At 52.5% G+C, this 131463-nt stretch overlaps 3 protein-coding genes across 5 annotated transcripts; 2 read left to right on the forward strand and 1 right to left on the reverse strand.

Moving 5' to 3' along the window:
* The first annotated feature begins 14072 nt into the window (after positions 1-14072).
* On the forward strand, positions 14073-46674 carry ATP6V1C2 (ATPase H+ transporting V1 subunit C2). Of its 3 annotated transcripts, XM_081156688.1 has the most exons (15): positions 14126-14206; positions 15472-15612; positions 17637-17704; positions 29489-29574; positions 30325-30354; positions 34048-34142; positions 35599-35690; positions 38054-38152; positions 38684-38752; positions 41136-41228; positions 41309-41402; positions 43626-43763; positions 44584-44681; positions 45994-46126; positions 46401-46674. In XM_081156688.1, exons 2-15 carry the CDS (start codon positions 15484-15486, stop codon positions 46488-46490), a joined length of 1314 nt encoding a protein of 437 aa, XP_081012814.1. In that variant the 5' UTR covers positions 14126-14206; positions 15472-15483; the 3' UTR covers positions 46491-46674. The 3 variants fall into 3 exon arrangements, with proteins under 3 accessions (XP_081012815.1, XP_081012816.1, XP_081012814.1); XM_081156689.1 differs by lacking the exon at positions 43626-43763 and having other exon boundaries at positions 14073-14206; XM_081156690.1 differs by lacking the exons at positions 30325-30354; positions 43626-43763 and having other exon boundaries at positions 14108-14206.
* PDIA6 (protein disulfide isomerase family A member 6) lies at positions 46617-65039 on the reverse strand. Its single transcript, XM_081156692.1, has 13 exons — positions 64913-65039; positions 59858-59999; positions 59009-59066; positions 58520-58646; positions 56191-56291; positions 54875-55005; positions 54223-54337; positions 53573-53713; positions 52768-52852; positions 52572-52644; positions 51445-51603; positions 48193-48289; positions 46617-47593 (listed from the first exon to the last, which is right to left on the reverse strand). Exons 1-13 carry the CDS (start codon positions 64929-64931, stop codon positions 47525-47527), a joined length of 1317 nt encoding a protein of 438 aa, XP_081012818.1. The 5' UTR covers positions 64932-65039; the 3' UTR covers positions 46617-47524.
* A 28466-nt stretch (positions 65040-93505) lies between these two features.
* On the forward strand, positions 93506-95289 carry KCNF1 (potassium voltage-gated channel modifier subfamily F member 1). The gene has a single exon (XM_081156485.1). The coding sequence runs from the start codon at positions 93535-93537 to the stop codon at positions 95011-95013; it is 1479 nt and encodes a 492-aa protein (XP_081012611.1). The 5' UTR covers positions 93506-93534; the 3' UTR covers positions 95014-95289.
* The last annotated feature ends 36174 nt before the right edge of the window (positions 95290-131463 follow it).

A 131463-nucleotide genomic window follows, 5' to 3' on the forward strand; every position in this document is an offset into this window, starting at 1 on the left:
AGGGCGGGCCGCTTGGAGCACAGGCTGTATTAGTTCGTGGCAAGAAAGGCTTTCTGGGCTCAGCAGCTTGTTCGTGTCGTACCTGTCAAAGCCCCAGCCCCCATTCTACCTTCTGCCTGAGAGTCTGCGGAACCGCGCAGGACGGGGGAGGCAGTGTGGCACGAGTGGGCAGATCACGGGCTTCCGAGTGGTAATAAAGCAGGCCTTTTAAGCAGGTCATAAACATAGAGAACACTGATTTTCCAAAATATGCAGGATGACTTTCAAGAAATCTTGAATAATTTTATGCACAATATTTTTTATTATTGTCAAGAATGTACTGTAAAAGTCCATTGCCTAAAACAATAGTATCACTTACTAAGGGCTATGTATTAGATATAAAGTATATAGATAGGCCCTACTCCTCACTTTAATAATTAAGGGCCCTAGACCAAATATTTCACTTTATTCAACCCTATTTCCCACTGACCCCTAGATTTGCCTTCTGTATCATTAGCATCAGGTTCATTATCCTGAATTTGAATCTTTGCCCTCAGAGAAATCTTAAAAATATTGCATCAGATAGTATCACACCCCTGCTTAAATCCACGCCCCTGCACACATGTTTACACCCAAACTCCCTCCTGATGCTGAAAAGAGCCTACACGACCTGCTTCAGCCTCTCTCTCTCTCTCTGACCTTCTCTGAGAGTGCTTTTCGGTGACTGCAGCCACAGTGTTTTCTTGCTTTTCTGGCCCCAGGGTCTTTGCACTTGCTGTTCTCTCTGCCTGGAATGCTCTGATCTCAGCTTTTCCATGGTTGGCTACTTTGTACCATCCAGATCTCAGCTGAAATGTCACCCCCTCCAAGGTTCTGTCTCTGACCTGGGGGAGCTCCTCCTTCACCCCAGCAGCCTGGCCCATATCCACAATCATATCCACATGCTCTTTTATAGTGGCTCCTCCTCCTCCCCAGCAGCCTCGATCTCATCCAGAGGCTGTATTGACTGTCTTGATCATATTTACTATCTGAAATGACTTTGTTCCTTGACACATCAACTTTTTCGTACTCTGATTCCTATATGCTCACTAGAGTGGAAGCCCCATGAGAAGGGGACCTTATCCATCTGGCTGCTGCATATGTAATTATATGCAATGCCAAGAATAAAACAAATATAAGTATTTGTTGAATGAATGAAAGAGGAAGATGCTACTCTAAGTGATCATCAAAGACTGTGCTTCTGCCCTTCAGACTCTCAGTGATCTCGTGGTCGTCTTCTTGCCTGTCTGACCCCTGTCTGTCTGCTGTGTCTGAGTTTCCCTGGAGTGCTGAAGTGCTGATGGCTAGCCAAGCCTTTCCCAGCCCAGGATACTAAGCCCTCCCATCTCCCTATATCTCTCAACCATCCCTTAGCTTGTGCATAATCTGTGGAGGAATTGTCCATACCTTAAGAATGCCATTAAAGCCCGGCCGGCATGGCTCAGTGGTTGAGCATTGACCCATGAACCAGGAGGTCACAGTTCGGTTCCCAGTCAGGGCTCATGGCCAGGTTTTGGGCTCCATCCCCAGAAGGGTGTACAGGAGGCAGCTGACGGATAACTCTCATCATTGATGTTTCTATCTCTCTTCCTTTCCATTCCTCTCTCTGAAATCAATAAAAAGATTTAAAAAAATACTGTTAACAGCTGGATTCGTTTTCTATTGCTGTATAACAAATCACCACAAACTTGGTGGCTTAAAACAACTTAAATGTTGTCCTGGCCTGGTTTGCTGAGTGGTTAGAGCATCAGCCTGCGTGACTGAAGGGTCCTGGGTTTGATTCCAACCAAGGGCACGTACTTTCGTTGCAGGCTCAATCTGGGTCAGAGCATATGTGGGAGGCATGTGTCTCTCATATCGATGTTCCTCTCTCTCACCCTTCCACTCTCTGAAAAGTAATGGAAAAAATATCCTCAAGTGAGGATTAAAAAAACAAACCCACAACAACCTAAAGATTGGCTCACAGTTCTTTCCTGTTTTGGGCAGATTTCAGTCTTCTGCAATTGTAAGACTGAGATCCCTTGTTTTTTTGTTTTTGCTTTTTTCTTTGCTAGCTGTCAGCTGGGACCACGCTCAGCTCCCAGGGGCCAGCCTCAGGTCCTTCCCAGGTGCTCCCCATCAGCACTCACTATAGGGATGCTTGCTTTCTTCCAGGCCGGCCAGAGTGTGTATTAGGTGATGTTAATATTTTCAGGGATGCATATATGGTTTGCACGTTGGTGCCAATCTTTACTTTTACATGACCTTATGTTATGCCTTTTGTTCATTTTACGTCTTGAGCAGGAAAGAGAAACATACAGTTAATATTTTTACAGCTAAAAAGACTGATTTAATCCACAAATGGCCAATGATAAAATAAACTCCAAATTTTTAATCATGGAAATTTACTCCCTAGTTATGACACATAATAGGGCACTCAATGCCTGTTGAATGAATAAATGAATGGATAACAATTAAAGATAGTTAAAGTTATATACATGTTATAAGAAAAAAAATTTCATAAACACTATAGATATAAATTTATTATTGCTTTCGTTAGTATTACTAATATGATCGGTTCTTTAATGTCTTAAATGAACCGGAATGAGTTATTATCTACATTAGGGATGAAGTGAAGCTGGACTTTGGCTGCAGGAAGATTGCTTTTGGTTGCTTGCCTGCTTTAGGTGGTAGAGGCAGGATGTAATGTTAGTTACCTCATTTCCACAGGATAGTAGAATCCAGCCCTGACATCTCTCTTCTGTTTCCCTTGCTCTTTCCTGTTTTCCTTTCTTTCACTGGCCAAACATTCATTGGACCAGTTGCCAGGCCTTGTGCATATGAGGAATAAAAGGCTGCATGGGACACAGCCCACCGTCCCAGGGAGTTCTGGAAGGGGAGAGCTCCAGCCGGGGAAGCTGAGCGTAAGGCAAACTGAAAGACCTGCTGGACTGGACCATGAAGATGCTCCCTCAGGCCCGGGCCTGGGCCCCCGCCCCAAACCAAAGGGCGGGAAACACCTACGCCCAGAGGCAGACAGTGGGACGCTGCCTCCTGCCTGTCTCCTCCTTCAACCACACACACTTTGTGTACATAATACCCACTGCAAGCATGCATGCGTTTCCAGGGGATTTGGGAGGAGACTTTTGGGAGCGTTTAACGTACAGAAGGCTTTGAACAAGAGCAGTTGTTTACCAAGAACGAGCGCAGGTTAATCCCACGCTACAGAACGCAGGCAGGCTGCAAGGTGACCTCCGTGCGCGAAAGCTCCTGAGCCTCTGCCTGTGGCAGGGGATCGCTGGCCGACCCTCTGGCGGCGCTGGAGCTCGCGTGCCCCCATCACAGTGGGTCTCACCCAGTCATTTGTTGACCGCTTTCAGAACTGAGTCACTAGACTATAATACTAGTGAATGTTCTACCTTCTAAGAGCGTTTAAAATGAGCAGGTTATGGCAAAAAACAAAGTCAGTGACTTTGGAAGAAAGAGACTCATTTCACGGATGACTCGCCTGGGCTCTCCAGAGCTCGCAGGCGGCCTGCGCCATAGAAACAAAGACAGTGAGCGTGGGACGTGCAAAGGACCAGCGCAGCGCACAGGGCCCGGCGGCAGGAAGGCCTCGCACCTGGTTAGCATTCTGCCGTCACCATCTGGAAGTTCTTAATCAGTTCTGAATAAGGCTCTGCACACCATGTAGCCAGCTCCATGGACAGGGCATAGTGGTTACAGCGGGGAGGGGCTGGAGAGGCTCCCGGAGGGAGGAAGGGACAGGGAATATCTGGAGATGCAGCTGAAAAGGCAGGAAAGGGCCAGATCATGAACACGGCGAAGTTCAAGTTAAGGCGACTGGACTCATCCTGAAGCTAATGGGCTTCCAGGCAGAGCGGCGGGCTCGGATGGGCACGAGCGGTCTTCCCCAGGCCCCGCACAGGTACGTTTGCGGGGTCTGGCTAGCTAAGCAGCGATCGTAATGATCTGGGAGAGTCGAGAGGAGGACCCACATTAGCCTAGTGCGAGTGGAAACAAAGAGTGACACTGGACCCAGGAAATGTTTAGGGAGAAATTCAACAGTCCTCGATGACCATTAGGGCCGAGGGAAAGGGCAAAGTCAAGGCAGCCTCCCAATTTCAGAATCAGGCAAGATGGTAGCTAGTGGTGGGGCTGGGAGAGGAGCGGGCTAGACGATGAAATAATTCAGGATGAGATTTATTGTTAGGATGTCCATTCTCACCGCATTAGCTTATAGCTACAACACAATCCCAATCAAAATCCCAGCAGGCTTTATTTTTATTTGTTATCCTTTTGGTAGACATTGGCAAGCTGATTCTAGAATGTGTAAAAATGGAAAGTGGTGTTCCCCCCCCCCAAACTACTTGGGGGAACTCAAAGTTAGAGGACCTAACACTGCTTGATTTCGAGACATACTGTAAAGTCACGGTAACCAAAATAGTGTGATTCTGGAGTAAGAATCGACACACAGATCAGGGAAGACAATAAAAAGCCCAGAAATAGACTCCAATTAGTGTAATAATCTGATTTTCAACAAAGGCACCAAAGCAACCCAATGCTTTCGACAAGCGATGCTGGGATAAGTGGATATCCATATGGGGAAAAATGGAGCTTGAGTCCTGTTTCACACCATACAAAAAACATGATTCAAAATAGATCATAAACCTGAACATCAAAGTCAAAACCATAAAGCTTTTCTAAAGAAACAGGAGAATATTTTGTGACTTGGGGGATAGACAAAGTTTTCTTAAATCACGAAAAGCCATAATTGTAAAAAAAAAAAAAAAAGGCATTTTAGTCTTCATCAAAATTAGAAACTTCTGATCATCAAAAAACACAGTTAAGAAAATGAAGAGATAAAATACAGACTGGGAGAAAATATTCACAAAATATATTCACAAAACGTATCTGACCAAGGACTGGTAGCCAGGATATATAAAGAACTCTTGCAACTCAATCATGAAAAGAAAATCCCACCAGCGGGTAGGTTCCCCAAGATCAGGGGCCTGGCCCGCCCTGCTGACCGCTCACCTCCCAGCACGCTGAGCAGTCCTGGCTCAGGGCACGTTTGTTGATGTGTGAACCGGGGAGAGAGCCGAGCGAAGGGACCTCCGGACAGGGAAGGTCGTGGGTCAAGGGCAGTGCCGGTCGGCGCTCGCGGGGCTCTTTCTGGGGCGGCGTAGCTGCCAGGACGCAGGCGGAGGGGACATTCTAGAATTGATCGAGGTTGGGGTTTTGCTGAAACAGGTGGGAGGTTTGTGGGAAGAGGAGGGGCCAGGGAGCCAAAGGTGCCGATGAGCAATGAGCAGGAAGTTCAGACGGAAAGGAGCCGCGTCAGGAGGAAGAGACGGGCGAGAGAGCAGAGGCCCGCAGGCGTGTGCGCGCGTGTGCGTGTGTGTGCAGGTGCACCACGGGGCTCAGGCATGAGAGTGGGAAGGACCGCAGGCTGTGGTAAGAGAGTGGGATATTGGTATTTAAGCTTTCACAGGTGGAGCAGTTTCAGGTGATGACAAAGTACAGGGTGTGGCCACAGGAGTGGGCAGCTGAAAGGACAAGCAAGGGACGGTCCTTGGCTCAGAGGAGATCCAGGTGCTTAGAGGCAGGGGTGGATGTTGTCATGGGGACACGCAGGCCACCGCTGCTGGAGCCGGGGAAAAATACTGCACCAAAGCCAGACGCCCGAGTCTTCACTGAGGAAGGGGGAGTGACCGGATGATGCCTTTTCACTCATTTGTTGGTTCATTCATTCATTCATTCATTCATTCATTCATTCATTCATTCATTCATTCCTGATTGTTGATCAGTGAACGCTGTGAACCAGGCAGACACGGGTGTTTCCCTGGTGGGTCTTGTCATCTTCGAGGCCCTATTATCATGGACACGTCTCTGCTTTCTCTGTCCCTTTCCAGGAGGAGCAGAGGGCAACCGGTCAGCTGGATGGTAGGAGCCTCAGGGGCAGGGCTTCTCCACGGACATGGAGGCACCAGCTGTTTCCACGGGTGTCCTCACGGGAGGCCTGGCGGGAAGCCAAGGGAAGGTGACCGCTGCAAGTCGGCTTGGCCTGGGAGATGCTCCAAGGAGCCCTGAGGGTTCAGGGTCAGGGGAAGAACCCGGAGGACTCTGGGAAGAGGAGTCGGAGGACTTTGAGAGTGAGGACAGCAGGGCAGGAGCGAGCAGGGGCCTGGGAATGCGCAGGATGGGACAGGCCTCTCGTGCTCGCAGACACCTGGGCAGGGTCGCCCAGACCTGTGGGCGCTCGGAGCGGTCTGAGCCCTGAGCCTGCCTGACGCCTGCAAGCCCCGCTCCGTGTGTCACTGTCCACACCCCGCTTCCCCCGCCGCGGGCTCTGTGAAGCAGCCTTAGGGAAATTCACGCTGCTCCTCGTGGCCCGTGTGTGTTGAGAACCAGCGCTCCTTTAGGATCTTCTCCTGCAAATTCCCCAGGAACGTAGCGCTCACTTTTCAAATGGAAAAATAACAATAGCGTGCCTGGCAGGGGGCAGCCGATCAATGATTCTCTGTCTCATTGCTGTTTCTATCTCCCTCTCCTTCTCCCTTCTTCTCTATCTAAAAATCAATAGAAACATATTTAAAAAAGAAAAACAACGGTGAGCTAAAAAAGATGCGGCGTTGGTCCACTCTCTCATCTTATTTCATCTATCAGGGTGTCCCTCCTGCCACACCGACCCCCGGGGAGGGGGCAGGGGACACACAGATGAACACAGCAGCTCACAGATGCCGCCCACAGTTCTGAAAGGCAGCCTTCACCCTCTGTAAGAAAATGCTGAGCAGGAGCCTTGTTTGTACCCGAGGGAACACCCAGACTGTCCTCCCCGGTGCTGGGGCGAAAGGGTGTGGCTGTCCCCTGAGCTGGCAACAGGCTCTCAATGGAATGAAGGGAGGGGGAGTGAAAGGACCGGCCACGTCCCCTGTCACTGTCACCTGTGCTTTCCCTCCTTCACCTGCAAACTTCCTCCTGCTGGCCTGCCGGCCAAGAGCAGGTCTCCTCGGCCAGGCCGCGTGGAATGACCCGGGGCCCAAGCCTTTCCCCAGGACCCGCTTCCTGTGGACACTGAGCCCACGCCGGGGGCCAGTGATGACTCAGAGATGGGAGCAGGACGACCTGGTTTATCAACAGAGATGGCCTCAGGCTGAGAGCCAGGGCTGGGGGGGGGGGGGAGGGCAAGGCCCAGCCACCCCAGCCACCTACACAGTGGCTTCCCCAAAATGTTGGCTGCGTGGTGCTGAGATCTAAATAGAGGTCAAGTGTTCAGAGAACCTGACATTCTCGACCTCTGACGCTGCTGAGCACGGCGTGGTTCTCAGAATCTGAGTTTCAGCAACGCTTACCAGCTGTTTATGCACCAAGATATATTATTCATGGCCATGAATAACACATATTTACCAAATAATTAAATGTATATGTACTCAATATCATAATATTCATCAAGTTGAGAATTCACTTACCTAACAAACATTTACTGGCAGCCTGCCGGGCACTGTGCTGAGTGCTGGTGATTCAGGGAAGTGAGGTGGGATTCCTGCCCTCGATCTAACACACTGTCCAGCGATGGGACAGATGAGTAGCTTGTGGCAGCTTTCTTTTTGTTAAACAGCTGTATTGAGATTTAATTCACATACTATACAGTTCACCAGTTAAACTGTACCATTCACTGGATACTTTGTCAGCCCGCAAAGGGAGGTTTTCCTTTTTATGGGTAAATTTTTATTTTAATATAATTTCAAAATTACAGAAAAATTACAAGAACGTCCACAGATGTGGATATACAGATATATGGTGAGATTATACATTTACAGAAAGACATGCTGTTATTATTTTGAACAGTTTGAGAATAAGTTGAAGACATTATGTCCTTTTACTGCTCCCTATTTCAGCCCTAGGACCACCCAGTTCTCCAAGGAGCCCCCAGTTCCTGTGAGTGGACAATGGTATTTAGAAATCGAGGTACCATCGATTCTCGGCCCTTTGGCTAAGATCAAGTGTAGCACCTGTTTTTATCAGTTTAATATCTTATATGTCCTAAACCCGAGGACAATATATTAAATGGATTTTTGGAATTAGGGGATGTAATAGGAACTTGCTCTGTCCACTCCAATCATCAACTTGGTATTGCAGTACTTCCAGGAACGGTGTACCCCCTTCAGGGGAAAAAAATGAAAAGAAATCAAGGTGTGGACTATTGATGTATTTGGTGCTACTGGTAAATCATTGCTTCCAGGCTCTCTCAATTAACAGAGCAAGGAAATGATTTATCTTTCTGTCTATCATCTATCTATCCATCCACCCATCTACCCACCCACCCACCCACTCATCCGTCCATCCACCCACCCACCCACCCACCCATCCACCCATCCACCCACCCACCCACCCATCTATCCATTCATTACTGTCACCTCTAGTTCCAGTCCAGCAACTCAGGGTTCATTCTAGTTTCCCTTTTTCTGTATTTGTAACTTTCTTCCCTCATGTGAGAAATCTGGCTTCCATACTCACTTGCTCAATCTAGGATATCCCAGGGCTGTTAATCATACTACTGTGAAAAGTAAACTATTAACTAGTGTTCAGCAATAACCTCTTTTAACATCTTTTTTAAAAAATATGTTTTTATTGATTTTAGAAAGAGAGGAAGGAAGAGGGAGAGAGAGAGAGAAACATCGATGAGAGAGAAACATCAATCAACTGCCTCCTGCACGCCTCCTACTGGGGATCAAGCCCAAAACCCAGGCATGTGCCCTGACCAAGAATTGGAATCAAACCAACCTTCTGGGGCATGGGAAGACAACCAACGAACTGAGCCACACTGGCCAGGGCTCTCTTAACATCTTGGTACAGTCCTTTTAAGATCTAAATTATGTATTATACTTATATATTATTTCTTTACAAAATTGGAATCTTAATTTTGGATTTCCACTTAAAATTTTGTGATCATTTCCTATGTCATTTAATATTCCTCTAAAACATTTTTAATGACAGCGTGGTTATACCATTGTTTATTTGTCCAATCCCCTTTTGCTGGGCATATATGTTGTCTCCAATTTTTAAAATTTGTTTTTAGTCTTATTAACATAAATGAATGATTACGGATGTCACTCATGTTTAAACATAAATACCAATGCTTAAGTACACAATGTTATATCTTTGTGACCTTTTCAAACCATTTAAAACTTCTCAAACACAATAGATTTAAGAAGAGCAAAAAAAATTCTCACTCAGCTTCTCTTGATTCTCCAGGCAGCCTCCAGCACTTAAGCTCCTTGCTTTAGGTGATCCAAAAAAATATTCACTGAGCATCTACTCAGCATTAAGAACCTGACAGTGAAGCAGATGTGGTCCTTACCTTCCTGAAGCCTGTGATCCAGAGTGAAAAGGCCAGCATCTCAGGACCAGGCACGTCTGGGCATTCTGTAAAAGTTATCTCCTTCCATTTTCACCAGACTCTCTAACTAGACCTTGACGTCCCATTTCAAGGTGAGGACACTGGAGAACAGAGAGGTTGGGCACATCTAACAAATGATGGAAATGGGACTTGAGATCGGATCCTCTCTGCTCTAAAGCCAGAACTCAAGACCCTTGCAGGGGCTCTTTGCTGTACCCCAAAGGCTCTTCCCAGAAGCCTTTGCTCTACTCTACTTCCTACCAGGTGAACGGCATCAAAGACATGTGTGAAGTGATATTAAATGCTCAGGTGACACATGGAGCATAGGTTTGTCACAAGGCAGAAGCAGTGTCTTCCAGAAGGGCCTTGTGAGACAGAAAAGGAACTTGGAAACCAGAAACAAAAGGAGAGAATGAAGCAGAGTGGAGCGGGCTTTTAAGGTAGCTGATGCTCAAGGCATACCTGGGCCGAGTGCTCGGCGTGGCCAGGGCACTGTGGCGTGTCATCTAAGCCCCAGCAGAACCTTGTAAGACAGGCCCTGTGACTCCCCCGCTCCATAGCCCACTGAAGCCAGGTGACTGATGCCAGTGCCCTCAGCAGGTGAGGGGAAGGGCCAGGAATTTTATGAAAGAGTCTGGATCTTCGCACAGGGCAGCAGAGGAGTAGTTTAGATCTGATTGTGCAATATGCAGACAGAGGGCGAAGAATGAAGTTAAGTCCCAGATATACCGGCAACTGCGCTCTTCATCGGATTATTCGGTCTCCTTGGGCCTGTTTCCTCATCTGGGAAGCTCGGGTCATGGAATTTCTTGAATGTTTATACCTCCTTTTATGCCTGCATCGCACCCTGCCCTGTGTTCTGTATCATACCTTAGTGGGATTGCTCAAATTTCTGTTTCCCATGCTTGCTTTGCTCTACCACTAGTCTGAAAACTCTGGCTTATTTTTACAAACCTCACACTACCTTGCAGATACTGAGAAAAAACCCAACAACACAAAAAACTCGTTAAATGAGGAAATGACCAGAAGACCCTCTTCCTTAATGGTATACCTTTGGGCAAAAATAATGAAAGTTCCCAGTCTTACTTTCTCCAACAAAAACCTGAAACCCATCATGACGTCTGGGTATTGGCTCAATGAGGAAACGTAGATCAAAGTATGAGGGGCCCTTGAAGAGAGAAGCTGTTGATATCAAGGCATCCTAATGAGCCACTCTTACTGTGTAAAACCCTGAAGACTGCCCCGGCTGTTGTGGCTCAATGGATAAAGCGTCAGCCTGCACACCAAAGGGTCGTGGGTTCAACTCCCCATCAAGGGCAGTCGAGGGCATGTACTGGGTTTCACGTTTGATCCCTGGCTCTGGTCCGGGTGTGTCGTGGCAACCAATCACACATCGATTTTTCTCCCGCCCCCCCCCTCTCTCTCTCCCTCTCTCCCTCCCTCTCTCTCTAAAAATCAACGGAAAAAATATTCTCAGGTGAGAATTAACAAACAAACAAACAATACCCTGAAGACCAACTAAGAAAGAAGAGGCTGTGAGAAGTGTAAGGAGCGTTTGCTGAGCACAGAGGTTCTCCGGCTACATCTTGGGTGCCTCCGATATTATTCTCTGTTCTTTATCAGCCGCAGAACAAGCTGGAAGGTGGGCCCTCTGTTTTCAGATAGGTGATCGGCCCTCGGCGAGGTTAACCAGAATACCCGATGGTCTATGTCAAAGCCTAACCTGTTTCTTCAACACCACGCAGCCTTGCAGGGGGCAATTCCTCTCCCATTTTCTCCTCTGGGGAGTTCTCCCTCCGGAAACTCTGCCCTGAGTTCTCCTCAGCAAAGCCTAGAAAAATTCACTGGAGCTGACTGTAGGTGGAAGCATGCGTCTGTGCTGATTGGGACAGAGCATCCTCTGAGGGCTGTCTCCCATGAGGCAATAGCTAAGGAGGTCCAGAAGGGTGCCATCTGGGAGAGGCTCCAGAAAAACAGACCAGCTTGCTCGGCCTTGTTCTTCTGGTTCCCAAACCTGAAGAACTGTTTGATCTTGCACAGACGTCAGCTGGCTCAATGGGTGACCACTGCCAACTGCAGAGACATCTCAGGCCTCTCGAGCCAAAGCCAGATTCACAACAAGCACTAGGTGATCCGAGGCCAATGGCATTTCCTGCTCAGCCTTTCTCTTTGGGAAGAGAGAGTCTTCAGGACCTGGGTTCTTCAGGGCTGCGCATGTGGAGCACCTTTCACGACCCAGGGGTGTTTGAACATCAGTGGTTGAGGCCCACACACTGGCAATCACTTGGCTGCATGTTTTCGAGCCCTTGGGAGTGGGGGGGACTTGGGGGATGGAAAAGGGGTTGTGAAATGCTGCTTCTGGCTTTCCTTCAACGGTGGGAATGATCGTTGATATTCTCCTAATACACCAAGGGACCAGGCCTCACGACTTTTTCGGCTGATTTCTGTGTGTTAGAGGCTGAGCTCACTTCCTGGGGAACCCTGAAGGGATAACGTAAGTCACCTCAAAAGTGATCGATATCTGTGTGGTTGCCTTTGGAAACTGCAAATCAAAAAACCCAAGTTAGTGTGGTTTTTAACTCTCCCTCTCTCTCTCTCTCTCTCACTTTTTATTTCAAGATGTAGGTGATCTAACAAGATCTTTATTTGAAATCAAATGTCTCTGACTCAGGTTCTGAGCTGTGGTAAACTGTAAACTGCTGATGACACTGGGTTAAACTTCACTGATAAGATAGATTTGATAAAATTTTTTGATCTTTAAAAAGCAATCAACAGCAGGATGGCAAACTTTATGTAAAGTATATGCATAATCTCACTCATGCCAAAAAGTTTTTATCTGTTTATATGAATATGCATTAAAAAGTAACAAAGGTCATTTGAATGTTAATGGTGGCTATTTTCAGATCATGGAAACACAGGTGATATTTTTACTTTCTTCTTCATACTTTTCTGTGTTTCCCTAGCTCTTTAGACGAGGTGCAGAATTACCTTTATAAGCAGGGGGAAAAAAGGTATTTGAAAAAAGCCAAGCTACCCCTACAGCAGTAGTCACCCACTATTACAAAATTCCAATATTTAACAAGACGCTTAAGATGTGAAAAACTGGAAAGATTTCTTTTGAATAGAGGGATTTTCAGTAAGACAAGGAACGCCGTAGGTCCTTATTATTTTCTTAATCAGACGTCCAGGCCCCCTCTGACTCCTCTCTTATTTCATGAAACAAGCCAGTTAAAGAAAACCATATTTATAGAAAGCATGGTGCCACACAGAAGCCTGGGACTTCTAAATGTGTCACCCCACCTCCAGAAGCCAGGTCAATGATCCTGAAGGTTGAGGCTGGGAAAACACTGACCGAAATGAAAACCGTGGGCCCTCTAGCAGGGTCACCACCCCGTCCTGCAGGCTTGTGGGAGCATCTGAACAGACACCAGAGGCGGGTCAGAGGCCCCAGTTCTGCTCACGGCTGTGCCATTAACCACCTGGGCCATCCCCAGGCGTGCACACGACCCCTGTGCGCCTGCCTCCCCGCACCTGTCCCTAAATGACGTCGGCTCCAGCTCTAGGGTCCTGTTTTCCCCGGGGCTGGAAAGAACGGCAAGACCAGGTTTAAAGCGCACCATTGGAGACCCATTGTCCCTATCCAACCAGGCCACTCCTTCCCGGGAATTGCCACTTAGCCTCCCCGCACACAGCAGGTTTCCTCACCCCTGGGTTTCAGGTGTCCTCCCTCGGGAAGGTGTTGCAAGGCCTGACTAATGCACACGAGCGTCCCAGTTAGGGCGCTGCGCGGCGCGGGCGCGGGGAGCTCCAGCCGCCCCCGGAGGGCCGCGCGCTCGCGGGGGGCGCGGGGCCGCCCTCCAGCGCCGGGGGCGGGGCGCGCCGGGCTCCTGGGCACGGGGCGCGCGCACGGCGAGTCCGCGGGCGTCCCCGAGTCGCGGAGCCCGCGCTGCAGGCGGCAGCCGCGCCTTCCTCGCCGCCCCCGCGCGCGAAGACTAACCCAGAGGTGTTTGTAGCAAACCCTCCCCGGAGAGCCCCCAAATCCCCGAGCCCAGGGAGAGCGGCACTGACGCTCCCTCCTTTCCTCGGGGAAAACGAGCTCTCAGTTTTCCTTCCCTCGTGTCCAACACTCGCGCGTTCGCGTCCGGGGTTTTCCCGGACAGCACGGGTGGCGCGCTCGCCCCGCGGCCCTGGACGGTGCGGTGGACCTCGGCCCCTCCCGCGCGCGGGGCCCCGGGGTGGGGGGACTCCGAAGGGGGGCCTCCAGCGGGGGGGGGCTCCTGGGCAGCAGGGCGAGCTCTGCGCACGGCCAGGGGACGGCCCGCCCCGCCCAGGCGTGCTCCCAGCCAGTGGCGCTGGCGCGTCGCTCCCCCGGCCAGCCCTGCGTCCCGGCGACTGTCCCGGGATCCTCGCGCCTGCCCCGGGGAGCTGCGGAGCGCGGAGCGCGCACCGCCCCCGAGCCCCGCCCCGTGCGCTCCGCGACGTCGTGGGTCCCGTGGCCCCGTCCGAGCGCCCGGCCCCCGCGGGGAGGGGCTGGCGGGTTTTTTCCGCGACTCGCAGGGCGGCGCCCCCTTCCCTCGGTCCTACCCGACGGCCCCGGGGCCCCCGGCCCGGCCACAGCGGGAGGCGGCCGGCTATGCAAATACCCGGCGGGCGGGCGCCGCCTCCCGCTGGATAAAAGCTCCGCGCGGGGCGCCGCGCAGAAGCCGCCGCCTCCCGGGAGCCGGCCGTGCGCTCCGGCCCCGCGCGCGCCCGCCCGCAGCCCGCAGCCCGCAGCCCGCCCCCGCCCGCGCGGCTCGCCCGCTCCCGGTAAGGACGCGCGGGATCGGGGCCCGAGGCGGCGCGGGGAGAGGCGCGCGCGCCGTCCGGGGCCGCGCTCTGTCGGTGGGAACCGGGGAACCGGCCTCGGCGGCGCCCTCCCCGGGGCCAGGCAGGTGGCGTCGCCCCAGGTCGCGCGCTGCGCCAGGCGGTCCCCGGGCCCCAGGGCAGAGAGGGGCCGCGTTCGGTGTGCGCTGGGTCGGGAGGGACTAAGCGTACTGTGGAGGGCAAGGAGATGGGTGTCTGGCTGTGCCCTGTTTTCCCCTAGCCGCCCGGAGACGCTTTTGGGGAGGCCATGGGAGGGAGAGACAATGAGGGGAGAAAGGTGGGTGTGTACGTGTTCGAAGGAGCAGAACTAATGGACTTTAGAGGCCGCAGACGCTGGACAGAAACTGCCAGGCCCAGCAAGTTACCCAGTCTGCAGGGTGGACACTAGTAGTCTCTGCCCCCACACTCCCCCCCCCTTAATTTATAAAAAAGACGAGTCCTTCTGAAGTCTATTTAAAACCCCCACAACTGATTGATTTGAGAGAGAGAGAGGAAGGGGGGGAGAGACAGAAAGGGAGAGAGAGAAACATCAACTCTTGTATGTGCCCTGAAGGGGATTCACACCCAAAACCTTGGTGTATCCGGATGATGCTCTAACCTTCTGAGCCACCCCACCAGGCCTGAAGTCTATGTTTAAAGCTGGTGCCCATCGCAAGGCTGGTGAGTTAAGATCTGGGGTTTGCCCAGGTGGCCTATTGTGAAAACGCCTCCCTGTCTCATATCTGCCTCCACCCCAACCTGCATCCCGGAAGATGCAGCGTGGAAGGGAGAAAATATCATTCCAGACGGGCCCGAGCCCAGGGTACTGCCCCCCCTGGTTTATGAGGTCAGGTAGGGTCTTGCACTGGACTGGGGAGAGCGGAAGGAAAGGGGAGCACGCCCTCCCCTCTTTCCCCCTCCTGGAAACCAGCCAGAGCCACCTGGGAAAGGAGAACCTTTGGGAATCTCTGTGAAGACCTGAGGGCTTTTCAGGGGGAGATAAGAACACTGCAGACCAGCTTGTGCTCGTGGGTGTCCCTGCAACTACGGAATCTGAACTGCAAGGAAGGTCAAGGGCGCCGAGAATGGGAAACAGGAAAAGTGACAGATCCCGAGAGCATTACTTCCCGGGGAAGGGAGTGGTGGAGAAACAGAGGCATTGACACTTGTCCCCTCCTGTTTCTGTTTGTGTGCCTGGCTGTGGTTCTGGTCCGTAACTGGATTAACAGAAGACTGGAACCATGTCAGAGTTTTGGTTGATTTCTGCCCCTGGCGACAAGGAGAATTTGCAAGCTCTGGAAAGAATGAACACGGTGACGTCCAAGTCCAACCTGTCCTATAACACCAAGTTCGCCATCCCCGACTTCAAGGTACAGCTCCTGGGGAGGGGGAGGGAGGCGGCTGGGTGGAGGAGGTATTTTTGGGAAGCCCAGAAGGAAATCAGGGCCACGGCAGCGACGCTGACAATCAGCCTGGGGGTGGGACAGGGCAGTCAGTGGTCTGGGTGGGACTTCATGCCATAGCCCCGAATGAGTCGCGGGCACCTGTGGACTTAAGGCCACAGGATGGAACGAACTGGGGGAGAGGGTGTGGGGAGCAGTGTCTTCAAAAAGTGGGAGAGGCATCTTACCCACTTGAGTTCCTGTGAGTTGCTTTCAGATTCTTCCTGCTTCGCCTTCAACATCTACGGAGTCTGAGGACGCCGCTTAGATGTGCGGGCTTGGAGTTTCAGCCTTGACTGTGCTCTGGAGCCAGGGCCAGGGCGGGAAACCCAGGATCCCCTGGTCCTGTCGGAGAGGCAGGCAAGGGGGTTCAGGTGGCAGAAAGGGATTTGACAGTTGCAGGAGTGTCCACGGGCTCTTGCATTGGAGAACAAAGTTGGGTTGAAACAAACATGGCAGAGAAAGACAGGTACAGTCTTCTCACTTCCAAGAGAGGGGACTGTCTGCAGTGCTTCCTAAGGTCGTAGGTTTCCAAGGGGAAGGGGCCCCTGAGAGTGCTGGAGGGACACAGTGCGCCCCGCACAGAGGTGGCTCTGCCAGCACCCCGCCACACACACCTCTTTGGAGCCTCAGCGTGCCTCTTGCCAGAAGAGCTGCACCGTTAGCTGCCGTAGTCGGTGATGCTACTGCGTTTGCTAGCGTGTGTCCAGCGGTTTGCTGGGGGTCAGGCCCTTTAAACTGTCATCTCGAATCTTCGCCAGTCCCACATTCTAGATCAGCGCGGCCTGGGAAAGGGCCCCAGGCTCATAGAGCTGGTAAGTGGCAGCTCTGGGTTCTGAACCCAGATCTTGCTGACTTGTCACACCTGCCACTGTGTTTGTCCAGTGACAGATGCTGTGACGGTGAGTAAATTCAGCACCACCCACTCGTCCTTGACTCTGTGAGCCACTGCGCTAGACTGGAGGGAACAGAGAGAAAAAGATAGGACCCCTGCCCAAAGTTGCTTAAAATCAGGTTTCTTGAAAAGAGACAGCTTCGCTTACTAGGGAATCCAGGCTTCATAATTTCCTAGTTACTTTTTTTTAAAAAAAAAAAATGTTTTTCTTGATTTTAGAGAGAGAGGAAGGGAGAGAGGGAGAGAGAGATAGAAACATCAATGATGAGAGAGGAACATGGATCGGCTGCCTCCTGCAGGCCCCCGCCTGGGGATCCAGCCGGAAACCCAGGCATGTGCCCTGACTGGGAATGGAACCCACGACCCTTCCGTCCGCAAGCCAACGCGCTAACCGCTGAGCCATGCCTGCCAGGGCCCTAGTTACTCTTTAATGTCCGATTGGTGGTTGGTAATGTGACAACAGAGTTTTTCCTTCCGATTCTGCGGATAGACCTTTAAATACAATTTTGGACTCTAATGATTTCCACACTGAGGAGCAGATTGCTGTAAGTGTTTGGAAAGGAAAGGACCTCCATGAATGGTGAGGTGGGAGGAAACAGCTGTCCCCTGCCCCAGCAAGGTCACTATTAATAACCTCAAAGAAAGACAGAGAAAGGGATGGGCTGGACTCTCTTGGAGAGGAAAATTTTTAGAAACGGTAATTTCCTTAATTCGCTTTCTAGTATGTCTCCTCCTCGGATGTGGGGATTAACCCCTGACCAGCAGGCCACCATTCCGACAGGAAAAGCAGCCGCGGGCAGGCCCCGGCAGCACAGTCGCTTCTTCCTATGGCAGAAATATGACCATTTATCCTATGGGCAAAATATATATATATATATTTTTTAATTTCCATATCCACTGATTTTCCTTAAGAGCTCTTCCCAGTTCCCAAGTTGGCTGTTGACCAAGGACAGCTAACTGAAGGTGGAAGGTAGAGAACCCCCTGCACTGGATGAAAAGACAGCCTCGCTTCCCTGCCATCAAACCTGAGCCTCTGACTTCTTTATGATCTTTCTAGGTGGGGACCTTGGACTCCCTTGTTGGCCTCTCCGATGAGTTGGGGAAACTCGATACCTTTGCTGAAAGGTAAACTGTTTCTTATTTACTACATACAAGTGAGAGTGGGACATTGTTATCAGTCACATGGGGCTCTTGCTTTGGCCGAGCCCATACTCACCTAAACCAGGTTCTGGACGTCACAGGAAGCGCCCGGTAGGTCTGGGGAGGGGGCTGGGCCAACAGCAGGTGGCAGGGTCCACTGCAGGGTTTTGTTTGCTGGAGGCAGCCTTTTTTTTTTAATTTATTTTTTTAAGGTGGCTGCCTCTAACATGAAGAGAACCATGGCTTAAGGTGCTGACTCTTAGAGAGATAATGGGTGCAGTTTTCCCCCAAGGCCTTTCAAGTGTTTTGTTTGGGTTTGTTTTTGTAGTAACAGATGCACGTAGTAAAAAATTCAACAGTACAGTCGGAAAGCTATCCAGTGAGAACTGCTTTCCTCTGACCTGCTTTCCTCTCTCCTTCCCCCTCATTTCTCCTCTGTTAAGGCAACATGGTTATAATTTTCTAGGCGAGCCTTCCAGAGACAGCCAGCACACGTACAAGTGACTGTGAATATATTCTTAACAATAATTTCATACAAATAATAGCATGCCTTCTCCAACTCGCTTTGTTCACTTAATCACGTAATTAGAGATAGGCCAGTCCATAGGGCACGTTCTTTTTACTGGCTGCGTTACCTTGAATAGGCGTTGCCTTAATTTATTCGAATTTCCCTGTTGATGGACATTTACATTTCCTAGTCTTTTGCTTTACAAACGATCGATGATGACCGTTCTTGTCTGTGCTTCTCTGGGCACGTGTGGGAGTGAGATGCCCGAGAAACCTGGGTGGGACTATGTGCCTGAGAAATGGTACAGATCTGTCCGCATTACCCTCCGAGAAGCTGGTCCTACCAACACTCCCGCCAAACGTGTGTGAGGATATTTTAGAGCCTGAAAATCATTTGCTGTCTAAAAAAATCTTTATAGACCTGGTACAAAATCATTGAAAATATGTATAAGTCACAGAAAAGCATGAAAAGGAAAATACAAACCACCCATGATTGTGCCGTCCAGAGATAACCATTACTATACTTGCAGTACACACACCCACTTTTCCTACATAAATATTATTTATGCGCGCATATATTAATACCCACCGTAGGCCTATCCACCTATTAATAGAGGGGGCGTCATTTTATACACATTTGTAACTTGATTTTCATACCTTGTTCTTCGGGTCTCACCATTAACTATTCCACTGTAATATTATGCCACATGGATTTGCCATAATTTATTAGGTGGTTTTAGGGTAATAATCCCTTGTTTTGATGAAGATGAAAATCCATTCAACGAGGGATTTTTAAGAAACGCAGATGGGGTCCATGAGAAAATGGCTTTCAAGGGCCAGGCCACGCCTCTCCTGAATGACCCCGGGTCCGATGACTCGATCTCGCTGCCTCCGGGGAGGGTCTCGGGTTTTCGGGGCCTGTGGACACGTGCTACTTGTTCTCGGCCGAACGGCAATGGGGCCGCTGCTGCCTTTTCTAATGCATTGTTGGGGGAACGTATACGTAGGAGTTCTAGGGGTCACACTTTGCGGGCGTCTCACCTTCAGAATTGGTGCCCTGGGCCAGGAATTTGGTCCTCCGGGTGCCGTTGCTGCTCTTGCACCCGTTGCCTAAGAATACAGACTCCTTTGTCACTCACCTTGGCCCCGCGCGGGTGTCAGGCTCACCACGTTACGGGGTCCTCGCCCCTGGGCCCCGCGTGGGTGTTGGGCTCACCACGTCACGGGGTCCTCGCCTCCGGGCCCCGCGTGGGTGTCGGGCTCACCACGTCACGGGGTCCTCGCCTCCGGGCCCCGCGTGGGTGTCGGGCTCACCACGTTACAGGGTCCTCGCCTCCGAGATGCTCGCAGCTCCTGTCTTTGAGGAAGAAAACTAGGCTTTGGCTTCTTATCTGTAAAATGGGATAATAGCCAGCATCTGTGTGCCTCAGGGAAGGGCGAAGGGGAGTAAAATCGTGTTAAGTCGAGTGTTATCAAACCCCAGGACATGCCCTGTGACAGATTAACACCCAAGAAAAAGCCGTTTGATCCCTAACTACCAGGTGCCTTCTCGGGCTGCTCTGCACCGTGGGATGGGTCTGAGGACACCCGGGAAACCAGCCCACCGCCCTGGGCGGGGATCGCCTGCGGGTTTCTTGCCCCGACAGACCTCAGCGTGGGGACGTGCAGCAGGTGCGGCGGGGCTGGCTTAGCTGCGAACTGCTCGCAGGCCTGCTGCCGCTCCGCAGCGAGCTCTCCTTCTAGGCCTTTCTAGGCCCGTCTTGGCTATCAATTTCCTTCCCTGGTGCACGTCCTTGAACCTCTCTCCTGTTCACCAAAGCCCCCTCTAGCTCTAAAGCTCGGGGATCCCGGGTTATTATTACTTCCATCTTTGTTTTGTTGTTGCTGTTGTTTTCAGCAAGCGTTAGTGTTTTGCTCTTTGCCTGTTTGTTCCACAAGTTGCTTGTGATGGTGGGATGGCACTTGTTTAAGAAATAATATGAATGGAGGGGATAGCCCAGCCCGGCGTGGCTCAGCAGTTGAGCATCGACCCAGGATCCAGGAGATTGCGGTTTGATTCCCGGTCAGGGCACATGCCCGGGTTTTGGGCTCGATCCCCAGCATGGGGTGTGCAGGAGGCAGCCGATCAATGACTCTCTCTCATCATTGATGTTTCTCTCTGTCTCTCTCCCTCTCCCTTTCTCTCTCTGAAATCAATAATGATATATTTTTTAAAACTAGAGGGGATAAATGGTGATGGGAAAAATAAAATATAAAGGAAAAATAAAGAAATAGTATGAAAATGTGTGAACAAGCAAAGTTGAGGCGATACTTGTGAAACAGATAGGACTTTCATGAATTAAAGTGGGGTTTTTGTTTGTTTGTTTGTTTTCCAAAAAACAGGCTAGTTGTGGTAAGCATGAAAATCACTGTGCTTTGTTTTACTTGTGGGTATATATTCCCAAGAGCCTTCCTATCGGGGAAGAGAAAATGCTGTGGCCTGAGACCCCACAATTATTCCTGGCATGTGTCCAGTCCAGCGAGCAGGTGCCTTGTCTTCAGGGTTAATCCTGGAGCTTGGGGTAGGATCATGGGATCCATGGAATCTGGCTTCAGGCCTTTGAAATGCCTGATCCGGTTCTCTGAAAAGCACTCCAGTGTTATTAGATAAATAAATGCTCGCCACCCGGCAGCCTGAACCCGCCAGTGCTGCTTCTGGCCGGGAGCACGGAGGAGGGACAGTTTTCAAGGCGTATTGTTTCCACATTCTTTTATTATTTATTTACTTGGGGCGCCGGAGTGTTTTTCCATGTGGCCGGGAGGCGGGGTTTGCTTACTGGATGGAGCTTCCCCTTTATTTCTGATTTACTGCCCCATTCTGCCTTTGTCCGCATTGAGACTGTAATTCATGAACATTTGAGAAACCAAACAGTTTTGTCTTTTAAAAAGCTACCCCGCCCCCCCCCCTTTTTTTTTCCCAATGTTTGAGTCCCTCACAGTATCTTAGCCCGTTTTGTCGAGCTGGTTGAAATATTACGTTTCCCAGACACTTGGCGTTCGGACATACCTGGTGGGCTTCTGTGGCACCTTGTGACTGTCACCAGCACTGTGACTGTCACCAGCACTGGGGCACATTTCCTGGATGGTGGAATAGCAGGTGACTTTTCTTCACCCACGTGGTTCCATGCAGGTGACAGAGGGTCGGCTGACCAGAGAGTGGACGTCGGCCTAGGGGTGCAGACCTCAGGGGGTCCGTGCTCCTAAGGGCAACCTAGAGAGAAGCAAAGTGGAAGTTAAAAAAATTGCCCAAACTTCTCTTCTCCGTCACTGCAAGAATATCAGATGGAGACTGTCTGCGTGACATTTCTTCAATGCTTCTGTCCGCTGCATGGTTTCTAGGTCCTCAGAGCTGCCTGGCAGTTAGTCCTATTCTCCCTCTCTCCAAAGCCTGTTCCAGACCTTCCCTACGCCCTGTTCACCCCCATTCTCATCTGCTCCCCCTGCTTTGCTCCCCCAGACTTTCCCGCTTCAGATCTTCTGATTTACCCTCTTCTGTGACACCCTGGAGCACCCGCTCTTCCCAGCCCTCGCCAGCGTGGACTTGAACAGTCTCTGTGGGATTGTCTGATTAATATCTGTTTTCCCAGCCAGACTCTAAGTCCCACAACGCCAGTCATTGGCACAGTTACATCCCCAGAATGTAGAACACCGTAGACTCCCAACCACCAGCAGAATAAGCAGTTAGAAGAAAGATCCCCGGAATAGGAGAGCTGCACAGGCCTTTGGGGATCCCATCTAACCCCTTCATGTTCCAAGTGAGGGGAGAGGCTCCTAGAAAGAGCTGGGTGGGCTGCTGGCCACCGGGGAATAGGCCCTTGACCCAGATCCCCCGACTTACCCATTAATGCCCGTCTCTGCCTCTGGCTGGTTGAGGGGTTTTGGTGGTGTCCCTCATTTCTAATTCTATTGCTTTGTTGTTGGGGAATGAAGTAAGTGCCGACGATATTTTTTCCATTGATTTTTTTTAGAAAGAGTGGAAGGGAGAGAGAGAGACAGAGGGAGAAACATCAACGTGAGAGAGACACATCAATTGGCTGCCTCCCGCACGCGCCCCGACTGGGGGCTGGGGATCAAACCTGCAACCCTTCAGGGCTCAGGCTGACGCTCTAACCACTGAGCCCACAGGTCAGGGCAGTAAGTGCTGTTTCCGCCTGGGGAACGTGAGGTTTCCTTTGTGGCCTGGTAGAGCGCTGCGTTTTCCACGTGTTCCCTGGTACCCGGGCCGGTGTCTTCTCCCGGCTTCCCGGTGTGTTGATAGGCCTGCCGGAGTGGCCCGATCAACCACCTTCCGTCCGCTGCGCCCCTGTGTGTATACTTGGTGCCCTTTGCTGTCGCTCCTGCTGTGCCACGCTCCGGGGCAGTTCAGGGTTGCCACGCGGTGCTCTTGGCGCCTCTCTTGCTGTCTTCTGTCTTGATCTCCATGCCCTCCCTCGGTGGCTGTCACATCCGTGTCGGTAACTGCTGTTCGTTGTTTGCACCTGGCGTGCCGGGCACTGTATCAGGTGCCGTCTGTCTCTCCGGCGCCTCCTGACACCTGACCACAGCCCTGCGCGTGGCTGTGTATTCCACCCTGTAGATGGGAACACGCACGTCCACAGGCTTGAGGCCCGTGGCTGGGCAAGGTCACACAGCTGGTGTGAGTCCGGCCTTCGCCCTCCACCTGCTTCTCTCCTGCCCTTGGTCACAGGCCCTTGGCTCCTGGCCCTTAGCTGCTCCCAGCCCCCCCCTCACCCCCTCCTCCAGGCGCTGCTGGGACGGCCTCCGCTCTGCCTTAGGGGACCCAGTCGCTGACAGGCCGCCTCCCCCACTCCCCTCCCCGTAACTCCCAGGCGCTCTCACCAAACCAGAAGTCGGGGAGGAAGGAATGCCGGCGGTCCAGGGAAGGGACAGCCCGAGGCGACGTTGTGAAACGCGCAGAGCCATTCCTCGGAGATTAAGTTTCACATGCGGCATGTCCGGCTTAGACTGTGGCCAGCTCCTGGTACCCGTGGCTCCTCCGTGCCAGCTCTCCGTGCCTTCGGGAGGCTGCAGCCCCACGGACTGCCCTTCTTTTCACAAGGGCAACTTTAGGTGGCCCTTCTTTGCGGGGCTTCATGTCCTAAGTCAGTCCCCTTCTCAACAGACAGCTCACCTGGACACGTTCTCCCCGTAGGCGGCCTTTTCAAGGCTCCCTGGCCCCGCACCTGGTGCTCGAGCAAACAGTCGGGCACCTTCTTCCTGACCGTCCACGTGAGACTCCAGGGGGGACCGAGCCCTGTGGGCGCCCCCTCCAAACCTGTCCCGAACCTGCCCGCTTCTCAGCCCCGCCTCCCCCCACACCAGCTTCGTCTCCTTCCTGTATTTTTACACCAAACTCCTAACCCATCTCCTGATTTTCTCTTCCTTACTCTCCACGCAGCAGCCAAAGTTCTTTTTTAAAAATAAAAAGCCATCACATGACTTTCTTGCTAGAACCTCTCTTGTGGCTTTTCAGTGCCCTCGATATAAAGTCTGTGCCCTTGACCCTGGCTCTGGATCCCTCAGTGGTCGGGCCCCAGGTGTCCTCCTTCACGGCCACTGGCCCGCTCACTTCCCAGCCCCGGGCTCCATCCGGTCCTGTGTTGTGTGCACCCCTCCGGCCTGAAAACCCCACCTCCCACCCCACCCTGCAGGCAGGCTCCTTGTCACCCAATCTCAGTCTTAGTGGCACCTCCTTCAGAGCCTTCTCCAGACCAGCAGCCTGGTCCCTCTAGGGCGCCCTGTTTTGATTCTCTGTGTTCCACCTGCCACAATTTTGTATTTTTCTAGTTCGTTTTTGTCTGCCTGTCGTAAAGCATAAGCCCTAGGAACACAGGGACCGTATTTCCATGCCCAGCTCCTAGAACGGGCCCCCCGGCTCACTCGGGTGCTGAAGAAATATTCGTTGAGCACATGCCCCCCCCGCTCCTGGGGAACTTGAGAAGCAGAAGAGGGACACTGACTGTGAAGGTCTGGGGAGGGGTCTGCGAGGCTCATTGTCAGTGGGGCGGGTGGAGTGAGACTTTGAGGCACCCTGCTGTCATTAATCCTAACACATTTTGAGAAGCTGATCCCAAAGCCAGGGATTCTAAATGTGCGTGAAAACGCTTACATGAAGTCTCTTTTCTTTCTGAACAGGTAGCCTGTTCACTCCCATCAAAGATCAGAACAAGACAAAAAGCTGTCCAACGAAAACACTGTCTCCCACCCAACCTCCTGGGCCCCGCGTAGCAAACGGCTTTTATGAGCTGCTTGGATATGTATCTGGCGCTTCTTTATGCAAACACAAGACAATCCCAGTGGATATTTGTATTTTCCCCCTTTTACAGACAAAGTAGTAACCACTGCGCTCCTGGACATCTTGCTGCTTTTTCATTTAACAGTATAGCCTGGGAGACGTCTCCTGTTGGCACGCAGCGGGCTTCCGGCTGCGAAGCGTTCCACGGGGGGAGTACCTCGTGCCTCGTGCGCGAAGCGGCCCGGGGATAGACGCTTGGCTTTCTGGCTTTCATGGGGCAGAGGCCCGCTACCGAGCCCGCTGCAGCGTGTAATCTTGCGCCTGCGTTGTGTCAGCAGGGGTGTCTGCGGGGTGAATTCTCAGAACCGAATTGCCGGGTGCAGGGCTCATGCATCTTTGTAACGTTGACAGATGAATGTCCCAGATTTCTCTGGGCTGAAACCATTTCCCATTTCCTCCAGCCGTGAAGGAGAGTCCCCCTTCCCTATAACCTTCTAATGAAGTGTGTTGTTCAGTTTGGGGGGGGTTATGAACCCAATAGGTAAGAAATGATACCTCAGTGTAGTGTAGGCTTTTAAAAATGCCTTTATTTAAATATAAATAACATGCAATAAAAGGCAAATTTTAAAGTATACACTTGGATGAGTTTTGACATGGGGCAAAAGTAGGTTTACAGTTGTTTGTATGGAAAATAATACAATAATTAATAAATAATAAAACCACAATAAACTGTGTTTCCCTTACTCACAACTGTAAACCTACTTTTCCCCACTGTGTATACACATAAACCATCACCATGGGCGAGAGAATCAACACACCCATCACCCCTAACAGTTATTTCCCTGTGCACCTTTGTGATGAGTTTCTTCCTGCAGCTTACCTAACAGATTGGCTTTCTGTCACTAAGATTGTGTGCGTTTTTAGAATTCTTATATAAATGGAAGGGCATCATGTATGTGCTTGTTTTTTGGTCTTTTTCCCTCATTCTGCATCATTATTTGAGATTTATCCATGTCGTAGTGTGTTTATGAAGTCTTTTTTACTGCTGCATAGTATTCCATTTTGGGCTGAGCCACAGTTTTTTATCCAGTCACCTACAGGGGGACATTTACCTGGCTCGTAGTTTGGGGCTGTGAAGAATAAAGCTGTTACAGACATTCATGCGCAATCTTTGTACTGACAGTGAGGGTCCTGGGTACCTTAAGTGTCAGTCCACACATCCCCTTGCACCCTCCAATCTTTGCGTGGCCTCCTGGTGCTCTGGGGTCGACGTTCTGGCCTCTGCCCATTCATCCCCGCGGCCGGCTGCCAGCTGCACAGCACTGGGCCGCCTTCACCTTGTGTACCCAGGGGCCGGCTCATGTGAGCGGGTCCCCTGGCCCCTGCAGTTGGGCACGGTGACCCCGCTGCTTGGTGGGTTGCCTTGCTGGCCAGCTGGCCAGGACTTAAGCGAGCGTGTGCTGCGCTTTTCCTTTCAAATCCAGATGTGTAGGGGAATGCCCAGTTATTCCCAAAAGTCTGCAGGACCCTAGAGCTCTTAAGCAGTACTTAGGAACAAGGAGCCCGCCCCGCCTGTGTCCCCTCTGGGGGCACATTTTCTCCGAGGGCTCACTGGCTTTTAAAGAGAACCAAGAATGACTGTGCCACAATGTGGGTGAATCAAGCTGTAAAATCTCAACTTGGCCAACGCGAGTTCTGTTTTGCGTGACAAGGGTAATTTTGTGGGGTAGCTCCCCATATAGTATGCAGAGGGGGACCCCTCTAAAGGGAGGAACGTCAGCTATTATTGCAAGGCCAGAGTCTCTGTGGCCAGCGTTGCTCTCCGGTCACATTTTCCTGATGACTTGGCTGCAAGGCACGTTGATTTCATTGTCCGTTGGCCCAGACAAGCCAGAGACAAAGGAGCAGGGTGAGCTGTCCGGGGCTCCCTGAGTCGCTAGCTGTGTGGATGCTTCTGGGCCTCGTGTGGTCTCGGGGTTCCTGTGTGGCTGCAGAGGGAGGCTGGGCCTGTTGTGGCCCCTCCATGGAGATGGGGGACAGTTGGCACTGTGGGGCACTCTGGGCATGCTTTGGGTTTTGGTTATCCAGAGGGGGACACCTTAGCCCTGGTGTGCGGAGGGCTGGTTTATTCCAGTAGTTACTCTTTTTTTTTTTTTTTTTTTAAGTGATTTCAGAGAGAGGAAGGGAGAGGGAGAGAGACAGAAACATCAATGATGCGAATCATTGATCAGCTGCCTCCTGCACACCCCCTATTGGGTATGGAGCCCGCAGCCTGGGCATGTGCCCTGACCGGGAATTGAACCGCAACCTCCTGGTTCACAGGTCGACACTCAACCACTGAGCCACGCCGGCCGGGCTCCAGTAGTGACTCTTTAGCAGCATATCCTACACGCCTTCCCGCACAAGTGGGCAAAACACGGGTATCAGTGCAGCCCCGTCGAGGCAGGAACGGTGTGATGTGCAGCAGCGGGCGGAATGAGGGGGCTGCGCTCTGCCAGGAGCAGTGTCCCCGGTCAACCGCGGAGTGAGCAAAGGAAACGCGAAACTGCGCCCAGACTGTTGGGTTCCTCCCAGCGAGGACGTTCTGGCTCAGCGACACCGCGACTCGCGCGGACTGTAGTTAATGATCACAGAGAAGCCAGGGCTGTTCGTTCACGTGCAGCGAGGGATTTTTCCGGCAGTTCAGCTTCACCGGACCATGCTATTCTGAGACGTCCCGGGGTGGTGGACGTGCCTGAGGGCAGCAGTTAGAAACTTCACAGAGACTAGAATTGGGAGCAGCAGAGCGATCAGCAAAGGATGGTTCTGCCTCTAGATCGGTTCGGGAGGAAGCCCGCACGCTCCCCTGTGGGCTGCGGAGCGTCCGAGTTCATTTATTCACTCAACGGACATTTGCCGAGCAGCGGTTGTGTCCCAGGCGCTGAGTTACTAACACCTCCATGTAAACGGATCATCGGTCAGAGTATTACGGAGGACGCGGTGATAAGAGACAGCGCCTCGCACGCGTCGTCACTGTGACACTGCAAAAGGGAACCGCTGACAGCATTTCGGTGGGAGCGCCCCGAGAGCGGGACTGTGTTCTGTTCGTAGCGCGATGAACAGTGCTTGGCACAAAGCTGCTTGATCGATGGCATTTGCTAAAAGGATTAGTGAGTGAACGAACGAACTTGTCGGCTCGGTCCTAAGGGTAACGGAAGGCACGCTCACTAGGGTCATTCAAGGAGGATTTGTTTATAAAGGGACGTGCAGCTGTGGGGCTGTGGGAGGAGCGATGCGGGAACCCAGGCCGATGCAGAGGCCCTGCCACGCTGCCAGGCTGCAGGGGAAGAGAGGAAAGAGGCTGCTGGAACTGGGGGGGAACCAGACTCCAACCCCCCCATCTCCTGTCTAATCTACCCATGGACCAGAGGGTGGAGAGCCCGGATGCAATCCTCCAGGCCACAGAGGGCACATCTGAAGATGCCAGTCTCCCAGGGCCTGGCACTTAGCATGCATTGCACCAAGCTCCGCAGGTAACCCTGTGAGGTGAGCAGCGTCACGCCCATTTTATAGCCGGGGAAACAGAATGAGGTGAATTAGGGAACTCGCTCACGTTACAGTTAGTAAGGTGCAGAACTGCTATTCTAAGAAATGCCAGCACATCGGTGGAGACCTACTCCCAGGATGGGCCATCGTGACTGGAAAGACAGCAGTGTGGCTGTCTCCAGAGTCCACCAGGGGACTGGATGGTTGGGGGACAACTGACTTCTCTGGGCCTCAGTCTTCCCATCTGGAAAATGGGGTCATAGCCATCTTCGAGGAGTTTTGCACGGATTGAATGAGATCATGACTATGGCATGTTTGGTACTTTGGGGACTCCACTGAGTGGTAGGTAGGTGTTAGCAAGAGAAAACCTCAATCGCATGTGCCGTAGAAGGGCTCAGTGTTTGGAAATATGCCAATGTAGTAAACAAACAGCTTCTCTCCCTCCCTCTGTTCCTCTTCCCCGGGGCCTCCCAGTGCCCTCCCTGCCTGGCCCCGGCCTCCACGCTCTGTGCGGCCAGCATGGCCAGTGCCTGCGTCAGCAGAAGACCGTGTTCTCCATTTGGAAATCAGTGACCTGGTCCGGCTCCCTGCAGACACCACCTCCCTCTCGGAGCCTGGAGAACCTGGAGAGTGGGCCTAACGCTTTCAGACTTTGATCCTGGTTTGGCATGTTTTCCAACTGAAGTTCTGATTGATCAGCTTCTAGGAGCAGACACTCCCTGCTACTACACACTCGGTGCCCGATCAGTTATATTAATATTTATCATCATCCTGCAGAATGGGCCTAACCCACATTTTACACGTAAGAGAACTGAGGCCCAAAGAGATTAAATAAATTTGGCCCAGATCATACGCTTGGTAGCTGGCAGAGCCGTGCAAAGCTGAGTCCTCCTGCCTCCAAATACTTTCCGAAGCCCTGAAGATGCTTTCTGGAGACTTAAAAAGTTTTAATTTTCTAATTATAAAAGGGGTGCCAGATTAGCATAGAAAATAGCTAAGACAGGAGGAACATTTCTGCATAGCTGCACCCATGCTTCCTGTATTAGCTTGAGTCTTGTTTGGTTTCCACGCCACGTGATCACACGCCTCGCTCCACGACAGCAGGAATTCCTCGTGAACCCCGTTTCCCGCGGCTGCCCGATATCCCTCCACGGCGTGCACCGTCCTCCCTCACACAATCCCCCATTGTGGAGGCTGCCTGGTTTCCATTCCTCGCCGTCAGCTACTCTGCTGTGAAGAACACCTTTCTATTCAGAAAGCCTTTTCTGTTTGTCCGGTTTCCTTAAGTTAGTTTCCCAGAAGTGGAAAGACTGGTTCAAAGGCCACTAGCGTGTGCAGCCTCCTGCCTGTTGCCAAACGATTCCTCCAAAGGGTGGCACCCGCTCTGTCTCCCACCACCAGAGCCCGAGAGGATCCCCCGGGCACTTCCCCGCTCTGACCCGCCTTTTGCTCTGTCCCCACAGCCTCATAAAGCGAATGGCCCAGAGCGTGGTGGAGGTCATGGAGGACGCCAAGGGTAAGGTCCAGGAGAACCTGCTGGCCAACGGAGGTAGGTCACCCCTGGTTGTCACTGCAACGCTTTCCCGGCTTGTGCTGGCCCATCGGCAGCCCAGGTGTGGCCACGCGGTAGAGACCCAAACGATACGGCCCACCCCCACCCCACCCCCGTGACAGACACTGCACTCAACAGCCCCTTTGCCAGTTTACCGTCCCGTTTTTCCCTGTAGCTAAAACCCTCTATGAAATTTGAAGAGGAAGCGAGTTCAGCGGGGCCCAGTGGTGGTTTGGCCCTTCCCACCTTCTCCATCAGCCTCCGCTCCCTCCGGCCTGGAAAGCTCCATCCTGTGCCCCTTCCCGCAACCGATTTACCCCTTTCCCCGAAACAGGCTGCAGGCGCCTCCAAGTGCTGAGCAATTTGAATTCCTCAAACCGAAATCTCAACTTGTGCCCAGTAAATAGAGAGTCAGACCAAAAATGTTCTAGTCCATTAATTGCGCCCCTAGAATTGGAGTGCACTCGGGACTTTGGAAACTTTAGAATTCGGTGCTTAAATAGCCGTAGAGCTGATTAAACCCCTGACTCTGTGCAGGAATCTGTTCCGAAAAGGAGTGGATAGATGCTGTATTTAACGTCGATGTCGTTGGTTACACAGAAATTCATAGTTTTCCCTCCTGTCAACCTTATAAAGCTTTTTATTTGCTTGTTTCAATTGACAAATGGAAACGTCCACCCTCCCCGACCGACCTCGGCTTTGCGCTCGAATGCAGTTGAATAATGAATGACTCCTTTTCCGTTGCAGGTCTGAAGGAAAAGATGAAATGTTTAAAGAGTAGGTTGTGCGTGGTTTGCGTGGGTTTGGTGTGCTGCCTGCATGCCCCTGAGGGGGAGAGTGGGGTCTCCGTCTGGTTGTAGGGGTACGGTGACCAGGTACGACGGTTTCCCAGGTGACAACCTCGCTCTTGGTCACTGTACCCACACGACCCAGATAGCAACTGTCTCGTTCCCTCCCGCTTCCTCGGGTCTCCCCGGCCACCCCAGCAGCTCTGCGTGCCTCCTGCAGCGGGGGTGCTCTGACTCCGGGGTCCCAGGTGGACTTCGGCACCTTGGCCTTGCCGCCCGCTTCCTGCCTTGGTGGCTGTCCTCGGTGTCCTCCCGCCTGCTCTCGGAGGCTGGCTGTTGTGTGCCCTCCAGCATCTTAAATGCCAGGCTTAGCTCTGCGCGGCCTCGATGGGCAAGGAGCCCGCTTCTCGAACCTCCTGGGGAAGTCCCTGTGCCCAAACAGGCCGTTCCTGGCTTCCGCAATTGAAGGAGCCATTTGCTTTGGGATTTCTCCCACCTGCTCAAACCAGTGGAACTAATGCCAGCAAATCCTTTTAAGACCAATACAGATCCGTACAAATTGGAAGTTACCAAAATGCCTTCCCAAATGCAACCTATTGACACACTGAGATTTCTTGCTGATGTAATAAAAAGATTATTTTGTTAAAAAGATCAGCTGATCTTGCCCTGGCCGGTTTGGCTCAGTGGTTAGAGTGTCGGCCCTCGGACCGAAGGATCCTGGGTTCGATTCCGTCCAAGGGCACGTACCTCGGTTGTGGGCTCTATCCCTGGCCCTGGTTGGGGCACATGCAGGAGGCAACCAATCAGTGTGTCTTTCTCACATCAGTGTAAGGCTCTGAAAAGGGCTGTAGCCAAGTGACCTTTCCACATCTGATTCGGCTCAGGCTTTCCTGATACTCTTTGGGTGGGGAACCTTTTTCTTCTACAGACCACGGGTGACTGACGGGACTCCCAGGAGGAACTCAGTATAGCCCAGAAGGTGGGGTTTTAATCCAGTCTCCTCCTGAGCACACCCTGGAATTCAGGTTGGGTGTGGGGCCAGCATTGCCAGCCAAGGAGTTGTCAGACCTGGTCCTGCCACGTAATGTACTTTGTGGCCTTGGCAGGTCACCTTGAGTCTTGGTTTTCTCACCTGTGAATGACTCGTTCCTGTGAAGGCTTTTAGCTTTGCCTGGGCATCTTCTGCTTTTGTTTGCTCTTGCCCTGAGCTCTCTTCAGGCGTGGACGGGCACAGATGCGCTGGATTTCCGCAGAAGCTGAGCAAGCGCACGGTGTCGGGCCTGGGCCCTAGGATGTGCACAGACATCATCCACAGCGGATGGTCCCTCTGGCTGGCGGCTGCAGCCCAAGGGGTCACCGGTCCTCGTCCTGTTGTCTGCAGGGCAGGCCTTGCTCTGGTTCTCAGAGCTGTGGCCTGGCTCATGGTCTGACCTCCGGGGCCATCAGTCCAGGCCCCGCGTGGCTCCCAGGAGACCAGGCTTCGCCAACCTCAGTCAGGGGAGGGAGGGGAGGCTGGCTCTTCCCTGAGCGGGCAGAGAGGCAGCCACAGTCCTGGATGCGCTGGAAAGCCGAAGGAGGACTGTCCCCGGACCCTGTTCTCACTGCAGCCGCCCCCTTGGATGAGTGAGCTGGGGCAGTGGTTGGTGTCTGCAGCTGGAGCCGGTGCCCCGGGCGTGGGGGCAGGGGAGGAGGGGAGCAGGAGGGCACCGTTGCAGACTAGAGGCTTCTGCAGGGAGGTCTGCACGTCCCCTCATCCAGCCTCTCCTGGTGCCCTCGGCAGACACGCCCGCCTGCTGCTAGGTACCGCGCACGGTGCCGACTGCTGGGCATCCAGAGACGGCTGCCCTCAGAGCTGCCAGCCCGGGGCAGACGCCCAGCACCACCCCTGCTGGGATGAGCTGGAGCCGAGGGCTTGGGAGCCAGCACGGGGGGTCGGCTGAGCCGTAGAGGGTTATGGTCCAAGTGGAGACGGGGGACTCCTCCTCTGTGGTCTGCCTGCCACGGCGACCTTGCTTTGTGAACAAGCGTGGAGACGAGAGACTGGTCTGAAATGCATCCCTAAGCAACCCAGACAGTGAGAGTTAGAACAACAACCAGGGTCACTGGGAGATTCGTGTACGGGGCCCTTGCTCTGTGCCGGGCACTGTGACAGGCTCTGGAGACACAGGGACAGTAATGTGCCCTCAGGGATTCCCAAAGAGCAGGAGAATCCGGGGCGTCCTGGCAGCGTCCTCGGTGTCGTGGGGCAGGCGAGCGTGCGTGGGCTCGGGCCTCAGCAGGGATGGTCGGCGGGCTCGGGCCTCAGCAGGGATGGTCGGCGGGCTCGGGCCTCAGCAGGGATGGTCGGCGGGCTTTCAGAGGAGCTGGTCTCCGTCCTGATGGCGAAGGACCAGAGAAGTCGTGCGGGAGAGCGGTGGGGTCGAGGGTGGCTGGGCCTCGGTGGTGGCGTGTCGACCAGGGGCGGGAGGTGGCAGAGAGGGGAGGGGAAGGCAGAGGGACTCCAAAGCACACACCTGTCCGGCACCCTCTGTCCGGGGCTGCCTGTCTCCTGGCCCATGGGGTGGGCGACGGTTCCCACCTCAGTGTGACTGGCATGGGGTGCTTGTAGGGCTCGGTGAGTGGGATCAGGGACTCCGGTGCCACCAGAGGAGCCCTTCACGACCTTTCGGTTCCTCCTTACCTTTGACCACACCCCACGTTATTATCTAGACATTGATTCAGTTCCTCCCTGGGTCCTTCCTATAAGGTCACTTCCCCGCCGTAGTGTCGCAATACCCAGATCCACACTAATACCCAGCTAATACCCACATCCGCCCTGCTCTGCTCCGGCTGCCGTAACAAAATGCTGCAGACCCGGGGCTTAAAGGCCAGACATTTAACTCTCGGTTCTGGGGGCCGGATCAGGTCAAGGTGCCGGCGGGTGAGGCTCCTGGTGAGAACCCGCTCCCTCCGCTGTGTCTGCACCTGGGCCGTTCCGGGGGCGAGCCCACGGGTCTCTCTAATGATAAGGACATTTTATATAAAAACGAAGGACACACACTAGAAAATGCACATCCCCACCAGATACTAAGAACCGCACTCACCAGTTCCAGCACTTTGCTGATGTTTGAAGTGCCTTCTTTAAACAGACCCAGGGAATTGAAATCATCTGTCCAGCGCTGGGACCCAGGAGGCGGGAAGGCAGCTCGTGCGAGCAGGGGGCACCCAGGACGGCTGCGTGTCTTCAGGGGCTGACTGGTGCTCTCTGGCCTTCAGGGTACCTCGAATAGGAAAGATAACCCAGCAGGGGCGTGTGGCCCAAGCAACTGGGAAAGGCAGGGAATCAGCCTGGTGCCCTCAGAAATCTCCCCTGGCCTTGCTCCCGTCTCCTGGCAAAGCGAACGTCCTGGACGCAGGGCTCTGGGGCAGCCGCCTGGCCTGGAGGCCGGGACACAGGGCGCACCGTAACCGCGTCCTTGCGGCTGGTGCTGTGTTTCAGGGAGGGCTTGGGGCGCTGCCGACGGCCGGGCAGCTGGCTCAGCACTGCTTCCGCCGGGGCCTTCGCCTGCCGGGGTCCCTGCGTCTGTCCTCTGGGCTCGCTCATTGCTTCCTTGGTGTGAGCGGGACACCCGGCTGGGGCTGGACGGCTGGCTCACTGTCGAGAGCCTGGCTCACGTGCTGACATGTGCTTGTGTCCTTCCAGTTGACCTAACGTCCTTTGTGACCCACTTCGAATGGGACATGGCCAAGTACCCCGCGAAGCAGCCGCTGCCGAGCGTGGTGGACACCCTCGCGAAGGTAAGAGAGGGTTCCCTCAGGGGACGCCTACCCTCTGGGACCGGGGACCTGGAACTGTTTGAAGCGGATCGCCATGGCGTCTGGGCCCTGGCAAAGCAGAGAGGGATTTGCTGGGAGGCCAGGGGCAGGAGGCTGGGCTCTAGCCCTGCTGGGTGACCCTGGGTGGGGCCCGTCCCCACCTGCCTCCTCTCAGTCCTGAGCCGGCCCTGGGGGTGTGAGGTTGTGACCTTCCACACCCTGTAGGTGCCCTGGAAATGGGAAGGGCGACCCCCTGCCTGCCCTCCACCTCCTCTAGCCCTGCTACCTGGCCGGTGGCTGTGTCTGTGTCTCACAGGACAGTCCCCTCGACTGACGACTGATGGGCTCCCTGAGCCTCCAGTGTCGGACCCGGACCCCCTGCCCATTCACTGCCCCGCTCACCTCTTTTTTTTTTTTTTAAAAAAAATATCTTTACTGATTTCAGAGAGAGAAGGGGAGAGAGAGAGAAAAACATTAATGATGAGAGTCATTGATTGGCTGCCTCCTGCACACCCCCTCCTGGGGATGGAGCCTGCAACCTGGGCGATCTCCTGGATCCTAGGTCGATGCTCAACCACTGAGCCACACTGGCTGGGTGCCACCTCCTTTCTTTTTAAAAGGTATCGATGGAGGGTGGGCCACTCACACCCACACCCACTCTTGAACATGACCCCACACACCTAGGGTGATTATTTACTTGCCAAAAACTCTGCTTGTGCGAAGAGTTTGGCTTGGGAGCCCTAACTCCTGGGACATGTTCCCCGGGGGCCCTGCCCCTCATCTGAGGTGCCTGTGGCAGTTGGGAGGCCAGTAGGCACTGCCCCGTGGTTCCACCACCTCAGTCAGCAGTGGCCTCAGCTTCTGCCGCGTGCCTGAAAGCACCAGGGCTCTGGGGACACGGGGGTCGTGCAGCTGTGCTGACTCCTGTTTGTCCCCCTGGGGGTGTCCCCTCTCCCTCCACCACACGTGGAGCCCTTGTAGGTCACGGCTCCCACTGGCCTGAGTGGCTGGGAGTGTCAGCCCGGCCAGAACAAAGCCCTCCTGTTGTCTCCTCAGAGTGGCAGAGCCACCTGGGCGTGGCAGGGCGGGCGAGAGGAAGCGATGGCCGCTGGGACTGTCCCTGTGCAGCCTGGCTATCTCCTCACGCCAGGCTGTGTCTCTGGGAACACAGGTGGGGCCAGAAGGCTCGGGAATGTGGGTGCGGCTCCATGGGCACCCCTTACGTCACAGACATCCCAGCCCCTCCTGGGACAATTGGCAGTGATTCTGGGAGGCCCTGGCGAGGAGGGACTGCCTGGCACCTGCGCCAGGTGCGGTCTCCAGGAGGCCATCCCTGGTCAATGGCAGGGTTCATGTTGTTTTGTTAAGGGCACCAGGAGCAATTTGTAAGTTTGAAAAGTTTGGCCAATGCCTTAAACTCTTCTGCTTTCCCCAACAGCAACTGGCACAGATCGAGACAGACCTGAAGTCCCGCACGGCCGCCTACAGCACCCTGAAGACCAACCTGGAGAACCTAGAAAAGAAGTCCAGGTGGGTGCCAGTCTGCGCTCCTCCCCACTCGCCACCTTCGGCCTGGCGGGCAGGATCCTGGCCCGGTGCGATGCTCAGATCCCAGGGTGACTGGTGTCTGTGTCTGTGAGAGGGAGTAAGACAGACAGACACTGAGGCACTTGTGACTCTCAGGAGCGCGCTGGGAGGTGGGCCCAGGCAGGGGCTGAGGGCACCTCCCCGCCTGTGCTCAGGGAGGAGTCTGATGCTGGAAGGTGCCTGACCTCTGCCAGGTAATGTTAAGCACGCCTGGGGTGCGCCCCAGGATTCTCCCCCGTGGAAGCTTCACAGGGCCCCTCCTCGCGTGGGCAGCAGGAGCCCGGCTGTCAGACCCGGGCCTTGTGAGGACCAGCAGAGGGCAGTGGGCTCTGTGGCTAGAGCAGAGCAGCCTCAGGGACTCGGGTGCCTTCTCCGCCCACCTGAAGGACCACCGTGTGGGCGAGGGGCGGACTGCTTGGCCCAGCAGACACAGCTAGTCTCCAAGATGGTGGGAGGTATCCGGAGAAGAGCATAAGGCTGGTGTCGTGTTGGCTGTAACTGTCTTGTGAGGTGAGCTCCCTGTTGTTGGAGGCATGTAAGAAGAAGCCCCGTGAGCTCCTGCTGGGGGGCTGGAAGGTGATCGTGAATAGGGCCGAGTTGGCACAGACGATCCTTAGTCTCCCCAGGTTCTGGATCGGATTCTGTTGACTGTTCTCTGAAGATGCTCCAGAGAAAGGAAGTGGCTGGGGGGAGCTCAGGGCCAGCTGTCCCCTTGGATAGCCATCCTCTGATTGGCTTGCCACTGTGAGCAAAGAAAAAATCACCAGGGGGGTCCCTCCTGCTTCCAGTTCTTTCTTCTGATGGTCCCTCGGCTGGTTGTCTTTTTTTGAAAAAAACACATGGTACATTCCTGGGAAATTTAAAACCAGAGGGAAAGAGGCACTTCAACTGGAAACTGTCCTTGGTTGCCCGACTTTGCATCAGAACTAAATGGGCACCAGGTGAGTTTCGCCTCCCCCTTGGCCCGACCAGGGAGGAGTGACCAGAAGGGCAGGGCGCCAAGGCAGAGAGCCCAAAATGGTGACCTTGGAGTAGATCTGTTGTGGTTTTGACCTGTGGGCCAGGGGGCCACTTGCCTGTGGGGCCATCCACGTGCACCCCCAACCGTGGACCTAAGAATGGTTTGGGACTTGAGCAAACACGTGGTCCAACCTCCAGTGAGCTGGTAAAGAAATTCCTCGTTGACTCATGGTGACACTGACTCATCTATTGCTCGTGTACTTGGAGGGAGGGAGGGGGCGAAGGGGGAGAAACAGCCCTCCCTCCCTCCCCCGCTGTTCTTTTCTTCACCTGGCAAACGTTTATGAAGCACCTACCGTACACTCAGGCCTTGTGCTGGGCCCTAAAGATACAAAGCTGAATAACATAAAATTTCTGCTCTTGGAGAGCTCACAATCATTCATTCAACAAATGTTTAGGGAAAGTCTCCTGTGCGCAGGGGTTACAGGCATAGACCAGGCAGGTGAGGTCTGACGGGGTAAGGAAACGCCACCGGGCTGTGCCCTTGGAAAGGGGCCCTCAGGGTGACGGTGTAGGAGGCGGAGGAGAGAGGTGAGGCTCCCTGGGCAGGCTGGAGAGCCTGTGGATGGCATTTTACCTAAACCTCCGGCCTCAGCTAAGCGCCTGACAGCTATTTTTTCGGGGAGCACTGCTCGATAATGAAGACGTTAGCTAACAGCAGGGCCTGTGTGCCAATGGTACAGGCCGTCTCGTTAGCTGGATCTGGGCCCATTTGCTGGCACAGCGGCCTTGATCCGTTTGCTAAAAATACCACGACCTCGGTGCAGACCAGGTTCCGCTGGGCAGGTAGGGAGCTATCTCAGGTGTGTGTCCCCTGGCTGATGGGCCCGTGAGGCGTGGAAAGTGAAACGGAGCTCTCTCCGGGCCGCTCTCTGCCCAGCACAGCCCAGCACAGCCCAGCCCAGCACTGCCCAGCACAGCCCAGCACAGCACTGCCCAGGCGGCTTTGAGAGCCGGCCGGCCGCTGTGTGCACACTTGAGTAACTTAAACTGTCTGCCGCCAGCGGTCCCCTCCCAGCAGCGGCGGCTTACACAGGGCAGCACAGTGACTGAGGTGTTGGATGCAGCGGCCCCTCGGGCAACTGGTGACAGCGCCTGAGGCCCTCCCAGACGCAGAGCTGGGGGCCCACTGAGGCCCGGGCCCCGCCCCTCCCCAGGGCACCCCCTTTTTCTCCCCCTTGCCCTGCCTGCCCCCCATCCCTCCCCCTGTGCTGTGGGTGTGCAGGGTCCACGCTCCTCCACGTGCCTTTCTGCTGACCACACCCCCTCTGTCCCACACGATTCAGGGGAAACCTTTTCACCCGAACGCTGAGCGACATTGTGAGCAGGGAAGACTTCGTGCTGGATTCCGAGTATCTGGTCACACTTCTGGTCATTGTCCCCAAGTAAGTGGGCAGGAAGGTGGGCAGTTGGGGTATCAACCTGCGTCCGTCATCACGGAAGGAGACTGGCCCTGCCCACGGAGAGGGAGGGGGCGCAGCCCACGGCCGGGTCCCAGGCCCTGAATAAAGCTGGGGGGTGGTAGCAGGGACAGGCAGCAATGCTCGCGGTGGTCACAGAAGTGACAGGAGCAGCCGTTTCTTGAGCACCTGCTATGTGCCGGATGTGACAGGTTCATTTCACTCCCAGCAAGCCTGGGGGGGGGTGGCTGTGGTCGGGTGTCTTGCCCAAGGCCATGCAGGGCCAGGCTTAGACAGCTCAGGTGCTCTCGCCCTCACAGGGAGGCTGGGCTCAGGATCGGGCTGCGGAGGGGGCTCCCAGAGCCCATGCAGGGCCTCGGAGGGGGTCTGGGCTCTCTCTGGCCTCAGTCCTGCTCCCCTCAGTCCCTCAGGGAAGGGGGCGTGCAGGTTCCTAGACACTCGGGACACCCACAGCCTTTCCTGCAGAAATCACTGACCTATTGTGTGTTCTTGCAGACCAAACTATGCACAATGGCAGAAAACCTACGAATCCCTCTCAGACATGGTGGTCCCTCGGTCAACCAAGTAAGTGAGACCCCAGCGTGATCGCGGGGTCCCTGGGAAGCATGTGTGGGCTCTCTGGGGCACCCAACCACCAAACACTTGTGCCCATAAGAGTCCCTTGACCTGGGGTTCCTTCATGGCCACACACCCAGCCACATGCCAGACTCCCTCCATCTTTTGGAACTTTGCTTCCCTGCCCCCTCCACCAGGAAGCCCTCCTTGGCTACCTTCCTTGGCTGCACTCTGCTCTGCCTTTTCAGCTCGGTATGGATTCTTCCCCACCTGAAGATCAAACAACGGCCTGGTCATGGTGGCCACAGAGTGGGGGAGGGACAGAAAAGTCTCAGCATGTGGCCTGCTGGGGTCCGAGCAGGAGTGGGCAGTGAGGGCTGGGCAATTTACAGAAGAAGGGATGGACAAATATATTCATACCGTGAACATCAGTCACAGAGCTGGGAGAGCCAACGTCGAGTTGCCTGCAGCAGCTCGCTAGGTCTCACTACATGATGTTGAGCGAGCTGCGGAAGGCACAGCACAGAGCCCTGTGGTTCAGGTCTAACAATGTATGAACTAACCTCATGTGACTTGGGCACGTGCAGGCGCGAAGTAGAATTCTGGGGGTGTTTGGGATGAGAAATGCCAAGCTCAGCACGGTGGGGACCTGGGGTAGGGAGCAGGATGAGGCTGGGAGGGTTTCTACTGAATGAGAATTGATGTCTTAAGCTGGGCGGCAGGCACATAGGTCCTTGTAATTCTCGGTGCCTTTTCCTATGTCTGAAGTAGCTTGTAATTTTAAAAGATTTGACAGTGAGGCCCATTCATCTGCCTCCCAGAACTCAGAGCTCAGTCTAGGGGCAGCCCTGCCCACTCCCATCCCAGCCCGAGGCTAGAGGGCACCTGCCTGCCGCAAGGCTGGCCCTCCCCGGGTCACAGGCTCCAGGAGATAGCAATCAGGAGCTAAACTGAGGGGTGCAGGGGACAGGACAGTCACAGCCTGAGGTCACCCGGGAGGCTGGAGGAATGAGCCGGGGCAGCATGTCTGCAGGGGGAGGAGGGGAGCAGAGACGGGCAGAGGTGCTGGCCCTGGCAGCTGGCCTGCAAGCAGGAGCGCTCGCTGCTCTCTGCCTCTGCCTCTCTCAGTGCCGGGGAGACCAGCCAGGAGAGCCCTGGCCTCAGACCAGAGCCCAGGCCCCGAGGGTCTGCAGGGGTGATGCTGGAAAGGTCTCTGGAGCCTGGGGTCAGCCTCTGTGGGTGTGGGCTCAAGAAACAGGAAAGGTGTAAGTTGACCTGTTTGTTCCAGTTCCATCATTCTGATTTAAAAAAAAAAAAAATCCTCACCTGAGGATAATTTTGCCATTGCTTTTCAGAAAGAATGGAAGGGAGAGGGGTGGGTGGGGGTGGGGAACATCAATGTGAGAGTTGCCTCCGGCGCTCGTCCTGACCCGGGCCAGGATCAAGCCTTCAACCAGGGTACATGCCCTTGGCTGGAATCGAACCCCGGACCCTTCAGTCCGAGGGCCAACGCTCTAACCACTGAGCCAGACCGGCCAGGGCAAGTTCTGTCATTCTGCATCCAATGAAGTATATTCCATGAAAATGTAGATTTTGTGAGAAACTAGATTAAAGTATATACATCTACTCAGTAGGGTTTATAATTGTTTTGTGCAATATGATTCCTGCATCTTAAAATATTTTCAGAATAACAGCCATACTTTTTGAGAAAAACTTGTTCATAATTGCCAGCATGTTTGCAAAACTCTGCCTGGGTCCAAGGACGCTTCTTATTGAGTCATCTGGCCAGCAGGGCTCCAAGATGCTAGATTGCTGGCCCCAACGACCTCCATGCCCTTGGGGACAGCGGCCCCAGTGGTTTTACGTGGAGGGGGGCCGGGAGGCTGTGTCTAATTAGAACACTGCGACGCTGGACGTGAGATGGCCATTGTGAGATGGTTTCCGCCACCTGAAACCCCACCCTGCCTCAGTGTAGCTGCAGCGTCAGGGCCGGGGCACCTGTGCACACAGGTGACTAAGGCCCAGGCTTGATCTCTCAGGCATTTTATGAGCAGGAGCCAAACCCCAGGTCACTGCGAAACTACACTCCTGTCCTTTCCTCCCTCCGGGGCCTGTGCTTAAATGGCCTGAAGGCCCCTGAGGCTTCAGCTTGGAGGGCGAGTGAAAGGGGAGGGAGAGGAAGGGGAGTAGCGGGCAGCCAGGACCACAGAGCCAGGAGTTAGGAAGTAATAGGGGTGCCCTGGGTTCCCCGTCCTCGATGCTGTCGGGGCCCCTATGTGTAGGCCACCGGGTGGGTGGGGACAGAAGCCACCTCCCCAGTGACCTGCCTCCCGAGGGAGAGGACAGGCCCCTCGCAGCCCAGCTCCAGCAAGCAGGTGCTTCTCTCCAACAGACTGATCACCGAGGACAAGGAAGGTGGCCTCTTCACTGTGACCCTGTTTCGAAAAGTGATTGATGACTTCAAAACCAAAGCCAGAGAAAACAAGTAAGTGCCCGGTGGGCTTCTCGGGGGTCTCCGCCCCGACTGAGCTCCTTAGCGAAAGCCTCTCGTTTGCTTGTTTGAAGGTTCACTGTCCGTGAATTTTACTATGATGAGACAGAGATTAAGAGGGAACGGGAAGAGATGACCAGATTGCTGTCCGATAAGAAGCAACAATATGTGAGTACAGGACGGGGGCCCGGACTTTCAGGCAGGGTGGGGACAGAAGGGCCCTGCCAGGTCCCCACCCCTGGGCACACGCTGCACAGGAACATGTGCTCTCCTGGGGCAGTCGGAGCAGGGTCTCGGGGAGGTGACAAGCACCAGTAATTGTGGAGGTGGCGCCTGAGCCGTGAACTGTGGCGCTGGGTGCCTTCCGAGCAAGGTCTCACCAAGCCCTGGCACTGCCCCTGTTGTCGATGAGAAATCGAGGCTCAGGGGGTAATGAGCCCTGGCCCTGGGAGAGGACCCTGCCCAGTGCCCCTGACGCTGAGCAAGGCAGGCAGGGCCCCTGCCTCGGGGACTAAGGCCAACAGTCACACCACTGCCCTTGGCAGTGTGATTTCCAGGTATGATGTGACCTCCATCCCCAGCACCTGAGTTTACCTTCACTGTGCTCTTAGCAAAGAGTGGCTGCTTGCACTTGAGACTTCCGACAACAGCCACTCAGAAACTCTCCATGTGTGAGGGCAGCTGAGCTCAAGAGGGAGAAAACCCGACTTTGGTTTTTAAAATGGGACTCTGTAAAGTGGGCATATTCCGGACGCCAAGCCCTCCGGCTGCAGAGCGGGGCTAAGCCATGTGGCCTCCATCCGGGTGGAGTGCTTTCGGGTCCCCTCCCCAGTCCCAGCAGGGAGGGTTCTGGAATCAAACCCAGGGGCTGGAATTGAACCCAGGGGCTGGAATCGAACCCAGGACCCTTCAGTCCATGGGCTGACGCTCTAGGGAGGAAGACTGAGCAGAGTATACGGGCTCTCCGAGGAAGTCCGTGTATAAACACGGAGCTGGAAGTACGTGCTTGAGTGAAAAGCTAGAAGTGCCTCTCCCGCGGCTGAGTGCCCGGAGCCTTCCCGACGCTGGGCCGGGGACTCTGCACATCCGGCCTACCTCCCTGGGTCAATGGCCTTTTCAGAGGGACTTCAGACGAGCCACCCCTCAGGAGTGACCGCCAGCCATGGGGCCCCCGAAACTGGGTTCTCAGAGCCCCACTGGGCTGGCCCATCCCGTGGGAGGTAACAGGAACTGATCATATAAAAGAGGCCCCCATGCATAGACACATGCACACGTGTGTACAGACGTGTGTGTCGAAGGCAGGCACACTTCTCAGATCCTCTGAGACAAAGGGCCCCAAGGCCTCAGACCCACCCACCCAGGCAGGAAAGGTGCTCACTGCAGAGCTGAAATCCAAAAGGTTCCCTCTGGACCTCAGACCCAGCACCTGGGACTGCTCCCAAGGTCTCCTTAGTGACCCCGGCTCCCCGCCGTGTGTCTGGACAGGAGCCATATAATGGCAGCTTCCACAAGTGTCCGGGCGGCAGCCTCTGCCCGGAGGACAGGTGGTCAGGTCCTCTGGCACCCACCCGTGCACTGGCACAGAACCCGAGGACCAAGGTGACACCTGAGCCCGACACCTGCCGCCTGGGTGTCAGGTTGCCAGCCAGTGCTTTTTTACACGGTGCCGACATCTGCACCCCCACGCTGCCCCTGGGAGCCCTGCTGGGCTCTCTCTTGGGGGAAATGCGGTTCGGAAGGGGTGACACTAACTCGGAAACACTTAGTCCCATTCGAGGCTCCCGCTGGGTGCCAGTGAGCGGGAAAGCTGGGGTCAGCCCCGCCCGGCCCTCTGGAGACTGACCTTAGCCTGTTTGGAGGTGGGGATGACTAGTATCCTGCGTCTTTCTGCTCGCAGGTGTCCTCAGTTCCCTGAGATCAGAGGGTGGGAGTTTCCCGAGCTTTCCACCTGCTCGAGAGAAAGACCATAAAGGGGGGGACATGTCCTGACAGCATGCCTGACGGGTTTCCTGCAGCGGTGTGCCCAAGTGCACCCTGGTCACCAGGGCGGCTGCCGTGGGCTGGACGCGGTGGAGACGCCTCGCCCGAGCCCAGCCAGCCAGCTCTGCAGGCAGAGCTGTGTCCTTGCCTCGCTGGAGGGGGAAGGTCCTGAGGCCAGGCAGAGGGAGGGGATGCAGACACCCCCCTGCCAGCGATTGGCTCTTTCCATGGAAGATGGAACCAGAAACTTCCACACCCCGGTGCACGGCCACATCTCCGGTCCCAGAGGGCACAAGTCCCAAGGGTGGGCGGCATTCAGGAGCTTGCCTTCCCTTGCAGGAGATGAGAATTATTTCTGTGTTTCTGATGCATGTTTCCTGAAAGATTGATAAATCATTTCTGTGCCTTTAGCAAACTTCCTGTGTTGCTTTTAAAAAGGGATCATCCACCTTCCTGGACCACAAGGTTAAGGTAACCCCGCTAGGTAACCCCGATAGGCCTGCTGCGGGGCACACCGACAGAGAGAGAGAGAGTGAGGGCGAGGGTGAGGTAAGCAACCCCCCGGCAGCCCTGGGGTTCCCTGGCTCGCATGTCCTCGCCAGCGCAGGTGTCTTCTGAAAAAACAAATCCTTGCATTTCTGTTATCTACTACGGCTTCTGACGTCTTCAAGGAGCCCAGGATGGTGCCTTCCTCTTAATCTGTAGAGCCTGTTTGGGGATGCCCCCGCCCCCCAACATGGACGGTGCTTATGGGCCTTGGTGCCTCTGCTCTGCCTGGAGGTGGCTGGAGCTGGTGATGGGCAGGTCTTGGCTGAGGGTGTGGTTGGGCAGCTCCACTGACCTGCCCTGGCTGGACCCACCCCTGACCTTGGTGGGCAGTTGGAGGTATCAGGTGGGAGCTCAGAGCCTTTGCTGCAAGCCTTCGAACTCCCCCAGATGACCGGCCACACCAGCATTAGTCACAGCTGCCACCCCTGAGGGTTTGTGGTCATGTGAGGTGGGGCTGTGAGGAGCCCCCTGAACTCATGGCTGGTGGGTGATGCAGGGACCTGGCCAGAGCCTTTCAAGAAGGTGGGCCCTTTGACAGCAGTGTCAGCTGCCCGCTGGAAGCCCTGAGGTCAGGGGCTGCCCAGCCCAAGGTGTCCTCAGGTATGTGCCGGTGGCTGGCCCGCTGAACTTCCCTGCACCAGGTGCCCTGGAGAGCATGGTCCTGGGCCTTGCCCAGGCCCTGTGGGACCGACTTGCTGCTTCTGCTGGCCCCTGGGCGTTCCTCCTCTGCTCAGGGCTTGCTCTCTCAAACCCGCATCCTTCCTTGGCTTGGCTTCGGGTGGAGCCGCCAGGAGGGGTCACGGCTCTCCTGTCTCTGCAGGGCCCCCTGCTGCGCTGGCTCAAGGTGAACTTCAGCGAAGCCTTTATTGCCTGGGTCCACATCAAGGCACTGAGAGTGTTCGTGGAGTCCGTGCTCAGGTAGGTTGGAGGAGCCTGTGGCGGGGTGGCTGGGAGGGGCCACCTGGGCTCCCCTTCCCTCTGCAGGCCCCTCCAGCCTCCATCGGCCAAGGTGAAAGGAAGTGGCCTCAAGAGGCAGGGCTGTGGGAGGGCTGCTGAAGGGGGCCAGGGAGCTAGAGCATTGGCCTTGGTCCTGGGCGAGGTCTCCGTGGGGAGCAAATGTTAGGGAATCATCAGTGATGATTGATGAGTTCACCTCCCGAGTTCACAGTGGGGAGGTCACACCTCAGGGACCCCAGCATTGAAGGAGCAGGAAAAGGCAGAGACAGGAGGAGGGAGTGCTGGGAGCCCAAGGGAGCGGGAGGTTAAGGTTCTCTGTGTCCCTGGAGCGAGAAGTTAGTGTAAGGCCCAGGATGATTGAGTGACATAGGTCGCCGGTGACAGCACATTGCATACTGAAGTCTGGAACAAGAGTTCTAGGGATTTGAAGTTTTTATTTAGAACAGGGCGTGATGGGATGTTAAAGGGCAGGGGACAGTAGAGAGAGGCTGGACCCTGCAGCGGCCAGGGTGGCTCGTGTTCAGTGTGGGGGTGCAAGGTGAGGCAGGCCTGACGCCTGGTTCCACTGGAAGCAGCGACCAGCAGCCCACTTCCACGTTCATGTTCCCTTCACCTTTCTGCAGCTCCAACAAATCTCAGTATTTCAGGGAACACTTTGCACCATTGGCCGTCATGAGGACTGGGGAAGTTTGGGAGCCAGGGGACACTGGGAAATAAAAACTAATCTTCACAGATTTCTGCTGATAGTGTAGTTAAAAAAAGTTGACAATCAGAAAGTGCATGTTTATTATTCATACAGTCCTCAGTTGTCTTTGAGTAACACCACAGATGTAGCTGCCAGGCAAGTGATTTTAAATGTACTTGGGCATGCAAAGTCCACGTAAAACCTCTTGTCCACCCAAAAACTCAGCAAAAGGCGCGAACAAGCTTGGTAAACCTGCTGGGTTTGAGACCAGTGCTTTGTGTCAGGTGAGTCCGTCCACCTGCCTCCATTCACCCTGAGCACTCACCATCTAATGACCACATACAGCTAGGGGACCTCTGCTCCACACTCAGGAACTATCGCTGTCAGAAGCCGGTTAGCATGTTCTGGAAGTTTTCCTATCCGGAAAGATCTGGTTAATTCGTTCCTCCCAACCCCAGACATTTTGTCTGAGTTATTTTCTCAAGCTGTGCTGGCTGCAGCTTCTCCTTAGAACCTGCTCTGTCGTGTCCAGCACACTGTACCCACTTGCGCTCGGAGGAGCTTACGGACATTTTCTCACCTGAGCAGGTACGGACTCCCAGTGAACTTCCAGGCTGTGCTCCTCCAGCCTCACAAGAAGTCATCCACCAAGCGTCTGAGAGAGGTTCTGAACTCCGTCTTCAGACACCTGGATGAAGTAGCAGCTGCAAGTATACTGGACGTAGGTACCTGACCCAGAAATAGTGCCTCTCCACAGCTACATACGCTCCCAAAATGGTGCTTGCCAGGCTATTGTGAAAGTCTACATTTCACAAATATGGAGGTATAGAGGCTGCGTGTGTGCACGTGTGTGGTGGGGACACTGTGACGGGGAGAACGTACGGTCAGTGTCTAGAGAGCTTCCTCAAAAAAAAAAAGTAAAAAAAAATAATTATATAAAAAGATAAAACTGCAAAGTAGTTATGCACTTGGAACACAATGTTTATCTTTTGCAGGCATCTGTGGATATCCCCGGATTGCAGCTCAGTAACCAGGACTATTTCCCTTACGTCTGCTTCCGCATCGACCTGAGTCTTCTGGACTAAGAGGCCGAGCTGGCACCACCAGGCCTTGTTCATGAGGACGGGACGACCACAAATGCTCTTTGCCTCAGCCAGACAATTCACGTCTCCTACAGAATTATAGATTTTTAGAGAAATTGCTAACGAAAGTTAGTCACAGTTGTATTTATTTTTTGTAAGTTACAATAAAGAAATGCTCGGTCCTTTCAGTTGGCTCTTCACTTATATGCTAACGTAATTCAGAACTTCCAATCTCCCGAATGTTTTACATAAACGGGGACGGCCTATCAGTGGGTGACCTGCGGCTGTATTTCTTGCTTAATGGACATTTGAGGACTTAGAGGAGCACTGAAAACCGTAAGCTAGCTGTAAAACCAGCTATGCTCCCCGGTGATGGCCCAGATGTGCTGGGCATAAGCAGCAGTTCTCAACCGACCGGCTTTTCCCCCTTCTACACAAACTTGCTTCCCGTTCCACATCCACAGGTGGACCTTGGCCTCGCAGGACATGCGTACATCTGTGCTGTGGCAGGCATCCACATGGTGTCGTTTCCATCACAGGTTCTTAGAAAGGAAAGACATCAGGGCCAGACCTTCATCATCATATTTTCTGGCTAAACATCACTCTCAATTTATGATGTGGACACTAATATCATACATTTGTTGGCATTGTCCAAAATATTGTTTTATTCTTTAATGGAAAAAGCCATTTATATTCAAATGAAAGGATCACATTAAAAAACTTATATAAGAAACAGCCTCCAAGGACACCCAAGCAGCAGTCAGAGGGAGGGGAAAAAAAGTATTTCAGCAGCCCAGCAGTTTTCTTCAAAATGTTACTTGACAGATACCACCCAATCCACTGGCTACAATTCATAGAATTTTTCATTGTTTTCTTGAGATGCAAAAGTTCCCTGTTGCAGTGTTTTCAGATGACCAATCACGTGCTACTTCTTGGTGAAAAAGGCCACTGGTAGACTCATCTGAGTAAAGAATGCTCCTTCACTGCTGGAAAAGTCTGCTCCCAAGAAAAGAAAACTGAAGTCTGTGCTGAGCCTCTCACAGCTCATCTCTCTCCAAGTCATCCAGCTCCACGTCGCTGAGGTCAATGTCATCTTCCACAGGAAGCTGTAAAACAGGACAGCATCGTTAGTCCCGCAGGCCGACTGCAGCAGCAGACAGGGTGACCCCAAAGCGCACAGTCTATCCAGGTATCTGACCACAAAACCAGCTTTGCCTGATCCAGGTCTAACACAGAGATGCTTGAAGGGTTGCGGACTTAAATGCAACAGGATTTTACGGACAGCTCTTTAACTTGTCCTTTCAAGGAGGACAGGGCAGAAGTGTACCAAAATAAATGCTCATTTCAAAGACATTATTTTACATTTCTGTGAGGCTAATACATGAATTCAAGGTTGAATGATCACTTGGGCTAATATCAGGAAAGCAGCCTAATTACTGATACATATCTTGGTTGTCTCTGTTAAGAACAGCAAATTCTGTGGAGCCCTTATTAATAGGGTGGGTGGGATGAAAGGTCTTGAGAAAGAACCTCCCAGAAGGCCCAAGGTTATGATAGTTCTGGGTCATGCCAAGGCTTAGGTCCAATGGGAAGAATTTGGTTCACAAGTAGCAAAGATGCACAGGATCGGGAAAGTAAAGATGAGAAAGACGAGCCTGGCCTTGCGTCCTGCGCATACAGCCGCCCGTCAGGTCCAGGGACTCACCTCACCATCCTGGCCGTCCCAAGGCTCTCTGGTGCTGATGGAGGGGAAAACTCCACCTCCGACAGGGGCTGTAGATCCTCGCCCAAAAGATAGCTCCCTGGGGAGAAAACGGCAAAACAAGCACAGGCATTACAGGGACGGCTGGTGCACATGAAAAAACTACTTGTAAAAGATGGTGTGCCTGCCATGTTTATGCAGACATTTCCCATGATGGCTCCTGAAAAATCTTCATGAACAGCACTCTTTTCATTCGGGGCAACAATATCACCGGGCACGAAATCCTAAGACCTGGGCATCAAGTAAAGCCAGTTACTACCAATAACTTAAAAAGCTAATGTATTTTGCTAAAATACAAATTATGTAAAAACTGTCAAAGTTGAGAGTTTAAGACCCCAGAAAGGCCTTTTGAAAGACGGCACGGGAGAAGTAAAATTCCATTCCCTTCCTCAGCATTCTAAACAGCAAGCAGAGGCCCTGCCGTGAACAGAAGCTTGCAGACGGACAGTAGGAGCGCTCCCCTCACTAGCTCAAGCTTCAGGGCAGACAGAGTCACATGGTGGGACAGCCTGTTAGGTCTTGCCTCTGGCAGGTATTGACAGAAAACACTTCACTGGGAAGAGGCGGGGCCACAGGCCCGAGAACAGGCTTCTTTAAAGGAGCCCCCAAGTACCCTCTGGTGAAGGGTGCTTGGAATATGGGTAAAAGAGAAAACACCCAAACAGGGTATCATTAAGTTTCCTGTAGGCATTTAATAATAGTTCTCTGGTAATTCCTACTCTGCATTTTTTACAGTGAACATCAATGGTTTTTAAACGGGGCAATTTTTGCCCCCAGGGGACATCTGGCAATGTCTGGACAATTTTTAATTGTCACAACTTTGTGTGTGTGTGTGGGGGGTGTCTACTGGCTCTAGAGGGGAGAGGCTAAGGATGCTGCTGAACATCTTACAATTCATACAGCAAAGAAAGAACTATCTGGTCGAAAATGTCAGGAGCACCAAGGTTGAGAAACCCTGGTGTACATGTATCAGTTAATCAGAAAACTGTACATACACTCTAAAAACCCACTTCACTACCTCTCACTGAACTGTTAATTAGTGTAACACAGGACGGAAGGTTGACTACCTACTGGATGGATGGATGGATGGATGGATGGGCAGACTAAAGGGGGTTCCAGCAGAGTTAGCCAGACCCATCTCACTGAGCCTCTAAAATCGATGCTAGAATGGCTCAATTTACTAGCAAGGCTCAGGCCAATGCGAGCTCTGGCTTCTGTGGAAATACGAACCCATGCAAACAATGAAAAGAAAGCCAGACGTTCTACATCGTACTAAGGCTATTTACCACCTCTGAACATCAGCCTCTTCATTGATAAACGGCTGAGATGAATATGCTACTGGACATTTGGTGGATGGGGATGGCACTCAGGAGGAAAAAAAAGGGCAGCTTCCTACGTAATGTCAGCAGTGAGAGCAAACGACAAATGGAAAGATGCCAAACCTCCTTTAAATAGGAACAAAATCAAGAGGGAACAGTGCCTTCAGGGCAGAGTTCAATTGTTTAAAAACAGAAGTTTTTTAGTAGCTAATTCACGCTCTTCCCTGTGCCACCATTTTCTCTTAATCACCTGGAGAACCGTGGCCACAAACCGGTATTAAATGCAAGCCTTTTCTTCACTGTGGGTGCACAGGCACAATTACACACTTAGGCTTCCTGGCTGCTACTCCAAGAGGAACACAATATGACGTTTTCAAGGACAGATGCAGCAATCACTGTCTTAGGTTGACCATAGTTTTCAATTGCTGCTACTACACTTATAAATTGTTAAAGCTTCTATGTTTGACAAACTGCAGCAATGATGGTATTTTTCTTTGGTTTTCCAATTGCCAGGCTGTGGCAGTTCTGTGGTGGGTGCTGCCCAGCTCTCTGCCAGGCCCACTGCAGTCTGGTGGAAGCAGCCTGCTCGCTCACTGCACGCATTTCCCCTCCGAAAATAAGACTCATAGCTAGAAACAAGTACACTGCCACGTATTCTGTTTCCCTCCTGGTCATCACCATGTACCTTCTCCACTGGTGACCGGAGGCCCCTGAGGTGTTCTGCCACCTCCAAGACAAGAAGTCTGAAAGCCAGAGGCCTATTTAATCTCGAGCACAATTGTCTCAAGTTCACAACATGCTACTGTTCCCTGTACCTTTTCCATGATGCATTTACCTCCTTTGTACTAAAACTGGCTGAAAATAAATGGGAATAGAATCAAAGCTGGGGTCAAAATCTGCCATTTTCAGTAAGTTCAAAGGTGCAAACTCATTGTCACTTATCACTCTCACACATCTCCTGAAGACTGACACTGGAATTAGCTATTGAAAAGCATGAAGCACATTTTATAAACAGTCTCCCCATCAACGTGCTGTGTCCTGTTAAACAATAATGTTCCCGAGGGCAGAGAAGTCTTTCCTAATTGAAACTGTTCCAGAGATGAAAATTCAACAATTCATTCACAAAATACTTACCAAGAGCTTATTCTGAGCCAGGCCCTAGAGTACTAGGTAGAGATAAAATTTTGTGTAAAAGAAATTCACCCTCATGGAACTCAGTTATGGGGAAGAAGCATTAATCAAATGACCACACATCTGAGAAAAAGTACAGCATCAAAGCCTGTATGTGCCTAAGAGATGACCCAGTCAGTTTCAGGATGAGCTGAATAGCAGGGCAGCACAGAAAGCCCTACAAATTGGCTTCTGAGTTTGACAACTTGTGCTCAACATTAAACAGGCCTCTGGCTCTCACACTATCATGCTGTTGACCACTGTTGGAGTCACTTAAGTAAGTTAAGTTCACCCGTTTTCAGATAACCACACTCTAAAACCAAAGCCCAGAAATGGAAACCATATCGTCTGAGGTTGAGGGTACAAAGCATGCTCAGGTGTGAATGGGGGAGGACAGGCTGCTTCTCCCCGTGAGTCCACCGTAAGAATCGGGAAGAGCCCAATACCAATGGCAGAGAATGACAAGGGGACCTGAAAACAGGAGAGGCTGAGGATCATTCGCTACTGCAGAATATTTCCATGAAAAACAGAACAAAGCACAGGAAGATTTAAAAGCTCAAATTTATAAACATCTAATTCTCCAGAATGTCAAATGCAAAATAATTCCATTTATTGCCTGGTCTATATAAACCTAATTTCAAACAAAAAAACCACAGCAGAACCAAACAGACAAAACAAAAACAATTTAAAAGAGCAAAAGAGTTACCTGAGAAACTCGTTAATGCCTTGCTCACTGAAAGATCCTTTTAGAAGAGCAAACTTCATCTTGCGTGCGTTAATGGCTGCCATGGCGGGGTACCCAAATCCTCCAATCCCCAAAGCATTCTCGAGTTCGGACTGTGCTCCAGCTTCTGTCCACAGCCACCTAGAAAGGCAGAGTGGTTTCAGGACAAAGACCCCTTTAAAATTCGTTAGAACCTAACTAGCAGATCTTAAAGAACAAAATTACACTTCAAGTATTTTATGGATGAAATAGGTATAGAAGCAAACAAAAACAAAAAGTAAGTTTTTAAAAATAATGTATTCTAGATGTGCTCTTGAGTAACTACAGTTCCTCTCTCATGGTCCCTAAACCCTAATTCCAGAAGTCCCCCAAAATGGATCGGTCTACCTATAAGACAGTTTCCCCCGGTCTAGAATACTGTCGACCAAGCCTCATGAATTTTCTGTCTTTGTTACCAGTATCATTTAGGTTATCACGTATGGTCTTTAAAAAGTGTACCAACTACCTTTTTAAAAGCTATGGATAGGTCACCATTATTCAACACACACACAGACGCGTGCAACCAAATTTCTTAACTTCTCCAAAGGTGTAAAGAAACACTGCAGAAGGCGGCCTTCTGCAGGCACACAATAAAGGCTGTTGGACAGACGTGCAAAGCTATAGTGAGCAGAGTGACAGCAGGGGCACGAGGCATCAGGACCGCAATGAAGGACGAGGGTGAGAAGCTAGAAGATAAATGGGGACAGAGGCAAACTTTGTTTCAAAATCTGCCTAGATCTGGCCGTCACTCAGGGAGGGTGGACAAAAAAATGCCTCTACTTCTTTATCGAGCCTCCAGGCCGTACTAGAATTCAACTAGCTTACTAATTAAGCTTTTGCTTGCTGGCCTGAAACCCAACACCATTTAAACATCAGTCCCTATGAGAAAAAGTATGCTGCGGTACGAATACGTGCCTTATGAGCAAATAAGAGAGCTGCACTACTTCTTTCCTTCCTAAACGATGCAAACATAGGAACACATCCTACAGAGAACAAGGAGCCAGACACTCTCAAGCAGTACAATACTCTCCTGCCCAAATGGTACAGAGATACCAAGTTCAATAACTTACCCCCACATTTTCTTTTTGTATTTGTCTGCCAACTTCAGAAGAACTTCCAAATAAGAATTTCTGCCTGCAGCTCCTGAACACACAAAAATTTTAAAGATAAAAATAAAAAAGTCTGTGACATTAATTGATTTAGAAAGTGTTTTCAGAGCAGGCAGCACAGAACAATGAAAGGAAAGTGAGTTCCTGTTCACCGTACCAGTGTCAAGAATGTGGGGCAGGACGGCCACGACACAGAGCTGATGTTCCTCGCACGTCTTCTTGGCGATGTCCTCACTAATGATCTGTGGGACCCAGGAGACAGGGATAGAAAACAAAGACTTAGCACCATCACTTCCATTAAAGAGCAAAGCAAGAGAGGGAGGACTTCTCCCAACGACACTTCCTTGCACACATTCTAGAACCAAAACCACCACCAGCTCTCGTAGAATGTCCCACTATCATTCCCAAGCCCTCTTTCTGGGGTAGTGGTGAGGGACCTGCACACAGCCTCTGAAACCAGAATGCCGGGCACAGCCTGGCTGACACTTGATCGTTCGAACAGGTAGACAGACATATTTACGTGCATCATATATGAATTTGAGGCTCTCTGTGCCTCAGTTTCCTCATATGTAAAATGAAGATTAAGAACAGTATTCACCACTAAGTGTTCATATGAGAATTAAGTGAGGAAAATCTACATAAAAGCAGAACAGTCCTTGTTACGTGGCCAGGTGCTCAGTAAATGTTAGGTATTCTTCTGAGAATGAGAAATGAAAGATGCAGTCTATTTTTGAGAGGCTTACGTATACTTTTCCTCTCAGTGCAATTATCTTAGTGCTAAAGTTATGAAAAGCAGCAATTTATCAGACAGGTTTTGTCCATTTGAAAGTACAGAGACACTTGAGAGAGCATTTTAACGGAGATGGAGAAGAGCTTAATTTGAAGAGCTAGAGGCCAACTGCCCTACCACCCAAAGTCAGACTGGAGAGTGCGCCTTGCTGTGCGTGACTGGAGAGCTTTACCTCAAGTAGCTCAGGAGGTGGAGCGTTATCAGAAAACAAATCGAGGGCCCGGGAGACAATTTCAGATCTTGTCCGGCCCCCGTCATAATCCACAGGAGACTCGCCTTTCTGAAAGATCTTGATTGTAGGAAATCCCCGAATCTATTCAAAATCAACAAACCTTTAATAAGAAATAAGGTAATCTTCATGGTTTCTAAAACCACCTTCTAGGTAATTTAATGCAGCAAATATATTCTCCAGTATGCATCAATGTCCAAAGATGACACACAGGTTTGTCAGTCAGGGGGTTTAACAATCTGACTGGCAGGCGTGGCCAAGCCTTATCCAAACTCTGGAAATACACTTAATATTTATCTGCTCTAGAACAAATGGACCAACCTCAAAAGCCCTATGAGCAACTTGTAAAAGCTGAGAAAGCTATGGGCTCACAATAAGCACACAGAAATAGTGAAATATTGGGGAAAAATCCCCTAAACAACAGTCCTGACTTCCAGAATTACTACTTATTAGTTGTAACAATAAAGTGACTTAATTTTTTCATTACAAAACGACTAAACATCCCCCCTCCTACCTCGCAGGAGGCCTGGTGTACTGGATGAAGTAACAGTGAAAAACTGTATTTCACAAAGACAAGAGCCGTATGAACATACCCCGTATCGGCTGGCTAGCATCTGATTGACCGTGGCGTCCACAGCCGCTAGTTTCACCTTTCCTTTCGTCTGCTCTTTTACCTCGGTAGCTGCAGCGGCCCATTCTGGCTCTAGGCTACAAATAAATATCTTTATCTCAGCACAAGTACTTTAACTTATGTGTGCATATCTGCCCAACCCAGCTATGTCCCACTTGGGAAACATTTTCCATGTTGCGTTATGAAAGATACGATGCGCCTTTCACACTTGCTTCCCAGTCCTTTGTCACTCCCCCCAAATTTGGATGCTAGCTCCCTGTCAATCTTTGAAAATGACAGAGGAAACCCTTGGCACTAATGCCAACGTTTACAATTTGTTTCAAGTCAGAACTTTTCGGGAGGAGATGTTGGTTATACCTGTGATCTGATTCAGCTCTTTCAAAGGAAACTATATACACTCACTTATATGTGAAATAAAAAACAAAACAAAACAAAACCACACAAAAAAACCACCATCAAGCTCCTAGATACAGAGAACAGACTAGTGGTTGCCATAGGCAGGGGGCAGGGTGGGCAAAATGGGTGAAGAGGGTTAAAAACAAAAACAAACAGAAAGCCTCACAGCAAACTAGATAATTGATTAGAAGCCCTATGACTTGGTTAAAAGCACTTACTTTTTGCAGTGTCCACACCAAGGAGCATAAAACTCAACCATCCAAACGTCTTCACTGTCAAGAACATTCTTATCAAAGCTGTCGTCTGTCAGCTCAATCACGTCTTTCTTACTTGAACTTTCGCTTCTACCCTGTCATTGTGACATTAAACGTTAAACTACAAAGTGGCCAAAAGAACAGGATTCCTTTTCTAAGTACACCAATAACAAAACTCGCCTCCACATTTTAAAGAAGTTTTCGTTTTCTTTTCAAGTGAAAACTACTTTATTCAAATTAGAGACATTGTATAATATTATTATTTTTGCCAGGTAATCAACATTTACTTTCAAACAATCCCCAGTACATTCAGTATAACACATAACATTTACCTAAATTCTGTCACTTGCTATTTTTAAGAGAAAGTTCAGCATGGCTCAAAGAATCACCTTAATAACATTATTCTAATTCAGACTCAAGCTCAGCTGCTGGTTATCCCAGGATATTACACATCACTAGTTAATACCCTTTCATAAAGTCCCTACCAATCAAGAAAGCTAAAAGTAACACTTACCCATTTTTTCTCAAATACTTTTCTTCAGTACTGACCCTAAGTGACAGGACTATCTTACTTTCTATCACCTGGGCCCAAAGCCATGGAGCTAGGGGAGACGATCATGCTCATTAAACGTCTACGTCTGAAATCTGGGGAAGCCAAGGCTGTATAAAGAGCAAAGGGCCACCTTACCTACAAGCATTAGTAAGAATTCAATGCCTTTCCCAAGATCACAAGGATAACACAGTCAAACGTCACATTTCATACAGGACATCTAAAACACCAACCCTCAGAACAGGAATATCTTTCTCTTCTTCCTTATGCATTTATGTAGAATTGTCCATGGATTTGGGGCTCATTGCCACAGACTTAGGCCAAGAGGTCATCCAAATTTCCCCTGTTCACCCAGAGTCGATCTGGAGAGCTGGCCTCTCTCTTTCCACTCTGTAACCATGTGAAAAAGCAGCCTGGTGCTCTCTCCTTCTGCAGCTCAAACTCTCCTATTTCAGCCCTGGGCTGAGGAAGCCTCTCTGGGGCCTGGCTCTTGGCCTGAGGTTTGGCAGGATGCCCTGGGACTGACCAGCTATAGTGATGGTAATTCTGAGGAAGCCAAATGAGCAGGTTGACTCGCTCTGGGGTCAGTTGACCCAACCTTCTATTATTTTTTTAATTGAAAGGTCACCAATTTGCAATGTTAAAAAAAAAAAAAATCTATCTCCTACAAGGGGTCCACATTCAGGCTTCAAAATCATCACACACTAAAAACTGGCCTACAAAGCCTTACTTGTTTTCCAGAACTATATCCCCTGCCCCCAAGGCGATCCTTGACGAGCTGGCGCAGGGCACTGAGGGCGGAATCCACGATGGCATCAGCAGTCCTGCCACCTGCAAGAAGACAAGGGCCATCAGCTGAACAGTGGCAGACAGGCTGTGTGCCTATCGGTGCTCAGGCTCTGCAGCCAACAATAATGACAACAGCCTTTGGAAGTTTGCCAAAATCTACATGCTCAAGAAAGTCAGGGGGCTATTGACTGATTCAGCTGTAAGGATAACAGAGGCCGTAAGTGATCTTCACTCTAACGCCACACTCACAAAATCGCTTCAGAAAATTTCAGCTTGCTTTTTTCCTAGAGTTTTCTGACCAAATTGCTAGAGATAAAAACTGAGAACACCTCAGACCTGACATAAGAAAACACAGTCCAGCACCACCCAGAGTAAGTCCCGGTCGGCTGGTGCTACAACCATGGCTGAGGAGCCCAGCACCACCTCCTAGACAGAGGGCAGAAGCAACATGAAAACAGGCTTCTGCTCCATCCTCGGGCAGTGCCCCTGCCACCGATCTTTACCTGGAAACATACCAAGTCAAGGAACATACAAGCAAAAGAGGCAGAGAGGACTTTCTTACTCTAGACGAGGGGTGGGGAACCTTTTTTCTACAAGGGCCATTTAGATATTTGTAACACCATTCGTGGGCCACACAAAATTATCAAACTTAAAAATTAGCTATGAAACAAGCTCCTAGATTTATTCAATTTTGAGTCCCACCTGCAGTTGCCTTGGCAGAGCTGGACCAAATGATTTCGATGGCCATATATATTGCCTGAGGGCCGGATGTTCCCCACTCCTGCCCCACACCAAGGGTTGGTGAAGTCTTATTTTATTTATGAAAACAGGCAGCAAGTCAAATGCAACCCCTACTCTAAAATTCGGTTTTTGCAAGTTAGTGAAACAAATTATTCTAAGGCAGAAAAGCAGGTGTTTAGTTAGAAAAATGAAACTGACCATTTTATGAAACCTCAGAGCTGGGAGTCTAGAAGAAAGGATGTGTGTACGGCCTTATCTCCAGGATTCTGACCCCCAGCTCAGTGACGTACCAACTACACTGTCTTTACAAAGTCACATGCTTTACATGTACTATTTCAGGGGTAAAATAGGTTTTCACACACCCAGAGAGTTAAGTATTCTGTTTAGTTATGAAGCCAGAGTATGATGAGGCCAGTAGTAGAGCCAGGCCGGCTATTATCCAAGTTCTCACTCTCCAGACCCCGCACTCCCTTCAAGTTCCCTTTCCTGAGAATGTTCTATCAACTGGACACAATGCAGGCCACCAAGCAGAGATGATACAATAACACTGTGTTACTGTGATGCTGATTCTCCTCCCCCAACCCTCAAACTTGTTTTTCTCACACAAAGCAAAACCGAAGATGTTTAACTCTAAGTTGTCGTTTATGTGGCCCATGTAATGAAATCTTTTAAAAAATTTATCAAATGAGCCATAATTTAAACTTTAAATACGTTATGCCCAATACTTTTTTTAGGACCATGAACATGGTCCAACCTAGCAATTCTGATTATATCTTAAACTTGATGATCTGTTTGTGGTATTTTATTTTTTCTTTCTTTCTTTCTTTCTTTCTTTTTTTTTTTTTTAAATATATCTTTATTGATTTCAGAGAGAGGAAAGGAGAGGGAGAGAGAGACAGAAACATCAATGATGAGAGGGTCATTGATTGAGCCCACAACCCGGGCATGTAGCCCTGACCAGGAATCAAACCCCGATCACCTGGATCCTAGGTCGACGCTCAACCGCCGGGCACGTTTGTGGTATTTTAAATGAAATAATATGACTGTTCTACAAAAGAATACCCAGGGTAACTAACTGACTTTCAAATTACAGGGCATTCTTCCTGCCACACTGCTATGCTAGACCCTTCTCCTACATAGAGCGACGAGAGCTCACAGCAAGGAACATGTAAATCTTCATTCAGTATTAACTATAAAATATTTAGTAGTATTTTTCTAATTATAAAGAGAAAAACAAGGAGGAAGCATAGAACATCATTACTCTATCATTGCAAAGGCCGTGTGGGCTAAGCTAGTATGCATGATAATACAAAAACCTTTTATCTGTACGACGCATATTTAATCTCCAGAACTCAGAAGAGGTAGGCATCACCCTGTGCCATCATAGAGCTACGAGGTTTAGGCACAGAGAGGCTGAGAAACTTGTAGGCAGCAGGGCTCAAAGTTATAGAATCCTAATTTTCTCCTATTTTTTCCCACCTGCTCAAATGAAAATTCCAACCAGGGGAAGTAGTTAGCAAAGTCCTTACCCTGATAATCTTCTGGCCTGTTTTTGTTGGATCCAAAAATCTTGATGGTAGGGAATCCCTGCACCCCATACTGTCCTCCAAGGGACTGATGTTTATCTGCGTCAACTGCACCCACTTTTACAACATCCTGTGGAAATTTGAGAGAATTATCTACTTTCAACTGGAGAAGGTTCCATAAGAACCCACCATCTGATTCATGTCAAGATAACAAAATAACAAAGGGCTTTAAAACAGAACGAATGAGGGCTGTAGCCTGGGAAGCCATTCCTAGGTGGAACGATGAGTGAAACACAAATTAGCCCAGGAAACAGAAGTGACATAAATAAGCATAAAAGCTCAAATGTACATTATACCTTTGCTCCCTATATAATCTTGGCATCAAAACAAGGGTTTTGAGCTTCAATATGCAAATTCACTTCCTATTATACATTAAGTCATTTGCATAAACTGAAACATACACAAGTGAATGTAGACATCTCAAAAACTTACTTTTAATGCAGTTGCTACTTTCTTCCATTCTGGTGTTAACCTTTGGCAGTGGCCACACCTTTTAGGGGATAAAAACACAGAGTTTGAGGAAACTACATCCTATATTCTGACTATATATAATTGCACATCCAATTTCAACAGTAATTACATCTTCACCCCACAAGGGTTTTTTCCAACAATGAATGTAAGGCAAGAGGATAACTGTTAAATTAAACCAGGTTTTCTAATTACATATTTCTGGAAGCAACTCTCTTCAGGAAACAGAACGGAGTCAATACTGCCTCTTCCCTTTCCTTTGGCCAATATTCTTTCTTCATAAATCAGTTTCCCATTAGTCCCCACCCTACTTACCTCATCATAAGGATAAACCATCTTAAAATTATAAGGTTTTTTTTCCCCCTTTCTTCTTTCTTGCAACAATTAGCTACTTCATTTTTCCCCCCACTTGACTCAATCTCCATGACCTTTAATAAACAAGACCATGTGGACTCTCCCACTTCCCTCTACTTCTTTTAAATAAGGACTAGCCCAGCCAGCGTGGCGCAGCAGTTGAGCATTGACCTAGGATCCAGGAGATGGAGGTTCGATTCCCAGTCAGGGCACTGGGGAGGTTCAATCCCCAGTAGGGGGCATGCAGGAGGCAGCGGATCAATGACTCTCATCATTGATATTTCTCTCTCCCCCTCCCTCTCTCTGAAATCAATAAAAATATATCTATGTTTTAAAAATAATAAAAGTAAACAAGCTCTAAAGTAGGTAAACTAGATGGTCAAATAAAATCACATCTTTATATGGTATTTTTCTTTTTAAAGTACCATAAATGACTGACAACTATTTAATAATACTTACCATGGAGCAAAGAATTCTACAAGCCACAAACTATTACTCTGAATAACTTCTTGGTTGAAATTTGATGGAGTTAACTCGATGACATCATCACTAGAGGAATACAACCCATTCACTGTTAGAAAGAAGGTACAGCTCACCAAACCTGGAGGAACAATCAAAAGCAGACCATTAACAGCAGGTTTGTGCTGAAAGGAAACCCAGGTGACCAGAGTCTTCTTCAGCTGACGAAGGCCCTCCATACTGGAGGATGGCTGGGCAAGGCCCCTCCTAACCTCATGCCCCTGCCCTCCCTACTGCTGTTGGAGCTCCTGGAATTTTATTCCCACTGATGTAGTGCCAAGCAAGAAGGGAACACAGTCCACACTCATCTCCTGGACTGCAGTATTTAAATATTCTTCTTCTTAGTGCCTTCATTCTCTATAACCACCCTATGAGGTAGCACTACTGTTGCCATTTTATGGCAAGGACACTGAAAAACTGGGAGGTTACATCTATCTGTGACCTTGGGTAATCCGTACAGTATTTATTTCTTGTGCTATTCAGTTGCAGTATTAGCACACCACCTTTATTAAAGCCATTTTTTTAAGAAAAAAATTCGTTTCCCCTACTAGACTGGGACTCTCTCAAGGGCCATGACTGTTTTAATAAATACTTTTATTTCTAATAACACTATCAATGGCACATCACCAGGCACTCACAATGTTGCAGGATGAGCTCACAAAGAATTTTCATGTAACTGATGTTATAAAGCAAATAATCTATTGTATTATAATGGCATAGTTAAGCTACACTGTGGACCAAGTGTATTTTTGTTAGCCACTCTAAGAACTTAAATGCAGTTTATAACATTTAAAAAAAACAAAAAACAAGTTCTGAACTGACTTACAAATATTTTAAGAACTCAAAAGTCTTTTGAATTGGTAATACTATCAAAATTTCATCTCTTCCTTTAAAACGTATTAAAAGTGAGAGTGACCTGTCTCCCAAGGCAGTGTGTGTATATGCCACTGTAGGCAGATTTTCACATGCTTCGTTATAAACAGAATTTGGGAGATTTCAAATGGAACTTTTTTGAATAACGCAATGGTAAATTTCTTCTGGAAGGAGTGCACACCAATGTTAATCGTTCTATTGCTAACTATTCTACCTGATACTTACATAGCACTTTCCATTTTCAAACCACTTTAAAATATACCAGCGCACCTGGTTTTTCACAGCATTACCAACTAGAGAGCAAGAATCATCTTTATTTTGTAAAAGGCAGAACGTGAGATCAGGGCCCATCTACAGCCATGCATGTAAATGGCAGAGGAGCTCTCTGACTTCTAGTTCCATGCTTTTCCCATTAAACCATGTTGCCTTTTTAGTGCTCAAGATAAAAAGGTTGTGTGCGCCAGGGGCATGAATAAACAATTGCACTGCTCAAGAATATTGCATTTGAATGACAGAGATTGCAAATGTAGGAGCTTATGAAATAAAACTGGACTTTACTAATGGTGATGTGAAGCCACTAAAGGCTTATCATGCGGAAGGAGGGGTGTCATAAGATTTCTTTCTGTGTGGGCAGTGGACGGCTGAATGGGCAACAGTAACAAATGCTACTGGGAGCTCAAGTAGGAAAGACTGAAAACTGCACTGGATCAAAGGACAAAGAAATAACTGGGGGCCCTGGGAGCTGTGGTGTAGTGAAAATACACAGCAGGCATCTACAGAAGATCGGAGGAGAGAACAAGCTGGTGAAAACAATACAAATAACTTTTTAAACAAGTTTCATTATAAAGAGGAGGAGAGCACAAGCAAATGTGAAGTAGAAGGATGGTTTCTTTTTAAACTGAGTGTGAAAGGAAGAAATATGTAGCATGGGAAAGGCTAAAGTACAGGGAATCATTAAACAAAATGCCCTGAGTCAGGAGGAGGGGAGGGAACACATAGCCTGTGATAGGATGGGCTCCTGTTCCATTTCAGGAGACAGGAAAGGGTAAGTGTGGATGACGGTCAGGCCACCCACAGTGGCTCCCGAGATAACTGTGCTGTCCAACATGGTAGCCATGAGCCGTACGTGGCTACCCCACAATGAGATGTGCTGTAGGTGTAAAAGGCACCCTGCATTTCAAAACACTTGGTAGGAAAGAAAAATTAAACTATCTCATTAATATTTTTTATATTGATTACATATTGAAATGGTCTTTTAGATATACTGGGTAAATAAATATATTAAAATGAATTTCACTCATTCTTTTGCCTTTTTAAATGTGGCTACTAGAAAATTTTTAATTACATAAGTCTGCATTACATTTCTATTGTATGGTGCTGCTCAATACTCTTTTCATTCCTGCAGGAAAAGTTAAATAGAGCTTGATCCAGTTAGTGAAGCAAGTAAATTAGGAACCTAAGCACAGACAGTCTTAATTCTAAATAAGCTTGGAAGTAATATTGGTCCTAAAGAATCCTCCGAGACCTACTACATTTAAAGAAGTTGTTTTTGGTAAGGGTCGACATGCATTGATACTTGTTCAATACATTGAGTTCATTGTGAAATTTTAAAAAATGGAAAAGCAAAAGAAAAGCCATCAACAGTCTCCACTAGAACAAGCCATTCATATTTTGGTGAATACTCTTACTGACATCTGTATGCAACAGAGGTATCAGACTTTATTATTGTATATTCATATAAATGGGATATATATATTCCTTTCTGTAACCATTTGCCACTCAAAATAAGTTACAGACATTTTCTATATAAGTAATTATGGATTACTTATTACCCCATGTAACCAATTTTAATGGCTGTACCATGTTGCCAACTCACTACTGACAAAACTTGATTATTTCCCATATTTCACTATTAACAGGCCAATGTTAAGAATGCTTACTACTCCCCCCTCCAATGGATACGGTCAGTTTAAGAGAAAATCTTCCGGGGGTACTGAGGGTATGGCTAACATTTTGATATATTTACCTGTCCAACTACTTACCCTCCAGAAATTGACATCTTACCTAAGAATAACACTTCTATGAGGCCATGTGCCAGGCATTGTTCTAAACATTTAAAATATATTAACTCATTTAAGAACTCTATGTGGTATGTACTATGATGTTCATTTTTTAGGCCAAAAAACGGAGACATTTACCTAAGGCCATATAATTACAAATATAACACAGTTATGTAACCCAAATTTTTAACCAAAGGTCTGGAGACTGCAGAAATATAATCCCAAGGAGGGTCATTTAGGTAGATCATGGCAGGAGAATTAGGGTCTTTCATTTTTCTTGCCAATCAGAACAGCAGTCACCAAAGGGATGGTCCATGATTTTTACCTCAGGAGTATGCTCTCTTTCCATACAAAGATGGCCATGTCTACTGACCCTCAATATAACATGGACTTAGACTTTTTTTTTTTTTTTCTAGTAGTGCTGTTGGACTTTTGTTTTTCTTTAAATTTTGCCTGGTTCTCACAAGAGCCTCCCCTCTTCTAAGTGGCTATCCAATGGAAATGCCTTGATGATAAAGCTTCGAGACCCAAACTTCTTAAAAGGCAGTATGACCTCGTAGGGTTGGAAGGAAATCAAGCATAATACTCAGGAAAACAGATTAAAAGATGTATAAGTTCCAACGGCAAAAATATTCCCAGTAACTACCCCACAAAAACCCTCAACAAAAACAAAAAACTGTGGGCCCACTTAAGATGAAAAAAAATTGGTCAATGCTGGCTAACAATGTTCTGTTTCAAAAAATCACAAGGCTGTTCCACTCCGTGATAATGAGCACCAGTGGGAACCTGGAACACCGCGTGTCTAGAGCCTATGTGAGCAGATGGTTTTGCCACCTGTGACTTGCCAGGATTCCTCCACAGGAGTTAAGGATGCTGCTATAAATCTACATCGGTGACATCCCCGTGCCACACCTGCTAGCAAGAGTCCCAAAGCAGTCATCCCGAAACCCACAGGGCTCCCAAAAAGGTCGACCACATTTGTTAAAATAATGAGTTAACGGAAAGAACCACAGACTCCTTCAGAGCTTAGTCTCAATTCGATTGTGGGCAATTTTTAAACAGAGACTAAACTCCCCCCGCCCCCCCCATCTATTCTCTCTGCAGTAATACAGCAAATATTTATATCCCGTTTCCTCTCTTTAGACATGTATTAATTCCTTAAGTGTCAAAATAACCCTATGGAGGTCTAGCCCAGCGCGGTTAAGTAACCTGCTCCCAGCCGCACAGCTCGTCCACGCGGGGGAGGGGCGGAGCTCAGACCCCGTGGTCCGCATCCGGTGCTCCGGCCCGGCGTTCCGGCCGGAACTGTGAGAGCGCCGGGGCCGGGACCCGAGGGGACCGGGAGCCGGCGTCCCGACTCCGCTCGCGCAGCCGACTCCGAAGCCCACTCCCACCGCTCGCGGGCGCCGGCTCCAGGCCCGTCCAAGTGCCCCGGCGCCGCGAGACCTGCGTCCGGAAGGCGCTCCCGTTAAAGGCCGAATCTCGGGACTGGGTTTTGATATTTCAGTTTTTCTGAGAAGTAGACATCCCATTAAGCAAGTGGAGAGGAAAAGCAGCGGTGCGAGGGGCCCGAGACCCGCTCGAGGCCGAGGTTCCCTTTAGGTTGCGCCCCAACACCCAGCCCCCCTCAGGGACCCTCGCCCCGGCCGCCCCTGCACCCGGCGCTCCGACCCGGCTCGGGCTGTCCCCGGAGGCCCCCCGCCCCGGGATCCAGCCTCGGGGCGCCCCCCGCGCCGCCACGCTCACGCACACGCTCCCCCGGGGTGGGCTGCGGAGGCTCGGCCAAGGGCGCCCTCACCGCCCCACGCGCCCCGAGTCCGTTAGGGCCCCGCGCCTCCGGCCGAGGGCAGCCTCCAGCCCCCGGGGCTCCCCCATTGCCCCCCCCCCACGGGCTCCAAGGCGTCCCCCACCGCGGCCCCGCGTGGGCCAGGCCCGCGAGCCCCGTCCCCCGAGCGGGACCGGCCAAGGCCGCGCGCCCGCCCTACCTCCCTCCCGCTCCCCGGCGGACCGCCGTGGGGCTCGGGGCCTTCGAGCCGCCGCCAGGACGAGGGGACGCGCCTACCGAGCACCAGGCGAGCCATGCCGAGCGTCGGGCCGCCGCGCACTCCAGCCACTGCCTCAGCTTCGCCGCGCCGCGCCCCCGCCGCCCCACGTCCCGCCCTCGGCCCGCGAGGCACGCGCGGGGCTGCGCGGCGCGGCGGGGGCGGGCCGGAAGGCGCTCGCCAAGCCGTGGCCGCCGCTCATTGGTCCCCGAAGCCTTCGCTCATTCGCATAGCCAATGGGAGGAGGCCGGGTAGAGGCTACGGGTCTGGTTTTTTTTTTACGGGGGCGGGGCGAGCGGCGGGAGGAGGGGCCCGCGGGGGGCGAGGGGGTCGCACCTCCGCTTCCCGCGGCCCCGGCTCCGCGCGGCCGGCCCCCCTCCCCGGGCTTTCGGTCCTTCTTTCTCCGGGCCCAGGGTCTGTTTTCTTCTCTCCCGGGCCCTCCGCCGCTCCCACCCCCACCTTCGCTCTAACGGCCCCTTCCCAGCGGGGGCCCCTCGCGGCCGCCCCCTCCCTTTGTCCCCGGGAGGACTCTCCTTGGGCCCTGGGGCACCCGCGACCTCGCCGAATGGCATTGATGTCCTCGTTCCCGGCGAGCATCCCGGCAAAAACACTTGCTCAGCACGTGCTGCACGCAGCACACGTACCGAGTATTTATTTTATTCAGTTACTTTATTTTTTATTTTGATTTTTTGGTGTATATTGATTTCAGGGAGGGGAAGGGAGAGGGAGAGAGTCACTGATCCGCTGCCCCCTGCGCGCCCCCTGCTGGGGGTCGAGTCCCCAACCCGGGCATGTGCCCTGCCCGGATGGAACCGGGATCTCCTGCAACCCGGGCACGTGCCCTGCCCGGATCGAACCGGGATCTCCCGCAACCCGGGCACGTGCCCTGCCCGGATCGAACCGGGATCTCCTGCAACCCGGGCACGTGCCCTGCCCGGATGGAACCGGGATCTCCTGCAACCCGGGCATGTGCCCTGCCTGGATCGAACCGCGGTCTCCTGGGTCCTAGGTCGACGCTCAACCGCTGAGCCTCATCGGCCGGGCACAATTGCTTTAAAAGTGCCCACGTCCTGGGTACAGGATTGTGCAGACTTTCACGCATAGGACCAGGTTCCCGTGGGGCGTAAGCGTCAGGGCTCCTCCGGGTTGTCTTCCTCGCCCTGGTGGAGCCCTAGCAATGCCCTGGCGTGGTCCTATGTCTCCTAAGATGTGCAGAAGTAAAACATTTAAAGTTTAATGGGGTAAGACTAAGGCATCTTTTCACTCTGATTTCCCCTCCTATGTTTGGACTCGACTTGAGCATCTTGTTTTCGTATTAGTAATAGTTTATTTCTCTGTAGTGCTTAATGCATAACAGAGCCCCGGCTGTGGCGAAAGCACTGATGAACACAGTGGGGTCCGGGAGTGGTAGCGACTAGTAGGGCTTCCTGGAGGAAGTGGCACTAGACCTGAGTCTGGAAGATTTGCTAGACAAACGGGAAAGTCACTCCAGGCAGAGGGACCAAAGGGAGTGAAGAAGGCACAGCCGGGTGAGCTGACACCAGGAAGAGAAAGCTGGCAGCCAGTGCCAGTTGCTGGGGTGATGCTGGGGGGCTGTGTGACATGGGAAGACATTCCGATGGTATGTAGGCTAGGCCTGTGGGACCCTGAGTTTTGATTATCAAAGATCCAGCCCAGCTGGGTGTGGCTCAGCGGCTGAGCGTAGACCTAGGATCCAGGTGATCGGGGTTCGATTCCCCAGTTGTGGGCTGCAGCTGATCAATGACTCTCTCATCATTGATGTTTCTATCTCTCTCTTTCCCTCTCCTTTCCTCTCTCTGAAATCAATAAAGATATATTTTAAAAGAATTATTACCTGTTCTTCTATATAGTCTTAAAAAAAAAAAGGATCCATGCTGTTGGGAAAAAAAGAGGAAGAGACACAGGAGTGTGTACACGTAGTAAAGACCACGTGAGGACCTGGCCGGAAGGCAGTTGCCTACACACCAAGGAGAGAGGCCCCAGGACAAAGCAACGCTCCAGCACCTGGCTTTGGGACACCCAGCCTGCAGAACTATGATACAATAAATGTCTGTCGTTGACACCCCTAGTCTGTGGAACTGTGTCGTGGCGGCCCAGGCAGGCTAATACAGACATACCTACTAAAAAGAGCACAGATCTTTACGGGGACCAGCTCCTTGACATTTTCATAAGGCAAACGTCCCATGTAAACAGCACCCCAGAAGCGCCCCCTGAAAAGATAACGAATGCCACGCATTGCCATCATAGATTAGTTTTGCCTACTTGGGCACTTTATAAAAATAGAATCAACCAGTATGTACTGTATCTGGCTTCTTTCACGCAGAGCTCTGTCGGGCGGTTCGTCCATGTAGTTGCTGGTTGCGCCCTGTTGTGTAAATGGACCGCAGCCCGTGGGTTCTCCTGATGGACACCTGGGTAGATTCCGCCTCAGGCCGGAGGGTTGGCACAGTGCAATATCTGACAGACCAGATGAGCCACCTTTTAGTCGGTGCCACAAGCTGTTCTCAAGATGCTGCTGAGTGTCTGATGAGCTGTTTGTATAAGTTTAAATCTTGGCGCCAACAGACACCTTAAACTATTCAGTAGGCCTGAGGTCATTTAATAAGCGCTGCTCAGTACAAAAGAGTTATGTTCACTTATGACAAAAAAACCTGCTAGTCTCTGGCGTCGGCTGTGCTGGTGCTTCCCTCACAGCTGTGCAGCGAAGGCCTCGTGTGTCCAGGTGCCGTGGGGCGAACCAAAGAAATACAGCAAACATGGTCCAGCCGTCGAAAGGGAGGTTTATCACACACTCGGCTATAATCTGGGATATTCTCTCTCTTCTTAAAGGCTTTGAATTTGAAAGCTATGGTGTAAAGGAGGCTTTGGCTATCAACGCAAACCGAGGACGGGTTCACCGTTCACTCTCACTCACTGGTTCCTCCCGTCCCTTATTCATTAGACAAGTACTTGCTGAATATCCACTTATTTCCGGCACAGTGCTGGTGCTGGGGTATGAGATGGTTAAGAGAGGTTCCCTGCCCTGAGCTGTACACCGGAAACTAATACAAAATAAGGAAGAATGTAAACTGTAATTGAAAAATAAATAAAATAGAATAGAATAGAGAGAGAGGTTCCCTGCCCATAGGAGGTCCCAGTGCAATGGGGGAGGCAGGTCCGTAAAAAGCTGCAATGGAAGTATATACAGAAAGTCCTCTGAGAGCACAGAGGAAGCGAACTCCTCGCTGCGTGAGGGAGTGTGACGTCGAAGAGGGCTCCTGGGTGGCAGGGAGAGGGAAGGGGGCTGTTCCGGGCAAGGCAGCTCCTGAGCAAAGCGGAGGAGGGCAGGTGCCCCGTGAATCCAGCAGTCCCCGCGGAGCAGGTCGCCTGGGGCATCTGCACAGCTACACCAGCGCAGGCACAGCACCCACGCCGGCGGCTTTCCCTTTAACACCACTACAAGTTTTAAGAACAAAAGATTAAAACCTTTCCCATGACTGCATTTCTGAGGTCTAGAACTCTGGCCTCTTTTGTATGGCTCTTTGGGTGCTCAGTAAATGAGAATAGAGTGTCCCAGGGTTGGGTGACTTGAGACAATTTCAGAAAGTCCCCTTGGCCTTGGCTGGAAGCTGAGTCCATCAAACAGCAGCTCGGGGCCATTGTCCCTGGAAAAAACAGAAAGGACAATAGTAATATTCCCTGAAGTACAGCAGGCTCTTCCTGTTCTGCCCCAAAGGCTTGATCACAGAGCAGAGAGGAATGAACCAGGTGATTGAAGGCCTAGGAAAGGACTGTCCAGAAACCTTTTGTCCTGGACAATGAACAGAATTAGTAACTCAAATCCCCACCACCGTTCATAGTTAATAATACATAAAATATGGTAACTTTTTATGTTCTGTCCCCCAGAATTTTTTAAAGCGGGGTTGGGGGTAAGGATGCTGATGAATAAACCAGAAAGATTTCTTTTCCTTCTATTTCCTTATACTTTCTGCCCACCCCACCCCACCCCTAGGCATCTTCTGGGCCACTCGGTACCCAGAGCCCTGGCCTGTGGGGACCCTCCCCCAGGCAGCCCTCGGGACCACTGGCTCCTGCAGCCCCCGGGCCGTGCATGTGTCACATCCCTTCTTCCTCTCTGGGCTGAAGTTTGGCTCTGTCTTGCTCCTGCGAGTTCTCACTCCCACACCCGCCGCGCCTGACACTGTCTGTGACTTTGCCAGAAGCTGTAAAACCAAGGATGTGGACTTCCTGCTCGCCAAACAACAGATCCCGTGGTTACCAGGATCTGCCCTCATTAGCAGGTACAGGGGATTATAAACAGTTTTTTTTTTCTTTCACAGAATCATTCACCAAATTTTGCCAAATTTGAAACCTAAATCACATTTCTTCTCTCCATCCACACAGATCCTGGCCTAGCTCAGATTTCAGCATCTCGTGCCTTAAACAGCTACTAGAGCCCTTCATGGCTCTCCTCTCTCTATTCCACCCTTCCCCACCGCTTTCCCGAGCTTTCCACAGCTTTCTAGAGGTTGAGAGAGGCCTAGGACCCTTCTTATTTTACTTTTTGACATACAAAAAACCAAAGACATGTCAAGGCAGGGTTACACAGCTATGACGAACTTTACACGTTTACTTTGAACAGAACAAACACTTTAATTTTAAAAATGGCATGCTAACCAGTTGGGCTTTGTCGTTAGATAATTGTAGAATTTAAAAAGTTAATGGAACACATTCCAAGCGGTGGGACCTGGTAACAAGACACAAGTTCAAAGTAGTTTCATGAATATCACATTTTTCTACCCTGCCAGTATGTCCTTGTGACTAAATATTGAACCTCATTTGGAGATAACCTCTCAAGCCCGACTTCTTCGGATTCCTTTGAGAATTAGAAGCTGGCCGAAATGTCCTCCCAGCTTCCTACAGTGGCAGAAATCAAACTGCAGTGGTGCCCGGCCGGTGTGGCTTGGAGGCTGAGCAACCACCTATGAGCCAAGAGGTGACCGTTCGAGTCCCGGTCAGGGCCCATGCCTGGGCTGCGGGCTCGATTCCCAGTGGGGGGAGGGGGCAAGCAGGAGGCAGCCGATCAATGACTCTCTCATCACTGATGTTTCTCTCTCTCTCTCCCTCTCCCTTCCGCTGTCTGAAATCCATAAAAACGTGCATCCTGTTCCTCCAACTTCTTAGCTCCCTGAGTGTCTGCCTCCCCCCAGGGCTCCGCGAGCAGCTTAAAGGCCATGACCTGGTCAGGTCTCTGTCCCCAGCGCCTGGCGTGGGTCCCGGGGGAATGAACCAATGAACCTTCCAATAGATAAACGTATAAATGAACGAAATGCCACAGAGCTCTATGCCTATCAGCTCTCCGTTTGTTTTGCGCCGGATAATTTTGTTTGCGCTGGTGGAACCTGGTAAATATGCAAGACAGCTGCAGCCAAGTCCCCATCCAAGGCCAAAGTCCTCTGAATCTTCCCCGGGGAAGGGGGACGGGGGCACGGGCGCCACACCTGTGTGTAATGAGAGGGACCGGCAGGTGGCGCCCCGCCCCTGCGCTGGGTGGCTGCAATCGGCTTCTCCTCCGCAGGCACCAGGCAGCCTATCCCAAGGGACTGCAGGTTACTTTAAATTGTTTTCTGAAGGCGTATCCTTGAGCTCACTCTAAAATTCCAAATCCAGCCCATGGAGGCAAAGAAATTTTGTAAAATATTATCTAAATTCAGTTAAAGGGAGAAACTCGTACAAGGAAATATTCAGAATGTTGCCTCGATGTGGAGGCTACAGCCTCACTGAGCGCTCCGCTCTTACTGGTCCCCAGGCCCCCACCTCCCTCCTCTGCAGCCCCCCAGGCCCGAGAGAGGGAGTGGCTGTGCCCCCGGACACACAGGGACTCCACCTTCACAGCAGAACAGACTAGAACCCGGGTCCACCCACTGCCTCTCACCCCCCACGTATCCCACTGGAGGCAGGGGGAGTGACAGGTGAGGCTGCAACAGTCCAGGAGAGAGGTGTGAGGGTCTGATGTCAGGCGGTCACGGTGGGGGTGGCGAGGAAGCCGTGATTTGGAGAAACACGCAGAGGTAAAGTAGCCTGACCAGGTGATGGGGCATGACTTACACTTCCCTACCCTGGGTAACCGCCGGATGGTGACCTTGTTAACTGAGATAGGGGATGCAGGCTCCTGGGGAGACAAGGGGGTTGCAGGGCGAGGGGAGACATCCAGAAGGAAAGTGGGTACAGGGGCCTGAGGCTGGGAAGAGCTCTAGGTGGAGCCCTTTTCCTGTGAGAGGTGAGGCCTGTTTGTTGATGGGGTGGCCTGGGCCAGTGCACCTGGGGAGATGGCGTCAGAAGGAAGAGACAAGCCAGGGTCCTCCTGGGATGCAAAATTTTGGAGGCTTCCCTCTCAGCATTAGCTCCCGCACATGCACGTCTTGAGAATTAGGGCCCTGGGGAGGGGCCTGGGGAACTGCCATATTTAAGGGACAGGCTTTGGGCAGAGGCACGTGGGAAGGAGCAGAGAGGCACGAGGAATGTCCTGGAGGCCGTGGAGTGACAAGTCTGGGGGAGAGACGTGACTAGAGAGTGTCTATCAGATAGACTAGGAGGAATGGGTGCCCTTCGCGGAGCTGTTTTAATAAAGTGACAGAGGCTGAGAGTCTATGAAACAATAATAGGAATCAGGTGTTTACGCATTGGTCGTATCCTAGCAACGGCATCTTCTCGACAGGGGTAGGTGTTCTAGACCACGAGACCAATTTTACAGGAACAGGGTGTTCTAGAGTGTCTGCAGGGGTGTGTCAGCCAACGTCCCACGTACAGGGACTCCGGAGACTGGAAAAATTCCCCTAAATTTCTCTAAATTTTCAGGTAGTCGATGGCAGGTGTTTATTATGGTAACAGAAAACTTAAATGCCTTGCCTGTCGCTTCTCCACATTCAGAGTTACCTGGAGGGGAACAGGATGAGAGCAGGCTCCCAGCAGGGAAAATGAGCTGTAAATTGTACTTTGCTGCCACCTTTTAAATCGAACATCACTAAGTGTTCTTAAAACTTCACTGCGGGGTTATATGCTTTCCCAAGACACTGGCAAAGCCTTCCTCTCCGTCTCTGTGGATCCTCCCGCATCAATGGCAGCTGACTGGACCCGCAGATCACTTTCAGTAGCTGTTAATGATGCACAGAAGATGGGGAGAGGGTATTAGATCTCCAAGCATAGGCTCAGGAGATGCAAGGATGCGAAAGGTCCCCTCTCTCCCAATAAGGCCCCACTGTTGAGTGGAGGAGGTAACCTAGCAGCTATCTTGAGGGAAGTGTGACAAGCTAGAGGGAAGAAGCCAGGATGAGCTGGGCAATCAGCAGAGACTTCCTGGAGGAGGTGGTCCCAGAGCCGGATCTTGTAGCAGGAGAAAGAGTCCGCCTGGTGGAAGTTGTGGAAAGATGTTTCTGACCATTGAAGTGGCTTCTGCAAACAAGCTCGTGTGGGCTAGCGTGGCACATTCGGGGAACTAATCCCGGGGCCCAAAGTCTAGGAAGGCAGTGTCCCTGGCATTGTGCCTGGCACAGGGTAGCCTTAGCAATTTCTGTGCAATAAAAAAACACAACAGGACAAAACACACACACACAAAACAAAAAACCTAAGAGGACAGGGGCCAGGTCTCTCTTCGGGAAGGGGGTAGGTTCCTGGGCAGTCAGTGTGAAGTGCAACGGCTTCATTCTGCCACTGGCTGTCTCCTGTCCCTTGTGATTACAGACGGGACATTGCTCTGAGCCCAGGTGTAGGACAAGAGCACCAGAGAGGATGCAGCCAGCTCAGCCCTGCGCAGCTGGGGGCACCCGAGGAGCGTGCAGGCCCCGTTCTCAGAGATCCTCGCAGGTGGAAGTGCGGGTGCAGGGGCGCCCCTCAGGCTCTCTTGAGTATCATATAAAATAATATGAAATAACCTTGGGTGGGGTCGGGCCCGGTCTTTTCTCGCCTTGTTTTGCTCACTATGCCTGTGGTTTGTGCTGAGGGACGGCAGGAGCTTGCTTCTGTGCGGCCTGAAGGTCCCGTTGCGGGAGCTGACTGTGTCACCATCCTCGGAGCCTCCGCCTGAGGTCCCCGCTGGGAGAGGAGAGGTCCAGAGCGCTGCTGGTTTCTTCCTTGGACAGCGACACTTCCAGACGCCTGGCGGAGGCTCAGGGCCCCAGGCATCCCTGCTCCTTCGGCCCCTGGGGAGCCAGTAAAGCTCTGCTCCGGACCTGGAGACGCCCACTTGTCCTGCAAAGGTCAGGGAGCGTTTCTGACCCTGCCCAGTATGTCCCCCCCATGTTATTAGCTTCTGGCTTGGGGCTCGAGGGGACTAAGACATAACCAAGGCGACTCACGGCAACTGACTCGGCGCCTACCGGCTGACCCCGGGCCGGAGCTGCCCTGCGGAAGCTCCTTCTGGACGGGCTCGGAGCCGGGGAAGGTGCTGTGGGGGGCAGGAGGCCCGTGGGGGTTGTGCGGGGCCTGGGACCTTGAGGCAGGGGCCGTGGGAGGAACACCTGCTCCTGTGAAGAGCCCCGGGCTCGGCCACCTGCTGCCCCACCCGCGGACCTCGGGAGGCCACCCCAGGGTCTCAGACCCCCCAGATGAGGGCGGGTTGATGACCCACGGCTGCCCTGGACCCTCGTGGGAAGGAGGGGTAAAGTTTGCGAAACAAATTCCGTAAGTAACAAGCAAACATCGGGGTTCCCGCCCTTACTCTTCAGCCCCGCAGGGGCGAGGCTTCGTGGGTGGTGGAGGGAGGGAGGCTGGATGATGCATCGTAACAAAAACCTTCTGATTATGGTAATTTTCAAATGCCAGTGAAAATAGTCAGACTAGAGGAAGCTTTTCCAAATGCTCGTCACCACCAGTCACCAACATTCCCGATCTTGTCCCATCTGCAAGCCCACTTTATGGAGGTACAATTTACATACAGATGATGCCCCGAACTGTACCTTTTGGCGAATTTAGACAAATGTAGACATTCTCTCACATTACCACAAGCAGACACTTAACGTTTTCGTCGCCTCCCAAAGTTCCCTGTGCCCCTTCCCAGGCAAGGGTCCATCCCACGGTCCCAGCGCCCGAGGCAGACGCTCAGGGGCCACGTGGTCCTCCTGGGGGTGCTCAGATCACAGGGACAGCAAGCTCTTGTTCTCGGTACATCCTGCCGGTGCCTTCTCCACTCTGAGAGGTGCAGACCTTTGAGAGACGATGTTCCCCTTTTCTCGGTGAGTAATCAGCTCAGCTTCGTCTTCCCAGCAGGCTCTGGGGGTGACATTGGGGAGCCAGCTTTCGACACCAGGCACCCAAGCCAGCCTTTGATTTTCCAGATTTTTGTTGTTGTTGTTGATAATCCCCACCTGAGGATATTTTTTCCATTGATTTTTAGAGAGAGTGGGAGGAGGGAGGGGGAGAGAGAGAGAAACAGCGATGTGAGAGAGACACATCGATTGGTTGCCTCCTGCCTCCAATGCTCTAACCACTGAGCCACACCGGTCGGGGCTGATTTTCCAGATTTTTTTGATCTTGCTGGCCCCTGGGATCTGTGTTTCTCTGGCTCTGTAATTTCTCCCGGTCGATTTCAGGGGCAGGAGCATCAGCAGTCACAGTTTGCCATCTCAATGCGACTTTCCTTCCCATGGCACCAAATCGGCTGCATCAAAGGGAACTCGTGCTGTGCCCTCGGAGATCCTGGGGCCGGCATGCCAGGCTCTGACACTGCGCTACCCATTTCTGGGTGTGTTGAATCAAGCCCCCACGTACAGTTTATATTTTCTGACCATTAACCCTGAAATCCAGCTAATCTTGATCAGCGTTTCAGTCCCAGTCAGGAGGGAGGTTTGTTAATTGTGAGACTGAACCACAGTGGAGATCTAATAATGGGGTAACTGCCAGATTCTTTGCTCCCCTCTTCGTGACTATTTTTAAAGGGTAGAGTCTGTTGGCAGTGAGTAATTACACACCGGTGGTTTAAACATTTCTTATTTTCTAATTCTAGGTATCTGGTGAGTGTAATGGGCATTTTTTATTCATATACAATAAGACATCCAAGTATTTACAAAAATTAAATGTGGTATTAAAGTCAGCTTATAATTACTGCCTACGACGGCTCCAGCAACACCACTCCTGCAAAAGCTCCCGGCGAACCTCGCTGCCCGACTCTGGGGGAGACAAGAGCATGCGCGGGATCTGAAGCCGGACAGACCCACGTTCGAGTCCCGCCGGTGTCACTCACCAGGTGGGATGCAGATCACAGCTGTGACCGTCCTGGTCCTTGATTTCCTGAAATATAATAAAAATATTTCTTCATTCCCAGTCAGGGCACATGCCTGGGTTTCAGGCTCGATCCCCAGTTGGGGGCATGCAGGAGGCAGCCGATCAATGTTTCTCATCATTGATGTTTCTGTCTCTCTCTCCCTCTCCTTTCGTCTCTCACAATCAATAGAAACATATTTTTTAAAAAGTAAAAGGAAAAAGAACCCCAAATAATTAAAAAAAAAACAAAAAACCATAAGCAGGGGCATTGTTCATAAAAAAAAAAAAAATTACCACGATGGGGGTGGTTGGTGGAATCTGAACATGAATAAGTTCTAGTTCCTAAAAAGAGAGAGCGGGTCCAGCCTGAGTGCCACTGGGTATTAACATGGGAGAGGTGGGTGTGGATCTAGCCAAAGCAGGAGCTTGGCAGAGAAGCTTACAACTGCAAGGGGGGGGCACTGCCTGAGAGAGCGAGCTGTGCCCTGGGGCGCCCGTCGAGGCCCTGTCCCATGGAGGAAGTTGCTGTGACCTGGGGCGCCCCCTCAGTCCGGTCCCACGGGGGGAGATGGCGAGCCAGGCCCCTGTCTCTCCTTCCCAGGCCCCGAGGTCACTCGGCACCCACCCCGTAACCCTCACGCTCCTCTGCGACACTGCCCTGCGGTGTCACCCGGGCTCGCGGGGTCCAAATTCAGCCTCCGAAGTGGGAGCGCACAGGCCGGCCCCCTGGGGAGCGAACAGGTGTTAGCGCCCCATTGAGATGTATCTTCATCTTGTTCTAATGGCCTACTTTGGGGTGACTTGTTAATGCAGTGTGCACAGTGTGGACGTTTAATCATATCCACACGTATAAAGTGTGCACTTATTGGGCACTCAGACTCTAAATATGGAAGTAAACCACTGGGCCAGGGTGTGGGCCAGGAATAGACAGGCAAACCCAGAAACCTGATTCCTGACAAAACAAGGCAGTGTAGCCGGGGGGTGCTTTTCCTTAACGCCGCTGAGATAAAATATCCACATAGGGAAACAATGCAATAGACTCGGTCCTTCCTCCTGCCATTTACAAAATCAATTCCAGGCAGACTAAAGACCCAGCTGTGACATGATGCCACTTTAAGAAGATAACGCTTATCTTTGTGACTTGTAGGCACGTGAGAAGTTCTTAAACAAGGTACAAAGGAGTCCAGGTCATAAAGGTAAAAGTGGGTAAGTCTCATGACATTGCAGGTAAGGATCTTTGCTCGTTAAAGAGACGGGAAGAGAATCTCCGAACCTGTCCACTGCTGGCGGGCCTGGAGAACATGTGGCACAGCCCGGCAAGGCGGGAGAGGCCCACACCCTGAACCTCGCAGCCCGCGCTCCCGGGCACACGATCTAGATCTAGAGGAAGTCTCATCAGGAACGCTCATAGCAGTGTGGCTCCTCGTGGCACACGACTGGAAACGGCCTAAGTGTTTGTTGGCAGGAGGAGGGAAAATAAGGTCCTGGTCTACTTAGACAGTGGGACGCAATGCAGAAGAAAATCCAGTGAATTTCAGGAATAGATGGTGGGGCCGAAAGAAATGCAGAAGAATGAATCTCTCCCTTTCAATTTATGTAAAGTTCAAAATATGCAAATGATGTACATTTTCAGGGCCGCAAACCTGGCCGTGTTACCCGCACAACAAGGAAATGTAAACACATTCGGGCCGATGTGGGGAGGGGTGATGGGGAAGGATGTATGCGCTGCAAGGCACCGCCCAGCTCTGGTCCTTAAGCTGGGTGTGGATATGCGGGTCTGCAGCATGGACGGTCTTTATAGCCCACGCGCTGGTCATAACATTCTTCTTTATTTATATGCACGAACGTCTGTATCTGCTCAATAAAAACAATGGTTCAGACACTTCGGGTTTACAAGGGAGCGTAATTGTTGCATCTCCTTGGCGAGCCCTGCCCGCACCTGAGAGCTCTCTGGAAGCTTGTGATCACTAACCAGCGTCTACATACAGTCCTGGCTCCTGCCCACGGTGCCGGGTGTGCTCGAACAGCTGGAGTGAGGGTGGGATGTGCCAAGGACCACAGCACGGAGAGAGGCGAAAGCAGCCTCTCCGGGAGGGCGCCCTGCACTTCCCACGGCGGCCTCAGAAGCAAGGGGCCGTCTGTGTCCCTCTAGAGCCCGTCTGGACCATTTCTGTCCAAGGGTAGTTTAGCCGGACTGATGCCAGGCCCTGCTGGGCCCCGGGACGTGCCTCACCTGACAAATAAGCCACCAGATGCCACGCTCTGTGAGGAGACAAGAACGGAATACAGAAAGTCGGCGCCATCGCGCCGCTTTACCTATGGTTGTCAAGGTTACCAGAGCCTCATGTTTCTTAGTAACCACTCCTCCCAAAATAGCCTCCCTCGGTGGCAGCCAGCGAATGCATCCTGTGTCATGATCCTCTCTCCCAGCGTTTTCAGGAGAAGTCAAGGCGGCCCGTTCCGTAGAGTAAGGCTGCACAGGTTACGCACGACCGCTTCCCACCTCGCCTTTCCCGGAGCGGGGTGGCGTTGTGACCCCCGTTTCCCAGGTGAGAAGACAGCAGAGAGAGGCTAAGTGACTTGCTTGGAGCCGGGTGACTCACAGGCATCAGAACTGGATGGAAAACCCACATTTCCGAGGCTGTCGATGAGAACGCCTCTCCCTGTGCCCAGAGGAGCCTCCTGCGAATATTTTTTGTTTGACGTGTGATCAGCAGTCGGCTGGGAAGGTCTGAGTGTGTCGGGTTCAGGAGCCGACACGGCCACTGCCCCGCCTGCTTCCTCGCCAACAGAACCCCGATTTCCTCCCGGTGCAGAGGGCTCTCGGCGTCCTAGGGGTGAAGGTTGATTAGCTGTGATGACAGTTCTAGTCTCCTTGTTAGTGACTGTTTAAATGTAGACCGGGACTCAGTCCAGGCCAGCAGAGGTGGGTGAGTCTGCAAGAGAGTAGCTCTGGGGAAGGCCTTTCTCTCCACGGAAAGAATCACCGGCAGGAGAGGCCCCTCCTCTCCGACTGGTGTTCCGGCATGTGGCAGAGCCCATGCGATGACCACGTGGGGGGCCGTGGCTGACGATGGCTGAGTGGAAGGGTAGAAAGCCCTTGGTCCAGCTCTGAGAGGTCGCCTCTCCCTCAAAGCCAGACCCCTCCATTGGCAGAATCATTGATCGGCTGCCTCCTGCACGCCCCCCACTGGGGATCGAGCTGGCAACCCGGGCATGTGCCCTGACTGAGAATCAAATCGTGACCTCCAGGTTCATGGGCCGATGCTCAACCACTGAAATACACCAGCCGGGCCTATGCCCGGCTTTAAATTTGTCTAGATTCTCCGCGCCGAGTCAGACACTCACGCATGTGTGTGAATAAGGTACTGGGCGCGGGGCCAGAGGCAGTGAGGAAAGGTGGAGGGAGCCCTGGGCTGGAGCCAGGAAGATCCAAGGTCAAACCTTGACTTGATCGCTTGCTAGTTACTCCAGCTTGGACAAGTGAATTAGCCTCCCTGGGCCTCCTGTAAGATGGAGTTGGTCACAAGGCCTTCTTCTCAAGGGTGTTGGGAGGCACACATGAGCCGGGGAGTGTGGGAGCACTGTGACCATGGGGACATACCCTGTAAATGCACTAACCGAATTTACCAGCAAACCTGCTGGCTCCAGGGAGGGTGTGGTCAGAGCGTCGGAGGACCCTGGGGTCATGTACCCGTCCATGGCTGAGCCTGGAAACAGGCTCCGGCACTGTTGAGTGGAGATGTGACAAAGTGTAGTGAGCCTCAGGAGGCTTTGCCCCATCACCTCCTTGCCCAGGGCCTGGCCCACGGCCTCCGTCAACGACAGAATGGAAATAGGTGGGGGTCTGCAGGAGCCTGGATGAACAGGAGAAAAGCAAAGTGCCCGTCTCTCCTGAGACCCCTCCCCTCCCCACGCCACCTCCTGCTCATGTTGGTGTTATCTCCCTCCCTGGCCCGCCTGGGGTTCGCAGAGCTCTAACCATTAGATGTCATTCTGCTTTTAATTGTTTGCCATGAATGGATTCACATATTGAACAACAAGTACTCAATGTACCTCCTTACATTGTACTTTGACACAAGAACCTTGGTTTTCTCGTTGGAAAACCAGGGATGGAGCTCAAGGACTGCTGTGCAAGTCGGGGACCCCCTGAGGCTCAGCTCCCCATCTGGAAAGTTGGGGAGATGCAAGCGCTCCCCGTGTTCTGGCACAGACGCTGCGCGTGAGGGGTGAGGGACTTGCCGCAGACAGATGCCTTCTGGAGAGAACCGCCGCCCTCCAGGGCCCGGCAGCATCTGCAGATGGGGGGAATTGCTTTTAGGATTCTGGAGGCTCCTGGGGGCACTTGTGCCCCATAAATTCTTTACGAGGCAGTTGAACCGGCCGTCCCTGGCCCGATGGCAATTCCCAGTGCTCCTGTAAACTCTGAGGTTCTTGAGAGAGATGAAAGCTATTTTTCCCCCTCGAATACTGAACAACGAGGAAAGAGGCCCTTAAGAGCTTGTTTCACTCAACGTCGAGCTATTTGGTGTTTGAAAAATCTTCTGTCAGTCTGCTTGGGCCGCCGTAACGAGATGCCATCGTCTGGGGCCTTCAACAGCAGAAGTGTCCTGTCTCACGGTTCTGGAGGCTGGAGTTCAAGGTCGGGGTGCCGGCAGGGTCGGTTTCTGGCTTGCGGATGGCTGCCTTCTCACTGTGTCCCTTCCTTTTCTTCTAGGGACACTAGTCACATCGGGTCACAGTTCACCCGTATGATCTCATTTGACCTTCCTTAAAGACCCCATCTCCAATGCAGCCACATGGGGTTAGGGCTTCAACACATGGATTTGGGGGGGGGGGCACAGTTCAGCCCACAACAAATCTCAAGTATCGAGTCCACAGAAGTGGAAGGACCTGGGTTCAAAGCCCGGCCCGCCACCTGAGCTGAGGGCCTTGGCATGCTTTTAACCTCTCCCAGCCTGTCTCCTCTTCTGTAAACTGTGGGTAACAGGATCAGAGCTCCCAGGGCTGTGTAGGGCCAGGTGAGGGAACGAGTGTGAAGCCTGAGAACTCCACCTGGCACCTGGCAGTCCCTTCCTTTCCTGTCCCTCCTGAGATGCCAGCCCTCGGCATTTTGCTCTTTGCACACTGAACAGGTTGAGCTGCCTTTGGGGCCTGCTCCTTCATTCTGGAAGTCTGTAATCTTGAGACATGAGCATAATGTGTAGGAAGGGCCACTGGGCTCTGTCCTTGGCCCCAGTGAAGACCTTAATAACTAACTGTCAAGGGTATTAAGATGAACGAAGGTGCCATATGGGGAAATACCTGATTCAGTTAGTGGCCAGTAGTGATGCTCAATGAATGTCCTTGCTCTGGGCTCCAGAGGAGGCCTGAATTGGAAGGATGTCAGTCAGTAAAGATTTACTGAGTGCCCACTATGTGCCAGGCACTAGGAATATAACAGTGGAAGACACCAGACCTGCTCTTATGGAACTTAGAGTCTTTGAGGAGAAGGGAGACACTAATGAGATTATTACGAAGGCTCCTGTCTGTGGTCTTGGGTCTGTGCCCGCCTGGCCAGGGCCTCCACCACTCCTGCTGCTGCACAGGAGGCCTCCTCCGAGGGGCCTCCGAGAGCCGCACAGGCTCATGCCTTCTGGGAGGGGGGCCCTGGGTGCAGTGCCAGAGTTCCTGCCCTCAGACTGTGGCACCTCCTCGAGCACCAGCTCAGCCCCCGCTATGCATTCCCTCTCCACCGTCTCCTGTTTGGGTGTCCTCCCCGCAGCCACTCCTGGTCTCCTGGTCTCCGTGAGTCAGAGCCACCCCTTAACCCCTAGTCCTGCTCACAGTGGGGGGATTCTGTTTATAACAAGCAAGTTCCCACGAATCGAGGCACCTTCATTGTTAATACTTTCTACCCACAGTGCTTGCAGGTGCTCTGGGCAGGGCTGGGTCTGCTGTCTCCTCCATTCTGGCCCAGCTGTGCCAGGGACTTGCTGGGTGGCATAGACACGTGTCTGCCTCTTGGTCATATTGAGGGTTTTGTAGTCTGAAAAATGCATGGGGTGAAGCAGCCAGATTGGGTTGAAACATCACCCAGACTTGGCAGAAGTTAGAAGAGGGGACGTCAGCTTGTCACCTTGACTATCATGCATGAGTGGACCTTTATTTTGGCAGAAGGCTTAATGGAGTAGAAATTTAAACCTGCTGCCTGGAGAGCCTTCCTGAGTTGTTCTAATACTCTCTTCTCTTTGCCAATAATTAAGAGACAGCAACAAATGAAATTTTTAAAAAATATGTCTAGCCTGGCCGGCATGGCTCAGTGGTTGAATGTCAGCCTGTGAGCCAGGGAGTCATGGTTCAATTTCCCATCAGGGCACAAGCCTGGGTTTTGGGCTCGATCCCCAGTGGGGGGCGTGCAGGAGGCAGCTGATCAATGACTCTCATCATTGATGTTTCTCTCCCTCTCCCTTCCTCTCTCTGAAATCAATAAAACCATACTTTAAAAAAGATCTAAAAGCCTTGGACCTGGTGAGCTCGGTGCTTCCATGAGCTCTGTATCCTCTGATGTCCAGTTGGTTTACCTCTGTGAAGACCCGGATTTAGATGTTGAGGCAGAGACTGCTCACTGCCCTTTCCCTTTGCAGCAACAGAAGCCCCTGAGTTCTAGCCGGGCACATAACCAGCCACAACAGGCCACGTTGCGTGGCTCCCTTGCAGCTAACTGTCCACCTGACTAACTTTTGGCCAAGAGGATGTGAGAGGAAGGGGTGCATGCAATTTCCAGGTTATTTTTTTCAGTACATAAATTGCTTGCCCTGCTCACTCTTTCCCCCTTTCCTGGGCTGGGGTGTGGAAGTGGTTTTGAGGCACCAGTGTCCGCCCTGTGGAAGGTGATGACAGCCCAGGGGATGGCAAACCAATAAGACATAAGACACTAAGTGACATCGTCGAGCAGAGACACCTGCCAGCCTTGGCCCACTGCCCACATTCAGATGTTATGCGAAACACCTTTCTATTTTAAGTCATCGTATCTGGGAGCCCCTGACATAGCCGCTTAGCCTATACCTTGAGTGACACACATGTCAGCCACAGTGGGGTATGGCCAGGTGGCTAATTATCAGCAATATGGTTCTATGCCGGGCACTGTTTAGACTTACTTATGCTATCCCTAAAATTATATAGATTGCTAAGACTTTCTAAGATAGTACAGCAGATATATTCTACCCAGCTTGCTTATAGTTTTTTAAAATTTATCTTTATTGTTGAAAGTATTACAGATGTCCCCTTTTTTCCTCCCATTGACCCCCTCCACCCTGCACCCCTCACTCCAGGCCTTCACCACACTATTGTCTGTGTCGATTGGGTTATACATTTGTGCATATAAGTTCTTTGGTTAATCCCTTCCGACCCCCCCTCCCCCCTTCCCTCTGAGATCCCTCAGTCTGTCCCATGCTTCTATGTCTCTGGATCTATTTTGTTCATCAGTTAATTTTGATTCCACATATGAGTGAGATCATGGGATACTTGTCTTTCTCTGACGGGCTTATTTCACTCAGCATAATACTCTCCTGGTCCCTCTATGCTGTCTCAAGGGGTAAGAGATCTTTCTTTTTCACAGCTGTGTAGTACTCCATGGTATAAATGTCCCACAGCTTTTTTTTTTCTTTTTCTTTTTTTTATGTCTTTATTGATTTCAGAGAGAAGAAGGGAGAGGCAGAGATAGAAACATCAATGATGAGAGAGTCACTGATCGGCTGCCTCCAGCACCCCCCCTCCCACTGGGGACCGAGCCCACAACCCGGGCATGTGCCCTGATCAGAAATCACACTGCGATCTCCTGGATCCTAGGTCGATGCTCAACCGCTGAGCCACACCGGCCCGGCTGTCCCACAGCTTTTCTCTCCACTCATCTACTGATGGGCTCTGGGGCTGTTTCCAGATCTCAGCTCTTGTAAATGGGGCTGCTGTGCACACAGGGGCGCATCTGTTCTTTCGGGTCAGTGTTTCGGGTTCCCTGGGGTATAGTCCTGGACAGCTGCCCATAATTTTAAATTCCTTTTCATTGTAAAACCCACTATATGCCAGGCAGTGCTTTGGGAAGCTTTCGCTCCTGACAGGCTGGAGTGCGCATTTATATCAGGCACTGAAAATTAGGAAATCTGATGGGCTTCCTTTATTCTTTGGCTCCCAGGAAAATTAGAGCCAGGTATATTTAGTGCTCACTACAATAAGCCTATTACCAGAGGTTTCTTTTTATTGTTTCTTCCCCTACATATATTTAACTTTTGTTTGTTAAGGGGCTTACTGCATCTACCGTCACACCCCTTGGGGCCTGGCCTGAGCTACTCCCTCGCCCGCGTGACCTCCCGCTGTGCACCAGCGAGCTCCTCTCCCTCGGGCTGATGGCCTTCCGCGCGGGGCACCCTCCTGGACATCTCCCGGGGCGCCCGTCGCACCGAACTTCCTTCGGCGCGTTGGCGTCCCTGCTGGAGTGTCAGCCGCTGTGACCCTCACTACTGATTTCCCCCATTACCAGTGAGGGTGAATTTGTCCAAGCCCAGTGCCCCGAGAGTCCCCGGGCCACAGGCTGGGGCCACGGCTCTGAGCTCTGGGCCCTCTCGCCTCTTACACGCAAAAGGCAAGGAGGGAGGACACACAGGCAGCGGGGGACAAGGGGGTGTCTGTCCTGGTTCCCTCCATCCGGGTCAGAGGCTGCCCTGTCCCGGCGTCCAGCCTTGAGTCTGCTCTCCTGGGGTCTGGCCCATGGGCTTCCTTGTGTGTGCGGCTGGGGTTGGCACCTACGGTCCGAAACTGTCACCCAGAAGCCCGCAAGGCTGCGGAGGAGAGAGGCGGACGTCTCCGCCTTCATCCTGGTGGCAGAGGCCTGGGTGTCCAGCTTCGATCATCTAAAAGTCCATTCTCCCCAGGAGCCGGGAGCAGAGTGCTCCAGGGCGCAAATGGAGCGATTTTTGTGAAAGCCAGACGCTGGGTAAATCAACGCCGCTCCCATTTAAAAAGCATTAAATCAAGGTCTCTTTGTTAGGTGGCTTCTTAGGGACAGAGCAGCTGCCAGGACCACAGTGGCTCTGAGGGGTGAGCCTTCGCTCTCCCCGCGAGGGCTCCCAGCCCTGACCCCCTGCGCCCCCTCCCCAGCTCTGGGGGCAGTGGGCAGAGGGTGACAGCGTCACTGAGCGGCTCTGTCTGAGGGGTTCCCTCTCCCGCTGGGCTGGTGTGATTAACTCCTGCTCTGCAGATTGCCTGCTCGCGTCTTTACACAGCCTGTTCCCCGAGGACTGTCACAGCTCCAGGGCCGGGGCATCTCCTACGAGGCTTTCCCTGGCTTGCACACAGCATGCGGTTAATGCTTGTGGCTCCAGGGTGCGTGTGCGTGTGCGTGTGCGTGTGCTCACGTGCAGGCATATGGCCCGTGTGCACTACTGCCGGGGAGGGAAGAGTTAAGGAGCCAGCCCCAGAGAGGCAGTCAGCAGACAGTTTTTAAGCCCAGCTGCTTGGGGGCGGTGGGGGTGGTTGATAACAGGACAGTCAGCAATTATCATTTCAGAGACTTTTTGTAATGGGGGAGGCTTTCAGGGAGGACATTTTATTCTTACCCCCAAATTCAAGATCCCAGTGCTGGCTGCCGGCCCAGAGAAATAGAGGTGCCCATGTACGTGGAGGGGGGCTGTCCCTTCAGACCTTTACTCAAGGTGGAGAGAGTCAAGGCAGTTCTCGAATGTCACCCGAGCACAAGTTGACAATTCCTCAGGGCCAGATGCATTTTGGAATCAGGTTTTTTTTTCCAAAATTAAAAAAGTAACACTGCCTGTATTCTATACATTGAACAGCACCTTCTAGAGGCCTGGGCAGCACTGTGTAATCACACACATGCTTCTGGGAGAGACCTAAGCATTTGCACCCCAGGTAGGAGAGGTGAAGAGAGCACATCAGGGCAGGGCTGGTGTCGCCACCACGTGAGAATGCACAGGCCTGTGGCTGGGCCTTGGGGACTGTGCAGTGTAACAACGCGACAGACCCCACTCTGGTGGAAGGAGACGGAAAACAGCGTAGGGAGAGGAGGAGAGCTGGTGGGTCTGGGGCCTCCCAAAGCCTGTCCCTCAGCTGTCCCACCTGCTCCAGAGACGCAAGGGGAGCCCGCTGCTCTGCCGAGGCTGGGCCCCCCCCACGGCCCTCCTGGTCGGAGAGCCTCTCGACCCCCTGCCTGGTGGCCTGAAGTGGCCTCTCCCGCCCCAGCCGAGGCGGGCAGCCGGTGCTCTCCGATCAGGGGCGTAGCTAACGCCTGTCAGCGGGGCTCGGGTGGGAGACATTCCGCTCATCCCGAAGCTGTTCCTCAGAAGTGCTCCTGTCTGGGAAGCACGTTTCCGACTGGAGGGTTAGAAAGGCCTCTGACGCCACGGAGAGGCGGGTGTCGCCCGGGCCCATGGTCCGAGTGGCCTGTTTCCTCTCGGGCAGCGCCCAGGCGCCTGCTGAGCTGGGCCCCTTGGTCAGCCAGGGGCCCGGAGCCCACCCGTTAAAGCCAGATCGGGGGCGACATTTCCCTTCGCTCCTCGAGAGGCAAGAGAACCTTCCGTGGGCAGAAGGGGTTGTTTGCTAACAGTTACTTTAGCTCCATAGTTATTTTGTACAAAGCCAAAGAAGGGAAAGATTCCCTTAGAACCTCTGTTTATAGGTTATTTTAGGGAGCTCTGCAGTCAATTAAATTTTAATCCAGTGGCAAATGAGTTGCTGAGAAGGCGGTGGTCTTATGGGACACAGTTGTACATGTCACCAGGGTTTTTGTTTCAATTTTGAAAGCTGCCGAAGCTGGTCACACACACAGTAGGCTGACGTGGCCGTAACGATGACGACTGTAAGGAACACGGTGCGGTGGCATTTGGTTTTTGAGAATGTTCCTGTTCATTACCTGCCCGCATCCCCCATAGCCTTACGCGAGACGGCTGTTCCGACGCGCCCAGTTTACAGACGCGCCTGTGGACTCAGAGTGGTTAAATGACTTGCACGGAAGAGCGGGAGGAACCGATGTTGAAGTCACGCCTCTCCCAGAGACATCCTTTGTTTTCCTGTGTCCAGAGGCTGAGGTGGGAGTGGTGACACAAGCTGTTTAAGGACAGCAGTCATATCAGATTAGGGTCCAGCATAATTCGTAATTTATCTTAAACCGATTACATCTGCACAGACAGGCCTTTGAAATAAGGTCCTGTATATTTGGTCTTGGACCCTTGGCAAGTAAAGAGGCAACTGAGACTCAAGGAGGCAAAATGACTTGTCCAAGGTCCTACAGCTAGTACATGGCAGAGGTGGGACTCAAAGCTTAGTTGTCTGACTAGAGAGCCAACTTGCCTAGAAAAACATTGCCTTCATGGTCTCAGGGCATGGAAACTTCATTCTCAGGAAGCAGAAAAAGGCCTTTCTTCCCAAGAGCCTTCACACTGTACTACTCCCTGTTTCCTACATGCTGCGAGCTCTTCATCACTAGAGGCATCCAAGCTGAGACTGGCGCCTGCCTGGAGGGATACAGTGGACCAAAGACCTAAATAATCTGAGTTTCCTCTCAGTTTTGAGGTTCTTCCCGGGGTCCATCTGTACAATCATGAAGTCCTACTTGGTTGTCATAGCCACATAAGGAAGAAGCATCTACACCCCAAAGGGCTCTGTTATGTAGCCCGAGGTGTGACTCGGGCACAGGACACTCCCGAGGACACTGAAACCACATGCATTTGATGGCTGGAGACTGATCTGGAGGAAGGCACTGAGCTCATGACATCATAATTATTTGGTTCTCTTGCACTGAAACATCCCACAAGTGACAGTAATTATCAAGTCCTGCCTGACATGACATTTTCTTCAAAACATGCGAAGACATTCTGAATTTTCTCTCTTTAGTCCCAGCCCCCTTCCCTCCCTCTCTCCATCCCATCTCTCACTCTGCTCCCTCCCATTCAGCCCCCACACACAACTTTCCACTTCCCATATCTGCCCTTTCTCTCCTCATTTGACCCCATGACACTTCCAGGAGCAGACCTGGATCTGGGGACACCAAGAGACAAGCACTTGTCAAATGCTTCCCAGAGTGGGACCCTGGGGAGTTTTAAAGGAGTATTAATGTTGGAGGTGGTGGCTGTCCCCATGCCTCAAGTTTCCTTTCCTTTGTGCTGTGCTGGGGACCGGATTTCCTACATGGCAGCTCATCTTCAGTGAAGAACACAGCACTTGGACATACACACCCATTTTTAACAGGGTCACTTGTTTTGTTACTGTTGAGTTTTAAGAGCTCTTAGTATATTTTGGACAACAGTTCTTTATCAGATGTGGCTTTTGCAAGTATTTTCTCCCTGTCTGTGACTTGTCTTCTAATTCCCTTGACATTGTCTTTCACAGAGCAGACGTTTATAATTTTAATAATGTCCAGCTTATTCATTATTTCTTTCATGGATCATGCCTTTGGTGTATCTAAAAAGTCATTGCTATACCCAAGGTCACCTAGGTTTCCTCCTCTGTTGTCTTCTAGGAGTTTTATTGTTTTGCATTTTACATGTAGGGCTACGATTCATTTTGAGTTAGTTTTGTGACGGGTGTAGAGTCTGTGTGTAGGTTCATTTTTCTTGAATGTGGGTATCCAGTTCTTCCAGCATCGTTTGTTGAAAAGACCATCTTGGCTCTATTATGTTGCCTTGTTCCTTTGTCAAAGATCAGTTGACTATATTTATGGGTGTATTTACCTGGACTCCATTGCATTGATCTATTTGTGTATTTTTTCACCACTACCACACTGTCTTGATTACTGTAGCTTTATAGTAAGCCTTAGAGTCGGGTAGTGTCAGTCCTCTGACTCTGTTCTTCTCTTTCAATACTGAGTTGCTATTCTGGGTGTTCTGCCCTCCATATAAACTTTAGAATCAGTTGGCAAGACCCACAAAATTACTTGCTGGGATTTTTATTGGGATTGCATTGAATTTACAGATCAAGTCAGGCAGAACTGACATCTTGACAAAACAAGCTTTCATATCCATGAACATGGACTATCTCTTCAGTTACTTAGTTCTTCTTGGATTTCTTTCACCAGAATTTATAGTTTTCCTCACACAGATCATGTAGAAACTTTGTCAGATTCATACCTAAGTATTTCTTTGGTGGTGGTGGTGGGGGGTGGATAATATAATAGTGTATCTTTGAGTTAATCAAAGGGAGGTTCTTCTGGGTGGGCCTGGCCTAATCAGGTAAGCCTGAGGATTTAGGCCTTCACCAAGATCAGAGAGGTTCTGCCGCTGGCCTCATAGAAGATTAAGCCTCCATGAGTTCTACAGTTGCAAAGAAATGAATTCTGCCACATGAGCAGGGAAGAGGGTCCTGAACTTCAGGTGAGAGCCCAGTCCCAGCCACATTTGAATGAAGCCTGAGACCTTGAGTTGGGGATCCGTCTAAGCCTTGGCCAGACTCCTGACCCGTGGAACCTGTGAGATAACAAACTCTTCTGGTTTTAAGTTGCTGCATTGTGGTAACTCATCTCACAGAGAACTAAACATTGTGTACAGTGCTGGCCTTTGGCAAAGAGTCAGTTGGGGGATGCAAACAGGGGGCTTACACATTTTTCAAATTTTTACAATGAATATATATTTATTTTGCAATTAAAGAAAAAGGAAATGCTAAAAGGCTTGTTTTCCAAAGACTTTTCTTCTCTTTTTACACTCCCAGTGTGCTCTAAAAGCAAACTCAAAAGCAAACAGAATCCCTCCCCTCTCCTGGTGACTGCTCTGCTCCAAACAGTGGGGCCTGTTTTCCAACTGTTTTTCTTTCCCTAAGAAGCTTGATTTCAGCCCAGAGGAGATCCTGTCCCCCAGCCCCCAGGCAGGTGCCCTGGTCCAATGGCTTTCACATCTTTCCACACATCTGGGATGTGCGACGGCTCTGTCATATTCTCAGTCCTCCCACCCACGACCAGAGCTGGATGAGTCACAGCTGAACAGGCCCAGGGAGGCGGGGGTGTGCGGACGCATGGAGATCCACCCACAGTGGGACTGGCACCCAGGAAGTTAAAGCCCTCTCCCAACTTCCCTCCTCCTCCCTTCCCTCCTCCCTCCCTTTGCCTTCACATGTTCAGCATCTTATAGTTCATAAAGCCTGTCCTCACCCATTATTTTAGTTGCTTCTTATAAGATCTTGTACTCATTCCATTTTGCAGATGAAAAAACTGAGGCATAGAAAAGAAAAAAGCAGCTCAGGAACTGTGGCAGAGAAACACACAACCCTGACGTTTCCTGATGATTCAATTTTAGATCATCTCCTCCCAATCCACCCCCTACCCCTCCCTCCCAGCCAGCCTCCTGCACTTGACTTCCAGAGACAGTTCATTTAGAGAGGAGGAGGTGGATGTCTTCAGGTTGAGCAATTCTTCAGGGTCCCAGGGGCAGCTCACTACACTGATAGGTGCACAGCAAATAATGAAAGGTACATTTTTGACGGCGTACAGAACCGAGTCTTCATGGAAGGTATTATTAAATTCAGCAAAACACAAAGGAAATTTAACTGAACAGAACTGATTATTCCATCAAGAAGGAATAGATTACAGCTCGCAGCATTCGTTGTCTAGACAAATCACTTAGATACACATGTACTGGTTTTAATTAGCGCCATAAAAATTAAGCATTCTGTAGCCCAAAATGTAATTGTTCTCAACAAATCAAAAAAATACATATTCAACAGAGAACAAAACAGCTCAAACAATCACTCCCAAGATGCCTAAATACACTGTGTTTTTTTTCCTTCTCCATTTAAATGAAAAGCCCACACAAGTCAAAATTGCTGCTACTTCCTGTGTCTGATGGAAGGTTCTATGTTCCCTCATCCCCCCACAAGATCATGAAATGTACAATTCTAAAGAAGTCACCCACAGGACTGGCTATACCACAGCAAGAAGCGTTCCACTTTTAGCCAGAGAAAGTACAGACTTTTTCCTGGTTTAATCCTTCAGGAAATTCTCAATGGACATAAGCACCTGGTCCAAGTTTCTATGTATTAGTGACCTATAATATCCCAGTATAAGCCTTCACAAAATCCAGACAGGGCCTAGGGGTCAGATGACAAAGGGTCTATGTCCTGCGCTTGGAGGAGCGGGAGGTCTAGGGAAGACTGGCAGGTGTGCGGGAGGAGGGAAGATGCTCTAGTCTGCTCCGACTGCTATAACAAAATACTTCTGGCATCTGGAATCTGAGATCAAGGTGCTGCTAGGGTTTCTGGTGAGGGCTCTCCTCCTGGCTTGCAGACGCTGCCTTCTTGCTGCCTTTCCCCTGTGACTGTGTGTGGAGAGAGAGAGACCTCTGGAGTCTCTTCTTATAAGAACACTAATTAGATTCAGGCCTCACTTCATTAAACCTTAATTATCCACTTAAAGGTCCCATCTTGAAACACAGTCACATTGGGGGTGAAGGCTTGAACATATGAACTGGGGGGCCACAGTTTAATTCATAGCAGAGGAGGACCATGGGTCCAGGGAGAGCAGGCGACACAGAATCCGAATACCTAACCTGCAGGTGCCATCCTGGCCAGGTGAGCGGAGAGGCCCAGGAGGATGTGAGGCTTCGGGAATATGAAAGGGGGGGGGGCATTCTGGGCTCAGACACTTCAGTAGCCAATGCTCTGAGGCCTGGGACAGTTTGAGGAGTCTGGGAGGTGGGGACGTGGGGTATGCAGGTTTGGGGGGCCAGTGAGTGCCAGCCTTTCGCTCCCCGCCCTTGGTGATGCTGGGCTGCTCCCCACAGAGGGGACTCACTGCGACCTTGCCTCTTCCCTCTTCTGCCTTCTGGCTTCAGGCTGGCCTGGTGCCTCCAGCAGGAGTCTCCTCCCTGCCCTCTTTTGTTACCAGCCCTCCAGCCTTAAGCACCTCGCGCCTTCACCTGTGACTTACAGCTGCCGCTCTCCTGCCTGCTGTCAGTGGGCACCTGCTCGGCTGCAGGCTGTTTGGGGCATTTTCTCTGCTGTGTTTTGCATCTGCTACCCCTCCTCTCCCACTGCAGCTCTGTAGCCCAGGACCAGTGTTCTCCCCCAGACAGGGTCTGGGATCTGCCGAATGGATGTTCTGGAGCTGGGGTCAGCCTCTGGCTACTATGATGAGATTTAAGCCACATTTATTTTTACCATGTGTGACGTACTCTGATGTTTTCTATTATATACCCTATGCTATCTCAATTTAAAAAATGCTGGTGATATTCAATAAATTCATTGCACAACCAATCAACTATCAAGCGATGACCTTAAGTCTGAAAAATTGATGTAGACTTCAGGCTCCTCCTAAGGCCAGCTGGGCTCTGTGTGGTCTGTTTCCAGCTTTACCCACCAGCTTCAGGGCCTGCCCTCACTACGTGCCTTCCTCTGCATTCGCTGCCCTCTTCCAGGTGAGGCGGGCAAGCCAGGTGCAGGCTCAGGCCTGAAGGCTGAGCTCCGGTGCACGCTCTTCCAGAGGCCCGAGTCTCCAGGGTCACTGGGCCAGCGAGGTGTCTGGAACTCCTGGCTCCCGCAGCACCTTGGACCCAGTGACTGTACTGAGGGGTGGCTGGGGAGCTCCGCCTGCCTGAGGGGTCACCATCACCCCCCCCTCCCCAATGCACACCTGAGCTGAGCAAACACGGTTCTGAGCAAATGCAGCCTCTCCCTCTTCCTGTCTCTCCTCAGGCTTCCAAGCCTGTGGGCCACCCCTCAGCACCCCGTCGGGAAACTCAGGAAGCACCCCTTCCGGCACACACCTCTGTTACACTGGTAACTGCGAGCTGTAATAGTGTTATAGAAAATGCATTCTCTACTGGAGTATGAACCCTGCTACCAAACCCCGGGTGTGTGTGCGAGTGTGTGAGCGAGTGAGCGTGTGTGTGTGTGCGCACTTGCCATTGGAGCTCAATACTTATTTGAAGAAATGATGGAATGAACTGGTGTTTTTAAGCCCATTAAGCTTAGTCTAAGATACAGTTGGAACTGACTGCTGCGGGTACTAGGGATCCACTGCAGACGGCTGAGACAGGGAGTGAGTGAGGGGGGCTGGAGATGAACAGGGGGCCTGGAGGAGGTGACCTGCTGCGCTGCAGTGGAGGGAAGGACTGGCCTTAGAGGCAGGTGGGCCTCAGCTCAAATCCCGGCTCCACCACTCCCAGCAGTGTGGCCAGGACATGGAGGCGAAGTGTCTGGGCCGCGACCGAAGGCTGTTTGGGGACAGACCCTGACGTTGCCACTTGCTGGCTGAGTGATCTTTTTTACTTTTTAAATGTTTTTAAATTGATTTCAGAGAGAGGAAGGGAGAGAGAGAGAGAGAAACATTAAGGATGAGAGAGCCACTGATCTGCTGCCTCCTGCGCGCCCCATCCTGAGGATGGAGCCCAGAACCGGGGCCTGTGCCTGACCCGGATTCCAACGGTGACCTCCTGGTTCATGGGTCGATGCTCAGCCGCTGAGCCACCGGCCGGGCTCCGCTCCCATTTCAGGGCAACCTCGGGCAAGCCCAAGCTCTCCTGCAGGGGCCTGGGCCGGGTGTCCTCACTGCGCAGGGTTGGGGGGGGATGTGGGCAAGTGCTGCCCGCAGCGGGGCAGCCGTCGGGGGGGGGGCAGGCCGGGCGGGGGACGCGGGCGCAGGCGCGGCCTCTGCAGGGCGTTCGTGGGCGCGTTTTTCCTGCGGAGCAACAGGCAGCCGGTCCTCTCACCCTCCGTCTCCGCCTAGAGGAACCTCCCAGCCCGAGCCGAGCCGCCTCTGCCGGGCCGGGGCCGGGCGCTCGGGCCGCCGCGCAGGGAGGGGCGCGCGCCGGGGGCGCGGCTGTGCCCGCCGCCCGAGGGTGAGCCCGCCCCCCGCAGCCGCGTGCGGTGCAGAATTTCACCAGAAGAGGGTACAGTCTGACGGCTCCTGACGTCAGGCTGGAATCCCTATTGCGCTCGGCAGCGGCCGGGGCGGAGGAGCCCAGTTCGCTCTCCGAGCCCCTGGGCGCGCGGCGCGGGGCCGGCGGCGCACTGACAGCGTCCGGCTGGGGGGCACCGGCGGGGGGGGCACACGCCCCGGGCGCCGTTAGCCGCGGTCCGCGCGCCCCGGGCGAAGCCCCGCGCCTGCCCCTCCCCGGGAGACCGCGCTTCTGCCGGGAGCCGAGCCCGAGGGGCAGAGCGCGCCGCCCGGAGCCGCGGTGAGTGCGCGGGGCGAGGCCGGGGGCCGCGAGCGCGCCCCGCCCGCGCGCCCCGGCGCCCGGATGCCCGCCCGGAGCCCCGCGGGGCGCCTGCCTCCGCCGCCGCGCGCCCCCGCCGGCTGCGCCCCGCTGTGAGCGCCCCTCCCGCAGGCGGGCGCCGGCCGGGCTTCCCCGAGGGCCGCGCGCCGGGGCACCTAGGACCCCGGGGCGGCGGCGGCGGGCGCGGAGCCGGGAGGATGGACGGGGCCGGGGAGCGCAGCCTGGCGGAGCCGGAAAGCCCGGGCTCCCGCGCCGGCGACGACCTGGAGATCGTGGTGAACGTGGGGGGCGTCCGGCAGGTGCTGTACGGGGACCTCCTGAGCCGGTACCCCGAGACCCGGCTGGCGGAGCTGCTGCACTGCCTGGCGGGCGGCTACGACACCATCTTCTCGCTGTGCGACGACTACGACCCGGGCAAGCGCGAGTTCTACTTCGACCGCGACCCCGACGCCTTCAAGTGCGTGGTGGAGGTGTACTACTTCGGGGAGGTGCACATGAAGAAGGGCATCTGCCCCATCTGCTTCAAGAGCGAGATGGACTTCTGGAAGGTGGACCTCAAGTTCCTGGACGACTGCTGCAAGAGCCACCTGAGCGAGAAGCGCGAGGAGCTGGCGGAGATCGCGCGCCGCGTGCAGCTGATCCTGGACGACCTGGGCGCGGACGCGGCCGAGGGCCGCTGGCGCCGCGGCCAGAAGCGCGTCTGGAAGTTCCTGGAGAAGCCCGAGTCGTCGCGGCCGGCGCGCGTGGTGGCCGTGCTGTCCTTCCTGCTGATCCTCGTCTCGTCCGTGGTCATGTGCGTGGGCACCATCCCCGAGCTGCAGGTGCTGGACGCCGAGGGCCACCGCGTGGAGCACCCGACGCTGGAGAACGTGGAGACGGCCTGCATCGGCTGGTTCACGCTGGAGTACCTGCTGCGCCTCCTCTCGTCGCCCAACAAGCTGCGCTTCGCGCTGTCCTTCATGAACGTGGTGGACGTGCTGGCCATCCTGCCCTTCTACGTGAGCCTCACGCTCACGCACCTGGGCGCGCGCATGCTGGAGCTGGCCGACGTGCAGCAGGCGGTGCAGGCGCTGCGCATCATGCGCGTCGCCCGCATCTTCAAGCTGGCGCGCCACTCCTCGGGCCTGCAGACCCTCACCTACGCGCTCAAGCGCAGCTTCAAGGAGCTGGGGCTGCTGCTCATGTACCTGGCCGTGGGCATCTTCGTCTTCTCCGCCCTGGGCTACACCATGGAGCAGAGCCACCCGGAGACGCTCTTCAAGAGCATCCCCCAGTCCTTCTGGTGGGCCATCATCACCATGACCACGGTGGGCTACGGCGACATCTACCCCAAGACCACGCTGGGCAAGCTCAACGCGGCCATCAGCTTCCTGTGCGGCGTCATCGCCATCGCCCTGCCCATCCACCCCATCATCAACAACTTCGTCAGGTACTACAACAAGCAGCGCGTCCTGGAGACGGCCGCCAAGCACGAGCTGGAGCTCATGGAGCTCAACTCGGGCGGCGAGGGCCGGGCGGTGGGCTCCCACGGCCGCCTGGACACCCTCCCGCCCGAGCCCCCCGCCGGGAAGGAGGGGAGCTGGGGCAGCTGGCTGAAGATCTCCCACAGCGACACCTTCATCCCTCTCCTGACCCAGGAGAAGCACCACAGGACCCGGCTCCAGAGCTGCAAGTGATACGGGCCCCCCGGCGGGTCTGGGCACAGATGGCCTGACTGTCCCCTTTTCCCCCATCCCGCCCGCCCCCGCCCAACCCTCTCTTGAACAGAACTCTGAAGGCCCCCTTGGGCACCTCCGGTGACGCCGGGTAAGAGCCCTTTGTGTTGCTGGCCGTCCAGGAGCCGGGGGGCGTCCAGGAGTCCAGGGCAGTGTGGGGCGGCAGAGGCTGTGTCTTACGGGTGGCAGGGACCCTCGCCCAGTTCTGTATCCCTTTCAATAAAGCCCCTGCTCTGTGCACCCAGCCGTGTTGCAGGTTCTCTCACAGGCTGGGTATCTTCATTCCTGCCTGGCCCCAGACGGGACGTGGGTGGCTCAGGCACACCCAATGCCGGCCAGTGCCAGGCCCGGAGGTAGGTGTGCAGCCCAGGGGGGTTATTTTTAGTTGGAAGCTAATTAAAGAAGGGCTTATGCACGGGGTTCAGCGCCAAGGAGCCCTGCCACATTCCAGGAGGCTCCTGTTTCCTTCTGGGGAAAAGCTTGCTCCCAGTACTCCTGGGAGGGCAGAGTTCACAGAGCTGGGAACACCGGGCAGTGTGGTTTCCGTTTACTTTTTGCCCATGCCAGGCCCTTTTCACAACTGCTTTCCATTCCTCCTAGCAGCCCAGCTAGATGGGTATCCCCATTTTAAAGGTAAAGAAACTGAGGCCCGAGGTCACACCAAGGAGGGATCTAATCCCAGACCTGATGATCCCAAAGCCCACGCACTCTCTGTGATACCAGGTGGCCTTCGCGCAGAGGGCCCACGAGGGGAGGCTGGTTCCAGAGACCAGGACAGGTGCTGAGCCCCCTCGGATGGGCAGGTCTGTCCTCCAGCTCATCCTTCCTTCTAGACCAGTACCTCTGAGGGATCAGCTGTGGGCAAGCCTGGTTCGAGAGCCCCAGGGAAGCAGGCGGACGGGCCTGGGCTTGAAGCCGGGGGCGTGAGGAAGAGGTTTCTGAGATGCCTCCTAGCTCAAATGTTTTTCTTTTCTGTCCCTCCCCTACCGCTCCCTTACTGCTGTGTGGTCTCAGGCCTGTGGATTACACTCTCTGATCCTCATTCTGAATATATATGACATGGGAATACTAGAATTAACCTCAGGGAACCGTGGTGCTAGCGCAGTGCCCAGCACACAGCAGCTGCTCAGCAGTGGCAGCCATTTCTGTTACTCTGGGCTGCACTCTGGCCTCCTCGGTGTGGGCTGGGCAGGCGGATGGGAGAGGCGGGGGCAGGACACTGTCACACTGTTCTTTCTCCAGGCGTCCACCTTCCAGGACCCCAGAGCTCTGTCCTTCCTTCTGCTGAGGCGGCTGGTGCAGAGGGAGGAGCCCGCAGGGGGAAGGGAGGACCAGATCGGGCATCAGGGGAGGCGGTCGCCGGTCTGCACCATCCTGGGCAGGTCTCACCTCCTCTGGGCCCTGGTGTTCCCATATGTATGAAGAGGGCTGATTTCTTGGGTTCCCACCCAGGTTTGACCTTCTAGGATTTCAAAGCCTAGGGCTGTTGGGCCTGTGTGTTGGGGTCTCCAGGGGGTGGGAGGCTGTCATGTTGGAGGAGCCTTGGAGGGGAGCCTTGGGGGAGTCAGGGCCATCCTCGTGGGGTGCAAGTCCCAGAGCCACTGTTGTGATCCCTCCCTCACATGAGTCTCCAGGGAAATGCTGGGTCAGAGGACCACGGAAGGCAGAGGAAAGAGGTGGGGTTGGGGCTGTGGGACTCAGTGGGAGGGAGGAGAGGGGTCTGGGAAGAGGGTCTTGTTTTGTGGGCTCAGTGGGGCCTGTTGAATGGGTGGGTGGCCCCCCTTTGTTCCCCAGCCTCAGAGCCCTAGGGAAGCCCTGAGCCGGAGCTCCCCCTGGGGACTACCTCTGGGGCACATTAGAACCACAAAATCCCGGTGTCCAGGCTGCAGCTGTACCTGTCATCTTAGAAGCCAGGTGACACCCAGGCATCACCCGAGTCATCTGGAGGTTGTGCTAAATCGCAGACTTTGCACCAGTAGGTCTGGGTGGGGCCCTGGAACTCTGCATTTCCAGCCAGCCCCCAGGTGAAGCTTCGGCTTCGGCCCATGGCCATACATTGAGTAGCAAGAGGCCAGAGCAGGAGCTGGCAAAGTGCGGCTCCTCACCTGTGTCTGGACAGCCCATGAGTTCAGAGTGGTTTTCACGTATTTGTTTATTTGTTTTTAATCTTCACCTGAGGATATCTTTTCCATTGCTTTTCAGAGAGAGAGACACGGATGTGATACATACTGATCGGTTGCCTCCCACTTCCCCCCCGACCAGGGCTGGGGATCGAGCCTGCAACTGAGGTACGCGTGCCCTTGGCCAGAACCGAACCCGGGACCCTTCAGTCTGTGGGCTAACACTAACCACTGAGCCACACCAGCCAGGGCTCACATTTTTAAATGGTTAAAAAAAAAAAATCAAAGGAAGAATAACACTTGTGACACGTGAAAAGTGCCTGAAATTCAAATTTCCGTGTCCACAAATAAAGTCTTACTGGAACAGCGCCACGTCCGCGTCTCAGGCTCTCGGGCTGCTCTCGCTGCGGGGCAGAGGTGAGTGGCTGTGATGGAGGTGACGGTCCCCAGAGCCTAGAGCCTTGATCACCTGGCCTCTGCAGTCAAGTTCACTGGCCCTGGGCCATAGCACATAAGATCTGAGTTTGGGGCTTGGAAGTGCAGAGCGTTCCTGGAACAGCCTGAGCCAAGCCAGACAGTGTAGGCGCCTCAGAGAGGGCGAGCCCCCGGCCCCCTCCTGAGGACCTCCAGCCCCTGGCTTCCTTCTTGGGCTCTCTGTGGTCTGGCTCCTGCTCTGGAAGCAGCTTCTCTCCCTTCTCTCCTGGCCTCCGTCTTATCAGATCGCCCCCATCCTGGGGACCTTGGCCCCACATTGTTTTCTCAGACTGGGGTGAATCTGACAAACTTCCCGTAACCTGTTCGTTCCCATGGAGAGAGAAAGCTTGTTTCTTGGAATCCCAGGACATCCAAGTGGAAGGAAGAAGGGTATCTTCTAGTCCCCCCCTCCGCAAGGTGTTGACAGGAAAAGGTGGCTCCAGGTCACACACAGTTGAACGAAGGGGATTAATTAAAGGCCTGAAGGTCCCCCAGATTGAGGGGTCCACTTTGTTCTCATGAAGTTGGGAGCACATGACGATTGCCACTTTGAAGACAGAGGATTGTGACTGTGTGACTCGTGTGTAAATAAATCATGCAGTGAGCTAGTTATCCACAGTTTTACAGATGGGGAAACTGAGGCCCAGAGAGCAGAAGCAACAGGCCGGAGGCAGAGGAAGGCACTATGCCCGTGGCCTGCAGCCCACCCTTCTCCAGGGCCCGATGCTGACCCTCTTCCTGCCCCCATCAGGACCTAACGCCCGCAGGCCCACTCGTGTTTGCTCCAGCTTCCTGGGAGCTGCAGGGTGCTGTCGCCGGACCCCTCTGGAGGCACCCCTGCAGATGGACTGGTTCTGGCCACGCTGTTTTTTAAGGAAAGAAGGGGAAAGAAACATTTTCTTGGCCGAGCAGCTTTGGGCCAGATGCTCAGGCCATGTGGAGTCAGGATCCAGCCTGGCAACTGTAGGAGGTGTCTGGAGCCCGGAACCCGCCCGCTGGGGTCTGGAGGCACCACATCCAGCAATGAGATGAAATGCCCAGGAACGGGGGAAATCTGTGACCTGGGGTTATCTCACACACTCCTGGGGACACGTGAGAGAGGCAGAGAAGACCCTAGCCACTGCCCAGGTTAGGGTAATGGGTGAGTGTCCCTGACTTGCAGGGGTCCCGCTCATGGGCGAGTGTGGGTGCTAAAGGGGCAGCGTGGGGAATGGTTTTGAGGCTGGAGCCCTTGCCCCCCCAGCCCCGGCTGTGAAGGGGCTGCCTGATCCTGCTAAGCCCCAGCCAGGCTCTGGCCTTCCCCCCGCAGGAGGATCATTAAATGCCTCCCCAGCCCCCGACATCTCCCTGGGTGACGAGGGACAGGTGCATCCAGAGAGGCGTCCCCCGTCTCCGCCCGTGAGAAGACAGCTCCCTGCACTGTAACATGGGACTCCGCCTGGCAGGGGCTTTGAAAGGGGGTTTCGGACACAATCTGGGGTGGACCCCCCAACCAAATGCTTTTCTCTCCTTGTAGCAGCTTGAGACGTAGCTACAGGGATGCTGAGGGTTCCAAAAGGAAAAATAAAACAAACAGAAGCAAGAGTGAGGGGACTCTGCTCTGTCGTGCTGTAGCTTTGAGGCTCTTGTCATCAGCCAGCCAGGCCCGGTGCCCGGGCCGCTGGAATGGTGACTTCCTGTCCCTCTCCACACAACCGGCAGAAGGTAGGACTGCTTTGGCTTCAGGTGGTGAGACCCTTGCATCTTGGAGTCCCCGTAAATTGCCTGTGGTCACACAGCTAGAGAGAGGCCAGCCTCAGAGAGTGAGCTGGGAAACCATCTATCTAAGTCCACACTTTGGAAGAGAACATGGTAATTTCCCCAGTACTTTTAGACCCAAACCCTTCCCCGCCCAGGGGCCGTGCAGCCCACACAGACCTCCGAGCCTCCCTGCACGGCTGCTTCTCTCCTGCTTTGTCCTCCAGGGTCTTGGTTTCCTTTCAGCCTCTCGCTCCCTCCACAGGGCCTTTGCACATGCTGATGGAAATGTTCTCCTCTCCCTGCTTACTGAGCGTTCTTCAGTCCTTCAGCCGAATTACTGCAGCTTTCCCTGATCTCCCCGCCTGGGTCAAACACTGCTTACCGCACCACGCGCCGCTCTTCTTACACTCATCACATTTGCAGTTTTACCTTTACTTATATGATTTTTATTTCTATAAATAACTCCGTCTTCCACTAGGCTGTCAGCCCTTTGAGGACAAGGACCGGGGTTTTGCTCACCTTTGAACTCCCAGAGCACAGCAGAGCACCAAGCATGTAATATGTACCTAATAAGTATATGGTGAATGAAAGAACTTGCCCCTCACTGGGAAATGAGACACTTTAGCTTATCTATGTCAGTAACACCTCCCAGCCCACCCAATCGCTGCCAGACACTAAAACGTTTTTACTTCTTCCATAGCTACCCTATTGCTTTCCATAGTATATGTAAACTTCGTCAGCTCTGGCCAGTATCTCTTGACTTCACACAGCATAAAAAGTGAGGTTAGTTGCTCTTGGTTGCCTTCCTTCCCTCCCCCCTTCCTGCCCACTCTCTGGCCCCCATGCCTCGAGTTTCCACATTGCCGAGCTTTAAAACATGCACACTCTGTTCTGTGACTATAATTACTTCTGTGCTTTGACAGTCAAGCTGATTCTAAACAAGTTTAAACCAATAACCAGCATTTTAAATATTATGATTATATAACAATTCTTTGCAGATGTGGAGGAGATGGAACCTGATGCCACTAGGTGAAGGGGCAGTGCATAATTTTTAAAATTTTCATGTTTTTAAAAAAATGTAAGATATGTCCCTATTGATTTTAGAGAAAGAGGGAGAGAGAGGGAAACATCAATGTGAGAAACACTGATTGGTTACCTCCCACACACACCCCAACCGGGGATCGAACCGGCAACCTAGGTATGTGCCCTGACCGGGAATTGAACCCACAACCTTTTGGTATATGGGGTGATGCCCCAACCAACTGAGCAACCAGGCCAGGACCAAATTTTCATGTTCTGATATGCCTTCCCATCACCAGTAGCATTATCTATTTCTTCACTAGCACTTGCTAAAGATGAATGCATTTTTCCTCTTGGAGACGTTCTTTTCAGAGCCTTCTCATTTCCCAGTTGGATTTGCACCATTTGCTTTGAGGCCTAGGGCACAGTTGTCATCCTGAGATCTTTTCTCACATTGCACCCCTGGGTTTGGAGTCAAGTTTTTTAGTTTCTCGGCTACTGTCATCCTCTTTCTGGGATTCCATTGTTTTGCTGGAGCTGTATCCTTGGGTATATCTCTCAGGATAGAACTATGGATGAGGAACCTTCTGAGTCTTGTGTATGTTTGAATATGTCTTTACTTTGCCCCGGGATGAGACTGACAGTGGACCGGACAATACTTTCCATGCTAATTCATCTGACGTCAGGTTCCTGTTTGTTCTTTTGCAGGTCGTCTGGTTTTTCATTCTGGAGGCTTTTAGGGTTTCTCTGTATCTTTGGAATTCTGAAATTCCTTCAGGACATAGAATTTCACCTAGAACATATGCCGCTTTTTCAGCTTTTCCCGTTCAAAACTTGGTAGTGACTTTCAATTCAGACACTCGAGTCTTTCTTCAGCCCAGAGAAATTTACTTCTATTATTGTTTCATTTTCTCTCCTGCATTTCTTCTGGGTGTTTTTTTTCCCCCTTCCAAGGACTCTCATTAGAAATTGAGGAGCAATTAATTCTACGTACGTATTAATAATTACCTTGCTTTATTTTCTCGTGCCTCTCTGCCCTATTTTTTGACCTCCTTGGCTCTGTCGTCTGTATCACTGATCTGGTGCTCGGCTGTGCTCATGTTGCTCATCTGATCGCCTCAGTCTTTTGGAATTATTACTCTGAATTTCCAAGAAATCTTTCTTTTCTGGTTGCTCCTGTTCGATATCAGCTCACGATCCCGTCCAACTCGGTTCTCTTGTGCAGAAGTTAAGGGAGCTTAAGTCAATATTGTTTTTAAGGATCCTGAACTTGGAGGGGTCTTTTCAGTGTCTGCATGGAAAAGGCAGGGCCTTGGGCCCAGAGAGACCGCCGGTGGCCCAGACCCTCCTCGGGCACCGATCAGTGGTGGGATCTTAGCTCCGACGGCCTCAGCTTCCCACCTGTAAAAGGGAAAAAGACTTCTGACCTCACAGACCTGCAGTGAGGGTGAGAGAGGTGGACACAGCCCGGTGGCCCCTGGATTTGCACGGGGACCGGATGAGCCTTCGCCAGTTCACCCAGCACAGGCCCCCCCCCCCCCGTTTCCCCGAGTGGAAGGCCGCCTTCAGCATTGTTCACGAGCGGCTGGCGTCGGGGCTATAGACACAGGCATGTATTTTAGTCTTTTCTGGGCAGCTTCTCATGCATATTCAAATCCCAGCAGTTAGGTTCTGCGTAATGATCGGATGTTTGCTGCTCAGCGTAATTGATCTTAATATAGCCCAGCGCCCAGGCCGCCTGCGCCCCCCGCCTGGCCGGGCGAAGATCAGCGCACCGGATACACGGCCGCCGACTAACGGGAGCTAATGGTCGGCTGGAGGAGGCCTTTCCTTCCCCTGGGCTTGTGTTTTTCTTTGAACCCAGTGCCTGGTTCTCTGTTCACCATCCGCTCTACAGGTGACCTAAAGCGAAGAGGGGGCGATCGGGGATGTTACACATGTCCCTAAGCTCTGGACAGTGATGGCTCCTTCCACTCTGGGGACTCAGGTCACAAGTCACCTTGCACGGCTGCCTGGAGCCGGCACTGCCCAAAGGTGTCAACAGGGGGTGCTGTAGATAATGCAGCAGAAAGGGGGCAGGCTTCCCGCAGCCCGGCCTGGGCTTAGAGTCTTCCTCCCCTCCTTCCAGCGACGGGTGGGGCAAGTCCCCACCTCTCCTGTGGCACCTGGCCGGGGGAGATGCAGTGTGTGGGCGCCACCAGCTGAGGTCACGTCCTGGCCGACCCGATTCCTGGCTGTGCGCTGGGGCGAAGGTCCCCACCTACAGAAGGGGGTGGTGGCAGTAATACTGAGCTGTGTGGGGACAGTCACAGCGGGCCATGCAGTATTATTAGTACCAAACCGGACAAGAAGACAGTCGCCCTTTCTCTCATCAGGAGAGCTTTGGGACATAGAAATATTTCCCGGCCTTTAAAAAGATATATTTGTAAATCCTTATTTATGATTTGCAATAGCAACTAAAAAGGGATATCTACCCCAACTGTCAGAAACAGATCGATGGTGACTGGTCTGGGGGAAGAACTTTGTACATATTGCAAAAAGGAAGTCACCTCCGTTTGTTTCGAGCATTTGACATGAAAATCATGTGACGACTCTCGCAATTGTCTGCCACCAGCAACACCCGAAGGCACGACCTATCAGCTCTGTGTTCTGCTCCAAACACGCTAACGAGTCAAGGAGAGCAGAATATGATTTAATAAAAATGACAGAAGCTGGTTGCCTGCCGGAAGCGGGGGACCATCACCTTCTGGACACACCTGTGTGTATTTTTCCCCACATCTTGAGCTGTTGGAGGAAGCACCTGTCTGCCCTGGTCTCTCTCTCTTCCTCCCTCTCTCTCTCCCTCTCCCTTTCCCTCTCCCCCCTTTCCCTCCCTCTCCCCCCTCTCCCCGCCCCCCTCTCCAGGACAGGGAAGGCTGTGCCTGCCCCTCAGCACAAGGAAGCAGGGGCACTGGAGAGGGCTCCCTCAGAAAGAACTTTCAGAGCTTTTTTTGTTGTAAGCTTGATATGTTTATTATATAAAATGGAAATAATTCATAAATGTACAAATTAAAAGTGTAAATCCAACCACGTGGAGACAACTAGCCATCGTTCGAATTTTGTTGAAATCCTTGTAGATCCCTCTCCAGGCACATGTGGTTTTACCCACAGGGGAGCACACGATTCCCTCCGCCTGTAAGCCACGAAGGGAAGGGGCCACAGTGTGCCACTGTCCCCCCCAGGAAGGGGCTCTCTTCGTGGCCTGCGGAGGGCCGCCTTCTTCATGTGTGCTCACACGGCCTTTTCTCGGTGTGTGCAAGTGGGGACAGAGTGAAAGAGAGAGGAGGGAGAGGGCGGCTCCGTGTCTCTTCTTATAAGGGCACTAATCCCATCATGGGCCCCACCCTCATGACCTCGTCTAACTCTAATTACCTCCCCAAGTCCCCATCTCCAAATACCACCACACTGGGAGTTAGGGCCTCAACATAGGAATTTGGGGGGAAGTGAACATTCAGTCCATAACAGGAGGAAGCCCTTATTGGGCACCCACTGTGTGCCCAGCATGGTGCCAGCTACTTTGCATCCCCTGGCTTATTTGTGCTCACACACCCTGAAAGGCACGGGTTACTGTCCTCATCTTACGCATCAAGAAATTAAGATTTGTGGGAGAGTTGCGATTTAAACCAACATAGCCCTTTTGCTACTAGGCAAAGGGTCCATGAAAAAGAAAATTCAAAAATGGCCCCAAGGGGAGGGAAACCGCCCTCTTAGAGGTGATGAGAGGGCTGCTCTGGCCCCTCTCATGCCCCCTCTCACCCTCTCTGTCCGCACAGGCTCTCCTGGGGAGGAAGAGACGGAAGGAGGCAGCTTTGCAGGTGCCAAGAGGCTTGATCCGCCCAGGAGACGCCTGCACTGTGCCACCCCCGCCCCGGCCCCCATATCACAGAATGGGGTTCTTGGAACACAGTGGCTTGTGACATCAAGCCTTCAATTGGGCAGAATAAGTCCTTAGAGATCGTTTTCTCTAGCGATTACACTGGCTGTTGAGCAAACCTTAATAGTAATTAGTTTGCCAAAGATAGCAGCCCCCCAGAGCGCAGAAGAAATGGTAATTACTGCAGCCAGCCTTCCCAGCTATTTCCTGCAAAAATGAACACCCCCCTCCCCGCAGGATCTTCCTGGACCATTTTAAACCCGGAGCCTCAGGCCCAGGGTCCTGCCGCTGGCCAGGTACGCAGAGCTGTCCGAGGCTCACGTTCGCCCGTTAAGGAGCAATCCCAGTTTCACCTTCATCACTGTGCTCCTGTCCAGTCCTGCAGCCTCGAGCTCTCGCCAACCCCTGGGGTGGGGGTGGGTATATTAGGGCGCCTCGCTGATATGGGGGTGTTTGAGATGAACCTCGAGGGCCCTGCGAGCAGAAGCCCGGCCTGAGCATGGGGAGTCTGATCCAGGGCTGCATCAGCAGGGACCCTGTCACCAAGAACCTGGGATCTTGTGCCAGGATGACTTTATCCTGAAGGCCACGGGGGAGCACCTGGGGGGTCTAAAGTGCGAATGTGGCAAGATCAGATTATTGGGTAAAAGGAAAACTTTCAAGATTGGATGACAATGGCTTGGAAGGGGGCAGAGAGGGAGGAAGGCAGACCAGTTAGGAGGCCGGGGGCAGAGACTGGGGGAGGGGGAGGGGCTGTCAGAGACCTGCCTGAGGATAGTGTGTGGGGGGGGGCAGGTAACCCCAAATACTCAATTTTTATTTCAAATAAGTGGTGGGACACAATAAACAAAACAAACACATAGCATAGAACTAAATAAAGTCCAGTTGCATTAAACATTAAGTGTAAAGAAAAAAATCTATAAAATATTAGGAAAAAACATTGCTTAATATCTCTGTATCCTTGAGGTAACAAAAGACTTTTAAAATACAGTGCCCAAGGTAGAAAACATCAAAGATAAAATTGATAGATTTGATTATGAAGAGAGAACAGCTCTACTTCCTAAACCAGCCATAAATACAACCAAAGGCAAGCGACAGCCTTGGGAAATATATTTATAACCTATAAGGCTAAGAAGAGGTCCAACCACCGTAATACATAAGTAGCTATGAAAAATCAAGAAAAAAGGCAGAAATATTCCAGTGAAAAAATGACAAAAAGGCATGGAAACAGATCACTAAAAAGAAATGAAATTGGTCAACATATGAACAAATGTTCAACTGCATATTAATCAAATAAATGCGAAATGAAGTATTATTTTGCTTAGTCTTCAGGTGGCAACCATTGGCGAGCCAAGGTGCAGATAAACTGGCCCTCCCACACACTGCTCTTGGGTATATAAACAAATATAATTTTTATGGAGGCATTTTGGTTTCAAAAAAAAATGTTAATTTTTGCATAACCTTTGACCCAGTAATTCCATCTTCAGGAATTTATTCCAAGGAAATAATTGTGAATATGGGCAGAGACTTGGCTGCAAGGACATGCAGAGCATCCTTGCTCACCAAAGCAAAGCAGTCGACGGAATAGAGGGTTGATTGAATTCTATTGTGAATATTATGTGACTATTAAAATAACAGAAGAGAAGATACTACGTGGGAGAATATATGTGTGTGTACATACATATATAGGTAAATATGCAGTGACATAAAAGTTATTGCTTATTGCTAGTTTAAAAAGCAAAGCAAGTTACAAATTAGTAATGTATTCATTCTAAGCCCTGATTCATTTTCTGGGTCCATATACACATAGAAAAAAATACTGTGGCTCAACCGGGCATGGCTCAGCAGTTGAGCGTTGACCTAGGATCCAGGAGATCGGGGTTCAATTACTGGTCAGGGCACATGCCTGGGTTATCAATAAAGATATATTAAAAAAAAAAGAAAAAAGAAAAAAATACTGTGTTTATGCTGACCGCTGTAATCTCAAGGGAATAATTTTTTATTTTCTATTGCTCGGTTCTCAGCATTTTCCGTTTTTCTCTGCAATGAAGTTATTACTTTGCCACAAAACAAAATTTTTATTTTAAGAAATTTTTATGTATAAAAAAAGAATGCTTTGCTTTACTGCTGATTGATCCTATTGTCCCACGTGGATGTAAAGCCTTAGGTTCCCCGCATTCTCCCGCCAGTGGTGGCTTTGTTAGCTGTGATCAACGTCCGGGCGGGGGCTGCCTGCTGCGCACCCCCTACAGGGGATCGAGCCCACAACCTGGGCATGTGCCCTGACCAGGGGTGGAACCAGCAGCCTCTTAGTGTCCAACCAGCCGGGCCACACCGGCCAGGGCAGAACTTCATTCCTTTTCATGGCTGAGTAATATTCCACCGTGAGTGGGCCACCTTTTGTTAATCCATGCATCAGTTCGTGTGCGTTTGGGTTGTTTTTACTCCGGGGCTTTTATGAACAATACGGCCGCGAAGATCTGAGCACACGTTTCTGTTGGATGTGGATTTTCGTTTCTCTCGGGAATTTACCTGGCGCGGCACTGCTGTCACGTGGTCACACCAGGCTTCGCTTTCCGGGGGCTCCCAGGCCGCCTGCCACAGCGGCCGCCGCTCGCGCTCCCACAGCGGGGCCGGGGCCCCCGTCCCTCCACGTCCCGTCGGCGCTTGTTTCCCTTGTTTCGATTCCAGCCACCCTGGTGGGAGTGAAGTGACAGCTCATCGTGGCTCCGACTGGCGTTGCCTGATGACTGACGATGCTGAGCATCTTTTCGTGGGCTTAGTGGCCATTTATTTAGGCGGCTTCTTTGGAGGATGCCTTTCAGACCCTTTGCCTGTGTGCTCGCTGGCTGTTTGTCTTTTGTTGTGGAGTCGGACCCCCTGATTCTGGGTCTCCTTGAGGTCCCATCTCACCCCCTCCCCCAGTTCCTCACACAGTCTGCCCCTTACCTCAGCCGGCATGAGCAAGTTTTCTTCTCTTTTAAAAGAACACGGTAAACTTTTTACCATCCCCTCCTACCTTCTTTTATAATCCCTTCCAAGGCGCTAGTTTCTCCTTTGGGCTTTTCATTTAGGCATCATCTCGGCATCCAGATGCCTCCTTTGGGCAGCACCGTCCTGGCTCACTTGATATTTGGGACTATTTTTAAATGTATCCATTACACCTGAGACAATGAGCATCCTTCTGAGGCTTCCCCCCTACTCGAAAGGGCCCTTTGCCTCACTCAGCCGTGGACTCATTAAGAAACTCATCAGCGAGGGGCCATCCGGGGCCCTTTCCAAATCTGCGGCAAAGTCGCCAGACACTGAGCAGCGATCCCTCACCTCCCCGGCCCAACACAATGAATGTCGTACTTTGAAGACCCCCAGCATTTGCAGAAAGGAAGCCGGCCTTTGGGTTGCGGTGCGGATGGCAAACGTGGAGAGCCTGTGCTCGCTCCTGACAGAGCCTCCGGGAAGGTTGTGGACACACCCCTGCCTGGCTGTTTCTGCAGCAAATGGGCTCTGAGCTGGGATAGGCCGCCTGGGCCGCAGGGGTGCCCTCGCCCCTGGCTGGGGCCCGGGCAGAGACACAGGGATGAGGCAGGAAGGTGGCATTTCTGGAGGCAGGAGGTTGTGAGGGTGGGGGCAGGGCAGCCTCCCCCTTCCTGGGCGCCTCTGAAGTCACCTCGCAGGGGCTGGTTCCCGTTTCACAGCTGCGTGGGACCAGCCCTTGGAATAGCTTTCCAGCTGGCCCTGTTCTAGATTGAAGTCGATTTAAATTGAGTTAAAATATCAAGAAGGATATGCCTGGAGAATTACACGCCTCCCTCCGGGCCTCCAGGGTGAGATGTGTGGAGTGAGAGGGGAGACTGAGAAAAGGCTGAAGGTGTAGAGACCCAGGTTTCCTTACACCAAGGCTCCCAGGCTCCATGGGCACGGGGACACTTTTTCCCACGCAGTCCTCATCACTGCGTGACATCCCATTTTATGGATGAAGAAACTGAGGCTCAGGGAGGTTCAAGGACTCAGCCAAGGTCACTTAGCTGACAGGACAGAACCAGTGGTCAAGTCCAAGTTCCTGGACTCAGCCCGCTCCCTTTCCATCACGCCAAGCCACAGGCCGCGCTGCTAGCTAGCAGCATGTCCCAGCACAACAAAAAGTGTTTAAACAAGTGACTTGGGAAAGTCTGGCTACCAGTTCCTCGCCATTCATCACTTGGTATTTTTACAAGGGCATAAAATGCACCCTCTTAGAGGCTCGCAGTTGCTCCAAGAATAACTGGGTTGGACAGCCGGGCAATGTTCCCTTGGTTTTCTCACGGTGGCTTCTGTACATCTGTAATTTATATCTAAACTTTGGGTACCAATGATGAGTTGTCACTAAAGCCCAGTGGGCACCCACTCCTTTGCCCAGGGCAGGGTAGTGTGCTGGCCGAGGTCTGTCCTGGCCCGGGATGCCACAGGCCCAGGTATTTTGCCCCCCGAGGAGAGGTCTGTTCTCAGAGGGCACTGCTGGGGAATGGTCTTCAGGGCGCTTCTGCCCGAGCTGTTGGGGTACACTTCTAAAGCTTCTGCCCTCGGGCGGTCAGCAACCATCTCGCCCTTGGCTTTGAGCTCCTTCCTCAAACCTGCCGGTTTCTAAAGTTTCCTTCCGCCCCATTTTCTAGCAGTTTCTAAAGGCTTCACACCGCCGACTGGACACAGCCGTTCACCGCTCACACCGCTCCGTGGACAGGGCCCGCAGGCTCTGCACCTGTTGCTGAGCGCGCACCTGCCCAGGGCCTGCCGGGCCGAGCTTTCCTCCTGGTGAAGGCAGCCGGCGCCCAGGTAACACATGATGTCCTCGTTTCTGGTAGACAGTCCCAAGAGGAAAAGACACCCGGTCACTGGGCCAAAAGTGGTGGGGTGGGGCGGGGCGGGGCGGTCAGGGCGAGACCTCAAACACCAGGGGGAGCCAGCCCTACAGAGACCACGGGCCTCCCTCAGAGTCTAGGGACTGGGTCCCGAGGCTGCGGGGACATGTTTGGTGACCAAGTGGAGCAGCTTGGACCGGGACTGAAAGGCATGAGAAAGACACAGCGTGAGTCCCTCCTCTCTGCAGGGGGACCTCAGTAATCAGCCGCTATCAGTTCTTCAGATGAGCCCATAATTTGGCACAACTGCTATTCCCCAGACGATCAGCTGCCCGGAGCTCCCTAACCACAGTCAGCGCTGCAGCCTGATTCATCCCGGGCCCGCGTGTCTAATTAGCACCTTCTCCCGAAGACAGAGGGAGGCCATTAACTGGGGGCTGGCGCCCGCCCCACAGCTCCGGTCCAGGCGCGAGCGATGCCCACTGTGCTGGGCGCTGGGCGCGGAGGGGCACCCCGCAGGCCCTCCATCTAGGAGGAGACAAGCCTGAAGGGGCCAGGGGGACACAAGGCAGCGAACCACATTGGAGCTCAGGGTTGGGACCCCAGGGAAGGGGGATGGGGTGTTTTATTTATTTTTAGTATGTTTTTATTGATTCCAGAGAGAGGAAGGGAGAGGGAGAGATAGAAACATCATTGATGAGTCATTGGTCTGTGCCTCCTGCACACCCCCTGCTGGGGATCAACCCGCAACCCAGGCATGTGCCTGACCGGGAATCAAACCATGACCTCCTGGTTCATGAGTCGATGCTCAACCTCTGAGCCACGCTGGCCAGGCTGGATGGGGCATTTTAGGTGGAAGGACCCACGCTGTCCTGGTTCACCCTCATCTCCAGGTGAAGTCACTGGGCTCCCAGACGCTGGTCACCTGTGTTTGTGAACTGGCTCCTTCAGGGGCCTGGGCCCTGGCTTCCCGGCTCCCAGGATGGTCTGTGAGGCCCAGGGATGAACAGGTGCGGCACTGGTCTGTCTCCGTGCCCCCAGGGGGCACGAGGTGGAGGGATTTGGAGCAGTTTCTATTTTCTTACTTTTAAATTTGCATGTTCCAGATAATCCATAACAATTTTTATTACCTTTGTAGTGCAAAGCAAACAAACTAGAGAAAGGAACAATAGGAAGTTATTCAAAGATCTATCAGAAACTCTAAAAAATTGTCCACGCTAAGACTTGTCACTTAACGTAAAGAGTATTTGGGCAGAAAATGCGTAATTGTCAGAGGAAGGCAACTCCTGCTAAATGACCTTTAGGAAAGTGGTTCGGGGCCAGAAGCCCCATCTTCCCTTCATCATTCCCAGGTGACAAAGGCAAGCACTGTTGATTGGTGCCTGGGAGGAACTGACGGAGCTCTGAAGGGTTGGCCTCCAAACCTAAGCTCAAGGGTGAAACCACTCACCCGGGAGGAGGGAACTCCAGCCCCGCCTTCCCCTTCCCCTGAAGACAGGGAGCCCCCGCCTACATCTGGGCCTTATTTATCCACTTAGGCCCGTCAGGTCCTCACTCAGGGTGGAGGGAAATTCTTTAAAATAGTAAATGTGGCCTAAAGGACTCCTCTTCCCGCGATTCCCTGAGAAGCTGTCAGTTGCTCCGTGATTATGTTCACAAACGACAGCTACTCCAGGTGGATCGCTTGTTTGCCCAAACAGCCAATGTTTTCGTAATGAACTATTGACATTTATCGTTTGAAAAGTTGGGATTTCAGTTTTGTTCTTCCCATGGTATTCAAATGCAGGTGGTTTCGAAACGCAATCTGCTATTCCAGTCACTTTAGAATGATCCTAAAGTAGAACCACACTATTTTAAAATTTTTTTTTTTTTTTTCCCTAAAAAGAAAGGGGTTATGTCTCTGCAGGTAGATGAGACAGGGGAAAGCAAGACACGCTGTCGGCAGTTCTCTGCCTTTGGAATCCTTCCCCCTGCCCGCCTGGCACCAAGCCTGTTCCGCCAGATAGGAAATCTATTCTGAATGTGGGTCAGAGCTGAGCACCCCCACAGGCCAATTTTCCATAATTTCCAGATAGTATTTTTCTTTTTAATCTTCTTGAAATACAATCTGGCTACCAAGGCTGCACGGACCGCGTGAGACTCTTTCAAAGGAAGGGATACAGGAGCAAGAGCAGGAAAGAAATGTGTGTGTTTTTAATCAAATTGAATTGAAAGCAAAAATGATGGAAATGGCTTTGCCCGGGAGAAAGGCTAGGAAGTGAAAAGCTCTCAGAGACTCTTCTTGGAACTTAGGAGACGGGGGGGGGAGTTAAGTGGCAGGAATGAGGACGGACCGACGTCGCCACTGAGTGCTCGCGGCCCGGCTGCAGGTTCCAGATGCCCTCTGAGCGTCGTCTCAGCCCTTGCAACAGCTGCGGGACAGATTATGGTTCTTGCTGTTATTGGGCCCCTTTTACAAGCGAGGGATGGAGAGAATCTGTTTCTTCCAGAGAAAATCCCAAATAGAAAAGCTTCATCTTGCTTTGCTCAGCTCTCCGGGTTCCCACGCCCCAAACACTGCCCTCCCGGGTCCTGACCCAGCTCAGGGCTCCCACTGAAGTTCATTTAAATGCTCCTTCATTGCTCTCCCCCAGACTCTGGAATGGTCCCTCTGGGGGTGGGGAAGAGCCAGGGAAAGCCGTGTGGTCCAAGCAATTCTGGTTCCCAGGAGAAGAGCTGACTACATCTCGGGTGGAGGCTTCATCACGGCATGTAGGAGACAAAGCCACCTGCAGGATGACCCAGTGTGACTCCGTCCTACCAGAAAAACCAGAAGCCCCAGGAGGGGAGTGACCCGCTGGAGTGGCCCAGAGAATCTGTAGAGGACAGGATGGGAGTGCAGGTCCCCTCCTCCAGCTCGGGGTCTCACTTCAGCGGGTGCTGGGCCATCGCCTCTGGGCGGCTGTCTGTCCATCTCGTTCCTCTCTCCCTCTCGCCCCCGTCACGCGATGAGCCCTGGAGACAGGCTGGCCCGGGTTTCACCCTCTCGGAGCCCAGGAGAGCGTCTGGCCCGCAGCAGGTATTCAGTCCACGCGCAGGACTGACAACTGCCTTCCCAGGCCAGTGGCTGTGTGCGCTCATCCCACGGCGCCGTTAAGGCCATTAACCCGCCCTGGCACCGCTGTTTCCTTCCCCAGAGAACCCGAGCAGACTGAAAAGAAGACAGGCTGGGGGATTATCTCATCTCAAACAGCCAACATCGGCAGAGGCCAGGTAGCTCTTCCAGTCCACCCTGACGCCCACTTCGTGCGAAAGGGAGATGCGCCAGCACACTGTGCGAGGTGGACAAGACCAGAGCCCCGCTCGCCTGCCATCCTTCCTCCACGAGGGAAGACGAGAGAGCTAGACGGAGCCGTGCCCGGGGGACGCCAGCCTGCACAGTGAGGGAGTTTTCCAGGAGAGGGAGGATGCTGGGGTTGACCGAGGGGACGCGGGACTTGAGTCCCGGCAAGAATTTAATCGAGGCACCGTGGAGCCCATGCCCTGGAGATGAGGGGTGCAGGGTACAGAAGAGATGACATCGTAAGAGTCAAGTGCAGGAATCGCAGGGGAGGGAGAGAGGCAGCTGGAGGTCAGAGCGGACACTGGGTTTCAGGACTCCCCGGAGGGTGTGTATCTGGAGTGGTAAGTTCCAACACTAACTAGTCTCCGTAACTAGTGACCGTCCCCCGCGGGTGCACCGAGGATCCCAGGGGCCCCCCGGCTGGGCCCGAGTCGATCGGAGATGTCTGTCTTCGTTTCCAGGTTCTTTGCTCCAGCTCCGCCGGCTTAGTGAAGGGGCCCTCCTACAAAGACTCCCCTCTAAGTCACCTGCCCTGACCCTCCCTTCGCTCAGCCTTCCCAGTACCTTAAGGATGTTCATTCCTTTTTTGGGCAAAACAATTCCTGGGCAAACAGACTCATTTCTCTTGCCAGTTACCTTGCAGTTATCACTCTCACTCAAATAGAAGCGGGGCTAAAAATAGGCGTGCGAAGTGGGTTTCCACCTGCGTCTTCCTGCTCCCCGACACCTGCGGCCCATCCGCCTCAAAGCCAGCGAGCCGCGCGCAGACACGCGGACGCCCCCAGCGAGCGTGAGAACGGACGTCGGGCGGCGGGCGCTTTTGTCTCCCAACCTCCCGTCTCCCCTTTGTTTTTAGAAAGCTGGGGGACCGAAGCAGCAGAAATGCCAGACCACTTTTTTGGCTGAAGAAAGAAAGATCCCGAAAAGTGTTCGGCCCGTAAGACGGAGACGTGGGCTGGGTGCACTGCCTTTCCAAATGTCAAGGTTTTGTTGCATAAGCGGAGCGTCGGAATGGAAAGGTCAGCGCTGACAGACTCGGCTCAGACTCCGAAAAGCAGCTCGCGTTTCCTTCCCTTCCCACCAGCTCTCTCCCAAATGGGAGGTTGCTAGCGTCACCCCAGCTTTCAGCGTAGCAATTAATGGCTTGAGAGCACAGGCCAAAAAATAAACCAGATTAAGGAACTGCCTAGTGAAATGTAATAGCTGCTTAATGTCTTCCTTCAACATAAAACAGTTTGTGGCAACTAGAATCCTGTTTCTTATTAAAGAAATTCTTCATTGGAAAAGAACCGGGGAGTATCAGGTCCTACCAGGCCCCGGGCTCCATTTCTTCTTGCAATAAAATCACTTTATGTCTGATACAGGCTCTTTCAACCCAGCCTCTGTCTGGGGGGATCTGGTAGCATCGGGTTAGCACCAAACAAGTCACCCATGATGGATTCTGCTCCTTTCACCACACACCCACCAGGAGCCAGGCGTGTGGTGGGCATGGAGCTTGTTACTGGGGGTGCTGAGGCCAAAATAGCAGGGCCTCTGCCTCCCTGGGTCTTCCTGCAGCCTGGGGGAGACAGATAATCAGATGGCTACAGTGCAAGGAGGTCAGGGCTCTGCCAGGTGGTGGAGGTGGCCCAGGAGAACCCGGAGGATAAAGACTCCGTCTCCTTTTGACGTGGGACCAAACCCCAAGAGACGGGCCCCTGCCAGTCTTCTCTGGCTGGGCTTTGGGTTCCAGCCCAGAAGCCGGTCTCATTCTCTCCTCTGTGTATGGGGGAGTTCTCACATCTGGGTGCAGGACAGATGCAGCCACCCCCCAGCTTTCTTAAGTACAGGTGCCTGCTTTCTGTATCACTGGCCTCAGCCTCGGCTGCATATCCCAGTCCCCTGGGGAATGTTGAAACCCTGCTACAAGGACCACACATCAGACCAGAGAAGTCAAGAAGCCCCAGGGACAGAGAGAGGCAGCGAGAGTTTCTAAGGCTTCCCGGTGGTTCAGTGAGCGGCCAAGACCAGGAGCCCCAGCTGGTGCTTCATCCTTTTGACCAACCCACTGATCTACCCCCAGCTCCTTGTCTTGGGTTCACCTGCCAGCTCCTGCCCCACCTGAGAAGTCACGTCCATCACCAGGTCCCAGGGCTTCCCACCCTGGCGCGTCCCCCAAGCTGGGCGGCTCCAGGCACCTGCCTGACAGCTGGGGGCATCCAGAAAGTGAGTGGCACTTGTCAGGGGCGGTGGCAGGAAGCTAGATCTATTATTGGTGCCGAATAGGGTTTCAGGAGTCTGTTGGAGTCTATTTGCTTTGAGTTTTTGCAGACATTAGACACGGGAGGAACACACGAGGACAAACAGATCTGTTGCCCCGACAGCATCTGCCATGCGTTCCTAGTAGGCGCCAAAGAGCGTCCTGGCATCTTTCTCTCTGCGATGCGATGCGGAGACCGGCTCCAGGAACGTAGAGCAGACACGGCACCTCCTTCCTCGAGGGCCCACGCGGTGCCCGGCTCAAGGCATTGTCTGTGCGTTATTTCAGTTGTCGCTGTGACCCCATTTTACATGTGGGAAAACTGATGCCCAGAGAATCACTGAATGCTTGAGTTCCTCCAGGTGGCACATGGAGAAACCAAGATTTGGATGCAGACACGACACCCAAACTGGAGTTCTTCTCGCTACATCTAGTTGAAGCCGTGGTCACCACCGCAGTTCAGAGAATGAACCAACCCGGTCCTCAGGTCAAAGGTGTGTCCCTGGGGCGTTCCCCATCCCAGTGGTCCCTGCGCACCTGCTGGGCCCAGAAAGGTCCTGGCTGGGAGGAAGAGTGGGGCTTTCACACTGACAACTGCCCCAGGGTGTCTGGGCGCTGGGATGACTACGCTGTTCACTCGTCCTGACCAGATTTGGTGGTTGGGTTTCCCACCAGCCTCCTGGGCATCGGAGGCTGCCTACAAGACCGGCAGGTGGCTCAGGCTCCGCAGGTCACAGGACCTTTCCAGCAGGAACGTCAGGGGCGCCTCCCTCCTGGCCTCTCAGATCAAATGCTTCAGTTTCCACTCTGGAAATTTCTTTTTCCTGCTCTGTGGTTTTCCATCCGATGATAAACCTTCTTGCTTTCTTGTAAGAATGATGTTGTAGTTTTGTTTTAAGCCAGTACCCATTTATGGATAAAATAATACGGAAAAACAAATTTAGAACCTTATTTTCATTTCTCAGTAGATGCTGGGTGAGTGGATAGCTCAGCGATGAGATGTGCATGGTGATTTCAGTTGTTATTGGCCTTATGAGATTTTTTTTAGCCAAAAAATCATTTTTACCAGTGAAAGATCAAATTCCAGAATATCACTCTTATCTTTGTGGTATAATGCCTTCTGACCGTACAAATAACCCCAAACAACACTGGGGGTTTCGGGCAGGCCCACTTAAAGGAGTTTATTGTTTAGGGGGCGAACATCTCAGAGATCCAGCCTGATTTCAGCCATGGTCCTTCTACAGTGCGGGTTCCTCACAGGGTTCCTCTTAAAAACAGACCAGTATAACCTGGCACGGACAGCTGGGGCTCAGCTGAGGGCAGGTGCCAATGCCAGCTGCCCTCGCTTCCTGCCCAGCAGTGTTCTCACCCTGGGCTCCTCCACCCGGCTTCCCACTTGGCCTACATTCAGCACCAGCTGGTGGCTTAGGCGTTTTCTCAGTCAAGACAAGGAGCCAGACTGAGTTCTCTGGGGGGCCCTTCCAGCCAGGAGTCCAAGAGCGAGCGGGAGCGGCCTCCCTCCAGCGGGGGCGCCTGCTCTGCAGAAGGACGCCATGCTCAGGCCGGACACTTCCCCACCCACCACCTTTGGGGCTGTGCTTTTAGTCCCTGAACCAGACGAGCCCACATTACAGTGCAGAGCGGGGTCCTGGGTGCAGGTGTCTGAATCGGCTTCCCAAGGACATACTGTTTGACGACCGACGGGAGACCGGAACAGTTGCCACACAGCCTCCAGGCAGGACAGGCCACCAGGCATCGGGTGACTGCTCCCAGAGCAGACCCTTCCTAAGGGTGGAGCTCTGGGAGGGTCTGCTCATCTTGGCAGGTCAGCCAGAGAGAGTCACCGACGGGGAGGGGGGTGGGGTGTTGTGTGCAGGTGCCAGTGGCGGGAGCCCTGGAAACCCTCAGAGGCAGACAGCACCTTGTTCTTGTCCCACTTTTGTCCCACTGTGGCCTGTGTCGCTTGGCAGCAGCTCAGGGCCCACTGCGAGGAGGGGTTTCCATGGGACAGTGACTTCCCTGTCTGGATACATTTGCTCAAAGACAGTCCCTTGTCACAGCCCCGAAACCCTTCAGGGCTCCTTTTGCCCAACAGCATAGAGGGGAAGCCTCGATCCCGTCCCCATAGAGGGGAGGCCCCGTCTGTATTTCATCTTTTTCGATTCACACCCTTTGTGGGACGCATTCACTCAACAGTTCACTTTGAGAGGGGACGGTGACCCAGGCACTGTTCCTCTGTGTTGGCCCAGGGTCCCCTTCCTCCAAGCCCCCACCTTAGTGCTCCCCCGTCACCCCAGGCACTCCTGCCCGAATGCCCAAGTCCGCCATGCCCTCTGCCCAGGTGGGTCTCTCACACGGCCTTCGAGGCTAACTCAGAGGCCGCCTACAGGTCAGGGACGGTCCCCTCCGCCAGCAGGAGCCCTGCCTCTCAGTGCTGAGCCTGGGACAATGACCACCCCTCCCTCTGGAGACGGGGCCTCTCTAGCTGGCGTCATAGCCCTGATGTCCTCCCCATTGAAGGCACCTGCGGACTGTGAGCTCACGGAAGGCAGAGTCGATGTCTAATTAACCTGTGTGTTTGCAGAATGAGGCACCAGGAGGAATCGTTCATGGGCTGGGTGGGAAGGAGTGAAACCACATTAGCGGTTTCCTTTCAGGGCTCAAGTTCCAGCTTCTTTCAGCTCTAAGAGCCTTGGGGTTTAATCATGCATTTCCCAAGCACTTTCTAGAGAACGCTACGTTGAGACTTTTTAGTGTCTGAGACAAACCACAGACAGGAAATCCATTTATTTTAAGTCCAGTGCAGTTCCTACTTGCTAGAGAACAAGCCTTCTTTCAGGGGATATCCACTAACACACGGAATGAGTGATGGAGCACCTGGGGAAGGCGGCTATGATGGGGAAGGCTCGGGAAAAATATCCTTGGGCAAGGATTAAAAGAAAAGATCTGTCCAACCATGTCCTTCACCTTGCAAGCTGTGACCCATTAGAGGCTCACGAAGTCCACTTAGTAGATCACAACCAGCATAAAAAAATATATATAATCAGATAGGAAACATGAGACTCTATTGCACGTAGCAAGAGAGACACATCAATTGATTGCCTCCAGCACAAGCCCCGATCAGGGCCCAGGACCAAGCCTGCAACCGAGGTAGGTGCCCTTGGCTGGAATCGCACGCAGGACCCTTCAGTCCACAGGCTGATGCTCTAACCACTGGTTAGATGCTCCCCATGGTTCAAGGAGTCGGTCCCTCCCTCCAGACCGCCTGCGAAACGAGGGACGTGCCGGGCCTGCAGATGCCGCTTGGTATTTCCCGAGCACCATCGTCTGCCCTGTGCATCTGCTGATTTGCTCTGTTATTTGAAAGCAAACAAGAAAAATAAAACAAAACCCAGAAAGTCCGTTTCCTGCTGTGGAGTTCCAGGCAGCTGTGCTACAGGAAGGCCGGTTATAACACAACTGGGGGACCTGCCCCTGGACCAGTCCCCTTGGGCACAGCAGACGCCATGGGGCCAGGGTGGGGATGGGCCGAGGCGCAAGAAGCTGCTGGGCTGCAGTCTAAGGGGCGGCGAGGCCCGGGGGCAGTTCAGTTTAGGGATCTAGTTTCCAGCACATCTTACCCAGCGGAAAAGTGGCTCTTTCCCCGGCTCTGGCCCTCCCTCTGTCCCTCGAGAAGGGGAGCAGGGAGCAGAGCCTTCCTCTGTCCTCACAGAGCTTCCGCCGGAGGTCTGGCCCCAGGAGTGCCGGCCTAGTCCCTCCATCTCTGTCTGGCCAGGTGCCTCCCGGCCTCTGGGAGAAGCAGACCGCTGATCTCACCCCCCTTTGCTGTCTCCCTCCCTCAATGCCATGGCTCCTTCCTTCTCCTTGGTTCCTGAGACCCAGGAGCCAGTTCCTTCTGGAAAGTTCTGGAGGCTTCTTCTCACTGTACCAGTCAGCTTGGCCGTGCACTCAATTTTATAAATATAAGAGAAAGAAAAAAGTGCTAATAACAATAAAAGAAAGTGGTGACAGCCACACTCCTCTTGGGGTGGACCGCCCTTCTGTCTGAGGGCACTGGGCTGTGTGAGGCAGGACGGCCCAGACCAGGCCAGTGGGTGGGGAGTGGGGCAGAGCGGGTGTTTTCAGAGGGGAATCCTCTGCACCGAACGCAGCGAGGTCTCAGGTCATATCCAGGTGAACTGCCCACCAGGGACTCACATGGGCCACTCTGTCCAGAGCAGGGGTCCTGCGTGGGATGAGGCTCAGGAGTCCACTGTGAGCCCAAAATTCAGCACACGTGTGATTACTCCTGGTGGTGGGACTTCAGGTTGGTTTTCTTTCTTCCTTATACTTAGAAGGGCTGTTTGAAAATTATTCTATTCTATTCTATTTTCTGTTCTACAAATGGCCATGTTCTCCTCCCCAGTCCCCATCCCAGACAGGTGGCCCAACCCCCTGGGAGATGGGTGGTCTTAGCAGCTTCATCACTGGGCCCATGGAGGGCAACCCCTCCGCCCAGGAGTAAAACAGTTTCAGCAAACCGCTTCTGAAAGGTAAACAGGGGCCTATTAAAACTTGTCAGTTTATTTGAATAGAGATGGATTCCAATCAGGCAGCACCCGTCTGGAAGTGGTTAGGAGCGTTCCACCAACGGGAGCTCAGGCGGGGCTTTTACAGAGAAGCAGCAGGAGCACTGCAAGGACCCCGTCTGATCGGCGCTGCTCGGGCGGGGACCTTATTTGGGAAAGCCTAGCTGGCTGTGTGCGACCGGTTGTCCTAAGTTTCTGTTTCTTAGCCTTGAGGCAACGCAGGCTTGGGTTTGGTTTGCTTACCGAGGCTAAGGCGGTAGAGCCTGTTGTCCTGGCCCCGCTGGTGAAGATCCGAACAAGGACAGCATGCTGAGAGGGTGACCGCGGGGGGCTCACGACTTCAACATCTCCCACACCACCCTCGCCCTTGAGGACACCAGAGCCAGGCCTGAGACGTCAAATCAGAGCAGTCCCCTCCCTCAGCATCACCCCTTCCCAAGACCTCAGTCTAACAGCCCCTGTGTTTAAACACCACAGTCTCCCCTCACGGGGGTCTGGCATCAGTCAGGAGCCTCGGAGCCTGTTCCTGGCTAAACCTACCCCCTCCTCTTCTACCAAAGCCCTCGGAAAAGTCTCGCTGGTCTCGGAATCAGTCAAAGCCATGCTTTTCCTTGGCAACGAGGTTATTTTTACCTACAGACACCGAGAGTCAAGGGAACAATCATGTTAGCACGTCCCCCATTCCCACTGGCGGCTAGAAAGGTCAGAGCCAGGATGTGGCTTATTCCTAGCAGGTGCTTAGGGCTTAGAGGCATGAATTTTATGTGACAGTCTCACTCCTGGATTCAGCTTACTTGCCTAAATCTATCTTTTCTGTATCTTTCTTATTAAGTTTACATACCTATCTTGAAGTAGTGTTTGCATATTTGCAAGATTTCTCTTTTCTGGAAGGAGGTAGATGATGGATGGATAGATGGATGAATGGATGGATAGACAGATGGATGAATGGATATATGTATGTATGTATGTATGGATGGATGGATGGATGGATGGATGGAGAGATGGATGGATGGACAGATGGATGGATGGGTGGGTGGATGGATGAATGGATGAGTCGAGGGAGAGGAAGGACAGAGTCCTCTGCTCTGCTGGGGTCTCCATCTACCATTGCTTCTGGCATTGTCCTACAGGATCTAATGTGCTCTCCTGGAAGATGGAGACTCACCATCCCCCTGAGAGGCCACGGCCGTGAGGCTGTGTGTGTGACTCGAGGCTTAGAGACTCCTCTGGAGATAGCCTCCCAGGCCAGCTGGTGCTGTGTCCACAAGGGTCTCTTCTCTTGAGCGCATCCTGAGTCCTGCATTACCCCTTAATCTTAGTGGGGGTCACTTCTCCCCCTATGTGGACAGGAGGAGAAGATCTGAGGACCCCATGCATGTGAGACACGTCAAAGAGGGCGCCACGCCAGAATCCTGGCGTCCCAGGAATCCGGGTGAGGGACCAGCGACCTCAGTGCCCCGGGAAACTCTCACGAAACCAAAAGGAAGCAAAGCAGACGGGAACGGAAGCACCTGTCCCAGAGCCCACTCTCTTCACCCCGGAGGTGAGGCCCTCGAGATGACTCTCCCTTCTTGCACCATCCTCACCCCTTGGTCTCCTGATCTCCTGGTCTCCTGGTTCCCGGCCCAGGAGCCGGTTCCCGACCTTTCTCCCTCCCTCTGGAGGCACCTTTCCCTCCGCACTCCCTGCCCACTCACATCCTGCACGTCTTCTGAACCAGCTTGTGGGGGTTCTTATGTTTTATTCATGTCTTTCCAAATAGTCAGTAAACAAAATGGCAAAATAGCCCCGGGCCCTCCTAGCAGTGCTCCCGTTTCCTTTGATCCTGTTGATGTTCCTCACTCTTTCTTTTGTAGTTTTACATAAAAGTGACACGTTAAAATTAAAATTGCAAATGTCTCTTTTCATTTCATTCTCACCAAGAGAAGTTGTGGGACTTCAAAGGCTTTGAGCCAAAAGGAAGAGGCTGATTCTAGATTTCATTCTTGGAATAATCAGCTCCCAGCTAATTTGCTCAACTGCCCTGTGACTAAATGTCAGAAGGGAGCACCAGACCCTCCGGAGCACCGTCCCTGCCCCACTGGGCTCATCTGGAGAGCAAACACCCGGGTCCTGGGTCCTGGGTCCTCGGCTGGAACGAACTTGTACGCTCGGGAACAGAGGGGCGAGCGGAGTCGGGGAAGCGTAGTCAGGGAGGGCAGAGGGGGAAGAGCCCAGGTTGAGAGGAAGGAAGGGGCCAGGCGTGGTCGGGTGGACATCGGAAAAATCGCATTCACAGCTGTGTGGAGAACGGATCAGGGAGACCAGTGAAGAGGGTCTTGCAGTGACCTGGGGGGAGATTAGGGTTCAGGTCCATGATCGGAAGGTGGCAGAGGGCCAAAGAGGTCTGGTTTCTGGGTACAGAGGAGGTTGCAGGACTGAACTCTCAGGCTGGTCAATGGTTAGATACGTGTTCCCCTCCCTTACTTACTACAGGAACCGCTCTGAGGGGAAGATGTCAGTGTGTGTGGCTAACAGACTTGATCTCCTGCCCTCCAGGCCTCCTTGAGGCGAGGTAGCCATGTGACCTGGTACTTATTATGGGTTGAATTGTGTCCCCGCCAAAACATATGTTGAGTTAACCCCAAGTACCTCTGGATTTGACCTTATTTGGAAATAGGGTCTTTGCAGATGTAATGAGTTCGGATGAGGTTATATTGGAGTAGGGTGGGCCCCTAATGCAACGTGACTGGAGTCCTTACAAGGAGAGAAGAGACACAGACATCAAAAGGCCCTAGGAGAACATTGGGTGAGGACCGAGGCAGAGACTCAGGCGGTGCGTCCACAAGCTGAGGCGTGGCGAGGACTGCCGGCCACACCGGGAGCCCGAGGACGCAGGAAGATCCTCCCTGGGGGCCTCAGAGGGAGCCCAGCCCTGCCGACACCTGGGTCTCTGACTCCCAGCCTCCAGACTGTAGAGTAAGTGTGCGGTTAAGCCCCAGATTGGGGGGCTTTGCCATGGCAGCCCCAGGAAGCGGCTACGGTATTGAACACAGAGACGCAAGCAAAACATCCCAACTGCGCCCCTTTTCCTGTGGACAGAGAAAACGTCGGGCTCCCCTGCCCCTTCTTCCCGCCTGGTGGGGACATGTGGCCCGAGGTGCAAGTGGGAGCCAGGAAAATGTGTACCCACCTGAGAGCAGACCAGCAAGGTCTCCGAAGTCACCCGCCTGGACACGTCGCCTGACAAGATGGTAAGAATTTCATCTCTTCTCAAAGACACGAAAGAAGACATCACAGCAAGGAAGTAGGAATAAGCCAGAACCGTTGTTATTTCAAAGAAACTCATACAGTAAACTCACAACAGAACAACTAAAGTCACTATTGGAAAACATAATCAGCATTAGAGAGTAAAATCAAGATTTGGGGGGGGGGGGGAGACACTGGAAAAACAAGAACCGCTCTGGGAACAGAGACGGTTCGCAGAGCCCGAGATGAAATTTACAACCAGAGACAGTCACCAAGACGGTGCCTCATGAAAATTTTAAACTGCAAGGGAAAGACAGGATTCAGCAACCACCCCAGGAGAAAGGCGGGTTACGTGGGGAGGGTGTGAATCACAGCTGCCTTTGATTTCGCCAACGAGCTAACTTCCCAAAGACAAAAGGAGCTCGCAGAAAATGGTGTGCTCGGAGGATTGGTTACCCAAACAAGCTGTCACTCGCGCCAGAGGCTGCAGGGTGACGCTCAGGCCCGCAGAACGTCCTTATACGGCTGTGTGGGTCGGCGGACCGGAGCCCCTAAGGAGCCTGACGCGCTAAAATAAGCAAGGCCGAAATCAAAGGCCGCTGTTACGTGGAGTGAGATTAATCGCAGAGGGACCTGGAAATTCATTTAGAGCTACACACCATGCTGCGAAAACAGACTCCAGATGCTCCGAGGAGTTAAATAATTTTAAATACGTGAAATTAGAGGGAAGCTTGCTAAAAATAGATCTGAGTATTTATTTCGACTTCAGAGAGAGAGACTAGCTTCTGCAAAATGGAATCAATAGAAGAAATTTCAGTGAAGAGAGGGTTTGCCTATTTTGTTGAAAATTTAAATCCCAAGTGTGGCAAAAGCCAACAAACCTAAAGTCTAATATCATTTCTTTCACCCGAGGATATTTTTTCCATTGATTTTCAGAGAGAGTGGAAGGGACGGAGGGAGGGGGAGATACTGAGAGAGATGCATCGATTGGTTGCCTCTTGCACGCCCCCAACAGGGGCCAGGGATGGAACCTGCAACCCAGGCATGTGCCCTTGACTGGGAATCAAACCCGAGACCCTTTGGCGCATGGGCCGACGTTCTAACCACTGAGCCACACTTGCCAGGGCTAAAACAATGTCTCACATAATGTGTTAAACGCATGCTAAGCTTCAGGCATGGCACTAGGTCCTTAGATGCCACCCCGCTCATCTGTGTGCAGCCCCACGAGGAGCTGTGGTCGCTTGAGGTCATCTGTCACAACAGCCATGGAAAAACCTATGCACTTTCCCATCTCAGAGGAACATTCTGAGCCACCCAAAGGGTTACTGTTTGAAGTGGGAAAGCAATGGACCCAGGAGTCTGAGTTAGTAGAGCCAGGCCTCCTTGTTCTAGGGACCCCTGAGCCTCCAAGAAAGATGCTGTTAGTAGCTCTACTTTATACATTTGAGGTACAGAGAAGTTAAGCAACCTACCTAAAGTCACACAGCTCTTTTGTGGTGGTTCGTTTTCGAGCCCAGGCAGTGTGGCTGTAGGCTCTGTTCTTATACCCTAGTTCTGTATGATAAGCTGGTGCCTCATGATTCATAGCAGCAAAATACCAGAAACAGTCTCACTGTCTAACAATAAATTGTGACGCGTGACCTCGACGGGATTTATGGAAGACATAACAATAGAGTTGATCTCACAGGATCATTGGGAAGAACTGATGAAATAACACTAGGGACCTGCAGAAAGAAGTCAGTGGTCATCAGCTGTTGTTATTTATGTATGTCACTACACTGGGGCTTCTTGGGGGCAGAAACCCATAGTATTGCTTAGTGCCTGCCTGGCTGGAGCATATTGAGTGGCTGCAGAGAGAGGAGGGATGGGAACAGACAAAAACTATGAAATCTGGGACATTGGATATATCATTGTGCCCATAATCACAAGGCAATTTCACTACCTTAAAACAAACGTAGAAAATGTCAGGAACAATCGAGAGCATTGACTTTGGCCTTAGTTAATCCTACTGATAAGTTATAAAATGATCATGCTCTGCGGTGGGCACTTGGGACCGGAACCAAGTAGTATCTGAACCAATAGTCAATGACCAAGAAAGCATGGCGGGCAGGGAGCCAACGGCCTGAAAGGAGGGGGCTGGATTCCTGCTCATTACGTGCGGATCGTGTCAGCTGGGCAAGTCACAGAACCTCTCAAGCTGTCTTCTCACAGGGTGGCCCAGCTACTTCTGTGCCTCCCAAGAATCAAATTAAATAATGTAAGTAAAGCGTCTCAATATTGAGGAGCAAGCCAGGTGCTCAATAAATGCCCTCCCCTCCCTAAATAGCCCCAAAAACTCTATTTATGCTTCAAAATTGGAGATATTTTATGAAATTATTATTTTTTAGCTACATAAGAGATGCACTCTGGAATATTTCTCAGATGGTAGACAGTCCCCCGACATCAGTGAAACTTACTGAGTGCGCAGGTGACCTGTGATGGCCTGTGACTGGCCCACTCCCAACCCCAGGGAAGTCGTGACAACTTGACCTTGGCCAAGGGCGTAGCTCTAGTTACATCTGGAAGGAGGCGTCCAGGCTGGGAATAAAAGGACACAGCACCCACCTTAAACTTGGTGCGGCACACATGGGGTTTGCACAAGCTATTTGCCAGCGCCAGGACCGAAAAACGAGAGGAAGCCTGCACGAGTTCAGTTTGCTTTCCCAGACCTGAAAACCAGCTGGTCTCCATGCAATGAACACCTCATAAATTAATACTGGAATCTACTTCTCTTCAGCTGAAAGGTTTAGTGAATGTCTTATTAAGTAGGATGCTCAAAGTGATTTCTAAAATTGTCAGAAGTCTAAATGATTGTTTTACACTATTTTTGCACGTGTCGGGGAATACCAGATGGCTCGTAGGAACAACGGATTCTACCACTACCCTTTATTCTTGTAAAAAATTGGAATTATGAGTATCCATGGATATTCTAGCTCAGAAACCTAAGCTTTCCAACAGTAATTAAAACTTGTACTGGCCCAGGGATAGAAAACTCCGTGGAACAGAACAGCAAATCTGGACACAGACCTATAAATTACCTACGTAGCACCTGAGAGAGGGAGATGTCAATCCAGTAGGCAAAAGGCAGACCCATCATCAAACGGTATTATAACCATGGGCTGTGCACGCAGGAAAAAGTGAGATGGTGCCCTGCCTCACACCCGCCCATAAGTTCTGGGCGCATTAAATATCTAAACATGTTTTTAAATCTTCAAGGAAATGTAATGATCTTTAAAAAGAGAAAAAAAGCCAAAATGCCCAGTAGGGGCCCACGATGAGTCTCTGTGATAGGGAAGCCTGTGTCTGCCCCAGAGGCCCCCCCACTTTACCGTGACGAGTTAACTCGCCCGGCTCTTACCCCCACGCCCCTCTGAGCCGAGCACCGAGCGGGCCGGGGGGCAACAGGAGCCACCAAGACTCCTGGCGGGGAAGCGGCCTCGGCCCGCCTTTTCCCGCCCAGTCAGCTCCAGCCCCTCCTTTGGAACATTTTGATGTTTTCTGGGGGAAAGGAAACAGGAAGAAAGACCCGCTCGGACCAAAATGAGAAGACATCGCGACGTGCCCGTTAGACTGGGTGTCGGACGAATGCAGAGAAATAACCGAAAGCGGGTAAATTCCGAGGGCCGCCCGGCCGAGTAACCGCCGCTCAGGAAAGAAACCAATGGCCGGGCAGCAGATGGAAGGGGACCGGGCGCGGACACGGAGGACCGGGGATAAAGAAGTGAGAGAGAGGGAAAAATATTCAACACCCGAGGCGTACCCAACAGATAACAGGCGCGAACAGAAAGGGGAGGTGAGCTGCGGAAGAAAATCCCCAAGTGGCTGGTTGGAATGAACGACGCTCAGGGGGGTCCAGGTGCTTCCCTTTGGCTGACTGGGCCTTTCTGCCGGTCACAGCTCTGCAGGGTCCCCACGTGCTTTACACAGGGAGAGGACAGGCCCCGGCAGTGGGCAGGCTCCCGAGGTCACCCTGTCAGTGCGTGATGGAGCTGGGACATGGGCCCAGGCCTTCAGATTTCACACGGGGGGCAATTTCTATTGCTTCACAGATGCTTCGTTCAAAACCAAAAGCAGGGAAAAGGCAAAGCCAGGAATGGAAGGGTAGGACTCAGGGGTCCCGGAGGGACCGCGGGATCATCCAGGCCTCCACTGAGGTGCAACCGAGGACTGGTTCTGGGAATTCGGCACTTTGATACAAACATTACATATTTGCTGCCATCCTTCCTATTTTTAAAAGCGACATTTTATGCCGGGAGGCTTGGAATTAAAGCCCATACTAGCAGGTGCTATGCTTGCTCTCCACTCCACCTGGGAAAACACCCCCCTCCTCTGTCTGGGCCGGGTGGGGTCTCTGGGGCACCGAGTTCCAAGCGACAGAGACCAGATTTCAAAGCGGACGCTTACAGAAGCAGAGAGCCTCCGCGTTTATTTTTAACGGCCTTTAAAAATGGCTTTCTCGGGACTGAGTGTTTCTTCCTTTTAACCACACTGCCCCCAATCCTCCTGCAGAAGCAGCCCACTCCCCTCTGATTGCGCTCAGGCTGGGGCCAACTCGAGGCGCCCTGTGGTTTCAGACCCAACAGCAAGGGCGGAACTGGAGAGCAATTTCCAAAATCAGAGAAAAGCTCGGTCAGAAGACTGCGTGTTAGCTGAGCCCAAAGGTCAAAGCAATCACGCTCCGTCGGGATTAGACTGAGACCTGCAAGCTGGGCCCTGCCAAGCACCCTGCAGAAACCTGCCTGGAGCCGCCGGGAGCACTGAGAAGAGGGCTGGATTCGTGCTAGACTAAGGGGGCGTGAACTCCAGCCTCCTCTGGCCAGCACCGCGCTCTGGGGGTGATCACCTACCTGGCTGAGACTCGGGTCTTTCCTGGTAAAACAGTGCAAGGCTGGCCTTCAGGCTGGGAGAGAGAGAAGCCCCAGGAGCTCACGGCCTAGCGCAGGGTGGCAGGTCCGAGTTACCAGAGTGCGCCGAAGTACGATGGCTGCTCAGGGTGCACGGGAGGGGGCCCGAGGGATTCCACACCACCGGCTGCCTGGAGGAGGCATCAGCCCTGACAGACAGGCCGGAAGAGCAGGTGAACCTGGAATGCCAAACATCAGAGTTATGGGTTTATCCTGAGGACGTCCGTCCGTCTTTAGCAAGGGAGTCAGTTGCACGCTCACATTTGCATGCTGGAGAGATCTCTCAGGCTTTACCTGGAAGGTGGGCCGAAGAAAAACAAAATTAGTTCAGAGGCTGTTACAACAGGCTGTAGAAAGTCAGTGAAGGGGTGGGATTAATTCTTCCAACGGAGCCCAAAGAAAATTCATGGGAGCAGCAGGTTCCAAAGCCCTCGAGGGGGAGAAACCGAGGACAGCTCAGTGAGTGTGCAGTTTGGTCATCCCACGGCTCACGCAGTCCTCAGGGTGGCAGGGTCAGGTGGACAAGCAGGCGTGAATGTCCCCACGTGGACAGGGGCTGGGATGCCAAGAGAAGAGAAGTGACCCACTTAAGCCACAGCAAATCAGCAGCAGAGCCGGCTGGGACCCCATCTCCTGCCTGCACCCAGTGCTCTTCCCACGGCCACCCCTCCCTGTCCTGGGCCACTGTCTGCTGGAAAGTGCTAGAAGGTCACTGTGACGTGCACACCCACAGGGAATGTGAGAGATGGTATCCATACATTTAAATGGGAAGCTTTATAATCAGCTTAAGGGCTTTTTACTTTCACATAGCAGCTGAGAGGCAAAATCAGGTCCCACTGGAAGTGAGACTAAAATCTGCTCCGTGGGTGGCACCCTTAGCAGCCGCCCACACAGCAGCCTGATTTTCACTCAGGAGTCTCTGTTGAAAAAAGGGGTTGGGGGGTGGGGAGGAGGTGACTCAAAACCACCAGCGACTTTGAAGCTGAATTCAGAAAATCTCCAAGGATGGAGCCAGGGCAGGGATCCACCGAGGAATCAGAGTGAAGACCGAGCCTGCAGGCCTGGGCTCCAGCCTTGGACCTGGCCATGGTCTCGCGCCTGGCGTGTCCTGCCGTCCACGCTACACTGTGGTCAGCATTCTCTGGACGATGCGTGTGCACAGCCAGGCCCCAGCGCACGTTCGCACCTGACCCCAGACCCACAGTTGTCAGCCATAGGCAGCCCTGAGGGATCGGGGGGGAGGAGATGTTGGGTCTCACGGATCCAAGGGCATCTTGATTGTTTCTGGGCCATGCTGCAGCTCTTCCTCTGCAGGCCTGTCACCTGCTGCGTCACTGCGACGGTTGTCATTGGGATGGGATGGCTCTGGTCTCTGTCCAGTGGCATTGGGACCTTGTCTGCCCCCACCCCCAGCGTCAAGTCCCGGTAAAGATGCCGAGCCCGCCTCCCTCCCCTGCCTCCCCCAGAGGCCCTGGCATCACACTGGGCCTCACAGGGCGACTTCTCAATGCCACGTGGCTAAGAGCTAGACGTGCTCTGTAAATACCGGAGGCTGTGCGAGGTGAGCTGCTGCTATCACAACTCCTCTGACCTCGGGGAAGAAGGTTCCAGGGCAGGCCACGAGGAGGGGGGAGAAACGTGCGCCCACGCCAGCCAGTGGGTGAACCCACGCTGGGCGCTATCCTCAGATGGAGCGAGACACCCACACAGCGCGACAGAACACAGGCAGAAAATATCCCCGACCCGGCTTTCGAACACAGTGTCAGCAAAAACTGCTCCGAGGCCTCACGCGGGGCCACAGGTCACCTAACGACCCTCTGCTTTGTCCCTGGTGTGCTCCAGTGTTCTCCTCTGCGGCTCCATTCACACCTCTCCACACTTCAAAGGCCAAGTTTGGAAAGAGAACAGCTGCTTTCTTTCTTTCTTTTTTTTTTAACATCCACAGAGTCTTTGGATATGCGAGAGAAAGAACTAGAAATATATTCACACATGCTTAAGAAAATTTATGGGAGGAGAAAAGGGGACATTTCTAATATTTTCAACAATAAAGGAAAATTTTTAAAAAAAGAAAATTAAACAATCAAGAATGATATTTTAAAAATCCAGTGTCCCCCGTCTCTCCCCATCTCCCAGCCATACATGGCTACCCCCGTTTTGCAATCTGACTCCCCAAGCTATAGAGGGAGCAGCTAGCTCTCGCTGTCTCCTACCTCACCTTCCTTCCAGAAATGTCTTAGTCACAACAATAGTTTTTGTTGAATTAATTTAACATATTTAACTCTGAAAATATACAGAAAGCTCCATCTTTGTTCTGACAACTATATAGAGTTTCTTAATTTTCTGTTATGTGAGAAGGAGGAGTGTTTCCCCAAGACTCCCCCTCACTCCCCCTCCCCGTCTCCCCAGCTGCCCAGTTTCGTCGGCTCCACTGTTATTTTTAATTTATGAGGTCTTAGGATAGTAATATTTTGTCTGGTATCTGTAATTAACTCCTGAATCAGTAACTTAATTGCCCATAGGTTAACTCTAAAACTAAAGTCAATAGGGCGTATGGCACTATAATTATACAGGTATTATTTTCTGTAAAGCAGTGTGGTTCGATCCATAGGAAACATAATTTCACGTGACCAGAAGCTTCCCCAAACAAGGTGGTGATGCCTCTGGGAGGCCTGCCTCCTTGTGTCCTCCGGGTCCCACTGTGTGCCGAGGGGACCGTGAAACCTGACGTTCCCGGGTGGGGAGAAGCAGCAGAAACCGGCGTCGCGGTGGCTTGAAGGGAGAGAGAAAAGCGAAGCCCGCGCACCACGGTTACTCCGCCGTAGGTGCTTAAATATATGAATTCTCCACATGCACTCAGCACCCTAAAGTAGACACGTCATTTGCATTTTGTAGGTGAGGAAACACACTCAGGGAGGTTAAGTAGTTTTCCCAAAGTCGCTCAGCCAGGAAACGGCAGGGAAGCGATATAAGCAGCTGTCTCACCCTCACAGGCCCGCTCCTTCCACTGGATCGGCGCCCCTGGCGGCTGGGAGGGGTCGCCCCCGGGGCTGCAGAATCCGGGGCTCCCCCTCGGGCAGCACGCGGCCTGGCGCAGGCCTCCCCGTGACCTGCATCCTGCCGAGCACCTCCCGGTGCAGGTGCCCTGGGAGACCGACGGGGTGCGACAGGGTGCCCCCCCCCCCCCCCGCAGCCCCCACGCAGCCAACAAGCCTGAGAGTTTCCGAAAGGGCAGAGAGGCCCCAGCTGAATTAGCATAAAAGCCGTTACCAAGCTGTCAGGCCACAGCGGAGGCCCAGGCCTGTCGACAACTATCAAGGCATCTCTTTAAAATATTTAATTCCACTTGTATCATTCCAGCTGGGGCATCAGGCTACTTCTGCTTAGTTAGAGATGTTCTTCGGGGGAAAAAGCATTAAAAGGGCCAAAGGTGTTTATTTTTTCCACGTGACGAGCAAACACACGCGCGCAGTGGAGACGCCCGCTAGACGCTCGTGCAGATGGATCCTGTGGCATCTGCTCAGTTATCCGGAGGATTCCTCTGGGTTCCTCGTGCGCGAGTTCGAGGTGGTGCCGTGCGCAGTAGACATGCTACTGGACCAAGGGTTCTTACCCCGGTCTCCAAAGACATGAACTTTAAATAAGTAAGTGTAAGATTTAAAATGCATCACACCCAAGTCTCTCAGGTAATTTACAGCACTTGCTGCCTGTAGATTTACTGCCGTGACACCCCAGGATCTCCCTTTCACCCTGAAACCTCTGAATGACTGTGGAGAGGCAGCCGCCAGCCCTGCCGCTTCCAGGGGAGCAGCCGCCCGCGAAGCTTTCCCAGCATGTCCCTCCGACAGCGTTCCCGAGGCACCTCTTTCTTTCTTTTAAAAAAAATACAAACGGAGTCATACCGTATGCAGCCTTTGGGGACTGATTCTTCTTTTAACGCCTTTCTCTCCCGCTACTTGGTCTCAGCTGTCTGACCCGGGGGAGAATACAAGGGCTGGCTGGAGCTGGGCCA

Source organism: Miniopterus schreibersii (genome assembly GCF_964146895.1).
Source record: "Miniopterus schreibersii genome assembly, chromosome: 13".
Taxonomy (NCBI): domain Eukaryota; kingdom Metazoa; phylum Chordata; class Mammalia; order Chiroptera; family Miniopteridae; genus Miniopterus; species Miniopterus schreibersii.

Bases quoted from the DNA above. Each gene is read 5' to 3' on its own strand.
- ATP6V1C2 (XM_081156688.1), top strand. From the start codon at position 15,484: ATGTCAGAGTTTTGGTTGATTTCTGCCCCTGGCGACAAGGAGAATTTG. The intron at 29,575-30,324 runs GTAGGTCACCCC...TTTCCGTTGCAG, and splicing joins GAACCTGCTGGCCAACGGAG to GTCTGAAGGAAAAGATGAAA. The intron at 41,403-43,625 runs GTGAGTACAGGA...CTGTGCCTTTAG, and splicing joins CCGATAAGAAGCAACAATAT to CAAACTTCCTGTGTTGCTTT.
- PDIA6 (XM_081156692.1), bottom strand. The intron at 56,292-58,519 runs GTAAGGACTTTG...GTCTTCTTGCAG, and splicing joins CAGGCCAGAAGATTATCAGG to GTGGCAGGACTGCTGATGCC. The intron at 53,714-54,222 runs GTATGTTCATAC...GATTTTGAATAG, and splicing joins TGCTAGCCAGCCGATACGGG to ATTCGGGGATTTCCTACAAT.
- KCNF1 (XM_081156485.1), top strand. From the start codon at position 93,535: ATGGACGGGGCCGGGGAGCGCAGCCTGGCGGAGCCGGAAAGCCCGGGC.